Source organism: Lutra lutra, chromosome 4 (assembly GCF_902655055.1).
Source record: "Lutra lutra chromosome 4, mLutLut1.2, whole genome shotgun sequence".
NCBI lineage: Eukaryota > Metazoa > Chordata > Mammalia > Carnivora > Mustelidae > Lutra > Lutra lutra.
Genome location: NC_062281.1, coordinates 170,929,845 through 171,051,740, shown reverse-complemented (window position 1 = coordinate 171,051,740; position 121,896 = coordinate 170,929,845). Strand labels below are relative to the sequence as shown.

General features: G+C 39.9%; 3 protein-coding genes across 20 annotated transcripts; 1 reads left to right on the top strand and 2 right to left on the bottom strand.

The window, feature by feature from the left end:
- Positions 1 to 3,134: 3,134 nt before the first annotated feature.
- On the bottom strand, positions 3,135 to 20,187 carry TMEM35B (transmembrane protein 35B). 3 transcript variants are annotated; one of them, XR_007127043.1, is made up of 5 exons: positions 20,041 to 20,187; positions 18,437 to 18,617; positions 17,314 to 17,484; positions 8,627 to 8,634; positions 3,135 to 3,144 (listed from the first exon to the last, which is right to left on the bottom strand). XR_007127043.1 is itself a non-coding variant. In XM_047728557.1 (3 exons), the coding sequence occupies exons 1-3, from the start codon at positions 20,146 to 20,148 to the stop codon at positions 17,381 to 17,383; spliced, it is 351 nt and encodes a 116-aa protein (XP_047584513.1). In that variant the 5' UTR covers positions 20,149 to 20,187; the 3' UTR covers positions 16,692 to 17,380. The 3 variants fall into 3 exon arrangements, 2 of the variants coding, with proteins under 2 accessions (XP_047584513.1, XP_047584512.1); XM_047728557.1 differs by lacking the exons at positions 3,135 to 3,144; positions 8,627 to 8,634 and having other exon boundaries at positions 16,692 to 17,484; positions 18,437 to 18,575; XM_047728556.1 differs by lacking the exons at positions 3,135 to 3,144; positions 8,627 to 8,634 and having other exon boundaries at positions 16,698 to 17,484.
- Positions 20,188 to 21,535: 1,348 nt separating this feature from the next.
- Positions 21,536 to 66,109, bottom strand: ZMYM6 (zinc finger MYM-type containing 6). 8 transcript variants are annotated; one of them, XM_047727425.1, is made up of 18 exons: positions 65,749 to 65,803; positions 65,522 to 65,605; positions 64,467 to 64,633; positions 63,800 to 63,871; positions 54,269 to 54,353; positions 53,160 to 53,409; positions 49,745 to 49,919; positions 49,455 to 49,646; positions 45,011 to 45,161; positions 44,246 to 44,361; positions 43,155 to 43,448; positions 42,831 to 42,981; positions 41,546 to 41,718; positions 40,082 to 40,229; positions 38,730 to 38,870; positions 38,251 to 38,288; positions 25,811 to 25,955; positions 21,536 to 23,493 (listed from the first exon to the last, which is right to left on the bottom strand). In XM_047727425.1, exons 3-18 carry the CDS (start codon positions 64,557 to 64,559, stop codon positions 21,662 to 21,664), a joined length of 4,056 nt encoding a protein of 1,351 aa, XP_047583381.1. In that variant the 5' UTR covers positions 64,560 to 64,633; positions 65,522 to 65,605; positions 65,749 to 65,803; the 3' UTR covers positions 21,536 to 21,661. The 8 variants fall into 8 exon arrangements, with proteins under 8 accessions (XP_047583381.1, XP_047583382.1, XP_047583383.1 ...); XM_047727426.1 differs by lacking the exons at positions 65,522 to 65,605; positions 65,749 to 65,803 and adding an exon at positions 65,944 to 66,109; XM_047727427.1 differs by lacking the exon at positions 65,522 to 65,605 and having other exon boundaries at positions 65,749 to 65,857.
- A 22,225-nt stretch (positions 66,110 to 88,334) lies between these two features.
- ZMYM1 (zinc finger MYM-type containing 1) lies at positions 88,335 to 114,846 on the top strand. 9 transcript variants are annotated; one of them, XM_047726077.1, is made up of 10 exons: positions 88,368 to 88,437; positions 89,517 to 89,575; positions 96,260 to 96,429; positions 97,583 to 97,655; positions 97,858 to 98,107; positions 105,329 to 105,503; positions 109,125 to 109,278; positions 111,222 to 111,359; positions 111,543 to 111,583; positions 112,124 to 114,846. In XM_047726077.1, the coding sequence occupies exons 3-10, from the start codon at positions 96,334 to 96,336 to the stop codon at positions 114,422 to 114,424; spliced, it is 3,228 nt and encodes a 1,075-aa protein (XP_047582033.1). In that variant the 5' UTR covers positions 88,368 to 88,437; positions 89,517 to 89,575; positions 96,260 to 96,333; the 3' UTR covers positions 114,425 to 114,846. The 9 variants fall into 9 exon arrangements, with proteins under 9 accessions (XP_047582037.1, XP_047582036.1, XP_047582031.1 ...); XM_047726081.1 differs by lacking the exon at positions 89,517 to 89,575 and having other exon boundaries at positions 88,335 to 88,437; positions 97,583 to 97,652; XM_047726080.1 differs by lacking the exon at positions 89,517 to 89,575 and having other exon boundaries at positions 88,335 to 88,437; positions 111,546 to 111,583.
- Positions 114,847 to 121,896: the final 7,050 nt, after the last annotated feature.

The window sequence follows — 121,896 nt, the reverse complement described above, 5'->3', positions numbered from 1 at the left end:
TTTAGATTTCTTTTTCATTTCCTTTTGTGTATATTCTAGAGCTATTTTCTTTGTGGTTACCATGGGGATTACATTTAACATCCTGAAGTTATAACACTCTAATTTGTATTTATACCAGCTTATATTCAATAACACACAAAAACTGCTCCTTTATAGCTCTGTCCCCCACCCCTTTTGGTTGCTGAGGTCACAAAATTGCTTTTTTATACACTATGTGCCCCAAAACATAAATGAATGAGTGCATTAGTACCCTAAATTATGTAAAAAACAAGAATTGGAGTTACAAACCAAAGTTATAGTAATACAAGATTTACATTAATAATTTTTTTCTTTAAATGTATTAGTGTTTGGGGCACCCAGGGGGCTCAGCCAGTTGAGCATCCAACTCTTGGTTTTGGCTCAGGTCACAATCTCAGTGTCATGGGGTCAAGTCCCACATGGGTTCCATGCTAAACACGGAGTTGCTTAAGGTTCTTTCTCTCCCTCTGCCCCTCCCCCTTCTCTCTCTTCCTCTCTCTAAAAAATTAAGTCTTTTTTAAAAAAATAAATAAGTGTATTAGTGTGTTTTAAACCATGTAGAAAATTAATAAAAAATACAATTACAAACCATTGCATCAATAATACTAGTGCTTATAATTGCCTATGTATTTACATTTCCTGGCATCTTTATTTCTTCATACAACTTTAAATAAGTTACTGTCTACTGTGTCTTTTCATTTCACTTTGCAGGACTCCACCTGTCTTGTAGGACAGGCCTAGTGGCCACCAATACCCTCAGCTTTTATCTGAGAATCTCTTAATTTCTCCCTCATTTTTGAAGGACAGTTTTGTCAATATAGGGTTCTTGATTGACAGATTTTTTTTCTTTTATCCCTTTGAATATATTGGCCACTTTCCAGCCTGCAAATCTTCTGCAAAATCTGATAATCTTATTGACAATTCTTCGTATATGATATTTACAACTCTCTTGCCGCTTTCAAGAATGTCTGTCTTTTGGATGTTTGATTACAATATGCCTTAGTGTGGGTCTCTGTGGATTCATTTTACTTGGATTCATTGAGCTTCCAGGATATTTATATTCATGTCTTTCAGTAAATTTGGGGATTTTTCACCCATTATTTCCTCAAATACTCTCTCTGCTCATTTCTCTCTCTCTAGTCTTTCTAAGACTCCCAGGATACCTACGTTGGTCCACCTGTTTATATCCCACAGATCCCTGAAATTCTGTTCACTTTTCTTTTATCTCTTTTTTCTGTTTCTCATCCTCAGTAATCTCCATTGTCCAGTGTGCCTGGGTGGTTCAGTCAGTTAAGTGTCTGCCTTTGGCTCAGGGCATGATCCCAGGGTCCTGGGATAGAGCCCTGCATGGGCTCCCTGCTCAGCAGGAAGCCTGCTTCTCCCTCTCCCACTCCCTCTGCTTGTGTTCCCTCTCTTACTGTGTATCTATCTGTCAAAAAAAAATCTTTAAAAATAATAATGATTTCCAAATGTCCTATCTTCAAGCTTTCAATTCTTTTTTCTGCCTCCTTACATCTTCTTTTGAATCCCTCTAGAATTTTTCATTTCAGTTAGTGTACCTTTCATCTCCAGAATTTCTTCTGGGTTTCTTTTAGGTCTTCTACCTCTTTATTGTTATTTCATTTATTCATACATCTTTTTCTTTACTTTCTCTACATATTTCTTTAGTTCTTTGAGCATCTTTAAGACAGTTGTTTTAAAGTCTTTATCTAGTAGATCTGCCATTAGGTGTTTTTCAGGGACAGTTTGTGGTGGCTTATTTTTCTTTATTTGAATGGGCCACACTTTGCTGTTTCTTTGTGTGCTTTGGCAGTTTTTGTTTAACACAAGAAATTTGAATCTAATATTGTGGTAACAGGAAATCAAAGTCTCCCTCTTCCCCAGGGTTTGCTGGGTTTTATTATGCTTTTATTTACTGGGGGTTGTGTTTGTTTGTTTGTTCGTTTGTTTGTTTTAGGCTGTCTCAGTGCTGAGGATCAGACTGAGGTGTAAGCTTAATGTCTTCTTAGGTTTTTACTGATCCTTTCTCTGGGCAAGTGTGGTCACTTTCTAATTTTCTCTGTATATGTAGTTGCTTTTGAATGTTCTAATGTTTAATGTCTGGCTCCCCAAAAGGGAAAAGCAAAAAGTGAAAGAGGAAAAAGAGACTCAGGCCTTTAACTCACCTGCAAATCACTTCAGTAGAGGAGATGTGTTTCCAACAACAGTAGGGTTGGGGGGGAGGTGGTGAACAGGTCCAACAACAATAACTGCCCATCTCTTTGTCCGCACCTCTTTGACCAGAAGCAACAATTAGCGATCAAAGCACAGATCCCATATATTTGGGTGACAGAATCATTGTTACCTACCCTATCTCCCATGTACTGTGTGCAACTTGCTCCTAGAACATGTGCACAGCTGTCTGCCATGTAGCTGAGGGGGAGGGGATGGTGCTATTGTACTAAGTGCTGGAAGTGACAAAAATTAACCACAATTAACCATCATAAGTTCCCCCCCAGAAGTTACAAAGCTTCAATAGACTTCAGCGTTCCAAAACAGTTACATCAGACAGATTTTACCAGTGCAATTGTCTTCTCAAAGGGGAGACAGATTCCTGGTGATTCTTCCTCTGCCATCTTCTCAGAATCCTCAAGCTTGTATTACATGTTGGGAACTATGAGATGAGGGAAGTAAAAAATAATTATCACAAAATGAAAAGCTTCTGTGCAGCAAAGGAAACAATAAACAAAACAAAATACAACCTACTGAATGGGAGAAGATATCTGCAAGTGACATACCTGATAAGGCGTTAATATCCAAAATATTATCCAAAATATATAAAGAACTTAACGCAATTCAACACCAAAAAACCACAATAATCTGATTAAAAATAGGCAGATTTGCCTGTACTTTAAGTAAAAATAGAACCATACAGAGTGTAACTTTTTGTATCTGACTTTTTTTTTTAAGATTTTATTTATTTATTTGACAGACAGAGATCACAAATAGGCAGAGAGGCAGGCAGAGAGAGATGGAAGCAGGCTCCCTGCTGAGCAGAGCCCCATGCGGGGCTTGATCCCAGGACCCCAAGATCATGACCCAAGCTGAAGACAAAGGCTTTAACCCACTGAGCCACCCAGGAGGCCCCTGACTCTTTTTTTTTTTTAAGTATTTTTATTTATTTATTTGACAGAGAGAGAGATCATAAGGAGGCAGAGAGGCAGGCAGAGGGTGGGGGAAGCAGGCCCACCGCTGAGCAGAGAGCCCAATGCAGGGCTCAATCCCAGGACCCCAAGACCATGACCCAAGCTGAAGGCAGAGGCTTAACCCACTGAGCCACCCAAGCGGCCCTGTAACTGACTCTTTTGCTCAACTTTATAACTGTAAGATTCATCCATGTTATTGAATGAGGTTAAATCTTTTTCATAGCTATTTAATATCCCAGATATGACTACATCATAGTTTATTCTACTCTTAACTAACATTTAGTTTGCTTCCAATCTGGGCAAAGAAAATGCTGCTATGAATGTGCTACATGTATATCTTTTAGTGGACATATGCATGCATTTCTCTTGGGCATATACGGAGGAGCTGAGTTTATAATCACGCAACACATGTTTGTTTAGCTTTAGTATATGCTGCCAAACAGTTTTCTAAATGTTTATATAAAGTTATACTACCAATGAGCAATGTATAAGACGTCTAGTTTCTCTACATCTTCAACAACTTGAACTTGTCAGTTTTTTTTTTAATTTTAGCCATTCTAAAATTGTGTAAGTAGGAGATGGTATCTCATTGGAGCCTTAATTTGACTTCACCTGAAAGATAATGATGTCAAACACTTTTACAAAGGTTTATTAGCCACTTGGATATACTCTTTTGTGAACAGCCTGTTTGAGATTTTTGTCTTTTTAAAACTTGAGTTGTCAGTCTTTTTTTAAATTATTGATTTAAAGGGATTCATTATGTATTCGTTAAGAGTGCTTTTTCCAAATTATGTATTGCAAATATTCTCTAAAAGTCTGTGGTTTGTCTTCACACTTTCTTAATTTTGTCATTTGTTGAAGAGAAGTTTGTAATTATAATGAAGTCAAATTACCATCCTTTCACGCAGCCATGGAAAAGGATGAGATCATGCCATTTGCAACAACATGGGTGAACCTAGCGGGTATTATGCTAAGTGAAATAAGTCAGACTGAGAAAGACAAATACCATATGATTTCACACATATTTGGGATCTAAAACAACAACAACAACAACAAATGAATAAACAAACAAAAAGCATAGGCAAACTTATAAATACAGAGAACAAACTGATGGTTACCAGAGGTAAGGAGGCGGGGGATGAGCAAAAATGGGTGAAGAGGAAAGGAAGATATAGGCTTCCAGTTATGGAATGGATAAGTCATAGGGAAAAAAGGCACAACATAGGGAATATAGTCAATGATGCTGCAATAGGCTTGTATGGTGACAGATGGTAGCTACATTTGTGAGCAGAGAACAACATATAGACTTGTTGAATTACTGTTGTACTCCTGAAACTAATGTAATTTTGTATGTCAACTCAACTCAAATAAAAACTAAAAAAAAATATATTACTGAGGTGTCTGGGTGGTTCAATCAGTCAAGCACTGGACTCTTGGTCTTGATCTGGTCATGATCTCAGCATCCAGATTGAGTCCCACATCAGGCTCCATGCTCAGTGGGGAGCGTGCTTGTGATTCTCTCCCTCTCATTTTGCCCTCTCCCCACTCACATTCTCTCTTTCTCTGAAATATATAAATAAATCTTTAAAAAAAGAATCATCATTATTTCTTTTATAGTTATTCTTATGCCTTATTTTTTTTTTATTTGTCAGAGAGAGAGGGAGAGAGAGCGAGCACAGGCGGACAGAATGGCAGGCAGAGGCAGAGGGAGAAGCAGGCTCCCCACCAAGCAAGGAGCCCGATGTGGGACTCGATCCCAGGACGCTGGGATCATGACCTGAGCTGAAGGCAGCTGCTTAACCAACTGAGCCACCCAGGCGTCCCTCTTATGCCTTATTTAAGAAATCTTTGCCTACCTTAAGGCTGGGAAGATATTCTCACCCTACTTCTTTTAGAAGCTTCATAATTTTGCCTTTCACATGTAGGTCTGTGCTTCATCTCCAGTTAAATTTTAGGTATGGTGTGAGGTAGGAATCAAGATTAATTTTCTCCTATATCATCTATTTAAAAGCCCTCCCTTTACCTCCACTGAGGTATTTTAAGTATAAATCAGGAACTGTACTTGTCTGGACCTGTTTCTCCCACTCTATTCTATTCCACCAAGCTAGTTGTCTATTTTTGGCCCAGTTACACACTATCTTAAAGCAGTGTCTGTCTGAACTTTTTCTTCTGAAAATGACAGAGTAATAGGGATTATGCTCACCTTTCCACCAAAATAACTAAGAAACAACTGCTTTCATACATTAACAAATACATTAACAAATAGTACACTGTGAATCTGAGAAGAGGAAAACAAGCATAGTGAGCCCAGTAAATTCATCAGCTATCTGCCTGGGGATACACTCTGGACCATAATGCAGAATAGAAGATCCCAAGAAGAGTGTGGAAATCTTGTTTAGTTGAAGAGAACAGAAATTGGGATTCATGGAACCTGAGGTAGCTGCAAATAAGAGGAATTCTGATGGAAAAGAGCTCTAGAAATCTGCTTAGGGTCTCCTTCAGTTTATGCTGATATCCAAGCCTTTCACACAAAAGTGAACACCAGAAGACAGGGCAAAGAACACATAAGTAGTTGGCAAGCTGAAAAAATCATCAAAGTTCCACAAGATTGGGAGAATATTTGAGCTCTGACAAACCAGAGTGGAGAGTCGTCATTGAGCATTCATGGTATTCACTATGATCTCAGGAGGATTATGCACTGGTAGTATGGCTCAATTATCCCTAGAGTAAAGGCTACTTCAAACTAGCCCTGATAAAACTTATAAATATAAGACTCAAAAGGATCAATATAATCTGAAAGTTACTTAGCTATCTTATAAAACAAAATCCACAGTTTTTAGAGGAAGACACCAAAACCCAATAGCATAACTTTCACAATGCCCAAGTCCAACAAAAAAATAACAGAAATGACAATAATCAGGAAAATGTGACCTATAATCAAAGGAAAAAAATTAGGGGCACCTAGGTGGCTCAGTTGATTAAGCATCTGCCTTCAGCTCAGGTCATGATCCTGGAGTCCTGGGATCAAGCTCCACTTTGGGACCCTGCTTCTCCCTCTCCCTCTGCCTGCCACTACCCCTACTTGTGCTCTCTTTGTAAAATAAATTCTAAAAATCTTAGGAAAAAAAAGAAAAAATTAGTAAATAGAAACAAAGGTCATAAATAAGAAAGATGATAGAATTTGCAAAAAAGGACTTTAAATAACTGTCATACTATGTTAAATATACTTAGTAACTTAGAGGAAAGTATGAACATAATGAGAAATGAAAGTCAAGATTTTAAAATAACCAAATGGAATTTCTAGACATAAAACTACAATGTGAAAAAGGATGGGATTAATAGCAAGTTAGACGCTGGAGAAAAAAGATCAGTGAAGTTGAAGACACACAATAAAAATTATTCAAAATGAAGAACAGAGAGGGGAAAAAAGAGACTGGGAAAAATAAACAGACTCAATAGAACAATTTAAAGTCATTAAATACACCTGCAGTTGGAATCCCAGAAAAATGGGAAAAGGACACAAAATGATTTTAAGAAACAATGACCAAACCTTGTCCCAATATGATGAGCTCTACAAAGCCATTGATCCAAAAAGCTGAAAGAACTCCAAGCAAGAAATTAAATTAAAAATTTTATATTTTCTATGACAATAATGTCTTATACAAGACTCAAACACAGTGTTTAAATATAATATGTCAAATTTAATTCATTCACTTTTTATAATTTGTTGGCTTTCAGTCCTTAAAAATTACAACTTAAAACATATTTTCCTATCCTGTCATTATGAAGTTATATTTGTTAAAATAGGAGAATGGAACACATTTTATTTAACAATGCATTAGCTTTGGTTGGCTCAGTCAGAAGAGAACGCGACTCTTGATTTCAGGGTTGTCTAAGTTCAAGCCTCACATTGGGTGTAGAGATTACCTAATTCACAACTTTTAAATATTTAGATGTAATAGTATGTGAGTCCCTATTTGTACCTTTGCCCAGCACTCCACAAATGCCAAGGGCCAATGTGAACCCAACACCCCAACCACAAGTACATTTCAGAACTAGACTAGTGCTCACTAAGAATTAGGAGTGAGGAAGCAGATTTTATGTCAATATGTCTCTATATGCATAGGTGGTGGGCATATGCCACGCCAACAGCAGGAAAGGCAGAACTGGGAAAGCCCTGCAGGTGCTTGTTGTGGGAAGAGGGTTGTAGTTCCTAAAGCTGGAATGAAGTCCAAGGAGGCGGTTTCAGGATCAGTAAAGGATAGTTGCAGCCACTGCACTACTGGGTATTTTCCCCAAAGATACAGGTGTAGTTAAAAGAAGGGCCCTATGTACCCCAATGTTCATAGCAGCAATGGCCACAATCATCAAACTGGAAAGAGCCGAGATGCCCTTCAACAGACCAATGGATAAAGAAGATGTGGTCCATATATACAATGGAATATAACTCAGCCATCAAAAAGGATGAATGCCCAACTTTTGCATCAACCTGGGTGGGAGTGGAGGAGATTATGCTGAGTGAAATAAGTCAAGCAAAGAAAGTCAATTACCATATGGTTTCACTTACTTGTGGAGCATAAGGAATAACATGAAGGACATTGGAAGAAGGAAAGGAAAAGTGAATTGGGGCAAATCAGAGGCGGAGATGAACCATGAGAGACTGTGGACTCCAAGAAACAAACTGAGGGTTTTGGAGGGGAGGGAGGTGGGGGGATGGGTGACTCTGGTGGTGGGTATTAGGGAGGGCATGTATTGCGTGGAGCACTAGTGCTGTATCTAAACAATGAATCTTGAAACGCTGCAAATAAATTAATTAATTAATTTTTTTTTAAAGGATAGCTGCAGCCACAGGGGGGAAAACACTATCCTTCTAGAGTTAGAGGAAAGGGAAATAGATGTCAGGGGAAAGCATCAGTTCCAGAGAGAGCACTTTGAGGCCTGAAGACAGAGAGAGAAATTAAGGTAAAACCTAATGAGCTTCCCCACAGAGGCCAAAAGAGCTGGGTTGGAGGTAAAGACTCAAGTGGGAACAGGTAAGGTCACAGAGACTGCAGAGCTGGTCAAGGGGCCCAGCCAGGTGTATGCAGAGCCAAGAACCTGGACCAGCCCTGGCCAAGGACAGGAATGCGGTTAGGCTGGGTTCAGAGATCTAGACTGTGATTAAGCTGAGGGAGAGTGGGGTCCAGCAGAGAAGGGGAGATTGATTCTTTCTGTGTCAGCAGCAACTTCTTGGTACCATGTTTGGACTGCCACACCAAAGGGCCTAGGTGGGTAGGGCCAGGGATTGGGCATTCCTGGCCTGCAAGAGGTAGAGGGAGTCTAGGGCATATTAATTAATAGCTATTGAAAACACCTGGCAGATGAGTTTTCCCCAGATCCTGGAGAAAGGGGATGTCCAGCATCTAATCAAAGACGAACCAAACTGGGCTCCCTTCTTCTCCATTCTGGGTTGAGGGAGGGACTTAGGTCAAATCCTTGAAGATCTGGAATAAGTAAGGGGATTAATAATCCAAAAGGAGGGGCACCTGGGTGGCTCAGTGGGTTAAAGCCTCTGCCTTCGGCTCAGGTCATGATCCCAGGGTCCTGGGATCGAGCCCCGTATCGGGCTCTCTTCTTGGCAGGGAGCCTGCTTCCTCCTCTCTCTCTGCTTGCCTCTCTGCCTACTTGTGATTTCTCTCTGCCAAATAAATAAATAAAATCTTTAAAAAATAATAATAATAATCCAAAAGGACTGCAGACTGTACTTCATCCCTCCAGCTCTTTGCCTCTGGGTCCTCACCCGACGTCCCACTCTCCTGAGTCGACAGAAGGAGGAAAAGGAGGAAAGAAGATGATCCCCACACACTGTAACTCTAGACAGTGTCTTTCCATCAGGTCTGACCTTCCAGAGGCAATCAAGTCTCAAATTATTTTTCCCCAGGTAAGACACAGAAGACTAAGTTAGACATTTCCCAAAGGAAACTGACTACTTTACTACAGGAAAAGTCACATTAAAAGCAAGGTAGTACAAGACCACAGGGATGGATAAGGCCATAAAGTTTCATTTTTTACTTGGACAGAATCAAATTCAGCCTTAGGAGACTCAGCCGGCCCTAATGTGGGACACCAGATCGTTTCTCATGGACCCCCAGGCTGAGCAATTCATCCCACCAGAGCAAGTGAATTCATGACGTGGGCTAACGCTGCCTCCTGACCTTGGCCCGGATACTGGTCCCCATTGCATGGAATGAACCAACGTAATCCCCAAAGGAGATCTCTCTAATAATTACAGACCTACCAGTGTGCTTTTGGGGTCTCATTTGTTCTTCTGTTTAATTCTTCCAAAAAGCAAGATAGGCTAAGATTTGGCTGGTATGATGTCTTAGGTGACACCCTTTCCTTCGCACTCCCACCCCCACCAGGTTTCAAATAAATATGGAGGAGACTGAGCATCCTTCTAGGAAAAAGAGAAAAAAGTACCCATGATCATAGTTGTTATGCAAACAGGTGTCCAGATTTCAGAGAGTGCCAGTAACAATACCCAGTTCCGGTAAGGGTGTGGTAAAACAGGGACTATAATGAACTGTTGATGGGTGTGTAATTGGTGCGGCATTTCTGGTGGTAATTAGATGATGTAAATAAACAGCTTAAGTGCACACATACTCCTTGACACAGCAATTTCATTGCCAGGAATTTATTCTACAGATTTACAAGTATGCAAAGATTTGTGGACATTTGCATCATTTACAGAAGGAAAAAATGAAAAGAAGTGTCCAGCAACAGTGAACCAATTGAGTAAAATGAATACTCTGCATCTATCAAAAAGAATGAGGTAGATGTACAAAATATAATTATTGTAAAAAGATATAAAGAGATGTACAAAATTATTAAATGAGGAAAAATTATTAAATGAGGAAGAGTCTTATAATACTATCACATTTGTGGGTTTGTGAAGACTATTAATATATAATCTAGAAAGATCCACACAAGAAAAAAATGAACAATGGCTACCACTAGGGGAACTTTACTTTCTATTTCACATTTTTCTATGCTTTGAATTTATTTTCAAACATGTATTACTTTTAAAATGTAAAAGAAAAAAATGTAAAGAAGGAGTAAGGGACCGACGAAAGGTAACTTATCAAAAGAAAAAAAGGAATTTATCAAATGTTATTACTAGAAGGCAAATTCAGAAGTAAGACCCGGTAGCTCATTGGGGGGCCCTTCCTGACCCAGCCACTTGGCAACATGAACATGTGGCTCTCGCTCATGAGTTCTAAACTCCTTGAGAGCCAAGCAGTCCTGCTGTGGGGCCTCTAGTAACATGGCTGAGAAGTGGGAGTGGCTCCCTTCCCCAACTGAAGCCAACTGCTGAGTCGGCAAGGCATGTGAAGGGAAAACACTGGTGGCTGGTGACATTGGCAGGGATTTGCACGCATTAACAGAGTCCCAGTTCAGCTGAAGCAGAAGGTAGCAATTCTGGCCGATCCTTGTCCCAGCTAATAGCAGGATAGATCTCCAGCTTGGTTACCACCAGTCTTGGCACAGGAGTCTTGGCATAGTGGAGGTGAGAGCAGAATTGCAGGTATCTAACAACAGAAAAAGAGAAGCAATCATCAAGACTGAGTTAAGAATGAATCCAGGTAATACAAGCTTGGAGAATCCAAAAAAAAAAAAACTTGAGGAAAATCTAGCAATCTGGAATTTCTGAGTGAGTCCTTGAGCATTTTAAGCTAATAATTTCCAGGTTTCATTCATTCACCTTATATACTGAGGTCTTACTGTGTGCAAGACACAGTAGCAAGCAGAGGGGATACAGTAGTGAATAGGGTATACACGGAATTTATTAAGTTGGGCTGGAAGAACAACGGCCAATATTCAACCTTTCTGGCTCTACAAAAATGGCACCTTCTTCTGGATCAACATAAATAAATTCTGGCAAGTTAAAAGGGGAAAAAATGAATTACCCACTTAATTGCTTGATTACAGGGGTGCCTGGGTGGCTCAGTGGGTTGAAGCCTCTGCCTTCGGCTCAGGTCATGATCCCAGGGTCCTGGCATCGAGCCCCGCATCGGGCTCTCTGCTCAGCGGGGAGCCTGTTTCCCTTCCTCTCTCTCTCTGCGTGCCTCTGCCTACTTGTGATCTCTATCAAATAAATTTTAAAAAGTCTTAAAAAATTTAATTGCTTGACTACAATTGTGAAAATAGCTATGAAGGAACAATCAGATCTAACCCAAAAATCTTGTGTGTGCTCGCATGTGTGTTGCTAGTCAAGAAGGGTTTCCCTATAAAGCGTTACTTTTGTGGACGTGAGGATGAAGAGGAATTAACTTGGTGAAGGAGAAAGAGGGGCGTCATTCCTGGGAAAGTCAGGTGCAAAGGCCTTGAAGGAGGGGAACTGGTCTGTTCCAGGGACTGAGAAGGTGACTAAACCCACGGAGAGGGGCAGAGGTGGCAGAGGACAAAGAGAGGGAGATGAGAGAATGCTGAGCAGGACGAAGGAGCCAGATCACCGCATATTATCTCTATCCAAAAGATGCCAACGTCTAGGGAATATTCGCGTGGCAAAGACTGTTCTATCTCCTTGTCATCAGGGAGCCCGGAGCCTTTGGCGAGGCAGCTAGCCCATGGTTGAGTCAGGATCGGAATCTGGGTCCTTTCGAGGGCTTCCTCCACCCGGTATCCGACGCACAGGGTGGCAGGGGTGCCGCAGGCGTGGGAGGCCAGGGCCTCACCAGGAGGCGGCCAGCGAGGCTGCGTGCGCGCCGCGCGCTCCCAGCTCCGGACGACAGCCCAGCACCCAGCAGTCCTGGCGGACGCGGCGCACTGAAAAGCAGTAGATGAGCGGGTCCAGGCAGCTGTTGAGGCTCAACAGCGCCAGGCGGAGGGCGTGCAGGACGTCGAGGGTGGACGCGGCGCGGCACCCAAAGCCGTCGCTGCCCGCCGCGCCCTCCCGCCCGGCCACCCAGGGCGCCAGCAGCAGGTGGTAGGGCGCCAGGCAGAGGGCGAACACCAGCAAGAGCCCCAGCACCATGGTCCTGGCCGCGCGCCGGTGCGGGCCGGCGGGGACCCGGCCGGGACCCGAGGGCGCGGCTAGCGCCCGCGCCAGACTCACGTAGGCCGCGAGCACCAGCAGGAAGGCGGCAGCGAAGAAGGCCACGGTGGCGTGGGCCAGGCCGGCGCGAGCCCAGCCGTGCTCCAGGCACCGAGCGGCGCCCCCTGGCCCGGGGTGCAGCGCGTGCGGCGCGGCCAGCGAAGGCGCAGCACAGGCCAGGCCCGCCAGCCAGGCTGCGGCGCAGGCGGCGCGCGCCGGTAGCAGGCGGCCCTGGGCCGGGGCCCGCGGACCGAGCCGCAGCAGCACAAGCTGATGAGCGTGGCGAAGGCCACGGCCGCGTAGATGGCCACGTAGTAGGCGGCCCTAGCCGCGCAGCAGGCGGCCTCGGGGAAGGGCCAGTGGGCCGGGCCCAGGTAGTAGGTGAGCCAGAGCGGCAGCGTGAGCGTGAAGAGCACGTCAGCCAGGGCCAAGTTGAGCAGGTAGAGCCGCAGGGCCTGACCCAGGCGCCGGCCGCTGCGGACGAACACCGCCAGGGCGGCCACATTGGCCGGCAGCCCCAGGCAGAGCCAAGGTGTAGGCCGCGGGCACCACGATGAAGCGAGCAGGGTCATCCCAGGGGCTACACCCGCGGACACCCGGGTCCCCAACACTGCCGTTCATCTCAGACCTTGGGCGGAAGAGAGGTCAGGGCGGAGGCTAGCCACAGAAGCAGCCCTCCATACTAACCTTCCCTCGGCCTCCTCGCTCGACCTCAGTCCTTGCAGGGAGGAGATACTGGAAGCTAGGAAGTCCACGTGAAAGAGGCTGAGGGCTGAGCTGAGCCGGCAGCCCCAGGAATGGAGAATAGGGGATGAACTCCAGAGTCATCTCGAGTAGAATGGGCTTGCTGACAAGCTGCGGGGAAATGAGGAAGAGGCTTAGTCCCAGAGAGCTTGGAAATTGCCAGCCTTGGTGACTGAGAGGGTGGAAGCGCCCCTCACAGATGGAGTATGGTTCGGATAATATGGAGGCATGGGCATCTGCAGTAAGCCCAAGCAAGGCTGAGCCAACAGCGTTCTGGAGAAACCAGACTGGACTATAGAATCCTTCCCAGAAAAAGCCCAATCCTCCTGCCTCCACAAAGCGTGGATGGAGGAACAGGCTTATGATGCAGTGACCCTGAGGACAGGCCCCTGCACAGTGACCTTGGACTTGGGTAGCTGAAGGTCCTCTCCTGGCGCTTGCCCGGATCCCCTGGCACAGGACTGAAAACTTACCACAACTCTCGGGCTTTACAGCCTGTTCCCTTCCTCTGGACCCAGAATTGACCACAAAGAGGTCCTGGGTCTGATTCAAAACTTTGGACAGCAGAGCAAAAAAGAGCACAGGCCCAGGAATCAGGCAGATTCTAGATACACACATTTATTTGTCATATGACCTTGGGCAAATTACTCCGCTTCACTGAGCCAGGCTTCTCTGCTCTTAAAGTGGAGATTAAAATACCTCCCCCACAGTGTTGTTGGGAGGATTATGAGGAAACATAAGTAAAACTCTGAGCGCTGTGGCTGACACTGGGGAGACACTTCATAACCATTAGATCCCTTCCCCTCCAGGCAGCAGGCAGTTGAATGTGTACACCACCCACACAGGCACCCGGAGCAAACAAAACAACACAGAGACATCTGGGCGTATTCCTCTTCTTTCCCCAAGGGGGGTAAGTGCGCAAGCCAAGGTCCTAACCCTATTTTTGGCATCGCCACCCTCCTAGGGTGTCCCAAAACTCAGTTCCTCCGATACCAAAATTTATACTTTGAACCTCTGAGGCTGCAGTCCTTTCTGGAACCCTGAGGGTATTCTCTTCTCCCCCTCCCTCTTGGCTCTGTCCACTACAATTCTTGCCCTCAGCTGGCCCACTGTGAACCTTCCCTGCCATCCCAGCACATCAGTCCTCTCTTACCTCCTGCTGTTCTGGCAGCTGCAGCAATCTCTGGGGCTCTGGGGGCTCTGGCTTTAAGGAGCTGAGACAGCAGAATCCACTCCCACCCACACATCTCAGACCCTCCCATCAGCCAACTAATCCCAGCACACCACGTGAAGAATGGGCCCAACAGCTGGAGGGGCTGGGGCCCACCTGCGGCAGCTATGAGCTGGTTTGTGGGGTCCAGGCAGGGTCCCAAGAGAAGGGAGCGTCTTTGAGGACCCGGGGCACAGGGTGGAGGAGAGAAAGGTATAAGAAAGGCCTTGCAGCTGAATGTCATGGTGCTGACCTAACCAAGTTCCAGGGTTAGTTAGCAGTTTGGGGGGCACATTTCCGGAGGCCTGGCTTCTCCTTGGGTTGAGGAAGCAAGAGACTCCTGCTGCTGTCAATCCCAACTGCTCCACACCAGCTGGCCCAGCCGCTCCGCCAGCCCGCTGCCTCGGCCACAGATGCGGGGCAGGCACTACAGCCGCGCCTGGGGGCCCTGTAGCTGCTCATCAGCTTACAGGCCAAACTGTGCTAGACAGGAGACCTCGATCTAATGCCAGCTGTGAGAGGTTTTACTTACAGCCCTGTGAGACAGGCTGATGTCGCATTCTGGGAGGAGCAGAGATGGTAAGAGGCCAGGATCCTAGGGGTTCCAGGTTCTACTTTCTTGGGCTTCCGAATTTTCATGCAGAGGGGCAATTCTGGAAAGCAAGGCTGATAGAATCACATCGGACAGATCATCCCATTTACCCTGTCAAAGAGAACAGGGGGTGTCATCCCTGCCCACTTTTGACTTGGGAAGCTGGTCCGGTGGAAAGTGTTGGGTTCTGGAGTCAATCAAGCCTTAATTCTAGTCTCAGATCTGACAGGCAGGCACTTAAGCCTTCTGAATGCGTTTTCTCATCTGTAGAACAAACGGCTATTTAATAACAAATGCTATTTAATAATAGCATTTACTGAGCACTTATTATGTGCCAGGCAGGACTGTAAGCACTTCAGCTCACTAAGTCCTCCCAGCAACTCTATGAAGTGTTTACTGTCATTACCCATATTTTGCAAATAAGCTAGTAAGTGGCAGGAACCTTCATCTACCCCCTCCGTTCATTGCCGACCAGGGTGCACAAACCTTTACTAGTCTAAATCCATCATGGGTATTCCATGCAACACCAAGGGCAGGAGCCAATACATTAAAAGCAGCAGAGCAGAAAGTTGAGAGATCATGAGTTTTTGACATCATTGTGAAGTAGCCAAATTACACAACCTAGAAACTGAAGGTATGTCATCGCTGGACCTCTGTGGAAGAAGAGGCTTCCTGATTATTTTGACACTCTATGTAGTGAATGTACACAAGCACATTTTTTATATGTACTTTACGTATACGACTATCTTTACGTACTACTACAGATGTACCAGGGTATGTATATACACACATACACACACTCAGTCTAGATCGAACCACTCTACCCTTAGGCACAAGAAGAAAAGACCTAAGGGTGACAACTTGTCTGAGGTTCCTATTTCTTCATGTCAGAACGGAAATTACCATTCTGTAGTGCAGATGAAATGGACTAATGTACAGACTTCACTCCTGTGGGCTCCCAAAAGCCATTGTCCCTACCTCCAAAGTGATCTGTGTGCTGATGGCTAGAAGAGTTGCATAAATAAACTCTTTTCCTATCTTCCATTATGGGAGGCATTTATCACTTTCCAAAAGGCCCCTAGTGAGGTGAAGATAGTTGACGATATGATAGTAGGGACTCGAACATGGTCACTTTCCCTCAATAATTCACACACACACACACACACACACACACACACACACACACACACACACCTGGTTCTGATCCCCTAGGATCTCTGGGATTCATCCCAGGCTCCAAGCACTTTACCATGCGGCATCCCTTGGAGTTGGGAGTCCTCTGCCTCCATGTCGATATCCAGGAAGCACCACACCGGGTGCCAAAGGCTGGCAGTTTTAGAGCCTGTAAAACGATGACTCTGTGCTCACCTTTGTTAGCTCTGCACGCCTAAGGTGCACAAGGTAAAAGACTAGGAAGGAGAATTTCATGTGGCTTAAGAACCCACGCAGAAGAGTCTGCCATGCTAAATGTGTAAATTGTAATGATTTCATAAAAATTTTTAAAATGTGAGTGCCTTTTGAAGCAGCACTCTCTCTTCTAGGGAAAGACAGTAAGTATGCAAGGGTGATTTACTATGACATTTACAATAGCAAAAAAAGGGGGGTAATCTAGGGATGCCTGGGTGCCTGAATCCATTGAGCGTCCAACTCCTTTTGTCTTTTTTTTTTTTTTAAGATTTTATTTATTTATTTGTCAGAGACAGAGCACAAGCAGGGGGAACAGCAGGCAGAGGCAGAAGCAGGCTCCCTGATGACCAGGGAGCCCAGTGCAGGACTCCATCCCAGGACCCTGGGTTCATGACCTGAGCCAAAGGCAGATGCTTAACCAACTGAGCCACCCAGGCATCCCACGGCCACTCTTGATTTCAGCTCAGGTAGTGATCTCAGGGTCACAAGATCAAGCCCCCTGCTGGGCTCCTTGCAGGGGATGGAGCCTGCTTAAGGTTCTATCTCTCCCTCTGCCCCTCCCCATCCTCTCTCTTCACTTCTAAGGAAAGACAGTAAGTATGCAAAGGTTTACTGTTAAGTGTGCAACACCAAAACACGGGGACAATCTAAATGTTCCTCAGTGGAGCCTTGAGTAAATACATTACAGTACATCCGTACAGTGGAATACTATACACCCATTAACAGCAAGGAGGTAAAACAGACTTGGAATCATGTTACAGTATGAGTTTTGAAAAGCAGGTAATAATTTATTTTGTCTCATTTTCATTAAAAAATATCTGTATAAAGAAATGTCTGTATAAAGGGGTACAGTTACTAAAAGGAATTAATAGTAGTTATTTTAGTGCATCATTAAAATCTGGGGTGATTTAAATTGCTTTTCTCTTTATTTTCAATTTTTATTGAAAGTATGTTTAACACGTATCCTTTTAAAAAGAGCAGTAAATGTCCAAGACAGAAAGCAGGGTCAGGTAGATAAGATGTCTACTTCAACACCGGCCAACCCCGATGTACTGGTAACAAGGAAGTAGACTGTGTTTTTCACCATGTCCCTTGGATGCACTTGGAAGAGTCTTCTTCCTGGTGGGTCTGATCACCTTCTTAGCTTGGACTCAGAGCTGGCAAATATCCAGCAGCAGCAGGAGCCCCAGACAGATGATAGCTGGGATGTAGGTGTTCGGTGACTCTTTCAGAGATGCCAAAGTGAAGATAGCCCCTGGAATGAAAAGTGAGGTCCCTGAGGCTCCCTGACCCTCTCTAGCTCAAACCCTCCCATTCAACACCCCCACCCCCCAACACACACACATACACATACACACACCCTAAACTAGTTGCACTCATCTCTCTGGCCTCCAGAAGAGAACAGAACCAAGAATCAGAGGCCCCTTGAACTAATGTAGCCACTCTCAGAGGGCGAGAAAGAGGAACAAGCCTGCCAAGTAGGACGGGGAGGTAGCTAGATGGGCCTTTTAGAATGACTTCTGATCCTTCTCCCTTCTTAATCCTACTGGAGAGGAGGCGGCCCAGGGGTTAGTGGTGGAGATATGGGAAAGATCTGAAGTTGAGGAAAGCTCCAGAGATGGAAAAGAAGGCCTGGGAAAGGGGTGGCCATGGTGATAGCAATGGTGACACAAGACCAGGGGATACAGACAAGGCTGAAGACATCTGACCTCAAAGGACAGCAGCAGCTGTCATTGTACATCAGCAGTTCATGTGAGCCGAGCTGCTGGGAGGGGTTCCTCTAGAACTGCCTGTCACAGGGAAATACTCTGCCTTTCTGTTCAGGGGCCCCAGTTTCCTTGCTCTCTGTTCCCACCTGCCAGACACATAACTCCATGGCAGCTGCTACTTCATCCCCTCGCCTCAAGGGTAGGGGTGAGGAGAGAGGGGTAGGGGCTTTTAAGTCACAAGACATCCTCACCATGGGGATACCCTGCAGCCAAATGAATCAGTGAGGTAGGAAGTATGTTTGAGATAGAATCATGTTATAGTATATTAAGTTTAAAAAGCCCCTGTCCTAGTCTAAAGACCATGGAAACTATAGTAGAGCAGGGAGTATTCCTGGTTCCAGAAAAAAAAGAAAGGTGACAACAGTAAAGGGAACAGCCAGATCTTCTATTACCCTCTGCCAGAAGTCCCCATTCCCCAGCGCAGTTGCACCCCCTTACCCATCATGAGCACGGTCAAAAGCAAGTTACTGATCTCTTGCAGCATCGGTGGGCCCAGGACCAGCAGCAGCCCAGCCAGCAGTTCAAGCCAGCCCACAGCTTCTTGGTAGCTCATGGGATCCGGCTGGTAGCCGAACACCTTCAACGGGAATACCTCAGCGAACTGCACAAACAGGGCTTTCTAGGGGCGGCAGGGAATGCCTGTCAGCCATACTCAAGGGTCCACCGCCGGGGCACTCCACGGGGGCCTTCTGTGTCTGCATCCTCAATTCCCCCAACAAAGGAGCTACCGTGCTAGGTCAGGCCCAGGGCTGAGGTCAGTCTGGAGAGGAGAGGGCCTCCCTGAGGAACTGAGCTTTGGAATCAGGAAACAGGCTTTACACTCCAAGGAGAAGGGCCAGATGGTGGTGCAGAGGAGGACTGGTTTTCTCACCAGACTCTCACTGGACTAGACCTCAGCCCCAAATTCCAAGACCCAGGAAGTTAGGCATGCCACAACTTCTCCTTCTTGCTGCCTGGCCCGATTTTCTTGAGGATACTATGATGGGAATATTGGGAGGCTGGGAGAGGATGAAAGGTTAATTGTTGCTTATTCAACAGATTCCACTCTGAATATGATATGTTGGGCCTGGATCCCACTGCAGTAGACACTGAGCTTAAGTTAAGGAGCTCAAAGAGGTTCATTGTGCTGAGTCAGGCTCTGATCTGGGCCATATGACAACCACCCACAGGCCCGCTACCTTTTCGTGCACCCTTACTCCCTACCTCAGCTCTACCTTCCCTACTCTGCTACAACAAAGAAACTTTAAGCTGTCTGGCTCTGGGGATGTATCCACCATCTTAGACCAGGAACGAAGGGCAGAACCCAGGCCTGGAAGAGGGAAGGCTGCAGGGGTATCCAAGTCTGCTCTTTTGAGAGGCTGGAGAGACTGGTGGGCATAACCACAAGAAAGCTTTTCAGGAGTCTGGAACTAGCCAGGAGACAGAAGGAGGACTTGTAGAGGTTCCTCTCTGCCTCCATGCTAAGGGCTCTCCAGATTCTGATTCAGGAGAGCACCAAGATTGGCTCCTTCGTCTTGACTAGTTGTGTAACCTTTAGCAGATACACTTCACCTTCAGGGCGACTTTCCTACTCCACCAAGCGGGGAATAATAAATACTAAACCCGTTCCTCACGACCCTCCCAAGAACGCTGGCAAGCGAAGGAGGAGGAGGAGACGGAGAGGGTGCTGGCTCCTCCGCTGCATTTTATCTTCCACCCACAGAGTCCGGACGCATTCCTCTTCCCGCCCTAGGTTTGCGCGGGGGCCCCAGGGCTCTGCTGGAAGATCTGCCCCGCCCCTTCCGTCTAGGCAAGAGCCAGGACTCCGAGGAGCACCCTAGGAAGGCGCCCCCGTCTCAGTCGACGTGCTCTCCCCCCGCTCAGCGCCGTCTCGCCGGAAGGCAGGCGGGTCCGCGGGGCACCGGCTCGGGCAGGCGGGCAGACGGGCGGGAGACTGGCCGGGCGCCGGGGCCAGGGCCGGGGTAACTGTGGGAGACGCAGCACCCGCCGCCGCGCGGCCGCCCCCGCGTCCATCCGCCCGCCGCCCCCGCCCCGCCGCTCACCATCTGCTGGGACACGGGAGCCGAGATCTGCTCCGAAAGCTTGGCTGCCCCCGTTAGTGCGAAGAAGCCGCCCAGCAGGACGCGCAGAGCCGCGAGCCCAAGCGCCATGGCCGCCCAGGCCCTGCGGGAGCGAGTAGAGGGAAGAGGGCGCGGCCGGGAGGGGAGGGCAGGGCAGGGCTGGGCAAGGTAAGGCAGGGCCGGCCGAACCCGCCCCCTGCCGCCCGCTCGGTTCCTTCCTCCCCAGGGCTGGCAGAAGACCCGCGCCAGAGCTCCCGCTCCTCGCCTCCCGAGGCTGTTGCCACCCTCTTTTCTGGTGGGGCAGTCCCATCTCACAGATGGGGACACTGAGGCCCACTGGCTCAACTGACTAAACGGGCCCCTTTGAATTCAGACAGTCTCTTGTCTCCCAGCCAGTACAGAGTCAGTCCAACAGGAGGATCTGCACGTGCCTCGCAGAAGACCGGGATTTCCTTCCTGCCTGAGCCTCCCTAGCTTTGCCAGCTGACACCTAACATCCATGGGCCCCAGTGTCTGTATCTGTGAAGGCAGATGAGCCTCTTCGTTCTGAAGAACAGGCCTAGCACAAGGCCTGGCACATGGAAGAGCTCAATAGTTGTTACTAAGTAATGGAATCATTAGTAATAAACCAGTAACAAGTGGCTATAAATTGTTCTTTCCTATCTTTGTGTAAAATACATTTTCCCTTGAATTTCCCTCAGCTGAAATTAAAATGTGAAAAGTGTTTGAAAACTCAGACACTTGCAGCTGCAGGAAGAGAGACTTCCACTGAACAAAACCCTACAGGCCACACTCCTGGCCCATGTGCTATTACCTGGAGATCTGTCTAGACCGGGATGGACAAACGGTGGTGCGCCAGATTAAGTCAGCTGTCTGGTTTTTCACTCCCTCCCCGTCCCCAGCTAACAATGTTTACATTTTTTAATGATACAAAAAAAATTAAAGGCAGCTCTCATGACACATGAAAACTGTATTGTTTCAATGCTCATAAATAAAAAGTTGTACTGAAATAGCCACACTTGTTTGCGTACTGCATACAGCTGCTTTGGGGTTGCAACCGCAGAACAGAGTAGTTGACGCCGTATGGCCTACAAAACCTAAAATATTGACTATCTGGCCTTTTATAGAAAACATTTGCCCAGCCCTGGTGGAGAGGGCCACAGAGACCCCTACAGGGGGCCTCAAATTCTCCTGCTGCTTCCATTTCTGGTTAGCCAAGCAGCTTGGATCTGAGTTTTGTACCTCCCCACAACAGGGCTGCCTGGCTGAAGACTGCAATGGCCCATGTGTTGGCCAAGAGGTTTTAACATCCAGGTGTGCCAAGACATTATAAATGCCTTCTGTTACCCTCATTTTTGTCCCTAATCCAGATTATCCAATCAATCAATCAAATAGCTAAGTTTGCTACCTTGGACTAATAAAATTATATATAACTATTTATAAATGCACAATTGTTAAATTCTTCAACAAAAAGAAAAAATATTACAATGCTTATTTAATCACTGAAAGCACATATCCACATTAGGAAATTATATTTTAGGGTACTTATACAAAATTTAACACAAAATTTTATAGACTGTGGTAATAAGCAATAGCCATGTTACTATTCTTTCTCCTTTACTAATTTTTCTATCCTTGGAATTAAAGATGTGACTGCAAGTCTCAGAGCAGGACCAGAAACCAACAGATTTCTTTGTTTTGACTCCGTCAGAGCAGAAAACGTAGCATCACATAAATAAATAGTTGAAAAGGGCAACAAAAACTTCATTGCCTTTTCATGGAGTTCTGGGTAACATGTCTTTGCATTTACCCAAAACTGAGTTACAGGCATTGATTTAAATACTGATTGTAATTCCAAATCCGAAGATAACTGTACTAGTTTTTCTTCTTCGAAGTCCGTGAGATTACTATTTTGGTGATTCATAAAAGGATTAATTATCCACAAATTTCCTGAACGCAAATCTTCTTCTGGTGGATAACAGTCGTGAAACATTTGAGAAAGCCCTTCCAGGTGCTCAGAAATAATGCTTGCAATGCCTCTCATATTTAAGTCTGATGAGTTTAAGAATTCGGAAAATGAAGGGAACATGTCATAATCATTCTCTTGTGCACGCTTCAACCACATTTTTAACTTTTCCTTAAATATATCCATTTTATTATACAAATTGAAGAGGGTAGTCATAGTTCCTTGGAGACTTGAATTGAGTTCATTTATAAGTGAAAAAATATCTGATAAATAGGCCAGCTTTGCAACCCATTCCTCATCAAGAAAATACTTGGCCAAATCGGAATGCTTTTGATTTAAAAAAATTTCAATTTCATGTCGTAATTCAAATAATCTTGTTAAAATTCTCCCTCTCGATATCCAGCGTACTTCAGCATGAAGTGGTAAATTCACATGCTCAGACCCCATTTCTTCACACAAAATTGTTAACATTCGTGAATTCAAGGCATTGCTCTTTATAAAACTTAAAATTTGTGCTGACTGTAAAAGAATTTCATGTAAGCATGGAGACAACTTTGCTGCTGCTAAATGTTCACGGTGAATAAAACAGTGTGTAAATGCCACAGTATTTGTGGCAATTTCTTGAATTTTCGCTCTGAAACCGGAACACCTGCCAGCCATGCTTGCAGCCCCATCTGTACAGAGACCAACACAATGTTTCCAATTCAGAGATTTACTGTCAATGTATTTATTTATTAGTTCAAATATTTCAAATCCAGTTATTTGAGAAGGCATTTCAATGCAACACAGTAATTCTTCCTTTATATCACTGCAATCATAATCAATGAAACGAATATAGCACAAAAGGAGGGTGATATTTGAGATTTCTGATGATTCATCTACCTGAAGGGCAAACCACTTGGACTTTCTGACTTTTTGAATCAGCTGATCTTCAATGTCTGCAGAAAGTTCATCAATCCTGTGTCCAATCGTATTATTAGAAAGAGGAATGGTTTTCATTTTGTCTCCTGCACTTGAACCCAAAACTTCTGAACACATCTCTACTAAATATGGTTTAATTAATTCTTCAGCAATGGAGAACGGCTTCTTGCTGGTAGCAATTTGAAAAGCAATTAAATAAGAAGCTTTCACAAGTGACTTTTCAACTAGTAAACACTTTTTTAAAGAACTATTTTGACATTCCATTTCAAGAGATTTTTGTTCAAAAAAATCTACCGGTTTGTTTTCTAATTCTGAATGTTTTGTCTTCAAATGATGAGAAAGATTTGCCGGTTTCATGTTTTCAGTGGATAAAATTTCTCCACAAATGACACACTGTGGCCTTGGTGAACTTTCTTTTGATCCTGGACAGATAATAAAACCAACTTTTAAATATTCCGCATCATAAGTCTGGAAAAAACCTAGTCTTTTTTTCTTTGCAGGTGGAGACTCAAGTTCCGCATCATTTTTCTCATTAGGCATAGGGAAATCTGCATGAAATATGTGAACTGCTGTTATTTTCAAAAAGAAATAAGCCATATTCTTTATGCCTTTCCCCACACATTTAAAATTTATATTTTATTACTATTTATATTTGTCGAAGGAATACACTAAAGTTGAAACCCAAACCCCAATACTTCCATGGTGCCATTAAAAACTGAATTTCTCCTTGCCCAAAACTTGGCCACTAACTAAAGCAAAACTGTAGGCTGTAGTACATGAACTAGCAATGCTATGTATTCAATAGATTACTGGAATTAGGACTGAAGTCCACAGGATACATCAAATTAAGAACAAATTATTTTACTTTTAAAATTTTCAGAAAAAAAGGAAAACAAATGTTTCAAAAAGTTAAATCTGGTGAATCAAGATGAAGATATTGATATACTAATATTCATTGTGCCGTATTTTCTTTTTTTTTTTTTTTAATTTTATTTATTTGACAGAGAGAGAGATATCACAAGTAGGCGGAGAGGCAGGCAGAGAGAGAGGAAGAAGCAGGCTCCCCGCTGAGCAGAGAGCCCGATGCGGGGCTCGATCCCAGGACCCTGGGATCATGACCTGAGCTGAAGGCAGAGGCTTTAACCCACTGAGCCACCCAGGCGCCCCATTGTGCCGTATTTTCAATCTTTCTGAATTCTGAAATTTTTCCAAATTAAAGTTGAGGGGAAAAAAAAAGGTTAATTGTTAGAATACCCAGTGTCAATGAGGGTAAAGAGAAATGGGTATTTTCAAAAGCTGATGTAATTTTTCAATTTTCTTGAAAAAAGCCTTAAAAATCTGTGATAGCTTTTGAATCTGAAATTCTACTACCTAGGATCTATCCTAAGGACATAATTAGTCAAGTGAACAAAAAACCATTTACACAACTTAAAACTGTTTATAATATTAAATAACTAAAAGCAATCTCAATGTCCAATCTTAAGGGATAGATATGTTGCAATCGATGCATCCATTAATCTCAATGTATAGGGGCACCTGGGTGGCTCAGTGCTTAAGCCTCTGCCTTCAGCTCAGGTCATGATCTCAGGGTCCTGGGATCGAGTCCCATATGGGGCTCTCTGCTCTGCAGGGGGCCTGCTTCCTCCTCTCTCTCCCTCTCTCTTTCTGCCTGCCTCTCTGCCCACTTGTGATCTCTGTCAAATAAATAAATCTTGGGGCGCCTGGGTGGCTCAGTGGGTTGAGCCGCTGCCTTCGGCTCAGGTCATGATCTCAGGGTCCTGGGATCGAGTCCCGCATCGGGCTCTCTGCTCGGCAGGGAGCCTGCTTCCCTCCCTCTCTCTGCCTGCCTCTCTGTCTACTTGTGATCTCTCTCTGTCAAATAAATAAAATAAAATAAATAAATAAATAAATAAAATCTTAAAAAAAAAAGAATCTCAACGTATATTTAAATCTTTATGGTATGGAAGGTTTCTGATAAGCACTGTCAAATGAAAAAGTAGTTCACAACAGTTTATTTTAAACAATCCAATATTTAATCTAGAAATTCTTAAAAAATGTGTAACCACCCACATACACACATATTACTACCTTCCACATGCGAATGTGCATACAATATAAATTCATGTACACAAAGAGTGCAACATTTTAACAGGAATATAAAGCAATCAAATTTACTCTGGAAAGAAAACAGGATTCTCCCTGACTCCTACCAAAACAAAGGCACCCTACATCAAAACTCATGATTATGTGTTGACAGACTATGCTTTTAAATACAGTATATTATGGGTAGTAAAATTATTACTAAAAACAAAAATAAAAACGTGCTTCGGGCAGAGTAGGCTACAGAACTAACAGAAAATATAAAGGTAGTGGCAGTTAACATGGACTGAGGCAATAGTTTACAACCGTTCCAGGTATGAATTAAAATAATTTTCCTCACCAGTACCTCAGACACATAGTTATACTTTTAGTAAACGACAAATCAACTTACAGTGTTTTTAAAAAGAGAACTAAAGTTAAATCACAAATGCTTTTCTTTAAAATCACTACTGCTTTTATATAAATATGTATCTTAGTAGTTATAATAATTTGTACATTTGAAAAACAGAAGTACACACACAGAGGAGATGTTTGTCCACTCTACACAAAATGTTATTTGTGCAGATGGACTCAATTTGGTAGTTATTAGTGTTAATGAAAATAATTATAAAAGGAATAAATTAGATTTTCAAAGTCTGTGATCCAAGAATGAATGTTTTCACATTTAAGAAACTGTAAATGATTCCTTTTGCCTTTATTAAAACAAACAAACAAACAAACAAAACAGAATAACTTTCTACATATGAAAAGCATAAGGATACGTACCTGTCTGACATTCCTTGTGTTGTGTATGTGGTTTGCAAGAGGTGGCCTTGGTCTGTGTGACAGGCTTGCACAACACTGCTTTGTTTTTTAAAAGCCTGGAAGACTGGGAAGATAGAAGTTTCAAGGCATCTGTCTGTGTGATTCCCTAGTTAAAAAATTCAGAAGCCAAAAAGAGATGTTTTTTAGTACCTTATCACTGATTTTAACTGTATCAATTGAAAGGTGGCACAGAACAAAAGAAATATAATTCCTCTGAAAGAGCAGTTGCAATGAAGAAGTTACTTTAGAAAATATACACTCATTCCTAATTCTTCTAATCAGTATCTGTTCCATTTATTAATTTAAAAAAAACTCTGCCTATAGTAAGGACAATCAAAACAGTGAAAACAATCTTTGTTGATTAGGACAACTGGCAATTCAGAAAAATTAGATCCAATCTCAAGCCATATGCAAAAATATATTCCATATTGGTTAAAGACCTCAACATTAAAAAATAAATAAATAAAACTTTAAAATCACTGGAAAGGGGCACCTGGCTGCCTCAGTTGCAGAGCATGTGACTCTTGATCTTGGGGTTGAGTTTGAGTCCTACATTGGGAGAAGAGATGACTTTAAATATTTTTTAAACCTTAAAAATAAATCAAATCAAATCAAATCACTGGAGAACTTTCAAATAACCAGAACAAGGAGAAGGTATTCTCTTTTTAAAGATTTTTTTTTTTTTTAAGTAATCTCTTCACCCAACATGGGTCTCCAACCTACAACCCCAAGATCAAGAGTTGTATGCTCTACAGATCAGCCAGCCAGGCACCCCAAGGAGAAGGTATTCTTATACAAAACACAAAAGAGTTAAAAACAAAATAGAAAAAACTAATACATTTGACTACCTTGATTTTTTTTTCAAAGAAGGTCTTTATACAAGAAAGTTGAAGGATAAGCAACAGAGTTGGAGAATGTACTGAAAACATGTTTTCCATTCAGTAAATATTTACAGAATGTTTACTGTAAACTAGGCACTCTTGTAAACCCTAGGGATACAGCAAAAAAACAAGACAAAGAAAATCCTGCTTTTATGGGCTCTACATTCTGTAGGGAGACACAGAAGATAAACAAGTAAAGCAAATATAAAACGTATAATTCCAGGTAGTGATAAGTGTTATGAAAAAAGAAAGAAACCAGGATAAGGGAATGGAGAGTGATGGTGCTGAGGAGAGGCATTTTTGGAAGAAACATTGGAGCAGAGATCTTCGGAATACACAAAAGAGCAAACCATGCAAAGGCTGAAGTCAGAGGACTCCAGGCAGTGGGATTATAGATGCAAAAGCCCTCAACTGGGAAAGAGTTTAGTATGCTTTAAGGAGAGAGATGAGTATAAAGCTGAAATAAAGTAAGCAGGGGCTAGAATGAAATGTTTGAAGGAGGCAGAAGCCAAATTATATAGGATCTGGAAGGTCTTAGTTTTAAAAACAAGAAATCAGGACTGTATTTTATATGTGAAGGCAAGCCACTGCAGATTTTATTTACATTAACTTTTTTTTTTAAGATTTTATTTATTTATTTGAGAGCAAGAGCAAAAGCAGAGGCAGAGAGAGAAGCAGAGTCCCCACTGAGCAGGGGGCTGATGAGGAGCTCAATCCCAGGACCCTGGGATCATGACCTGAGCCGAAGGCAGATGCTTCACCTTTAAGAGAAGGTGCCCCTACCATTTACTTTTTAAATAGGCAACAGATGTAATAATTTTGAATTATGTAATAACAGAAAAGGTATAAAAACATATACATGAAGGGACACCTGGGTGGTGCAGTGGGTTGAGCCTCCAATTCTTGGTTTCAGCTCAGGTAGTGATCTTGGGGTGGTGACACTGGGCCCTGCCTCGGGCTCCATGCTCAGAGCAGAGTCTGCTTAAGACTTCTTCTCTCTGGCATGCCTGGGTGGTTCAGTCACTTAAGTGTCTGCCTTTAGCTCAGGTCATGGTCCCAGGGGCCTAAAATCGAGTCCCACAATGGGCTCCTTGCTCTCGCTCACTCTCTGATAAATAAAATCCTAAAAGAAAAGAAAAGACTCCCTCTCCCTCTACCACACCTCTCTGTGTGTGCTCTCTAAGATAAATATCTTTTTTTTTAAGTATATACATGAAAATTAAGTTTTCCATCTGTCTGTCTTCTCTATCCAGACTCAAACTTGAACACCACTGTTGTCCCCAGTTTCTTACACATCCTTCTAGAGATGCTCCCTGTAATTAAGTAAGTTGCTTCTGACTACAAATTGGCAGCATATTATCAGGGATAATATGCACTGTGCTTACAGCAAGCTATCATAGAGGTATATTTACATAACTTTGTATAAAGCTGCCCTAGGAACAGCTTTATACACTGAATGTACCAGGTAACCCGAAGAGTCTCTGCAGCTCAACGGTGAATGTTAAAAATATTTGCTATTACAAAGAATGCTATAATAAATATCCCTACATATAAGTTAATCCTACATGTACTAGTATATTTATAGAATAAGGTATTCTAAGTGCGGTTTGGTGGGTCAGAAGATTTTAATTATGATGGTACAGCCAAACCGCTTTCCACAGAGGCATATTGTATCAAATTATATGACCTTCAGCAATGTATGTGAGCCTGTTTCTCAACACTCTAGTTAACACAGTACTATGAAACTTTTTGCTATTTATCAAGAAATGAAAAATTACCTAACAGTAGTGTGGTTAGGTATTTTTCATGTTTAAGCATTACTAATTTTTCCTCTTCTGAGAACTATCTACTCCTGTCTTGTACCCTGTTTTCCTCTAACTTTTAAAAAATTTCTATGTGATGGGGCGCCTGAGCTCCCCACTGGCTCAGTGGGCTAAAGCCTCTGCCTTTAGCTCAGGTCATGATCCCAGGGTCCTGGGATGGAGCACCGCATCACATGGGGGGGGGGTCTCTGCTCAGCAGGGAGCCTGCTTCCCCTCCTCTCTCTCTGCCTGCCTCTGCCTACTTGTGATCTCTATCTATCAAATAAATAAATAAAATCTTAAAAAAAAATTCAAAGATTTAAACACGAAACAATGAAAAAACAGTAATTTCCCCTCTTAAAATTCTGCCTTGGTCATTCAGTTCTCTTCAGAGGCAACCAGTATTATCTATTTACTGCCTGCCTTCAAGAGCTTTCTATACATATGTACAGGCATGTGGTGTGTGTGTGTGTGTGTGTGTTTAAAATATAAATGGCAGTATGCTGTATCATTTTGTCTTTTTCATTTATTATATATGAGATTGCTCTATGTACAGATATAGCTACCACATTCTTTTTAAGCACATAGTATTCTACTGTATGGATATAGCACATATTTATTTTAACTACAGTCCCCAAAGAGTTGCTGCATATGCTTGTGAAGGGAACTCCACTTATCAGCCCACGTGACTTAAGTATGATCTAGGAGAGGGGTATATTTCAGGCCCTACCCATGTAGGCCTATTTTTTTTTTTTTCTAGTTCACACAGTAACTCAGGATGAACTCACAGTGGCTCTGACTACTGATGAAACAATTTGGTTGTTTTCAAGCCTTTGCTACTACAAACAATTGCTACTGCAATCATCCCTGTATATACTTCATTTCATAAATGTGTGAAATGTATCTGAAGGATAAATTCCTAAAAATGGAGTTCCTTGGTAATATGGTATTTACATTTTAAATTTTAACAAGTTTTACTAAATTGCTCTCTGTAGCAGTTTTACCAACTGCTATTGACAATATGTAAAAATGCCTTAACAGTGTTATCCATCATTTTTATCTTTGCCAATCTGATAAAACTGTAGTTATAACTGGCATTTCTCTAATTCTGAAGTTGAATATATTTGCATATGTTTAAGAACAATTTTTATTTCATAGTCTGTAAACTGAAGTATCATAGTTTTGCCCATTTTCCTAATGGGTGCTGGGTCTTTTTATTGATTCATAGAAGCTCTTTACATATGAAAAAAAGCCTTTTATGACATTAATTGCAATCTTATAATTTTTTCCATGTCTTTTGATTTTGAAATGTAGCTGAATTTCCCTAAAAAAATCTCTTATGGCTTCTGGGTTATGTGACATATTTAGAAAGACTCCCCACTTCTGCATTTAAATTCTTCCCTGAATTTTTCCCTACTTTATTATTATTTTTTTATATTTAAGTATTTTCTCCATCTGGACTTCCTTTTGGTGTAACTTGTAAGGTAGAAATCTAACTGCATTTTATTCTAAATGTATACTCAATTGTCACAACACTATTTACTGAATAATCTAAATCTCCTACTGATCCAAATGCCATCTCTTTTATTTCTAAACTTGCGTATATATTTAGGTCTATTTCTGGACTTCTTTTTTTAAAGATTTTATTTATTGGTTTATCTGACAGAGAGAGCACAAACAGGGGAAGCGGCAGGTAGAGGGAGAGAGAAGCAGACTCCCCTTGGAGCAGGGAGCCTGATGTGGGTCTCAGTCCCAGGATGCTCAACCAACTGAGTCACCCAGGATCCTCTGGACTTCTTTTCTATTGAGGTGTCTGTCTATTCATGGCTTCAGGATCAGTTGTTTTAACTACCTACCTTTATAAAATTTAGAGTTTTACTACTGTTTTGAAACTAGCTCCTCCCCCTTTTTTATCCTTATTTTTCAGCATTTCAGTGAAGGTTTTAAGGAGTGGAGTGACACAATCTGATCTGCTTTAAGGTCATCCTGCTAACAATATGGAGGGAAAAAATGCAAAGGGCAAGAATGGAAGCAGGAAGACAAGTAGACAGTCACTGAAATGTAGCAGAGAAAAGATGATGTTGCCTCAGACAAAGGAGGTAGCACTGTAGTAGTAAGAAGTAAGGAACACTAGAAGGGAAAATAAAAGTGTTCTGAGGGAAAATAAAAGTGTTCTGATTTAGACATATTATTTGAGATGGCTATTAATCAGTTAAGTGTATATGTCAAGTAGGCAATTGGAAATATGAATCTGGAGCTCAGAGGTCATGGCAAGAGAAATAAATCTAGGAGTAAGCCACCATCTACATGGTGTTTAAAACCACAGGACTGTATTGGATCCCTGGGAATGATGTTGATTAAGAAAAAGGTCAACGGAGCAATGGATAAGGAAGATGTGGTCCATATACATTATGGAGTATTATGCCTCCATCAGAAAGGATGAATACCCAACTTTTGTAGCAACATGGACGGGACTGGAAGAGATTATGCTGAGTGAAATAAGTCAAGCAGAGAGAGTCAATTATATGGTTTCACTTATTTGTGGAGCATAACAAATAACATGGAGGACATGGGGAGATGGAGAGAAGGGAGTTGAAGGAAATTGGAAGGGGAGGTGAACCATGAGAGACTATGGACTCTGAAAAACAACCTGAAGTTTTTGAAGGGTTGGGGGGTGGGAGGTTGGGGGAACCAGGTGGTGGGTTATTAGGGAGGGCACATATTGCATGGAGCACTGGGTGTGGTACAAAAACAATGAATACTGTTACGTGGAAAAGAAATTAAAAAAAAAAAGAAAGAAAAGAAAAAGGACAAGTATAGGGGTGCCTGGGTGACTCAGAGGGTTAAGCCTCTGCCTTCAGCTCAGGTCATGGGCTCAGGGTCCTGTGATTGAGCCTGGCATCAGGCTCTCTGTTCAGCAGGGAGTCCTGCTTCCTCTCTCTTCCCCTCTCTCCTCTGGTCCTCTCTCTCTGCCTGCCTCTCTGCCTACTTGTGATCTCTCTCTCTGTGTCAAATAAATAAATAAAATCTTTAAAAAAAAAAAAAAAAGAAGAAGAAGAAGAAGAAGAAGAAGAAAAAGGACATGTATGCTGACCTGGAAATTGAAGAATGTATTTTAAGAAGAAAGGGGAGATCAACTGTATCAAATGTTACTGAAAGGATAGGTAAAATTAGAACTGAAAATGACCAGTGTATTTGCAAAATAAAGGCTGATAGCAACCCTGACAAGAGCAGGTCCAGTGGAATGGTGCAGACAAAGTCTGACTTGCGAGAGCTAAGGAAAGATAACAGGTAAGGGAATTGATGCAGTAAGTAGAGGCCACCCTTAAAGTTTTCCTAAAATGGAGAGCAGAGAAATAGGACAATAGCCAGAGATCTATGCTGTTAAAGAATTTTTCTTACAGATATTAAGTATTACTGCATGTTTTTGTATCAGTGAAATTGAGTAGAAAGAGGTGGGGGGCAAATCCAGAGTATATAAAGAAATTCTATAAATCGATAAGGAAAAAAATCAACATAAAAATAATGAAAAATTAATAACAAGAAATTCAAAGAAAATTCAAATGTTCAAAAACTTAAATATAAGCAAACATGCTAGTAATTAGTGACCTGCAAAGTAAGACAGTAAGATATTACTAAATAGACTGACAAAAAAAAAAGTTTAAATCTGACATTAAATGATAGTGAGGCTGTGGGAAATGAGTACAATCATAAACTGCTGGTGGTAAAAAACTGAAATAGCCATTTTAGAAACTAAAAATGCAAATACTCTTTGACTCCAAAATTCCACTTTTCCATATCTACACTAGACAAACAACTGTACATGTGCACATGGAGACATATGCAAGGATGTTCATTATAGCAGAGATTTTTTAGGTTAAAAACTGGAAGCAACCTAATGTTCATCAATAGGGCAATGATTAAATAAAATGTGTTATTATATAGCAGTCAACAAACTAATAAGCAAATTCAGTAAAGTCACAGGATACAAAATTAACATACAGAAAATCAGTTACATTTCTACACACTAATAATGAAATATTAGAGAAAATTAAAAAACAATCCCACTTATATATGCATCAAAAAGAATAAAATACCTAAGAATAAATTTAACCAAAGAGATAAAAGATCTGTACCCTGAAAACTGTAAGACACTGATAAAAGAAACTGAAGAAGCTACAAATAAATGGAAAGCTATACCATGCTCATGGGTTGGAAGAATTAATATTGTTGAAACACCCATACTACCCAAAGCAATCTATGGATCCAATGCAATTCCCATCAAAATACCAACAACATTTCTCACAGAACTAGAACAAAGAATCTTAAAATTTGTATGAAACCACAAAGTTCTTGACTAGCCAAAGCAATCTTGAGAAAGAAGAACAAAGCTGAAAGTATCACACTCCCTGATTTCAAACTATACTACAAAGCTATAGTAACCAAATAATATGGTACTGGCATGAAAAGAGACACACAGCTCAAATGGAATAGAACAGAGAACCCAGAAATAAACCCGCCCATATATGGTCAATTACTCTACGTCAAAGGAGACAAGAATACACAGTGAATAAAAGATAATGTGTTCAATAAATGGTGTTGGGGAAAACCCAACAACTACATGTAAAAGAATGAAAACATAGGAAGTTAGCTATCTTGAAACATTTTAAATTTATTTATTTGCGAGAGAGCATGAGCTGGGGAAGGAACAGGTGAAGGGAGAGGGAGAGAGAGAATCTCTCAAGCAGACTCCTTGCTCTGCACAGAACCCAACAGAGGGCTCAATCTCACGACCCTGGGATCACAACCTGACCCAAAACCAAGAGTTGGACATTCAACCGACTGAGCCACCTGGGCACCCCAGGAAGTTAGCTATCTAACATCAATATTAGCAACATTTTTTTGGCAAGAGCAACAAAAGCTAAAATAAACAAACAGAATTACATCAAATTAAAAAGCTTCTACACAAAGAAGGAAATGATCAACAAAATGAAAAGGCATTCTACTGAAAGGGAAAAAATATTTGCAAATCATGCATCTGATAAGGGGTTAATATCCAAAACATATAAAGAACACACAACTTAATATCAAAAAAATAAACAGCCCAATTACAAAATGGGCAGAGGACTTCAATAAGCATTTTTCCAAAGAAGACATACAGACACATGAAAAGATGATCAACACCATTCATCAACAGGGAAAGACAAATCAAAACCACAATGATTTATGACCTCAAACCTGCCAGATTAGATATTACAAAAAAGAAAAAATTACAAGTGTTGGCAAGGATGTAGGGAAAAAACCTTCATGCACTGTTGGTAAAGATGTATACTGGTGTAGCCACTGTGAAAAACGGTATAGAGTTTCCTCAAAAAATGAAAAATAGAACTACCATATGATCCAGCAATTCCACTTCTGGGAATTTATCTGAAGAAAACCAAAATACCAAAGTAAAGAGATAGATGCACCCCAAAGTTCACTGCAGCATTATTTACAATAGCCAAGATATGAAAGCAACCTAAGTGTTCACTGATAGATGGATGGATAAAGATGATGTGATACACACACACACACACACACACACACACACACACACACACACGAATATAACTCAGCCATAACAGAGAATCTTGCCATTTGCAATAACACAGATGGACCTAAAGGGTATTGTGCAAAGTGAAATAAGTCAGAGAAAGACAAATAAGTGAAATGAGTCAAACAGAGAAAGACAAATACCACAGGATTTCTTTCACTTGTATACAGAATTTAAAAAACAAGACAAAACAAAACAGAAACAGACTCATACATAAAGAAAACTGTTGGTTATCAGAGAGGGTGAGGTGGGGGGGAGCAGGCAAAACAGGTGAAGGGGATTAAGAGGTACAAACTTCTAGGTATCAATAAGCCACGTGGATGCAATATACAGCATTTCTAGGAAACATAATAATACTGTAACGACTTTGCATGGTGACAGATGGTAGCTAAACTTACTGTGGGAATCATTTTGTAACATATAAAATACCAAATCACTATGATGTCCCGATAAACTCCTGAAACTAATAGGATACTGTACATCAATTATACTTCAATTAAAGGAAAAAACTTAGGGGCACCTGGATGGCTCAGTCGGTTGAGCTTCTGACTCTTGATTTCGGCTCAGGTCAAGATCTCAGGGTCATGGAATCACTCAGCAGTGAAACTGCTTGAGAGTCTCTCTCTCCTTCTCTGCTTCCCCCACTCTGTGCTCTTGCTTTCTCTCTCTAAAATAAATCTTTTAAAAAGAAACTTGTTTTTTTAAAAAAGATTTTATTTATTTTTTTGACAGAGAGATAACGAGAGAAGGAACACAAGCAAGGAGAGTATGAAAGGGAGAAGCAGGCTTCCCACTGAGCAGGGAGCCCAATGCAGGGCTGGATCCCAGGACCCTGGGATCATGACCTGAGCCGAAGGCAGATGCTTAATGGCTGAGCCACCCAGGTACCCCAAGAAACTTGTATTTTAAAAGAAAAAAAAAAGATAAGAGAAAAAAAAAAACTAAGCAAATAAGCCCAATCTAACAATGGTTAATTCTCAATGGTGGGACTACAGTAGAGCAGGAATTGGCGAAGTATGGAGTGGACCAAGTCCTGCCTACCACCTGTTTCTGTAAATACGATTTTATTGGAATACAGCACTCACTACTCATTTATGGACTGCCTGTGGCTACTTCTGCACTACAATAGCAGAGATGAGGAGTTGCAACAGAGTCTGTATGTCCTGCAAAGTCTAAAACATTTACTACCTAGATCTTTATAGAAAGTTTACTGACTTCTGCAGATCTTCTTTGTACTATACTGTATCTCACCTTTCCCTGAAATTTAAGACTATTTAAATAACTTGAAGGAGATTCACACTAAAGTCCCATAGAAACAAAGAAAAGATTCTAAACTATCAGGCTTTTAAACATTGTAAGAGTACTACATTACTTTTTACTATACTTGCTATAGAGTAAACTGAAAATATTAATCAGAGCTATTCTATAACACAGATTAAATGATTGGTGAATTATAGAGGTACTCCATATAGGGGAAAGAATATATAGGGCAGTCATATTTAATACAAGAGATGAATTCCTAAAAACCCTGAATAATTCAAAACTAACTGTCCCATACATATAGAGGAGGGATGTAGTCTCAGAACACATAAATCTACAGCCAATATAGAATGCTTTTATTTTTTTAAAGATTTCATTTATTTATTTGAGAGAGAGAGATGGAATACATGAGCAGTGAGGAAGGACAGAGGGAGAGGGACAAACATACTCCCCAAGTGGGGCCAAGCAGGGAGCCCCACAAGGGTCTCAATCCCAGGACCCTGAGATCATGACCTGAGCTGAAGGCAGACATTTTTTTTTTTTTAACTTTGAAGAGTTTTATTTATTTGTCAGAGAAGATAGAGTACGCACAGATGGGGAGTGGCAGACAGAAGGAGAGGCAGGCTCCCCACCAAGCAATGAGCTAGATGCGGAATTTGACCCCAGGACCCCGGGATCATGACCTGAGCAAAAGGCAGTGGCTTAAATGACTGAGCCACCCAGGCACGCCTATAGAATACTTTTATAATACATACTAGTAACATATTAAGCAAAGTATATTAGTATAGTAAAAATGTAGTATATTAATACCTTAACTAATTATATGGTTATAATGGTTAATAACAATTATTAATTCTGTAACACAGCAACTTATTGGTTATGTAATTTTAAAATATAATGTATAACACATAATATACTAAATACAAAGTTAACTGTATTTCATTAACTAATGTAGTATTCTGCCTGAAAATAAATTAAGTATTAGTTACCATTAACAACTTCCAACAACACAAGTAAGGACAGAGTTAAAAAGTATCAAATTAGGAGAAGCTCTCTCCCTATCAGGGGGAAGGCTAGTCTGAGTCCTTGAAAGACTTCTGCTAATGAAAGGATCTAACGTAGCTGGTTCTTTTCTCTCATTTTTTTTTTCACATAGATTTTTTTTATCACTGAAGATTTCCTGGTATGCAGACAGACTGTCCGTTTTTCACCTTGCCACCATGAAAGAGCAATCCACATTTGGATCATTTCCTTTAATATTAGCAACTGTCGCTGGAATATGGTCAAAAGCATATGGCAGTTACTTCACTGTTGGCTGTTGTGCTGAAGGCCCGGGCTAACTGCTGGGGCCCTATTTTCCTAATTCTATCAAGTTTTCCCTTATTAATCCCTGGAGAACAACCCAAGCAAAATGTCAACATCCCTTTCACCAACCTTGCACAAATGCACCTTTTCTACCACTTTCACAGGTCCTCTATTAGATGTGAGGCTGTCTTCCAAGTTAAAGCCTCTTTAGGTTATGATAAAGCTGAAATGTTTCTGAGAGCTTCTGTTAGCAGATATAGCTTGCCTGCTCATTTTTATTTTCTTAAAACCTCAGTAGGCTTTAAAATTGCAAAGCCAGCCATGACTTGTAGTAAACCTTTTTGTCTCACTTTCAATTCCTTTCAAATCATCAAAAACACTTCATACCTTAACACAGGCGATGGCTTGGCCTTAGGGACACATTACGGCAGCACTGATCTTGCGGCCGTGTTGCTGGCATTTCTTCCCATTTATTCCATTATTTTTGCACGGCTATATTTTTATGCAAACTAAATGATGTGCCTTCTTTACTGATGCATTTGTTTTTTGAGCATTATCTCTACTATTCTGCAGGTTTCACTCTCCTAAATGAACAGCATGGGGATTCACAGCCGAGGCCTGGCCTTCATCACAGAGTTTTAGAACATCTAATTTCCGTTCCAAAGATACTGAATTTGGGGCACACTTTTAAGCACTAGCACCACTACTTAATGTACTTGAATGACATTATTATATGATATATAAAAATATTCTTAATTGTACCAAAAACAAACATTAAGAGAACAGCCAAAAACAGTTACCAAAAACATTAACCCAAAATCTGATACATTAAGTTCATAAGATACTGATAAAGGATCATGGGAATTTTGTTTCCTGCTAAAACAAGACACAGACAACAATGACATAGTTTGCAATCCTTTCAGCCTGCCAGATTTGAAATTATGCATTTCTTCAAAATATTTTTTTTAATTTTGGAAAGTTTCACAATATTTCAAATTTGAGACATAAAGTGGGAATTTAAATGTATTTTTACTATGCACTATTTTCAGCCTCACATAATTTGAAGATGCATAAAACAACACTACACTGAACTTTTTCAAGAGACTTTCTTTCTCTTTCTTTCTTTCTTTCTTTAAGTAGGCCCCATACCCAGCATGGAGCCCAACACAGACCTTGAACCCTGAAAGCAAGACCTGAGCTGAAATCAAAAGTCAGACACTTTGACTGAGCCACCCAGGCGCCCAAGAGACTTTCAAGTTTTAAAGAAAAATACTTGAATGTAGTAAAAGAGAAAAACAAGAAAAATAAGCAACCAGGTGGAAATAACAAATATTTAAAGAAATTAAGGAGCGAAAACACAATGAAATGAATCAGAAACTCATTCTTATTAATGATGTAACTTTAAGATCCCAAAACAAAATTAGTACATAATGGGTCACTCTTTTTTTAAAGACTAAGCTGCAAATAGAAATATATTCAGGTACGTATTGGAATGCTACACCCAAAATGAAAATAAACACAAGTGGCATTATGAGAAAAAAGATTAACAATAAAACTTACATCTTTGATGATCTTTGCTGCCTCTTTAGTAATTGCACCTGTTGCAAATTAAAACATATGTTATCTCCCAGAATATACAGATGTAAACACTGAGACCAACATATTACTTTCCTCTTACTAAGGTGGGCCAGAGTCTAGTCCAGAATTTCACCAAAAAATGGTCCAAGGAAACTGGGCATCAATATTACCTGGGATGCTTGGTAAAGGAAAGATTCTTGGACCTCAATCTCATCCAGATATATTAAAATCTCCAGTGATAAAGGCAACTACATTAAAGCCACTTAGGTTCTTAAAAAAATAAACTATACATTCCATTTCCTTCCCTACTCTGGCCAACCTCCTTGGTACCCACTTCCCTCTGAGAAAAAGGGGCATGTTTCCTTATAGAAATATAAATGTAAATATTAGCAACAAGAGCTACTTAGACTAGACAGCACTCACCTCTACAGTCTAACCAAATGCCTTTATATAGGTCATACCTTTTAAAACACTGTTAGTGTTCCCTGTAGGCTGGGTAGGAGGTATTTTTGCCAATGACACCACACTGGTTATAACTGGTGTTGTATTTTTCCTTGCAGAAGAGAGCTCCACTGAAGCACTTGGCGCCTTATAAATATTTACTGATTAAAATAAAAAGGTAAGACCTAGTATAAACAAAAGAGTTACACACACACACACACAAAAAAAAAACCCTGTTTAACAACTAAGTTTTCAAGGAGCAGTGCAAACATCTCTGTATAGAGAGTGATTCTGGTCAGATTAACATTCATTAGGACTTAAAGACAGGCTGATTCTCTAAAATTATAAACTTCAAATGCTACTTAACAGCTAAAAATATAGCTACTAGCTTCAGAATCAACTGGCCTTTTCTATTAGTGAATATAAAACTCCTCCACCTAAGCTTGCTTCCAATAAAACTTTAACATAATAATTTTTATAAATAAGTTGGTGAGGTACCTATCCATCCACTGGTTTTTTGCTAACCCATATTATAAAATGAAAATTCTACCACTAACCCGACTGGTCTTAGGGAATGGATGATGACATAAAAGATTGGCATGTGGCATACGTGATTAAGGCGATAATAAGACTGCAAGGATAGACAAAGGCCAGACGAAGCCCACGGATTCTATGAATTCAACAGTACTCCGGGCTTTGATTAGAGAGCATAATACCAAATGTTTTGAACCTAACTCAGAGAAGTACTACTTCAAGAAGCTACTTTAAGAACATGCCACAAATGTATCTATTCATGTGGAAATTTTGACCATATTAGCTGTCCTACTTGCAAAATTATTTTACTCTTAGCTAAAAAAACTTTGCTACCTATGAAGAACTGGTCTACTTTATTTTTCCTGATATAATTAATGTGTTGGTTCCTTTTTCCTTGGCTACAAGCAAGCTCTGGATCAAATCTTATGCCAGTCACAGAAACTATACTAATATATAGTATATATATTTATATATATACTTATATCCTCTCCCTTTGTTTGCCCCGATTTTCTTTTTTTTCCTAGTTTGTTAACTGAATAACATTTATCTCCTATGTATAGATAAATTCAACCAAAAGCAATCAAATCTAACTTTCCATAAAATCAGTGATTATAACATTTATTGATTCTTTGGTGTGTTTGATTATGATAGCAAAAAGCATCAGGATTAACCTTCCCTGAAGGGCAATCTTTAAGAATTCTTAGAGGAAAAATTTAAGGAAATCCAGGCTATTTGAATCCAGTAAAATTTTGTTTTTATTACATTATTTACAACTGTCTCTGCTAATAGTATATCCTGGCACTGACATAATGATCCTGTTAGCCAAGTTTAATTTTACCTTTATTTTGTGAGAGAGGGTCATTCATAATTTGCCGATGACAAAACTCCAAGACACAAAACAAGTTACAGAAATGCTTGATGTTTCCTCGCCATTTTATGGACTCACTTAGCTTACCCTGTCGTTTACAGCCATCGCACTTGGCCATCTAAGAAAGAAATATTAGAAAAGATAGGCTTAAAACCAAAAAATAATGAAAAGATAACATTAATCATAAAACCAGAAGGCACTATGAAAACAGGATGTATAAGTCAGGTGAGATCACAAAATATAAGGTTTAAAATAATGTGGTTAAAAGTAGATATACTTATTCGTTTCCACATAGATGCCCTCAATATATAGAATATAAAAATTATCTCTCAGGGCGCTTGGGTGGCTCAGTGTGTTAAAGCCTCTGCCTTTGGCTCAGGTCATGATCTCAGCGTCCCTGGAACGAGTCCCGCATTGGGCTCTCTGCTCAGGAGGGAACCTGCTTCCCTTCCTCTCTCTCTGTCTGCCTCTCTGCTTACTTGTGATCCCTGTCTGTCAAATGAATAAATAAAATCTTTAAAAAAAAAAATTATCTCTCATTTTCAAAATTACTGATGAAGGAATCTAGAGCTAGGTTCTACTTTCAAGAGGTTAAGAAGCAGCATAATATAGTAGAAAGAATACGTATTTTGGAGTTGTAAAGACACTGATTCATTAAAAAAATATTTTATTAGGTGTCCTTTGTCTTGAGCACTGATAGTTTCCTGGTCATATTGTTATGGTAAAGACACACTTCTCCACCAAGATTATATTTTAGGAGGTAGGTAGACAAAAAGAACAAATGGTTTCAGTTGAGTGTTACAGATGCTGTCCAACTATCACCTACCAGCTTCCTGAAGGGTACATTACTTATCCTCCTTGGATCTTGCTCTTTTTCCATATTCATAAACTGGTAGTAATATACCTACCTCTAGGATCATAGTGAGATTAAATTACACTTATGAAGCATTGGGTGTGTATCAGTGGTTCAATTAATTGTAGCTTTCAGAGTTAGCCTTTCAAAAAAGTAATTTTTTTAAAAGGTAGTGGGTAAGGAAGTCAGTCATAGTCATTTGACCTAGTAAGTGAGAACAAGGTCTGACTTCATATTCATCATAGTAACCTTCTGAATGAAAGAGCCACTTAACACAACATAACTACACAAGGTTCTGACTTAAAAGAACTCAGTTATAAACAAGGTCAATATGCCTCAAGAAGAAAACAAAATATAAAAATAAAAGGGACATATGTGCAAACAACAACAAAGTCTCCAGAAACCCTATGCTCTTTACTCCCAAAATTTCATATTTATATTCGGTTGAATTTTGCTTTAGGAGCCCATAATTTACTTTAACCCAGTTCTAAACACTAAATTTTACTTCACATGATCCAAACATATTTTAAGAAAATAATTCATACTAACTTCAGAAAGCCAAAAAGGTATGTTACATTTACCTGATAAAACAAAACTGTAAATTTCGACATGCAATCTTCACAACAAAACTCTTCTAATTTGCCCTCCAGTCGATTTTCTACCAAATTAGGGGATGTCTGTGAGCAATAACTGCACATCTTACAGTAATTTCCCCATCGTTCTCCAAAGTCACGGGCAGAGAGGAATTTGCAAACTGAGAACCAGAAGGGATGAAAGAAACATCAAACTTATATTAACCTGAAGGAGATAAAGTGAGTTTCCACAGTCTCAAGTACCAGCTAAGCTAACTTCTACATACTTGTGACACAATTATTTGCTTCTAGAATAAGAGCAAGGATAGTCTCTATATTCACAAAACAAACTCGTATCACCTTTTAAACATACTCTAAATATTAGGCCACCTATATTCAGAAACATCAGAGATATAAAAGTTTCTTAAGCCAAGAAGCAGTAACTGCTTAAGTACCCACTTTACAAGTAGGTGCAAGAACAGAAAGATCTCTCAAGTCATTGCTAAACTTATGAAGAGATTTTTTAGACTCTATATTAATACCATTGACCTAATTATCTTCCAAAAGTCTTTTCTGAGTTTTAAAGCAATTTATTTAAGATTGCTGTAATTTAAAACATCACCAAAAGCCAATCATGATCACAAATGTATTACAATATTTAACATTTTTTTTTCAGGGTGCCTGGGTGGCACAGTCAGCTGAGCATCTAACTCTCAGGTCGTGCTCTCAGGGTCACAGGATCTAGCCCCACAAGGGGCTCTGTGCCCAGCATGCAGTCTGCTTAAGACTCTCTTTTCCTCTGCCCCTTCCTGCCATGTGCTCTCTTTCTCTAAAATAAACAAATCTTTAAAAAATTTTTCTTACTTGAAATTATTGTTAACATTTAAAAGTGTAGACTTTAAAGTGACTTAGGTATAAAAAAATAAACAAAAAGTGAATTAAGCATCAACTCAAGAAAAAAAGCCTCAAATTACACCTCATAAAACAAAATCACTTGAAAATTAATTATAGATTAATGGTCCAACTCAGCATGAATTACTTTATAACAACAATATGCTCTGTGGATAAAACTGAACTGCCTGGGGCACCTGGGTGGCTCAGTCATTGTCTGTCTTCGGCTCAGGTCATGATGCCAGGATCCTGGGACTGAGCCCCACATTGGGTTCCCTGCTCAGCGGGGAGCCTGCTTGTCCCTCTCCCATTCCCCCTGCTTGTGTTCCCTCTCTTGCTGTCTTTCTCTGTGTCAAATAAATAAAATCTTAAAAAAAAAAAATGAACTGCTTGCTTCCTTTACCTTCACTACAGAATGGCTTATCAACCCCTGAGAATCGAACAGTCTCCTTTATAATTTTCTGCAGTTTACAGTAGTCACACATTGCCATAACTTTATTTTTCTTTTTGTATTCATCAGAGCAAGTCTTGCCACAAAACAGAAACATTTTACCCTGCAGAGAAAAAAAAAAAAAAAGTCATTGAGACCTAATTAAACAGTTGCTTCATCTTTAAGAAATCATTCTCCTTAACATCTCAAAGCAAATTAAGTGACTATCAAAGATGAAAAGACAAATGCTTCTGATGGATACGTTTATATTCCATCCCTTTCATGATTTCTCTTTACCTTGTAGAAAAGGAGTTCTGGTTTTGTGGCAAACAGATGGCTACAGTGTTGACACTTGAGTTTAACAAGTGTCCGAGCTACAGCAACTTGCTGGGATGTGGCAGCAAGAGGCCGGAAACCGGCTGTGCCAGAGGCAGAGCTGCTGATGGAGCCAGTGGGACTGGAACCGGAACTGGCAGAGGCATTACCTCCTGCAGCTGACACTGCTGACCCAGAGGGTGGGCTTACAACCACTTGGCCCTGAGACGGGGGCGCCGCTGAAGAGTTTGTTCCTTTGGGCTTGTTAAATACATTCTGAAAGAACACAAATAAGGCAAAAGTTTAGTGACTGAGCAGTAATGTGAGTTGGGTAATTTTCATTTTCTTGTTTTAATAAATTAATGCCCCCACAAATATTTCCTTGACACTTTATAAAGCAGTTCACAGAAAGAGTTTAAATGGCATACTTCCAGAATAGAAGGACTGAAAAATGTAATATTGTAAGGTTAAGGACTGGAATTTGGGCTTCTCGGACACCTCTAATATAGGGCTCTAACAAATTAAAGCAGACCTCTTCCTTCCCCCAAAATACCCTTCCCACTGGCAACCAGCCTCTGATGGCCATGAAAAGCATAGTGGCCACCAGTGATCTCTTTTGCCCTGGTACCAGGGACACTGTATCAGGGCCACCCAAGAGGGTAACTAAACTCTACTCTCTCCATCTTTTCAGGGAGTGAGGAACAAATGGGACAAGTAAATGGAGGCTTACCCTTCATGCCAGTAGTCATTATGTATTTGGCCCAGGATGAGAGGAAGAGACACCACAGCACCTACCTGAACCATATCTTAGTATCCATCCTTTTGAAAGGGAGAGAACCAAGGGCAACAGTGGGAGGGAAGAGTAGTTTAAGTAAGGACCCTGGATAAGGAAGACGGCACTGAGGCTCAGTAACTGGCTGAGACATTTTGCAGAAATGACTTCGGGGACCAGAGTTGAACAGAATTTTTTTCTAACTTAACCTTTTATAAATACAGACCTTCAGCAGTTAACATACTGCCATAGAGCAATGCCTAAGAGAAGCTCAGGGGTAAAATACTACTTTAGATCATACCTGGAAAGCCACCACACAACTAGAGCTGCAGAAGCTGTATATAGTTCCATTGGACATGGCTAGATGATATTGAGGGATTGCTGAGGTTTTACAGCTATGACATGAAACCTGGACACCTTGGTAACAAAAAATAAAAACCAATGACTAAGCTACATGATGAACAAATGATCCAAAAGTATACTAGAAGGATTAAAAAATACTCAGTAATATATAAAACCAAAATAAAGGAACTTTACAATAATCTATGCTAACTGCAACTAATCACAGTGAAGTCCTACTTACACAAAAATTTGGAACTTACAAGTTTTTGTTTTGTTTTTTATTTTTTCCTGGTCTTTCTTTTCATACAGAAACTACAAAATAAATAACCTCAATAAAAAAATCAGTTAAAAACTATTTTCAATTAAAAATGAGTTCTCTGGGGACGCCTGGGTGGCTCAGTTGGTTAAGCGGCTGCCTTCGGCTCAGGTCATGATCCCAGCGTCCTGGGATCGAGTCCCACATCGGGCTCCTTGCTCAGCGGGGAGCCTGCTTCTCCCTCTGCCTCTGCCCACCACTCTGTGTGCCTGTGCTCATGCTCTCTCTCTAACAAATAAAAATAAATAAAATCTTTAAAAAAAAAAAAAATGAGTTCTCTGAAACTAAATCTTGAGTCTTAATTTAACCACATAGATAAATTCCGTTTGTAAAAAAATGAAAGAAAAGCAGCTACAATGTTCTTCAATAGTTACTAAATCTATAAATTTATTGAATTTTAAACATTACCTGAAGAAATAACTGTCTTAACTCTGTAAGCAGATAAGCAATTAATAGAGCAGAAAAGCTCAGTTTTTCCTGAGTCATTGGTAGTCTCAATCATTTCAGCTGAGGGCCTCAACGATTTCCCCAAGGCATACGGAGGAGTTTGGGCTGAATTCTATCAAGAAAATAAAATAACATTTAGATACCTAGCACAAACATACAAGTTGTGTAAGAAAAAAGAAACACTACCTACAAAGGCTGCCATTGGCTGAAATATTTGAACGTGACTACGAGGCCACTCTATAGATTTTTCTGAAAGTTGGGATGTGGGAAAAATAAGTTCTTTCAGACAATGATAAAATGTAAACTGAAGAAAATTAGTAACTACTCATGTATATTAACAATAAAACACATTAAAAGTAATGAATTTGGTATTTGTAATGTACTTTTCTCATTACAAATAATCAAGGATGACCATGTAATCCATGAACCAAAGAGTCATCCTCAGCAGATCATGGACATCAATCTGGAAGATAACCTACGACCATTAAGGTTACTTAACCAGGGGCGCCTGGGTGGCTCAGTGGGTTAAGCCGCTGCCTTAGGCTCAGGTCATGATCCCAGGTCCTGGGTTCAAGCCCCGCATCGGGCTTTCTGCTCAGCGGGGAGCCTGCTTCCTCCTCTCTCTCTGCCTGCCTCTCTGCCTACTTGTGATTTCTCTCTGTCAAATAAATAAATAAAATCTTTAAAAAAAAAAAAAAAAGGTTACTTAACCAATAAGGCTCTTTAGCAGGAGGAAAGAGATGATGTTCAATGTATATTAGAAGATCTTACAGAATTATCTGTTTTTCAAGCTGAGTTCATAATAAAATCTGCCTGTAACTTTACTTGTTTTAAGAAACAATAATATTGATGGCTAACATTTATATAAATTACCAATATTATTATTTATTCAGTGCTTACCATGAGCTAGGCCCTATACTAAATAACTTATATACTGTATCATAGAATCCTTTCAACAACAAAGTGAGATACTTTAAGAAATTATATTAACAAAAAGGTTAATTTTATTTCAATTAACAAACAGAAAAGTGGGAGATGAAACATTTCATCTCTATCCAAAGTTCCAGACTAACCATTACACTATACTGTCACTGACACAACATAAAGTCTCTCAATAAGAAGTTATATGGAGGGGCGCCTGGGTGGCTCGGCTCGTGATCCCAGGGTCCTGGGATCGAGCCCCACGTCGGGCTCTCTGCTCAGCAGGGAGCCTGCTTCCCTTCCTCTCTGTCTCTGTCTGCCTCTCTGCCTACTTGTGATCTCTGTCAAATAAATAAATAAAATCTTTAAAAAAAAAAAAAGAAGTTATATGGAGTAGGCATTTATCCCAAAGACACAAAAGTAATGATCCAAAGAAGCACCTGCACACCAGTGTTTATAGCAGCAATGTCCACAATAGCCAACCTATGGAAAGAGCCCAGACAGATGTCCATCAACATATGAATGGATAAAGGGGTGTGTGTGTGTGTGTGTGTGTGTACAACAGAATACTATTCAGCCATCAAAAAAATGAAATCTTGCCATCTGCAATGACATGGATGGAACTAGAGGGTATTATGCTAAGTGAAATAAGTCAATCAGACAAAGACAATTAAATGATCTCCTTTGTACGTGGAATTTAAGAAACAAAATGGTGGATGACAGGGGAAGGGAGGGAAAATAAGACAAATCAGAGAGGGAAACAAACCATAACAGACTCATAATCATAAGAAACAAACTGAGGGTTGGGGCGCCTGTGTGGCTCAGTCATTAAGTATCTGCCTTTGGCTCAGGTCCTGATCCCAAGGTCCTAGAATTAAGCCCCACATCTGGCTCCCTGCTCAGCGGGAAGCCTACTTCTCCCTCTCCCACTCTCCCGTTTGTGCTCCCTCTCTTGCTGTGTCTCTGTCAAATAAATTTAAAAAAAAAAAAAAAAGAAACTGAGGGTTGCTGGAGGGGTGGGGGGCAGGAGGATGGGGTAATTGGATGATGGACTTTAAGGAGGGCACATGATGTAATGAGCACTGGGTATTATATAAGTCAAATAAATTACTGAATTCTACCTCTGAAACTAATAATACACTATATGTTAATTAATTGAATTTAAATTTAAAAAAATAAGTTATATAGGGAATTAAAAAGTAGGAAAATATAATTTCTGAAGTTTCACTACATAATCTTTCTGGTAAAAGAAGAAAGTCATTTATGCAGTTGACAGAGTATAATACCAGCAACAAAATAAGGAACAGAATGGATTTTTGCAGGTACCTGGGTGGCTTAGTCAGCTGACCAGCTGCCTTAGGCTCCTGCCATGATCCTGGAGTCCCGGGATCGGGTGCTACATCAGGCTCCCTGCTCAGCCAGGAGTCTGTTTCTCCCTCTGACCCTCCCTTCTCTCCTGCTCTCTCTCACTCCTCCTCTCTCAAATAAATACAATCTTTTTTTTTTTTTAAGATTTATTTATTTATTTATTTCACAGACAGCGATCACAAGTAGGCAGAGACGCAGGCAGAGAGAGAGGGAAGCAGGCTCCCTGCTGAGCAGAGAGCCTGATGCGGGGCTCGATCCCAGGACCTTGGGATCATGACCTGAGGCGAAGGCAGAGGCTTAACCTACTTAGCCACCCAGGTGCCCCAATAAATACAATCTTAAAAAAAAAAAAAAAGAACGGATTTTTGGGTCCCATATATAAAAATAACACAAATTTTATTCTTGAGGAAAAAGTAACCTAACTGCCAAAACTGGTCATTCCTAGAAAAGGGAAACTTCCAAAGATGAATGTCCACTTCCAACTGCTCAGAGAAGTTAAAAATAAATCAAATTTGCTAACTGAAAAAAAATGTTTAATTATCATTTATACCCTTTTTTAGAAAAATAACCTTTTTTTTTTTAAAGATTTTATTTATTTAGGGGCGCCTGGGTGGCTCAGTGGGTTACAGCCTCTGCCTTCGGCTCAGGTCATGATCCCAGGGTCCTGGGATCGAGCCCCGCATCGGGCTCTCTGCTCCGCAGGGAGCCTGCTTCCTCCTCTCTCTCTCTCTCTGCCTGCCTCTCTGCCTGCTTGTGATCTCTGTCTGTCAAATAAATAAATAAAATCTTTAAAAAAAAAAAAAGATTTTATTTATTTATTTGACAGGTAGAGATCACAAGCAGGCAGAGAGGCAGGCAGAGAGAGAGAGAGGAGGAAGCAGGCTCCCTGCGGAGCAGAGAGCCCGATGCGGGGCTCGATCCCAGGACCCTGGGATCATGACCTGAGCCGAAGGCAGAGGCTGTAACCCACTGAGCCACCCAGGCGCCCCTAGAAAAATAACTTTTTAAAGATTTTCTTAAGCACAGCAATTTTTTAAAAGATTTTATCTATTTATTTGAGAGTGAGAGAGCACAAGCAGGGGGAGCGGCAGAGGAAGCAGGCTCCCCACTGAGCAGGGAGCCAATGTAGCGCTCAATCCCAGGACCCTGAGATCATGACTTGAGCCAAAGGCAGCTGTTCAACTGACTGAACCACCCAGGCACCCCTAGAGATTTCAAATCATTCTGCAATAATTAACACAAATTGATCTACTTAGTAACCAAATGAATCCATTATGCATTACAACAAATAAAAATTAGCTAAAGTAGGGACGCCTGGGTGGCTCAGTCGGTTAAGCCACTGCCTTCAGCTCAGGTCATGATCGGGGTCCTGGGATCGAGTCCTGCATCAGGCTCCTTGTCCAGCAGGGAGGGAGCCTGCTTCTCTCTCTGCCTCTGCCTGCCACTCTGCCTGCTTGTGCTCTCTCTCTGACAAATAAATAAATAAAAATCTTAAAAAAAAAAATTAGCTAAAGTAGTCTGATAAGGGATGTGCCAAAATAATTATAATTCATTCCAAAACAGATTTTAAAATATATTCTTTTTTTTTTTTAAGATTTTATTTATTTCAGAGAAAGAGATTACATAAGTTGGGAAGACAGGCCAAGGGAGAGGGAGAAGCTGATTCCCTGCTGAGCAGGGAGCCTGATGTAGGGCTTGATCCTAGGACCCTAAGATCATGTCCTGAGCTGAAGGCAGATGCTTAACCGAGACACCCAGGAACCCCAAAAATTGTATTTTCTAAAAGGAAAAGATATGCTTAAATCCAATGATTTTATCATCTATAGTCAGTTTATTTACAATAATATGGGGCTTTCTTCACTTATCAATATATCACAAAATATTTCAGATTCTTAGCAAAACATGAAATTCTGTTTGTGAATTCCTGACCATAATCTGGTTCGCCTGTATCATCTCACTACCATAATCAACACTTACACAACCGAATCGATCCCACTTTTCTGCAGGGGAACTCATACACCAAGATCAACTGATCTTGTTTATTTTGCATTTGATCCCTGCAGGGCCACCCTGGAAGGAGCAAGCCTACCTATGTGTGACAGACGGATCTTCATACCTGCTTATATGCTGTGACACTTGTGGAACTAAAAACCTTCTGGGACTGGCACGGGCCAGAGCTACTATAGCAGTAGCTTCCACAGTTCTCGCAACAGTTCATGGTGAGGTTGTTGGCGGAGTGAAATTTTGAAAAACAGGCATCACTACAAAGACCATGCACCACATTTTGATATTTAACTTCAAATCGAATCTAGGAAATAAAAACACATACACATCCAAAATCAGCAAAGCCAATTAAAAATCTCAGGTCTTTGAGTAGAGTCCCAATAAAGGCACAATGTGACTTACATCAGCATTCTTCTGACATATACTGCACTTGGTTGAAATGCTATTGGTATAAATGGTGACAACAGGTTTTTTCTTTAGCTCATAAGAAGAAAGACATGATTGGCTGCAGAAATCTTTGCTAGGAGAGGAATTTTCAAATCGGGTTGTGATCACGTCCTTTGGATTTAAAATGTCTCTAAAAATAAATAACAAAGGCAAAATGAAATGTGTTCTTCATAACTGTAATTTCTTCCTCCCTGTGAGCTCAAATAACTGTATTTATGAAGGGCAGCTACTGCATAGGAAAAAACAGCTGGCCTAGGATAAGGCTTCTAGAAACCTGAGTTTGATGACTAGTTCTGTTACTTAGCTGAGTGACAATGAGTGAAGTAATTATTCTCTCAATTTTTCATGCATAACATGGGTTTATGATACCTAATTTATGGATGTGTTAAGGGAAAATTATGTTTAAAATATATCCAGCCAGATGTTCATGACAAAAACAGTGAGGCTTCCAGCTCCAACCAAGTTTCATCCACTGGAGCCAATGGAACAAGTGGCCATCCCACAACTCCACACCACAAAACACTTGTCCTCTTACTAGTCAGCAGCTGCCAAGAGTGGAAACATGAGTGAGACAAGGAATGACATGTTTTGGGATTTTTTAATTCAAATGAAAGATCTGGGAAACAGATGAATTACCAAAGATTAATATAAAAAGTTAGCATGATATATAAAACTTAACTATAAATGAAGAGAGCAAGAAAACAGATAAAAGAGCTATTAAGAGTTTGGTAGCAGAGGACAGATGGAATTAAGAATAAGACAGAAGGAGCACAAATAATTGAGTCGTTCTGTAAAACTCAAGTTATTTTGTAAGAGTTCATTGCGGTAATAACCACTGACAGTAAAAACAAAGGCTAAGTATTGCCATTTTTCTGACCAGTGTAAAAAACTAAAGTAAATGGTCATTCATTAGAAGTACTAGGAGAGGCCATAAAGAATACAATGGCAATAATATTTTATACTGTAATGTGTATTGAGTTATAGTATGTACCAGACATTGTTCTCTTTATTCAAATTATCCAACTTAATTATCAGAAAAATTCTGTGAGTTAAGTATTATTACAATTGCCCCTTTACACATGAGGAGACCAAATCAGAAAGGTTAAATAGTTTGTCAAGGTCACATAGCTGGTAAGCAGTGAAGCCAGAATACAAACTCTAGGCAGTCTGATTCCACAGTCCGTGGAGTTAACCATTCCACTATTCTGCCTCCCATCCTGTGCCTTTATTATACAGAACTGTTCCATGGTAAACTATCAAAGAATAGTAATAACAACAAGGTACTTTAATTTTCTAAAACTCACCTAACCTTAAAAATAGGACAGTGAATCTTGGAAACCAACTGGATATGCTTACACATGGGTGAAGTTATTAATTTTTAAAAGTGATTTTTCTACTAAAAACAAAGCAATAAAGAATGTTATTTAATAATGCAAATCTCCCAGTGGTATAATATACATATATGTAAACCAATGAGAATGACTTTTTTAATGGAAATCTGTGCACATAAATACAAATGCATTCTAAATCTTATGCATCCAAATGAAACTTACACCTTAACATTTATCTTAAAAAAAAATACATCTTCCAAAAACATGGCTCCAACATTTTTCTAATTTCTCTTTTATTTATAAGAACCCTAAGAACAACTTTTCAATGTTATAGTCAAATATCATGTTTAAGAGTATGACTCAGCTGAATTCGTCTACGATAGTCAACTGATAAAGGCATCAAACAACTTTTGGCAATTTGCAAAAATCATGGTATAAAGATAGATTTGTCACCTAACTTTGTCTAAAAGAATGTTTCATAGGCTCTGAATGCAATGCCTAATCAAGAAATCAAAAAAATTTTTTAATAAGAGCAGCACTGTGGTAAAATGTGTCTGACAAGAGTGACTATTTTTAAGAGAATAATATGCATTTGGATGTATAAGTTGTGCTATGTCCTTTAAAATTTAATTCATTTTATTTTGATATTTATATGTTGAAACATAGTATCTAGAAACCGAAAACTAAATTTGCCCTTTCAGATCAGTTTGAGAATGTATAGAAGAGTTTAAGGTATTAAAAGGACATTTTAGAACAGAACTAAATTTGAATATTTATGTAAAATATCTTTAAATTCCTCTTTTAGTTGGAGATTTCCATTTTAACAAGATCTACTTTTAGATATATAAGCCCAACACCTAAGAAGACAAAGAAACTGTCATCTATCTCCAAAGAAAAAAATAGGATCCTATAAATTCTGTTAATATACATAATAATAATTTTATTATTAAAAATAATAGGATCCCACTTATTAAGCATTTGCTATGTGCTAAGCCTTGGGATAACACTGTTTCATTAAAATCTGAGGAAGTAGGGGCGCCTGGGTGGCTCAGTGGGTTAAGCCTCTGCCTTCAGCTCAGGTCATGATCTCAGGGTCCTGGGATCGAGTCCCGCATCGGGCTCTCTGCTCTGCTTCCTCAGAGAGCCTGCTTCCTCCTCTCTCTCTCTCTCTCTCTCTCTCTGCCTACTTGTGATCTCTCTGTCAAATAAATAAATAAAATCTTAAAAAAATAAAATAAAATAAAATAAAATAAAATAAAATCTGAGGAAGTAGATACTGTTTACTGACAAAGAAACTGAGGCTTAGGAAAGTTAAAAATCCAGACCCAACATCATATAGCTAGTAAGGCATTAGAGCCATAATCAAACCAAGATCTTAACTTTTTTCACTCTACATTAATGATTACTGACAATACAATGTATTCCAAGAACTACACTAACACAGAAGTAGGCAGAACATGCCAAATTTTTCAAACATACTAACATAGAGAAAGAAATTTACGTGGCTTGGTTGCTATTTTTTTCTTTCTCTGCACCTGTGTGACTATAAAGCAAAAATAACCTCCAACAAAAACTTACAAAGATATTTTAGATATAAACATATTACTTTTGTAACCATTTAGACTTTACCTTCTAAAGAATTAAATAACTTATATAATAAGACTGTTATTTTATTCTATACTTCAATAACTTTCAAGATAATAAATAGTTGTGAATCGTTGTTGTCCACAATTACAGGATACATGAGTACTCCTACAATTTCCACAATTGGTTTATTTTTCACAGTAAAATTTAAGCTTAAAGAGATAGAAAACTGGTTTAGATGACACTTTTGACACCAAGTTTCTTATCTAACATCACAAAACTTGAGAATTTGCAAATTTCTCAATCAGCTAAATATTTCCATAGAAACATGCTAAAGAGATTTAAAGTAGCAATAGCATTTTTGGTTCTTTTGTTAACAATAGCATATTTGAGCTAAACTATATACACACTAAAAAGATATAGAGTAAAAAGGGATGTAATTAAAAATTTTATACTTTGAACAGTTTGTGCAGGTTTTCTTGGGAGGAGGTGGTATGCAGACAGATGAAGAATATCCAGTGATGCATCGCGTGGAGCAAAAGAGCTGAGTAGATCCTGTCTTATGATATGCAGTTTGCCCTTTATGAAGCATTTTTTTACAACCAGAACAAAAAACCTGAATAGCTACGGCTGGAACCAAAGGAAGCAATATGTTTGGGCCAGATGATGCAAGAGAAAACTGAAAGCCTGGGGTCAACTGCTGGGCTACAAATACAAAAAAAAAGGGGGGGGGGAACAGTTTTAGTATCGACACAAAAAAATACGCATTCTCCATTTTTTTGGATAAATTCTCAGTCTTGAAACCCAATATTAATGAGGCAATAAACACTCTAAAACAGGGGTTTTCAAACTTTTTTAACCATAACCCATAGTAAGAACTGTATTTCACATTATAACTCAGGAGACACATACATCTGTGTGTATGTCTATGTGTGTAAAATTTAATAACTGAAACAGCAGTTCCATGAAATTATGTTTCCTTACTATATGCATCATACTTTAATATCTTATTCTAATCCCACTTTTTATCTCTTCATACATACATACATATACATATATATATATGTAGTTTGTTTAAAATTTTAACTAATCTCCACACCAAACGTGGGGCTCAAACTCACGACCCTGAGATCAAGGGTCACACACTCCACTGACTGAGCAGCCAGGTGCCCCTCTATTCCACTTTTTAAAATGTTAAGACCAGCTACCCAGTTCAAAAAGTACTGCTTTAGGGGCGCCTGGGTGGCTCAGTGGGTTAAAGCCTCTGCTTTCAGCTCAGGTCATGATCCCAGGGTCCTGGGATCGAGCCCCACATCGGGCTCTCTGCTCAGCAGGGAGCCTGTTCCTCCTCTCTCTTTCTCTGTCTGCTAGTGAGCTCTGTCAAATAAATAAATAAAATCTTTAAAAAAAAAAAAAAGTACTGATTTATCTTAAGGAAAAAATGACTTACAAAAGGAGGCATTTTCCTTCAATTCTACTAGTAAGAACATAACAATATATATTATGTAACATTATTAATCATAATATTAATCATAATTTTAACTTATACAATTTTATTTCTTACCAAGAGGACTATCACCAACAGAAAACACAGCACTGATTTTCAGTTCACTTTCTTGAGTTTTTGGCTTTGGGGCATATCCATACTCCTTAAAGAAAAAAAAAAAGAGAAATGAATACAGTATCTAAATAAACTAGAAATTCAAGCAAAGAATTATACTGTCATAACTCTTCTATATTCTAATCATAATCACCTTCACAAATACCTCAAAAGTCAAAATTTATAAGTTATTAGATTAGATTTAATCCTCACAAAAAGGACCTTTCAGAACTGGAAAATCTTTCATGACAGTTGTAACCATTTTTCAAATATAATCTCATATACAGGAGGCATACACAGCTATTTCAATGTTGAACACTACCTTTTTTTTAGACTGTGTTTATAAGGGAGCAATAAATAAAATTAAATCTGAATGATTCAGAGATTGGATCCAATTAGTAATTTTAGCCAACAGACTTACAAACGGTCATATCTGTTAATGGCAGAAAAGACAAAAGAATTTCAATGCAATCTGTTCATTATATATAAAATCATCACAGGCTAAATCAGATTTATCCTAATCATACATTCTTTAAAATGCTTTAAGATAAAATATAATCAGGGGCGCCTGGGTGGCTCAGTGGGTTAAGCCGCTGCCTTCGGCTCCGGTCATGATCTCGGAGTCCTGGGATCGAGTCCCGCATCGGGCTCTCTGCTCAGCAGGGAGCCTGCTTCCTCCTGTCTCTCTGCCTGCCTCTCTGCCTGCCTCTCTGCCTGCTTGTGATTTCTCTCTGCCAAATAAATAAATAAAATCTTAAAAAAAAAAAAGAAAATATAATCATAAAACAAAATTTTAAAAATACATATATCTATTTTGAAAAATACTGTTCTTTATTTTGAGATCACAACCATCCTACATTTTTTTTTTTTTGGTGTTAAATACATATTTCAAAATAAAAAGTTAAAGAAATAGTCTTATTTTCTGAAACAATGGTGATATAAACAGTAGTTGTATTTTTTCTTAAAGATTTATTAGTTTATTTGACAAGACAGAGATCACAAGTAAGCAGAGAGGCAGGCAGAGAGAGGGGGAGAAGCAGGCTCCTGCTGAGCGGAGAGCCTGATGCGGGGCTCGATCCCAGGACCCTGGGATCATGACTTGAGCCAAAGGCAGATGCTTTAACCCACTGAGCCACCCAGGTGCCCTAGTAGTTGTATTTTTAATATCTCTTTATTTCGCAAAATAAATGACTGATGGGTCAGCTCCCAAAGTTACTTTAGAAATTGCACTGGACTAATACATGCCAAAGACTAAGTACGACTGCATTAATTTACCACTTCCCATAGTATACATTATGATCCCAAATGAGCTGCTGCCAATCAGGCAGAACTATGATATGGTATCTTTTTTATAGATGAGGAAAGTGAAGCTTAGAGGTAGATGGTTCAGCAATTTGTCCAAGGTCACAGACACATTAAGTGCACAGAAGGGAATCAAATCTAGGTCTCTCTGTTCCAAAACCCATGCTATCTCCCTCATAGATGTATAAATACAATATTAAAAAAATTACTATAGGGGCGCCTGCGTGGCGCTGTTGGTTAAGCATCCAACTCTTGATTTCAGCTCAGGTCCTGATCTCAGGGTCATAAGATCAAGTCCTGCATTGGGCTTGCACTAAACAGATAGTTTGCTCAGGACTCACTCTCCCTTTCCACCTGCCCCTCTTCTCACTCCCTACCTCTCAAATGTACTCCCTCCCTCTCTTTCTCTCTCTCATAAATAAATATATATATTTTTTAATTACTATAATGGGAATGCCTGGGTGGCTCAGTTAGTTAAGCATCTGCCTTTGGCTCAGGTCATGATCCCAGGATCCTGGGATGGAGTCCCACATGGGCTCCTTGCTCAGGAGGGAGCCTGCTTCTCCTTCTGCCTGCCACTCCCCCTGCTTGTGCTCTTTCTCTGACAAATAAAATCTTTTGAAAAATTAAATTAAATTAAACTAAATTAAATTTTTAAAAATTACTACAATGAATTCAAACCCCAGACCCCACTGAAAAAGAAATCCTCCTGCTATAGTCTCCCATTTCCTTTCACTCATTGCACCTATCACAATACATCATCTCCTATTTATTTGAGTGATAATTTACTATGTCTAATACCCTTCCTCTTTCCTCCACAGACACAAAAGGACCATGCCCATTAAGGACAGGGACCATATCTGTTTTCCCACCTTGGCACAATCAACATAACCTGACAAGAAGGCTATGGGTTCTGACAGCAGGTAGAAACAGATGTGATCTTGGCTCAAACAAGTTACTTAATCTCTTCCAGTTTCAATTTCCTTATCTATAAAATATATTATCTAATCCATATTGCCATTAGGGGGGATAAATGATTTATTACAAATGCAGTTTATAGCATTATACCTTACAGATAAACCAAAAGGTAAGCATAACTTACACACAAAAATTCTAGCTTTTATTATTTTCATAATTATGGCATTAAATAAATATTCATTGGGGCGCCTGGGTGGCTCAGTGGGTTAAGCCTCTGCCTTCGGCTCAGGTCATGATCTCAGGATCCTGGGATCGAGGCCCACATCAGGCTCTCTGCTCAGCAGTGAGCCTGCTTCCTCCTCTCTCTGCCTGCCACTCTGCCTACTTGTAATCTCTCTCACTCTCTCTGTCAAATGAATAAATAAAATCTTTAAAAAAATAATAATAAATAAATAAATAAATAAATATTCATTGAATAAATGAATCCAAGTGGATATTCTTAAACATTATACTTAAATAACAATATTTTTTTTTAAAGATTTTATTTATTATTTATTTGACAGGCAGAGATCACAAGTAGGCAGAGAGGCAGGCAGAGAGAGAGAGGAGGAAGCAGGCTCCCCGCTGAGCGGAGAGCCAGCTACGGGGCTTGATCCCAGAACCCTGGGATCATGACCTGAGCTGAAGGCAGAGGCTTTAACCCACTGAGCCACCCAGGCGCCCCTTAAATAACAATATTTATTGGCACTTGCAAAAAGAAGTTAAAAGTAATCTAGATACACCCTCCTTTAATTTACCAGAAAGAATCAATATAAAACTACTCTGCCTTATCATCAACTCAATCTCTAATATTTTTCTAATAAGCCTGTTAAATGTCCCTTTTGATTTACAAAGTAACTGTTCCAAACCTTCACCACTAATAAATCAACCCTATAAATTTCCTGCTCCCTGATATTTCAACTGTACCAAGAAAAAAAAAGAAACAACTAAGAACTCCCTTAACACCCTGATTCTCTCCTCCACCATGCCTATAAATTGATCAACAAACTCTCCTCCTATGTTACAGGAAAAAGCAATCTTCTTAACCATAACTAAAAACAGTACTTGCATTTGGGATCCCTCTGCCTCTCCCCTCTTTCAGCACTGCATATCACCGACATTTGTCTTCAGCCCCTCACCACCTCCATGTTGGTTTTTTTCTCTCAGTTTATGAGAAATCTATTTCCTAAGGAACTACTGCCCTCTTCTCTGCCCTTCCAACCAGCCAGAGAAAAAGAAAAGAAAAATTTAAAAAATTATTTCCCTACTTCCTTACTTTGATTACCTCCTGAACCCAATGCTGTCAGGCTGCTGTTTCAACGGAAACTGGTGTTTTGTTTTATATTTATATATTTAAGTAATCTCCACTCCCAACATGGGGCTCAAACTCATGACCCTAAGACCAAGAGTGGCATGCTCTTCCAACTGACCCAGCCAGGCAGCCCCAACTGAAACTGTTTTAAGATTAAGCAATCACCTTGCTGTTGCTTAACCCAATAAACATTATTTTTAGGTTTTATCTTACATGGCTTCTCAGATATATCTGACACTGCCAATGATTCCATTTCATTGTCTTCTGGTTCTGTTACTTTAATTCATTACTATGTCTTATCACCCTTCATTGATCTTATATTCAGCCCTAAAGTCAATGGTTCCCAAATTCAGTGGCATCAAAAGCCCCTAAAGGTCTTGTTAAGACATAGATTCTTGGGGGACGCCTGGGTGGCTCAGTTGGTTAAGCGGCTGCCTTCGGCTCAGGTCATGATCCCAGCGTCCTGGGATCGAGTCCCATATCAGGCTCCTTGCTCAGCAGGGAACCTGCTTCTCCCTCTGTCTCTGTCTGCCTCTCTGCCTACTTGTGATCTCTCTCTCTCTCTCTGACAAATAAATAAATAAAATCTTTAAAAAAAAAAAAAAAGACATAGATTCTTGGGCGCCTGGGTGGCCCAGTCAGTTAAGCATCTGCCTTCAGCTCAGGTCATGATCCTGGAGTCCTGGGCCCACATGGCTCCTTGCTCACCAGGGAGTCTGCTTCTCCCTCTACCCCTCCCTCCTGCTTGTGATCTCGTTCTCTCTCAAGTGCTCTCTCTCTCTCTCTCTCTCAGATAAAATCTTTAAAAAAAAAAAAAAAGTAACAGAATGTTGGGCTTCCACTCCAGAGTTTCTAGCTCAGGAGGTCTGCAGCAGGGTCCAAAAATACAAATTTTTCACAAGTGTCCAGAAAATGCTGAGGCTGCTGATTGGGGGGACTACTATGAAGCCCCTCTGAAGCCCTAAATTAGTCCATTTTCTAATTTTCTATCTGGAGCTCTTCTCTCCTCAACTTTTGCTCCCTGAAAGATCTCATCCACATTCATAACTTCAACTATCACCTATATAGGACTACCAGATTTAGCAAATAAAAATATAAAAGCCTAGTCAAATTTGAATTTCAGATAAACAACAAATACTTTTTTAGTAAAGTATGTCCCAAGTATTGCATATAACATACTTATATTAAAAAATAATCACTATTGGGGTGCCTGGGTGATGCAGTTGGGTTAGGCCTTCCTGAGTCTTGGTTTCTGCTCAGGCTGTGATCTTACGGTTGTGAGATCAAGCCCCATGTTGGACTCTGAGCTCAGTGCAGAATCTGCTTGGGACTCTCTCTCCCTCTCCCTCTCCCTCTGCCCCTCCCCCAAGCTCACATTTTTTTCTCTTTCTCTCTCAAATAAATAAATAAATCTTTAAAAAAAAATCACAGTAACCTGATAGTCAAATTTACCTAGGCATTCTGTATTTTATCTGACAACACTACACCTACAGGTAAATACCTTTCAAATCTCTAAATGCCATATCCATATATGCAGATGCCTCCCAGTGCAAGTTACCAGTTGAATGTCCCACTAGCCTCTTAAACAGATCCCAAACTGCACTTATTATTTCCCCCCAAATCCCGTTCCTTGCCCCTCAGTAAGCAGTATCATCAAAAATTTAACTTACTGAGGACAGAAACTTCTAAGTATTCTAGGGACTCCTCCTTGACCCACATACCTCATATGCTATCTTTAAGTTTGATCAACTCTACCTAAATATTTTAAATCTATTCTCTTTTCTTTTCTTCGTTGTTGTTGAAATACTCAACCACTAAATATACCACATTCTCTCACCTCTCCGTGACTTGGCATATACTATCTTCTCTGCCTGAAAACATCAACTGTCACGATTCAAGTGTTGCCTTGAAGCCTTCCGTTCCTCAGATTCAACAGACTCAAGGGCTCCTTCCCATAAGATTCCCAATATACCTTACACAATTTGCTGTTACAATATTTACATAATACTGTGACTTTGTATCTGTACAGAGGCGGCACAAAACAACAGAAAGAATACAAGTTTGAAGCCAGTTCCTATGCCAACTCTGTTGCTGCCTTTGAATTTGGTAAATTACCAACCTTTCTTTTCCTCAGTTCCCTCATTTTTTTCAGTTCCCTCATTTGTAAAACGGGATAAAGATACATCCCTCCTATGGTTGTAGAATTTAAATGAGAATGCACAAGACATGATTAGCATAGCTTTTGGTGAGGTGCACTCAATAAATAATTACCTCTTATTCCCACATCTCCCCCTTAACAGTATCAATTCCCTTGACAGTAAAAGTACTGTCCTTTCATCTTTGTAGCTCTTCTGTAGACAAAATAACTAACCCAACTTAGCCTGCAGTATCCTGGGGAACGTTTTGGGATCTTGAACCAGACTGCTTGGGTTCAACCATGTACTAGTTGTGTGACCTTTAACAAGTTACTCTCTGTGTCTCAGCATCTTCATGGGTAAAGCAGGAAGAGTAATAGTATCTAACTCCTAGGGCCGTGCGCATCAAATGGATTAATATAGGTAAACTACTTACAACAATGTTGAACAAGTACTATGAAATTTACAGTAAGCAGGAATTAAAAACTCAAGGAACGAATGACAGCTAAACTGTAACTTGAGTATCCAGAACAGACTCTTAGTAGAGGTATTCCCCACTTGTCAGAAGTTCATGTAGTGCCACTTCACTTTCGCAAAAGACACTAGTACCTGCTTTTGCTAACCAAGAGAAATCTGAAGATTTCTGCTTTTATGAGAAAGGGCAAAAAGCAAAAACAGCCTTCAGCTTTGTTTTGCAGCAAGCAATTACAGAGGCAGCGTGCATCCCAAGAAGCAAGAAGTGAGAGCAGCTCCACCAAGCTCCTTTCCCAGGAAGCACACTCAGCCCCTCAGCGTCTACCATTTCAGCTGCTACAGCTCTGAACTATGTGAGCATCAGTGCTTTATCTTGGCTTATTTTGTGCCTCTGTTAGTATCACAAAGGTATCACAAAGTTATCACAAAGGCTTAATCTAGTAATGCTCGAAAAATTTTCCATATAAATTAGTGGTAATCACTTCATTTTACATCATTTCATTAAACATTTTTTATTTCTTGCTTCCCATTTTCCAATATTCAAATGCAACATGGAAAACATCATACACTATTTGTTTAATTGGCTTTTCTATCATAGCCTGCCCTCTCAATTATGAAAAAAATTATAGCCTATTCACCTTGAGTAGCATTAATACAAACCAAAGAGAACAGAGTTGGCCCAATCTATTTAAATTTAAAATGTGAGCCATTGGGATGCCTAGGAGGCTCATTGGTTAAGTGTCTGCCTTCAGCTCTGGTCATGATCCCAGGGTCCTGGGATCAAGTCCTGTACTGGGCTCCTTGCTTAGTGGGAAGCCTGCTTCTCCCTCTGCCTGCTGTTCCCCCACTTGTGTGTGCTCTCTCTGACAAATAAATAGATAAAATCTAAAAAAAATAATAACAATAATAAAATAGATAAAATGTAAGCTGTTGGGGCACTTGGGTGGCTCAGTTGGTTAAGCGTCCAACTCTTGATTTCAGCTCAGGTCATGATCTCAGGGTCTTGGGCTCTGCACTCAGCAAGGGGTCCGCTTGTCGCTCTCCCTCAGCTCTTTCCCCCAACCCAGCTCACTCCCTCACTCTCTCTCAAATAAATAAATTAATTAAATCTTAAAAGAAATAAAATGTAAGCTGTAGAGGGATTTTCATTATTATAATTTTAATATTCAGAAAGAACATTCAACTCATAACACAATATTTGTTAAATTTATATATTAGAGATAAGGCATCATGAAAAAAAAACTTGGATCTAGAATTTTTAAAAACTGGTTTTGTATTCCAACTTTGCCATGGGACTCTGGGGAAGTTCCTTGTCCCTTTAGGCCCACTTTCCTCATCTGTGAAACACAGGTTCTTTTATTTCCATTATTGAGCTTGTACCTTCAGCCAGTCATTGCACTAAAAATTGAGGATTCCAGACTCTGCATGAAAACAAAATTCAGTCTACGGCCATACCACCCTGAACGCGCCCGATCTCGTCTGATCTTGGAAGCTAAGCAGAGTCGGGCCTGGTTAGTACTTGGATGGGAAAACAAAATTCATTGACCTGTAGATGCCACAGCAAAAGTGAAAGCAATATACAACAGAATAAAAGAGAATGATTAATTCTACCCAAGTGACCAACTGTTATAGTGTATCCCAAAGAGGAGAAAAATTTTTGCCAAGTTACCTAGTTTAGAACACCACAGGCAGAAGAAATGGCATGTGCAAAGGCAAGAAAACAAAACTCAACAGAATATGACTTCAAGTAAATTGCAGATAGTTTGCAGGTAAATAGATTTGAAAAGGTGGAAAGGATGACCAATGATACTGAAGACAAAAACACCAAAACATGGATAGTTTGGATGTTACATGTGATAAACTCATGTTTATCACACATGAGGAGACCAGGGCTTTAAAGGGAGAGATGTCATCAGATCTGCAGAAATACAGTAGCATCAGTACACTGTGTTTTGCTGGGGAATGTGACTGAAGGAAAAAGGATGAGTAGGAAATTGTTATAAAAATTCAAATGAGAAAAAATGAAATAGGGATGAAAAGACAGACAGTAAATACTTCAGAGGTAGAATCCACAAAACTTGGCAAACAAATGGTTACTTCTGGAAGAAGAAGAAGTATTTACCATCTGGGGGCAAATTAAATGTCATGGATGCCATCAGCCCCCACCCCACATCCTGTAGACACTACCTCAGATGCTTCTTAGCACAGCACTCTAGGAGACATAGAGTTGATGAACGAGACAAAACCTATTTGGCATCCCTGTCCTGGAATAATACTGCCTTTGAGATGGTATGAGAAATAAAATATTACCATTATTATTTATTATTTTGTTATTATATTATTTATATTTTTAGTATTATTAGTTTGCTTATGCAGTAACTCAAGAGTATCAAGCAAAAGAATTGTGCAAGAACGACCTGGATGGAACTAGAGGGTATTATGCTAAGTGAAATAAGTCAATCAGAGAAAGACAACTATCACATGATCTCTCTGATACGAGGATTTTGAGATGCAGGGCAGGGGGTCATGGGGGTTAGGGAGGGAAAAAATGAAACAAGATGGGACCTGGGAGGGAGATAAACCACAGGAAACAAACAGGGTTGCTGGAGTGTGAAAGGGGAGGGATAGAGGGTGGCTGGGTTATGACATTGGGAAGGGTATGTGCTATGGTGAGTGCTGTGAATTGTGAAGACTGATGATTCACAGACCTGTACCCCTGGAGCAAATAATACATTATATGTTAATTAAAAAAAAAAAAAAAAAAGAACTGTGCAAGAAAAAAAAATCATTCTTTGCCAAAACAACTAACCATGTCTCTATTGTGATCGCCACAGATTTCTTATCTGGGTCCCTAAGGGTACCTAGATGATCTTTCTGAACACGTTTATCTTACCCTCCCACTTAAAATCCTGCCATCTCTTCCCACTGCTCTCTTCCCACTGAGTCCTCCCAGAAAGACCAAAATTCATAACATGGTCCCAAAGTCCTGCATAATCTGGCCTCAAACTATCTACAGAGCCTCATCCTAGAAACAGGGTAACGGCCTGGATTTGAATCTAGTCTGCCATTTATGAGCTATGATCCCTGGTAAACTGCTTGACTTCTTTGTACTTTGGTTTCCTCATCTGTAAAATGGGGATAATAATATGGTTGTGAGAATGGTACCTGGAATAATCTAAGCACATATAAATATCAATAAGTTAATATTTATAGTATCACAAATTATTATGATATAATATATACATGTTTATATATAAACACTATCTATTAGTGTTGTTCTTATGATTGACATTACCATCATCGCTATTTTCATACCTTTTCTGTTCCAGGCTCACTGGTCTTGCAGTTCTTCAAAAGAACCACCCACCTTTCCAACTCAGGACTTTCCTATACACAGATACCTCTGTCTGGAACGCTCTCCATATCTTTGCCCAGTCAATTCATTCTTCATAATTCAGCTTAAAGATCCTTCCCTCGGGGAAGCCTTCCCTACTCAGCCTCTGCCCCCAACCAAAACTAGATCAGATTCCCCATTTTAGGCTTTTCTTGCATAGCACTTGTCATAGTTTGCAATTATACATATTATTTGATCAATTACTTGTGTAATATCTATCTTCCCTACTAACCTACAAGCTCAGTGAGGGGAGGGATAAACTGACTCCTCAATCCCCTGGCATAGAATAGAACACAAATACTTACAGAATGAAAGGAAACTACTGTCAGATCCAAGAGAATTTAAAAAAAAAAAAAAAAGTTACCAAGTATAGAAAAACGATAATACATTTTACTTTCTTTTTACAAGAAAAAATATACGGTTACCAAGATCTTTTCTCATTTAAAGAGGAGAAAAACTAATTTACTCATCTAATGGGGAAAAAATTGGGGTTGTTTTAACATACAAGCCAGAAACTGCCTAACTAAAAATCTGTTCACCAGTTAGAAAAGAATAAAAAAAAATTTTTAAATGAAATGAAATGCTTACTTGAGCATTGTCAGGTTCTTCTTTAATTTTGTCCAGAAGCCCCTGCTGTGGTGCCATTGCTTTGCCACATTCACCATCCAAAGGTTCTTTCATTCTAATTTTTTATGTAAAGGAATTCCCCAGTCTAAAACTAACAGATTTCTTCTTGATAAAGGATAGCTGGACTCCTAAAATACAACATAAAGGATTGGTACTCAGGTTTATTCCTTTTCTTTTCTCCTTCATGTTTATCTATATTAAAAGCTTTGTATTGAGCACAGGCTTCAGAGCCTTTGAAAATCAACTCTTCTGAGACCATAACTATTACCCCTCTTACTGCCTTCTGCTCTTCTAATAGTTATCTTCGCGTAAGAAAAGTCTTCTGGGGCCACCCAGGAGGATCAGTTAAGCACCCAACCCTTGACTTCGCTCAGGTCATGATCTCAGGGTCCTGGGATAGAACCCCACTCTGACTCCAAGGGCTCAGAGCTGCATGTGGAGCCTGCCCAAGAGTCTCTCCCTCTTTTCCTCTGTCCCTCCCCCTCCCTCTCTAAAAATAAATAAATAAGAAAAGTCTTCTGGAAAAAGATCCCCCCTCTCTAATAACTTTAAAGACAAACACTTTGGCTTCTCAAATGTGGAAACTTACAAAGGGAATCAGACCAGCTGGCCAAGATGTGGGAAGAAGTTACCAAGCACTAAGGGGAAAGAACTCGGAAGTACAATTCCTGACTCCGGGAGAATCAGTACTTGGAAGCCCACCTCAGCTTTAATTTCTCAAAGTGAGGCACACCAAGCTCCACACCCCTACCTCTAACCCAGCCTTTACTGGAAGCCTCCATAAGGGCCCCATTTCTCGGCCTAACGATAGATGAGAGTTCCAGATGCCACCATCAGTGAACAAAAGCTACGCCCTTGTTTAAAGTGGACCACCTGCACCTTCCAGGGTCTCCCTGGGGGGCCATGCCCACGAATAAGCCCCTCTGAGCTCTGCTTCTCAAAAGCTTCCCTGTAAACAAGAAACTCTATTAGCTATCCAGCAAATTTCCCCTCCCCTAAGAGTAAACGTACTAAACCTGAGGCAAAAAGGAAGCTCCCCCAAAGTTGTCCTTATCCAAATAGTCAAGCCAGGCATGGAAATGGGCAACTGGTGGAAAAGCCTGTGGGGAAGAAGAGATGAGAACTTCTGACCACTTGCCACAGTTATAACAATCTACGGGTGCTCATCCCTCCTTCGTGTATGGTATCGCTGCGAACGTCTCGTCCCCACCAATAACCCCCGCGCCCGTCACCGAGTACGAACGGGGCAACGTTGTATCCGATGGAGAGAACGCGACCCGCAAATCCCCATCACCACGTTCCTGCGGCGAAATCCGCACGGCGTAGCCGCGCAGCCCTCCCGGCACCGCCCCCGCCCCGTGCCCGCCTCGTCACGTGGCGCGCCCGCAGCCCCGCCCCGCCCCGCGCAGCCCCTGCAGCCGCCACCGGCGACTCTCACCTGCCAGTTGCCTCCCTGCTTCCGGGGAGCGCCGGGTGGGTAAAGAGGACTAGGACCCAAGGCTCCCCGCGACGGGACGAGGTTTATTTTCTCTTATTGGAATTCTTCCGCCTGAACCATCGCAACGCAACACTCGGCCAACCGCGCGTGCGCAGCCCTGGTCTCCGCCCCTTCTTTTCCCGTCATGCTCTGGACCTGAGCTGAGTGGATCTTCCCAGGATTCCGTTTTCCTCAAGTTATGGTTGACTTCTTAAAGAGACCAAAACCCAAGGGTGAAAAGATAAAAAAAAAAAAAAAGAAAGAAAAGAAAAAGAAAGAAAGAAAGAAAATTTAAAAAGGATTTGGGGCAGAAAGTTGGGGGCATTAGCACTATAAATAGTCTGCATTATTCTTTAATTCCCATTTCCAGAAAGATAGCCTACTAAGGAACGTAGGAATAAGTAATGGCTGACATTTATTAAGCCAGGGGCTTGCTAAAACACTCGGCATGCATCATTCCACTAAATCCTCAGCACAACCCCAAGAGGTACAGTTTTCATCTCAGAGATGTAAATGAATAGATTAACTTGCTCAAAGCCAAGATTCAGTATTTTTCATTCAGAATTGTTTTTTGATTTGTGACTGCTGTGTAATATTCCTTTTTATGAATATGCTACAATTTATCTATTATTGATGTACATTTGCGATATTTCAGGTTTGGGCTATTAGGCATAATGCTGCTGTGAACTTTCCCATCTTTTGTTGCACATATGCTAGGTTTATACGCAGCAATGAATGTGCTTCCTATCTATATCTAAAACTTAAGTGGATAACGTCAAGAAATTTTAGAAAGTGGTTTTTCAGTGGCACTCCCACCAGCCATCTATGAGAGATCCAATTGCCCCATATCCTTGCCAATAACTACCACTGTACATCTTTTTAATTTTAACCATTCTGGTGGGCGTATAGTGGTATCTCATTATGGGGTTTTTTGTTTGTTTTTGGCTTTTTAAGATTTTATTTTATTTTTTTAAGATTTTATTTATTTATTTGAGAGAAAGAGAGAGCATGAGAGGGGAGAAGATCAGAGGGAGAAGTAAACTCCCAGTGGAGCTGGCAGCAGGATGTGGGACTCAATCCCGGGACTCCTGGATCATGACCCAAGCTGAAGGCAGTTGCCCAACCAACTGAGCCACCCAGGTGCCCCTAAGATTTTATTTTAAAGTAATATATACAACCAAAATGGGGCCCAAACTCACCACCCAGAGATCAAGAGTCTCTCTTTACACCAACTAAGCCAGCCAGGTACCCCCTCATTTTGGTTTTAATTTGCATTTCCCAAATTTCTGATGAGATTGAGCCCGTTTTTATGTTTGGATACCTGGATATGCTTTTATGAAGTACCTGTTCAAGTATCTTACCCATTTTTGTATGGGTTGTCTGCCATTTTATTATGGACATATATTCTAGGTATGAGTCCTTCGTTGAATATATGTATTGTAAATATCTTCTCCCACTCAGTGGCCAGCATTTCCACTTTATTATGGATGTCTTTAACAAACATAAAAGACCTTTATGCTTAGTGTGTCTTGTGTCCTGTTAAGAAATGTTTTCCTACCAAAGATCCTAATTAATTTCTGGGATTGTAATTACTTTGTCTTTCTCATTTAGCTCTGCAATCTACTCGAAGTGGGGATTTGTGTATGGTGTGAGGTAAGTCAGGTTTCATTTTTTACATATGAATGTTAAATTGATTAAGTATTATTTTTGAAAGTTTGTCCTTTCTCCTATTGTTCCATATTGTCACCTATGCATAAATAAGTTGCCTATAAATGTGTGGATTTACTTCAGGACTATATAATCTATTTATTTTATCTCTCTTTGTGGAAATATCACACTGTCTTAATTTCTGTAAGCATTATAGTAAATCTTGGTATCTGGTAGAAATAAGTCTTCATTCCCATTATGTTCTTCAAGATTGTCTTGGCTCTTCTTGGTCCTTTGCATATTCATATAAATTTTATTTTTTTTAAGATTTTATTTATTTAGGGGCACCTGGGTGGCTCAGTGGGTTAAAGCTTCTGCCTTCAGCTCAGGTCATGATCCCAGGGTCTTGGGATCGAGCCCCACATCAGGCTTCCTGCTCGGCAGGAAGCCTGCTTCCTCCTCTCTGCCTGCCTGCCTCTCTGGCTACTTGTGATCTCTGTCTGTCAAATAAACAAATAAAATCTTTTTAAAAAAAAGATTTTATTTATTTATTTGACAGACAGAGATCACAAGTAGGCAAAGAGCCAGGCAGAGAGAGAGAGGGGAAGCAGGCTCCCCGCTGAGCAGAGAGCCCGATGCGGGGCTCGATCCCAGGACTGGAGATCATGACCTGAGCCAAAGGCAGAGGCTTAACCCACTGAGCCACCCAGGTGCCCCATATAAATTTTATTTTTTTAAGGTTTTCTTTTTAAATAATCTCTACACCCAAAGTGGGGTTCAAGCTCAGAACCCTGAGATCAAGAGTCATCTGCTTCACTGACTGAGCTAGCCAGGTACCCCCATATAAATTTTAGGTTCTGCTCGCCAAATGTGACCAAATTTTCCTCACATATTTTAGACTGAGCCAGAATTTTGTTTAGTATTGCACTGGAGCTATAGACCTGTCTTGGAGAATTTGTATTTGAGATATGGTGACCTCAGGAAACATAATTAGTTAAGATGAAGTCATATTGGAGTAAGGTTGACCCTTACTAACTCATGTCCTTATAAAGAAAGGAGACATAGAGTCAGACACTTGTGGAAAGGACACCAGGTGACAATTGAGGCAGAAATTGAAGTACTGCAGCTGCAAGCCAAGGAATGCCAAGGATTAATGGTAAAAGCAGAAGCTAGAAGAGCCAAGGAAGAACTCTCCCATTCAGATTTCAGAGAGAAGGCAGCTCCACTGATACCTTGATTTTAGACTTCAAGCCTCCAGAACTGTAAGACAATAGATTTCTGTTTGTAGCACTTTCTTACAGCAGGCCTAGGAAACTAATATGGTTGAATCTTCCAATCCATGAAAATAGTATATCTCTCCATTTATTTCTGTAGTTTTTCTTGATAATGTTTTACAGTTTTTAAGTATAGAGATTGCACATCTTTTTTAGATTTATTCTAGATCTTTGATAATTTATGTTTTTTTTTAAGATTTACCCATTTATATGAAGAGAGAGTGGGGGGAGGGGCAGAAGGAGAGAATCTCCAGGCAGACTCCCTGCTGAGTGTGGAGCCCAATGCAGGGCTTGATCCCACACCCATGAGACCTGAGCTGAAACCAAGAGTCAGACGTCCAACTGACTGAGTCATCCAGTTACCCCTTTTATGGTATTTTAAAGGATAAAATTTCATTTTCTAATTGTTTATTTCCAGCATAAATTTAGAAATGTAATAGACTTTTCTATGTTAGTTTTGAAGCCAGCACCTTGCTAAATTCATTTATTAATTCTAATAGTTTATCCATATTTGTAAAAATTTTCTAAGTTTTCAACTATATAGAGAATAATGACAAATTTATCTCTTCCTTTCTAAGCATATAATTTTTATCCCGTTTTCTTGCCTTAATGGAAATGGTGATATTGGGCATCTGTATCTTCTTCCTGCTATGTTGTTTTCAATACAAAATCATAACTATTAAATTTGCTTTAGAATTTTTGGATTAAATATGGAAAATTCTTTGCAACTTCTTTCATCAAGAGAGGGAGTTTGTTTCCTTATCCCTTGTTTCTTGATTGGCTTTGTGACTTATTTTGACTGATAGAATGTGGCAGAAGGGATCTCCTGTAAATTCCCAAACATAGACTCAATAGGCTTTGCAGCTTCTGCTCTGACTTTCTTGGAACACTCTCACCACCATGTCAAGATTAGATGCGTTAAACTACTGAATGATGAAAAAGATCATGTGCAGAGAGTGCCCCTATAGTCAGCACCAAAGCCCCATACATATGAGTGGAACCATTTTAGATCCTCCAGGTTGATAGAAGACTGCAGCCTTGTGAGTGAGCCCAGGCAAGATAAGCAGAATTACCCAGCTAAGCCCAAATTATAGAGTCATGAATGAATAAACAGTTCTTATCATAAGCTAGTAAGTTTGGGGTGCTTTGTTATTTAGCAGTAGATAACTGTTACAGGACCAATATCTACAAATGGAGTACTGCCATAACTGAAATCTAAACGTGACTTTGACTTTGGGACCAGGCAGCCAGCAGAGTCTAAAAGGACAAGGAGTCTGTTAGTGGAGGCCAGAACAGCAGTGAGGAAATTGTTACTGGAGACTGGAGGAAGTCTAACCAGTGCAAGGCAGCAGCAAAATCTTTTGTAGCACTGCCACCTGTAATAACATGGAAGATAGAAAATGTAAATTGTGAACTTGTAGATCTGGCTTAGGAGATTTCTGGGCAGAATATATAGAAGTGTTGATTTAGGGGCACCTGGGTGGCTCAGTGGGTTGGGCCTATGCCTTCAGCTCGGGTCATGATCTCGGGGTTCTGGGATCGAGCCCTGAGTCGGGCTCTCTGCTCGGCGGGGAGCCTGCTTCCCCTCTCTCTCTCTGCCTAGCTCTCTGCCTACTTGTGATCTCTCTCTGTCGAATAAATAAATTAAAAATCCTAAAAAAAAGTGTTGATTTATTTTAGTCATCTATGATAAAGCTTTGCAAAAGATAAACAAGTTAAAGAAGGAACTTTTGTTTTCAAGCAGAAATTAGACGAAATATAAAGGGTCCAAGACAGTCTCTCCAGCTAGCAAAATATCATCGAAATAAACAAATCTCAGAAAAAATATCACATATAGGACATTACAGGTAAAATGTGGCCTTAAGGTCAAGATCAACTCAAGAGTGCAGCTGTAAGACCTTGAAAGGAGTTAAACAGTACCTCATAGAGCTTTTCGTCTAGACAGAAGGACTTCTAAGAAACACAAGGGCATTGTCCCATAGCAATCTGACACACTCAGAGTAGAGAGAGTTCTGTCTCAGAAAGAAGAATGGAGGTGGTTTGGGGGGCACAGAGTGAATCCCCATAAGATCCACAAAGTTTTTAAGGAAAGCATTTGGGCAAAACCAAAACCTTAAACTTCAAGGATTATGGACAGTTTGAAATGAAAAAGATAGCTATAGAAGCTGAGAAAGCTGCAAATATGGACCATTTCTTATGGAAAATAAAGGTTTCTCAGAGAAGAAAGCCATGAGCCCAGAGGGAAGAACCAAAATCCTCTGGAGAAAATTGATTATGAGGCCATTCCCAGGGAACAAAACAATCAAAGAATGTCCTTGTCCTTGGAGTAGGAGAATCTGACAACAGGTGCCCAGGTAGTGAATTACTTTGGATCAATGACTGTTATATGCTTTCTGTTCTTGAACAGAAGCATTCATTGGAGTCACAATGTCTCTCTATCATCAGGTGTTTTTGGTGTGTGGGGAGCAGAGAGCAAGGGGAACAGATAACTTGTGGGGGTTTTTTTGGTTTTTTTTTTTAGTTAACAGGCCTTTGGATTGAAAAAGTTGCACCTGAGCAAAGGCAGTCAATGAACTATACTAGAGGAATAGTTTCTTCTTCATAGGCCTGATTTAGATGGTGAGATCCTGGACTTTGATCCAATGCCATAATGATTTGAGACTTTCGGTTGAGAAAGTGAGTTTATTTTGATTGGGAAAGGACATCAGTTGTTATGTCCAGAAGGCAAACTGTAAGAGATGGTTTCCAAAGATGGCCACCAACAATTCCTCCTATCTCTGTATGTGTATGAGGTTTCTACTAGCAAGAAGTGGAGTCAGTTTCCCAGCCACTTGAATCTGGGCTGCCCTGTCAACTTACTTTGACCAACAAATTGCAGGGGAGTGACAGTGTGACAGTCATGGCATAGGCTCTAAGAGAACTGGCAACTTCTGCCTTTGCTCTCTTGGAACCACCATCATATAAATAGTTGTGTCCATCATATTAGAAAGACCATGTAGAGAGAAGGAGAGACGTCCCTGGGCTTCCCTGCCAAGGTCCCAGGGATGTGGGTGAAGTTATCTTAAGTATGCCAGCCAAATTCCTAGCTGAAAAAGTCAACATACTGTGGGGCAGAAGAACTCCCCAGCTGGGCTCAACCAATCACAGAATCATGAGAAATAACAAATTGTTGCTTTAAGCCACAATGCTTTTGCTACAATACAATAGAAAACTGACACACTAAAATAGTTTACATCTTTTGGTTTGATGTTATTAGGAATTCCCTCTGGGTTCTCCTATGTTTTGTTTCAAGAATCCTTATTGTAGGGACGCCTGGGTGGCTCAGTTGGTTGGACGACTGCCTTCGGCTCAGGTCATGATCCTGGGAGTCCCGGGATCGAGTCCCGCATCGGGCTCCCAGCTCCACGGGGAGTCTGCTTCTCTCTCTGACCTTCTCCTCGCTCATGCTCTCTCTCACTGTCTCTCTCTCAAATAAATAAATTAAAAAAAAATCCTTATTGTATCCTTCTATTTCAAATTCCCAGTTGCAATATTATGACATGTTTACAGTACAGATTTATGATCATTCTTTCTTTTCCTCTCCCTTTCTTCTACCTTGAAAACTAATTAGAGTATTTTAATTATTTTCCTCAGATAACGTTATAGCGGATATGTATTTTTAAACCCCTGTGTGTTGAAGACTATTTTTATAACAAAGAAACCCCAAAACTCTACCTCAAATAAACTAAAGTTTAGGGGCACCTGGGTGGCTCAGTCAGTAAAGCATCTGCCATTGGCTCAGGTCATGAGCCCAGGGTCCTATGATTGAGCCCCACATCAGGTTCCCTCCTCAGCAGGGAGCCTGTTCTCCCTCTGCCCTTACCCCCCTCACTTATGCACTCTCATTCAAATAAATAAATAAAATCTTTAAAAAATAAAATAAAAAACAAGCTCAAGTTCATCTTCCATATCACCATTCAAGGCACGTGCTCTAGGTCATTAGCGGTTGTGCTTCTACATCACCATTATGAACAGGGGATTCTCCCATCTTGTTCCTCCATCACTAAAACCCAGTCGCAGGTCCATCTTCCTGGGAGTATGGAGGAAGCACACATAAGTCTTACATTGCCATGCTCAAAAATGCCACATAAAACTCTGAGTCCATACTAATAGAGGCTCTTGTCCACACAACCATGTGTAACAGCACTGAGGCAAGGGGAGGGTGTGGTGAGGAGAGAATAGTGTTGTGTTCCATCTAATTATAATCCCACAGTAAAAGTGACGTATTTGGTCATGAGGTGCTGCCAAGTCAAAGCCAGAGTTGCTGGGAAGTGATAGGCAACTCTCCAGCTCAAGAGCACAGTGCAGGTAGATGAGTAGTAAATGCAGAAAATCCTAACTGAAACATGAAAATGAACATTTACTTACAAAGAAAAGAGAATCAGACTAGCTTTGGCCTTCTCATCCGCAGTACTATGACAGAAACTAAAAACCAAGAATGTTACACATGGCCAAGACTGTTAGGGCCAACTAATGACATTCCTGGAAAGACTGCAAGGTATAATGTAGATTGCTAACTTTCTAGTGAATTTCAGTCTTTTTTTTTAATTTAGAGATTTTATTGATTTGAGAGAGACAGTGAGAGAGAGCACAAGGGAGAAGAGGGGAAGCAGGGAGCCCAACTCGGGACTCAATCCCAGAGCCCCGAGATCAGGACCTGAGCCAAAAGTGGACACTTAACCAACTGAACCATCCAGGCGCCTCAGTCTTTTCTACTTTTGTGATTAATTCTATCCATCATAGGCAGGCCAAGCTTTCTGTGCCTCTCCCCTTCTCAGAACTGCCTGGCCAATCCCAAGAAGAGGAAGCCCATAGCTTCCCTGGGCCTGCGGGCAGTGGAGGAAGTGTGTATAAATTTGGGCCAGTGAGTGTTTATTTAGTGATGAGGTTAGGTTTTAACATGCTTATCTGTGAAAAATATATGAAGATAAACATTTATAGCAATGTGCATATACAGGCAGGAGTTTATGTAAGTTTTATGTGATTTAAATTACTGTAAATATGGGTGTGCATGTACAAGAAAGCAATAGGAGTTGGGGGTTGATTAGGCAGTGCCATTATTCCGAGTGGCCCCCAGATGACCTTGACCAAGTCTAGATAGACAGGCAGGTTTCTGAGCTCTGTAGCTCTCTGGTACCAGCCCTGCATCCTCCCACAATCTCATATTTCAGAGGTGGAAAGCCCTTTAGTGGTAATATAGCCTGAGGCTTGCACTGTTCTTGAATCCCGGTTACAGCACTGCAGGGGAAATCTTCAGTCTCTGCACACCTTTAAAGACAGAGTTAACCCCTCCCTAGCAGCTCCTTTGACAGTGGACAACTGCTTCCATAAAGGTTGTGATCATAAATCCTGGCTGAGCCCTAGGAAGGAAGTCCCTTCTCCTTCTTCTGTCCTAACCCCCACTTATATAATTCAGCTGTGGGGTACCACCCTTCCTTTTCTCAATCACGGTGCCTAAAGTTACCAGGTATTATTGAGCCAGAGCTGGTACTAAGCACTAGAGACATAGAGATGAATGAGTTAAACCTTAGCTTTTAAAGTTCATGTGCTAGAGGGGCAGCAGACATGGAAAGACTATCAACAAGAATTAGAAGGCATGAGTAACTAGGTGGGGGAGGAAGAGAGGTGGCTTTCAGGAGAGACTCCCTGCAGGAGAGAAGACACCTGAGCTGAGTTGGAAGCAGAGTCAGACCTAGGAAACCCGCAGTCAGTACTGTCTCTTCTACCTTCACACTCCAGCTGCATCCCTAGCTCCCCACTCTCATCTCCTGCTAACCGCAGAAACCCAGAGAGGAGAAAACTGGCATAGAAATCCCTAAGTCCCGAGTCAGCCTCACACAGTTCCTGGAGGTGCTAAGGGTGGGAGGGGCCACCATGTGAACGCAGCAGTCCTCTAACTGCCCCGTGGGGCCCAGCCCTGTGTCTGATTCCCCTCCGAGAGAGGTTCAGAAGGAGGGGACAGGCCCCTAGCTCAGAAAGAGAGCTTTACAGGATGGCGTGCTAACCCAAGAGGCAGCCCTATGCCCTGGTCCTGGTGAAGGTCTAGACCCCTAGATCAGAGAATAAGAAAGACCATGAGCCTGGCCTGGCTGACCAGCTCTTGCTCCAAGGGCCCCTGCTATGGGCTTAGGACTCCTGACTATAGCTTTTGGCAGTTCTGGCAGGTGTAAGTGTGTTAGCACCCTGGAGACTATGGACTCTATGGTTACTCCTTGGACTCTCTGGTTGCATAGCCCAGCTCAACACTTGTCATAGATTCTCAGAATAGAGAAGGCTCTGGTGCACTAAGGAAGAAGAAAGGAAGGAAGCAAATGTCTTCCTTCTGTACTAGGCATGACACAGGATGCTTCACACAGATTAATACTTTGATACCACAAAATCTCAGTTTTAGCATGATCATAAGAGAGGATACACATCAAACAGTTAACATTTATCTGCAATGGGTAGAATATTAGAGGACTTTGTTTCAATGTTTTATACAATAATGTATTATCAAAAATAAAATTTTTCTAGCAGCCAGAATATCTGATTATTAAGATATATATCCTATGTCCCATTTTTTTTTTATGTAAGGCGTCAGTCATTAGCATTAAAATACTGACTTCTGCTCACCCTCTCATTCTTCCCCTGCTGAGGCAGTGACTTCTCTAAATGAAGAGTTTGGAAGGAGAAATTTTGTGCAGTCCAGTCTCTTCTGCTATTCTTTCTACATGGAAGCTGGTTGTCAACAGGGAACTAGTTTCCTTGGCTCTTTCCTTCCTTAAGTCGCACAGGGGCAGGTCTGCCATGTGAGGAGTCTCTATCTTCCAAGCTAGCCTTTTCCATTAATGAAGGTGCTATACACTTTTATCTGCCATTTCCTGAATCTCATTTCTCAATTGGTTTAAAAGTTAGTTGGGATGAGGGATTCTAATTATTGGACCCCTTCAAACTCCCATTAGTACAATGGAAAGAAAACTGAATCAGGAGATACAAAGTCAAGTTAGTAATCCTAGGTCTGCCACTTAGGAGTTGTGCCCTAGGGCAAGTCACTTACCACTTAAGACCTCAGTTTTTTACCTAATGAAGGAGTCTACATTCTTGATTATAAGCAACAGAAACTGGATCTGATTGTTTGTTTGTTTGTTTATTTTAATTCCAGTATAGTTAATATACGGTGCTATGTTATTTTCAGGTGTACAATATAGTGATTCAACAGTTCCATATATTACTCAGTATTCATCAAGGTAAGTGTACTCCTCTTCTACCTCTTCTTCTCCTCCCCCTCTCCCCTCCCTCCCTCTCTGCTCCTTCCCCTCCTCCTCCTCCCTCTCCCCCCTCCCTTCCCTTCCTCCTCCTCCTCTTCCTCCTTTTCCTTCTTTCTTCCTCCTCTTCTTTTGAGGTGGCTCCACACCCAACATGGGGCTTGATTTATGACCCCAAGATCAAGAGTCACATGCTCTAATGACTAAGCCAATCAGACACCCAAGCTCTGGTTGTTTTAAGCTAAAAAGGGAAGATATGGTGCCTTACAAATGGTGAGAAGCTCTAAGAAAAGGTATAGACAATAGACAAAATGAAGGACCTCCCAAGATCTGTCAGCAAGAATAGCTTGATCCATGTCACAGATATTGCTAAAGTAAACTTCATGCCAAACATTCTGTCTTCAAGTCTGGGTAAGCTAAATACTAAGATAACCTCCCAAATTATAGAGGTTCTACACTGTGAAAGTTTATTTCTGTTTCACACAGTAGTCCAACATGGGTGCTCTAAGTCTAGAGGCTTTTCTGGGCAGCTCTCCTCCAGGTATTGTCTCAGGGACCCATAATTCTTCCATTTTGTGTTCCTGTTCTCTTCTATCTCTGTGGAGTCTTCTCCATTCAGCCAATGGTTGGGGAAAGAGAGGGCAAAGATCACATTTGGGATGTTTATATAGGTCAGGCCTACATGTTGAACATTGTTTCTATCTATGTTCCATTGTCCAGAGCTCGAGTCACATAGCTGCACCTAACTTCAAGGAAAATATAGTATATCTGTATGCCCAGGAGGATAAGAAAATGGGGTTTGACGAACATTTGACAATCTCTGTCACAACATCACTTGAACAGGATTCAAAGTTCTAAGAATGATCTCTGATTGGCCAAGTTTTGGTTACATGCTTTGCTACTGGCCATATCAGGAAGAAAATATGGGAAGAATCTATCCCTCTCTATTTCTACTGTGAGGGGAAACAAACAAAGAAATTGTCCTCACAGTGGAGAATTACCCTAAAAGGGAGATCAGGATGCTTTTAAACAAGGGGAGAGTTGGGTGCTAGACAGCCAAAACTGACAAATTTCTGGCATATCTGTAATCAGCATGGATTACACAATAAGGTCTCTAAAGGCTTTTCCAGCTTTAATAGTTTATAATTCAGATGCAAGAACTAAAAAAATATATAGATGTTCAAAGATTTCTATTGAGAGCAAAATAATTCGTAGAACAAGAAAATAAATGTCAATGCATGGGACAATATTAGTGCTCAATGGAACCATATAGTCTAAAAAAAAAGTATGATTCAGTAACATAACATGTTCAAATGGAAAATAGCACTGCAAGGTCATGATCTTGAATTTCTTTTCCAAGTTTGTCACTACTAAAAGAGGTCTAATAGCAGTTCTAATATTTTGGCTCCACATTTACTCTCATGTATATCCCTAACATCTAAATTTTATTTTTAGTGGTTTTATCCACCAAAATTATCTGGAATTCATTGCAGAATAGCTGATTGTATGGGACAGGAGAAAAAAATTAGTATGACTTTAGCACATTCTGTTATGACAAGAAAGAAGGGATGTTTCGAGGATGTCAGGGGCAGAGCTAAAAGGACAAAGCCTAGAGATGTACCCACTAGTGAAGTTGTAATAATTTAATTTTAAGATGTCATAGAGTGAATTGGAATAAGTCAAATCTACAAGCCTATGCATTCATACTAAGACTCACATGACAGAAGTAAACAAAAAAATATAGCTTTAAATAAACAAAAAATATTTAATACAATAGAAGGATGAATACAGTTTATGTTTAATAATGAGTTTTATGTGTGTCTTTAAGTGTACAGGTATGGATGCACATTTTTTTTTTCTTCTGTAAAGGGTGTAGGGTGTGTTGATTTAAATATAGCCACATATAGGGACGCCTGGGTGTTTCAGTTGGTTAAGCATCTGCCTTTGGCTCAGGTCATGATCCAGGGTCCTGGGATCAAGTCCCACATCGGGCTCCTTGCTCACTGGGGAGCCTGCTTCTCCCTCTGCCTGCCAACTCCCCCTGCTTGTGCGCTCTCTCTCTCTCTCTCTCTCTTTCTCTGTCTCTCTGGCAAATAAATAAAACCTTTCAAAAATAAATAAATATATCCACATATAGTTTGCTTGTATTTATGTTTCATATATGAGCAAGTGGATAAAAAGGAACCAAAAGGTAGGAGGAAGGAGCCATCAACACTAGTAATTTTGGAGAATTATCACAGCTAGATAGAAGGGGAGTCTGTCAATTATTCAGCATCAGATTTACAATAAGCAGGTAAAAATAGAGTTGAACAGATATTCTGAGAATGAGAAGGGTAAATCAATCTTCCATCTCTCAGGAGATAAAACAACTAAATGACCCTACTAATTATAACAAAATACTGGTAAGAAATACATAAGTTTTTAAGCAGATTGACGTTATATAATGGCAAGATGATTGATTAGGGACTATTCATCATGCAAAACTTAGAGCTTACATCATTTCCAAGATAGACACTAAGTTTCAAAAATTAAAAGCCATAAAGAAGACAGAGAATTACAAATCCTGTAGTACTTAAAAACTTTTATTATTACAAGGGCACCTGGGTGGCTTAGTGGGTTAAGCCTCTGCCTTCAGTTCAGGTCATGATCTCAGGGTCCTGGGATTGAGCCCCGCATTGGATTCTCTGCTCGGCAGGGAGCCTGCTTCCCCTCTCTCTCTGCCTGCCTCTCTGCCTGCTTGTGATATCTCTGTGTAACAAATGAATAAATGAAATCTTTAAAAAAAAAAAAAACTTTTACTATTACAAAAGGGTTAACAAATGGTTTAAATTCCCTTGGACAACAAAACTAGGTTTTTTTTTTTTTAAGATTTTATTTATTTATCTGACAGAGAACACAAGTAGGCAGAGAGTCAGGTAGAGAGAGGAGGAAGCAGGCTCCCCGCTGCACAGAGTGCCAGATGCGGGGCTCGATCCCAGGACCCTGAGACCAGGACCTGAGGTGAAGGCAGAGACTTTAATCCACTGAGCCACCCAGGCACCCCAACAAAACTAGGTTTTGTATCCTAACCAAGAGAGAATTAGTTGATATCACAGATTCTGGAACTTCGACTGATCTAAAGTTGTATTTTTTTTTTCCTACTGGATTTGATAAGATTTCTGAAATCCTAGAAAATAATCAAAATGCTACTACTAAACCTTAAGAAGATACCAAAGTAAATATAGATATAATCTTAAGAGGTATAAAAGCAGTAAAAGATAATGCAGTAATATTCAACCCATGGCATTGAATAGGTTTAGATACAAATGTAGTTGATCTTGTAAATTTTTAATTTGTGCATACTTTGCTGATGTTTAAGGCATATGAGATATTCAAAAGTATCAGCCATATTAAATTTGTAATGCCAGCTTAAATTGTTTAAGGGAATTAAGTTAATCAAAGTGTATTACATGTTAAATAATCAAGAAAAATTATTTCAACACTTCATTTATTAAAAATATGATTTTGGGGTGCCTGGTGGCTCAGTCGGTTAAAGCATCTGACTTTTGTTTTGGCTCAGGTCATGATATCAGGGTCCTGGGATGGAGCTCCATGTTGGGCTCTGCACTCAGCGGGGAGTCTGCTTGATATCAAATTCTCCCTCTCCCTCTGCCCTTTCCTCCCCCTCTCTCTCAAATAAATATCTTTTAAAAAAAGAATTATGATTTTGTAAATTGGACATTAAACAACAAATAGCTATGAGTATCCTCCAGGCAAAAAAGCCCCTTAGACGTGAAAAATACGGAGTCATAAGGCACAAAGTAGAGAATGTGTTTTAACTACTACTTTTTAGGAAGAAGGGAAAGTAATAAATGGGAGACTAGAGCAAGGGGTTGGTTGAAAGAATTTTGGAAATTGTGTCACATACACTTTCTGAGAAGAACACACAACCAAACAGATAATTAGTCTACAGCATGGTGAATATTACAGAAGGGATGCTCTGGAAGCAAAAAAAAACAAAGAAAAGTTAACCGAACCTGTGCATCTGTTCCTTACAGGCATGGTAGAATACTATGTAATTGCCTAGATGTTTCTAACTGAGTATCATGGAAACCTCACACCAGTTCTAATTCCAAAGCTTTTTCACAAGGTGGGGAAACCAAATTAAGCCTAAAATGTCCCCGTGGCTAGGATCTAGACATATTCTCCAGGCCTACCTAATTGATAGGGCAGCCAAGAAGTCTGTTTGCCAAGGGACTTCTGGAAGAGAACTGAGGTGAAGGGAAAGAATAAGCCATCAGGACAAGCCTGGTGCAGTAATGAAGCATCAGGAACAGAGGAGAGGCAGCTGAACAGAGTACAGCATCTGCCACTTGGATTTGATTCAGCCTCGGCTCCAGTGCTGTCATGTGTAAAGAAAGGGAGAGACGGGGGAAGAATGAGGTCTTGAGAACACGCAAGAAAGCAAAAATCAAAACTTGAAATAGCAGTTTTTACTAGAATTTCTGACAGATATTAATCCTACTTGGGGACCCTTCCAATAGAGTGTAACACAAATGTGAGGAGAGATGGTCTCTTCACTTTATTGTAGGTATCAAGAGATCATATTGCCAGGGAAATGCTGATTACAAACAAATTAGAGAGCTCCAAGATTAGTTACGCAGATTCCCCGGCTTCTGCCCAAGTTGTAAGTGATAGCGGTAGCATTTGGACCCAAATATTGTGTGGATTCAATTTTTTTTTTTTTTTTCATTTCAATGTGCTCCACTGTGGTCTCCTGGCTGTGTCTATTTCTTTCTTTTTTTTTTTAAGATTTTATTTATTTACTTGACAGAGATCACAAGTAGGCAGAGAAGCAGGCAGAGAGAGAGAGAGAGAGAGAGAGAGAGGAGGAAGCAGGCTCCCTGCTGAGCTGAGAGCCAGATGCGGAGCTCAATCCCAGGACCCTGAGATCATGACCTGAGCCAAAGGCAGAAGCTTTAACCCACTGAACCACCCAGGTGCCCCTGGCTCTGTCTATTTCTAATGATAACTACTTCACTTGCCACTCTCAAGTGAAGGATGCTCAGTCTCCTATACTATCTGCCTTAGGATTTAAAGTTGGGTCTGTATCCACTATGCTCCCCTTTGCTGCACTTAATTAAAAATTCATGTTCCTTTAAAGCTTATTTCACCAGGATTTGAGTACCCTTCATTATTACTGACACCTACTCATCTCCTAGTCACTCTTTAACATTGATTGAAAAATTTAGCTGCTGGCTCACTGTTTTCCTCTTCTGCCATGAATTCACCTTTCCCATGGACACTTCTAACACCTTGGTCTCTCAGTTTATTTAGCTTCTCAATTTCAATGAACTTTTCCCCTTTCTACTTGAACTTCCCCATTCCAGTGACACATCTTGAACCCTTTGCTTGCCTAAAATTGCTCCACCTCAGAGATAATATATCCAGATATCCCACTTTCTGACTACAGTCTTCTATCTTTTCTGTTTTCTCACTCAATTTCTCCCTTTCAAGCTCCACTTCTATTTTATAGAGACCTCTGGTTCTTTGATCAGTGTACTTTCATTCTATTTATTCGTCTCTGCTATCTTCTCTTCCTTTTATATTTTCTACTAGTCACTTACCAATATCCTCAGCTCTCTCCTATGAACCCTATGTTGTTCCTACTTCTCCATGCCCACACCTGGACTCCTTATTATTGTTAATAAAAGTCACAGAGCCGGCCACGTGAGTGGCTCAGTTGGTTAAGCAACTGCCTTCGGCTCAGGTCATGATCCTGGGGTCCCGGGATCGAGTCCCACATTGGGCTCCCTGCTCAGTGGGGAGTCTGCCTCTCCCTCTGACCCTGCCCCCTCTCATGCTCTCTCTCATTCTCTCTCAAATAAATATATAAAATCTTTTTTTAGAAAAAAGTCATAGAGCCTACCAAGCTGGCACAAATATAAATTCAAGTTCCTCAGCCTGGACTAATGATGTTGTCTAGAAACCCTCCCATGCCTCTTTTGTCAGTTCTCTCTTCCATTCTTCACGATGGCTATTCAGAGTTTCTCCTTTCTCTTCAAATCTTTGACCCTGTCACTTCACTCACAGCAGATGACCTGACCTCTTATTTTCATAGAGAAAATACAATCAGTTAAATAAGAACTTCTTCGGTTCCTGGCATCAAACACAGTGTTTTCTGCAATTAAACCTACCATTCTTTCTTTCCTCTAATTACAAAGGAGAGTCTCTTTGTCACAGCCACATGCCTCTTAGAAGAGCTGACCACACTCCCTGTTTTCATTTCTTCCTATCACACCCACTCCTCAATCCACTGCTGTCTGGCTTCGGCCTTCTATAGGAATCACTCTTGGTGAATTCACTAATGACTTTGTTGCTAAATCCTATGGCTATTTATCAGTCCTTATTTCATCAATCAATGACATTGCTACTATTGACCTCATTGCCTCTTTTTTTAAAAGATTTTTATTTATTTATTTATTTATTTGAGAAAAAGACTAAGAGGGTACACACAAGCATAAGCAGCGGGGAGGGGCAAAGACAGAGTATTTCAAGGAGACTGCATCCTAAGCACGGGGCCTGACAAGGGGCTCAATCTCACAACCATGAGATCATGACCCTGAGATCACGACCTGAGCAGAAACCAAAGACCCTTAACTGACTCAGCCACACAGGTTCCCTGACCTCATCCTCTCTTAAACCCCAACACTTGGCTGTGTGATACCATATTCTCCAAGTTTTCCTTCTATAGCCTTAGCCATTTATTTTTAGTCCCTTTCTTATGTTCCCATATCTATGCTAATTGATTATCAATGTTCCTCAAGGTTTCCCTCTTTGGCCTTCTTTTCACCTCATTCTACCCACAATGAGTGTACTCTCACCACCCGATTCTATGGCTATAATCATCAACTCTGTGTGAAAAACCACAACTCCTGGGGCGCCTGGGTGGCTCAGTGGGTTAAAGCCTCTGCCTTCGCCTCAGGTCATGATCCCGGGTCCTGGGATCAAGCCCCACATCGGGTTCTCTGCTCAGCAGGGAGCCTGCTTCCCTTCCTCTCTCTCTACCTTCCTCTCTCCCTACTTGTGATCTGTCAAATTAATTAATTAATTAATTAATTAATTAAAAAAACACAACTCCTTCCCAGATATTTCTTCTGAACTGTTTGCCAGTTGCCTATTAAATATTTCCCTTGGGTATTCCACAGCATCTCTGACTCAACATATCTAAAATTGAACCCAGGTGTGCCTGGGTGACTCAGTTGGTTAAGCATCTGCCTTCAGCTCGGGTCATGATCCCAGGTTCTTGGGATTGATCTCCATATTGGGCTCCCTATTCAGTGGGGAGGTGGAGAGTCTGCTTCTTCCTCTGCCTCTGCTCCCTGCCTCGTGCTTGCGCTCTCTCTGTCACACACTTTTCTCTCAAATAAATAAAATCTTTAAAAAAAATGAAATTGAACCCATTATTTGTCCCAGTGCCACACTCCTTCAATTGCTCAGCCTCCCTGTGTTCCTGTGTTCCCTGTCTCTTAGAATAAAACCACCATCCACCAGGATGTGAAAATGAGAAATAGAAACAAAGATATTCTGAAGCAGAAAGGATACATGCACATATCCATTCATTAAACAGACATTTATCAAGTGACTCCCTGCCCAGTATTGTGTTAAGTACGAGGAGATGAGTTGTGAGAGACAAAGACCTACAGTTCCAGAAATAGAAAGTATGTCAGACAGAGATGCAGAGAAAGACCTACACAGAAAGTTTCATTTTAATTTGTGTTTGATAACCAGAAAAAAGTGTATATTTTTTTTCAAATAATTGTCCTGAGACAGGATGTTACACATAAGTTGGGTGCTTTTCAAAATTTTTCTTTAGCTTAGGGATGTCTGGGTGGCTTAGTTAAGCATCTGCCTTCGGCTCAAGTCATGATCCCAGGGTTCTAGGATCGGGACTCCCATTGGGCTCCTTGCTCAGTGGGGAGCCTGCTTCTCCCTCTCCCTCTGCCTGACACTCCCCCTGCCTTGTGTATGCTCTCTCTCTCTTCCTCTCTCCCTCTCTCTGACAAATAAATAAATAAATCTTTCTTTAAAAATAAGAACAAAATTTTTCTTTAGCTTAAAGAACCTTGAGGAGGGAAAAGGACTAATCAAGGAGACAGACTTATGACTCACTCTTATTCTCTCTACTGCAGATTGTTATTGGCAATTAGCTATGTACTGACTATCTGGTGAAATCTCATACTATTATTTTGGATCATTCTTTGACTCTTGATTTTTTTCAATAAATTTATGGGACTTTTTATCCACCATAAAAGAGATACAGGTTATGATTGGTGGGGAATATATAAGAAGCCTTTTGCGGGACATACAGAATACAAAGTTGTGGGATTAATTCTCATTCTTTCTGAACTCCTACCCTTGCACCCAAAGCAGGATATTCTTAATATTTAGGTGTTTTCCTAAGGGTATGAATGCCATTGACTATGGATGAGCTTCTGGGGAATTTTAGGACTATGGCTTGACTGCTGTTGGGCCTCTCTCTTCAGATACTTACTTAAAAGTGATAAGTCAAGGAACTAAGTTGGGGTCTGATGCTTCATCCAGAAGTAACAGGGATGAATTTTAGGGCATATGCAGATATGGAGAAAATAACATTTACTTTCTCATAATGAACTTAAGTCCAAATCTGAAGTCTCACACTGTTACACTGGCAGAAAACTTAATGTCATTATTGGCATTCCCAAGAAGAATTCCACCAGAGGTATGTATATGTCCCAAGGTGGGTCTTATCCACCATTAAAGCATCAGGGAGGAGCGCCTGGGTGGCTCAGTGGGTTAAAGCCTCTGCCTTCGGCTCAGGTCATGATCCCAGGGTCCTAGGATCAAGCCCCATGTCCGGCTCTCTGCTTGGCAGGGAGCCTGCTTCCCTTCCTCTCTCTCTGCCTGCCTCTCTGCCTGCTTGTGATCTCTGTATGTCAAATGAATAAATAAAATCTTTAAAAAAAAAAAAAAGCATCAGGCAGGCACTGCAGCAATTGGCTCAATAGTCCAGATTGGTTACCACAGAGATGGCCATTGCCTCAGTCTTCATGTTCTCAACAGGACCCGTGGCTTAGGGCATCGAGGATAAAACTCCTTATGCTCATGGTCCAGCACTCTCCCCACAGTGCTGTCAAAGAACATGGTGCAGGTTCCCTCAAATCACACAGCTATAGACATTTGCCCCCTTCCTAACCTCCTGAAATCTTTTTTTTTTTCATTTTTAAAAGATTTTATTTATTTGACAGAAAGAAAGCACAAGCAGGGGGAGCAGTAGGCAGAGAAGCAGGCTCTCTACAAAGCAGGGAGCTGGATGTGGGACTCAGTCCCAGGACCCTGCGATCCTGACTTGAGCCAAAGGCAGATGCTTAACTGTCTGAGCCACCCAGGCACCTCCTTCTGAAATCTTTTCTTCCTTGGTTTTCTCTAAGGCCCTTCCCTGTCTCCTTAACCCCCGACCCATACACACACACATACCCACACCCACCCACACACACACACTCTCACTCACTCCCTGAATATTTTCATAATCTTTTCAATCAGGTTGAATTTTTACAAAACATAAGACAGCTCTTTACTTCTAATAGCTTCTGCTTTAGGTCCTACCAAAATCCCTCTGAAAAAGATGCAAGGGAGGAGAAGTATACAACAATACAAATTAATGTCTCAAAAATTGGGTAACTGCCCCATGAATAAGCAGTTTGCACAGTCATTGCTGGTCCTCACCTGGGACGAAAATTCAATCTTTTTAATCATTTTTTTTTCTTGGTCCTATTATCAGAAGCAGGGATGTGCACTTAGTGTTCCAGTTCTCCTGAAGTTGTTACACAAAGGCTGGGGTTTATCTCTCAATGATATCTTTTATTTGTACAAGTCATTCATTTATTAGAAACAAGTGTCTACACATCTTAAAGACTCAACTGCTTTATCTTGCTTAGACAAACTCATGTTAACTTAGAAAATAAGACACATTTGTTGTCAGCAGTTGCTCATGGATACATTTACTGGACAAGACTTTGGCTGCAAGTGACAGAAAACCAAATCAAAGTAGGTTAAGTACAAAGACAATCTATTGGTTGGGGTACCTGGGTGTCTCAGTCATTTAAGTGGCTGATTTGATTTCGGCTCAAGTCATGAGTTCAGGGTCCTGGGATCCACACTCGGAGGGGAGTCTGCTTGAGGATTCTCTCTCTCTCACTTTCCCTCTTCCTGTCTATTCCCCAACTCACGTTCACTGCCTCCTCTCTAAAGTAAATAAATAAAACTAAAAAAGAGAGAGAGAATCTACTGGCTTATATAATTTGGAAGTTCCAAGAGTTGGACATCATAAATGGATCGATCAGGGAGGGAAGGCATCAAAATTGTTATTATATGACCTAGACTGGAACCAGAGTACTCCATCTTCCAGGTATTGTGATTAGGTCAGTGATGGTCATTTGATACTCAGCACCTCACTGGGATTTTTTTCTCCTACCCTATCAAGAAATACACTTCTACATCCACTGAAAATATTCTTCAGGAGTGGAGGTAAAATAAAGACATTATTAGAGAAGGAAAACCAAAAGAATTTCTTGGCAACAGTCTTGCTCTAAAAGAATTGCTAAAGGAAGTTCTTCAGATAGAAGAGGAATGATACATGAAGGAAAAAGGGAACATCAAGAATGAAAGAAGAACAGAAGTGGTAAATATCTGAGTAAATATAATACACTATTCTCTTGAGTTCTTTTAAAAACATTTACTATTGACAGTAAAAGTTATTAACACTGCCTGATGGGGTTTATGATTCTACTACATAAAACAACTATAACAAAAGGGTGGAGAGAGCATAAAGGGACTTATTTGGGGATAATATTTCTACATTCCACTTGAACTAGTAAAATACTGATTCTAAGTGGACTATGAAAAGTAAATTAGTTTATTGCAATCACTAGAGCAACTACTAAAAAAATTATACAAATATATATGTTCATAAACACAATAGTTAAAATGGAATACTAGAAAATGTTCAAATTAGCCAAAAGAAGGCAGGGAAAGGGAACAACGGGAACAGAGAATAAATAAAATGATATAAATAATAATAAATAAAGTGAACTTAATTAGTATATATTATATACCATATATATAATATATGTATATTAGGAAGGTAAGAATAACCATTGAAGAAATTAAGTTCAGTTACCAGTGTAGTATTCAGAATCACCAAAGGGTCTGAATTTGAGGTTAACTGCAGAGGACATTTGGGGACCATAGAAGCAGGGGTCAGGAGGGCCTTTTGGTCTGGGCACAGACTTGATAATATCTCAAAAAGTATGGTTAAAGACAAGATTGTGATAAATTCATCATTCAACTCTACATATCTTCTATAATCCTATTATGATTTTAGGAATAGCACAATTATTTGATCCTATACTTTTTTAGGTGTTGAAAGTGTTAAGTGGCATTTAAAATAAACCATGATTTTTGCACACTCTTTTGGGATTTTTTTTTTTAATATAAAAGAGGGCCCCAAAATAGAAAAGGCCTGAACTCCCTCAATATCACTGCAGATAATTCCTTTTACTGGGAATTTACTGCGTACCTGGAACTTTACCAGCATTGCCTTTCCAATCTTCACATGCCTATGGCAAAGGCACTCTAATAAATCCTGTTTCAAGGATGAGGAAATTGGGGCGCCTGGGTGGCCCAGTCCTTAAGCGTCTGCCTTCAACTCAGGTCATGATCCCAGGGTGCTGGGATGGAGCCCTGCTTTGGGCTCTGCTCAACAGGAAAGCTGCTTCTCCTTCTCCCACTCCCCCTGCTTGTGTTCCCTCTTGCTGTCCTGTTCTCACTCTGCCAAATAAATAAAATCTTTTTTAAAAAAAGAAAGGGGGGGGATGAAGAAATTGGGATTTACATAAATTGCCAATTAACCCATCGAATCCAGTAAATCCAACGGCCCCGCCTCAACTCTGAGTTCATCCCGACGTTGCCCTAGCCTTCAAGGGTCCAAATTTGGAGCCAACCAAGATGACTTCAAAGATCAGACCCCGGGCAGCACCACGAGCTCTCCCCCGCCCTCTGTAGCTAAGGGAACGCGGGTCTCTCCTCCCGCCCACCCCCGATCAGCGGCGCTGCGCTGCAATGCGCATGCTCGGCCGCAGAGCACGGCGGGAAAGGGGCGGGGCCTGCGTGACCGTTTGGCGTCGAAGTTCCTTTGAGAATCCTCGTGTGGCCAGCGTCTCTGAGAGAAATTAGTAAGCCCCCTTAAGCGGCCGTAGTGTCGGTATTCATTCCTGTGCCTTACCGGAAAGGGGCAGAAAGTTTCGCCTCTCGGAGGGAGGATGAAGCGTCTGGTCGGGCCGGGGTCCTAAAGATGGGTCCCTGAGGGCGGATTCTGCCATGTGAGGGTCGGGAGCTCGGGGTCAGGCCCCAGGATTGCGTGGTTGCCGTCTCCTTTAACCGTGTGCTCAGAGTCGGGGGATCCGTGCCCCGCGTCTCCAGCGTTTCATGCCGCCTGCTGCCCCTGAGCCGTTACTGGGAGTTCAAGCCTTTGGTCTTTATCCGCGGCCTCTTCTTAAAACATTCACCTGGTCATACGTGTAGTTCTCCTTCATTAAGCAGTACTGTTTTTACAAACAACTTTAAAGAAAATCATGGAGGTCCTTTTCCAGTTAGATGTGTACACGGAATCTCAGCTAAAAGATTAGATAGTACAAAAGTTTGACTCGATAAATTCGGACTTGAAGTTGGGATTGACTTGAATTGGGATTAATTTATCGCTTTATTTCAGTATATTGCTTTAGTGCCCAGGATTGATAGTATCTTGGTTTGCATGGACTAGTGTTTGCAAACGGTACCTTCCAGCTTTCTCAGGTGCGGTTTCAGTAAGAGCTGAACCACTGATAACACCTGACGGTAACTAGTATTCTTCATGGCAAATACACAACACGAGAAGCCTTTAAAATTTATAACAAGAACTGTATTACATTTAGCCCTGGCAGTATCAGGACTCAGTAGTTTGCCATGTAACTCTCGGGCTGAGGCAACAGCGTTAAGGGAGTAGATGCCCTTGCCAAAATAGAGAATTTGCCTCCGCGTGAGTGAACATATACAGGTCAGAATCCAAAAAGGACAGGTGAAAAGCTGTAACCTTCCTCATCAGTGACGCGGGTATAGAGAATTGAACTGCATTCACCTGGGTGGCAGGAAAAGCTGTTTTCTGAAAGTCAGTGTTAATACAGCACAAATTAATGCTTTGGACGTCTCTAAAATAATTAACATTTGGTCTATGACACAGTTAACTGTTTATCTCATGATTTCATTGTTTTTAAAGTAAATTAAAAAACACGAATGAAACGTTTGCTGAACCGCAAAAGCTACTGATTTACAAGGGTAAGCATGCTCTCTCTCCAACCTGGAATATCCTTTCATCATTGCTTTGTAGGCCCTTTAAAACCTAGCTCAGATTTTATCTTCTAGAAGACTGTGACCATTTTCTCTTCCCTCATTTCTGCTTTTTACCTTGCATATGTTTATATTGTTACAATTATCCTGTGCTAACAGAGTATTACAGAGTGTTGGGACATCCTGATTATCCCTCTGATTGTAGTATGTAGGCGCTTCATATATAGTGGCTCCCCACTGCCTGTAGAATTAAGCGTGGAGGTTTTAATTTGGTTTGAAAAGCACTTAATCTTGTGCCTCCAGTCTTTCTGTCAAACCAGTAAAAGCTTGCAGAACACAAGTGGTATAAAACGTATTTTTGCAAAGTGTAATGAGGAAGTGGCTGTAATGCAAAGAAGTAAAAAGAGTGTATCAGCTTGTGGACACATTGGTCCCTTTATTTTTCTTGTAACCATTACCACACTATACTAATTACTGTAGCTTTATAGAAAAGTCCTCCAACTTTCTTTTTTGAGGTTGTTTTAGCTATTCTAGGTTTTGTATACGTTCCATATACATTAGAATCACTTTGCAAATTCCGCAAAAACTGAGATTTTGATCTGTAGTTCAATTTTGGGGAAAACTCATTTAACAATATTAAGTCAAAGAGCATGCTATGTTATTTATATCTTCCTTGATTTCTCTCAGCACTGTTTTGTTTTTAGTGTAGAGATCTGGACATATTTCATGAGATGTCTTCATATATTTGATATTTTGTGATGCTTTAGAAATCATTGTTATAAAGTTTTTACTTTGGGGGACACCTGTGTAGTTCAGTCGGATAAGTGCCTCTGCCTAAGGCCAGGCTCAGGTCATGATCCCGGGGTCCTGGGATCAAGTCCCACATCCCGCTCCCTGCTCGGTGGGGAGCTTGCTTCACTGTCTGCTGCTCTCCCTGCTTGTGCACTCATTTGCTCAATCAATCTCTCTCTCTGAGAAATGAAGAAATAAAATCTTCCTTTTTAAAAAAATTTTTTTTAGATTTTATTTATTTGACACATAGAGAGATCACAGGTAGGCAGAGGGAGAGGGGGAAGCAGGCTGCCTGCTGAACAGAGAGCCCCATGTGGGGCTTGAGACCACGACCAGAGCTAAAAGCAGGGGCTTAACCCACTGAGCCACCCAGACACCCCAGAAATAAAATCTTCTTAAAAAATAAAATCTTCTTAAAAAATAAAAATAGAGGTGCCTGGGTGGCTCCAGTGGGTTAAAGCCTCTGCCTTCGGCTCAGGTCATGATCCCAGGGTCGTGGGATCGAGCCCTGTATCGGGTACTCTGCTTGGCGGGGAGCCTGCTTCCCCCCCTCTCTCTGCCTGCCTCTCTGCCTACTTGTGATCTCTCTCTGTCAAATAAATAAATAAAATCTTTAAAAAAATAAATAAAAATAAAAATAAATGGACCTTGAGAGCTTGTTTGGAGGTTCTAGCAGGGGAGCTCAGCTTTATTTAATTGTCCTAGTAAAAAAATGATTTTTTAATATTGACCTTCCTAAATTCACTTAATAATTGCAGTAATTACTTGGAGATCCTTTTGGATTTTAAATGTTTACAACATGTCATCTATAAATAATGACAGTTTTATTTCTTCCTTTTCAAGGTTTCTTTTCTTTTTTTGCATTATTAACCTGACTAGAACCTCTAGAACAACGGTGAAGTGGTGAGATGAAGTTTTTAAATGTTGATGTTGTATTATCCTGTGATCCTTCTAAGTTCACTTATTCGATTATTTTACTGGGTGGGGAGAAGATATTCCTTAGGGTTTTCTGTGTACACCATCATGCTCTCTACAAATAAAAGCAGTTTGTTTACTTCTCCCTTTCCAGTTTTTATACCAGATTTCCATTGAGTATTTCACTTTAACTTAAAGAATATTCTTTAGCATTTCTACAGTATAGGTTTGTTTGTGATAAATTCTCATTTTCATTTACCTGAAAATCTCCTGATTTCACCTTTTTTTTTTTTTTTAGATTGTATTTATTTATTTGACAGAAAGAGCACAAGTAGGCAGAGTGGCAGGCAGAGGGAGAAGGAGAAGCAGACTCTCCGTGGAGCAGGGAGCCAGATGTGGGGCTCATCGCAGGACCCTGGATCATGACCTGAGCCAGAGGCAGACCCTTAACTGGCTGAGACACCCAGACACCCCTTCACCTTTATATTTGAAGGATATTTTTACTGACTAGAGAATTTTAAGTAGGTTTCCACACCCCTCCCTCCAGCTCCTTAAAGATACTCCATTGACTTCTGGCCTTCATTGTTTCTGAGAAGAGAACAGTCTTTTTTCTAATTTTTGTTCTCCTGTATGTTAAGTCTTTTTTCTTCAGCTGCTTTTAAGATTTTTTTTTTTAACTTTAGTTTTCACGAGTGTGACTATGATGTGGGTAGTTGTGTTTCCCTTTTATATTTACCTTATTTGTTATGCATAGAACTTCTTGAATTTGTGTGGTTTGATATTTTTCTTCATTTTGGGGAAATTGTCTAGCCAACAGTTCTTCAAATATTGCTTCTGTTGGAGTGTCTGTTTTCTCCTATTCTGAGACTCTATTTACATCTCTTATTCTGAGACTCTATTTACATCTGTGTTAGACCTTTCAGCCTTGTTCCGCATATTTATATTTATAAATATTTATATATATATATAAATATATAAATATTTTTATCCTTTTATGTATCAATCTGAACTACTTTATACTATTGATATAAAATGTATTTATTCATAATTTCCGAATTTTATTTTACAATTTTCAAATTTCCATGACTTTTTTTTTTTTTTTTTTTTTTAATTATTCCAGGACTCTCCTAAACTTCTCCATCTTTTTCTCTATTTTCTCAAATGTCCTAGCATGGTAATACCAATATGAGTTACCTATATGTCTGTTCTTTTATCTTTTTTCTTTTCTTTTCATTGGTTTTCAGTCAGTCTTATTTGGGGTTTTTTGTTGAGATGTACCCATAAATTTTTATTGTATTACGCATGAAAAAATTTAAAGACTCTAGGTGCACTTCCTCCAGAGAGGGCTGTTTTCCTGTAGGCAGTCAGGTCTAACCGACTATATATATATATATATATTCCCCCCCTCAACAGATTATATTGATCCTTTTGAGGGTTAGTGTTACCCCTTTTTAGGGCTGATTTATTTTGGTTTGCCCTTTCTTCTAGGGAGTGGTCCCCTAGAGTCTCAACTGCAAGTCCAGATCTTTACCAAATCCCCTCTACCTTTGCTGGACTTAAATTTCAACTTTGTTACTAGCTCTGCAAAGCTCCTAAAATCTCTTCAGTTCTTTAGACTCAACTTGCTGTTTTCTGATAGATTTTTTAGTGTCACACTCTATAGATGTACATTTGGAAGTCAGCTAGTAAGTGGAGGAGGAGGATATTTGTATGCAAATTAGGAGACTTGTTTCTCCTTGGTTCTGCTTTGTGGAACCTTTGTTCCTGTCTTTCATGCTTTGGCCACCAGAACTCCCATCTCCTTAGCTAAGTGTGCTGCTGTTTTCTGCTTGGCCTTTTTCCTCTACTCTGTCCTGTCAGGTGTGTTCAGGGGTAAAGCCTGTTAATTTATCTGTTGTGCCTGGATTTATCATCTCTCTCTCTCTCTTTTTTTTTTTTTTTTTTAAGTTATCTGTACACCCAATATAGGGCTTGAACTTATGACCCCTGAGATCAGGTGTTTTGTGCTCTGGCGACTGGACTGAGCCAACCAGGCACCCCTAGACTTAACTAGTCTTTTTTTTTTTTTTTTTAAGACTTTATTTGTCAGAGAGAGAGAGACATTGAGAGCTTAAGCAGTAGCCACAGCAGGCAGAGGAAAAGCAGGCTCCCTGCTGAACAATGTGGGACTCAATCCGAGGACCCTGAGATCATGACCTGAGCCCTAGACAGACACTTAACCGACTGAGCAGGGAGCCTGCTTCTCCCTCTCCCTGCCTCTCCCCCTGCTTGTGCGCGCGCTCTCTCTCTCTCTCTCTCTGTCAAATAAATAAATAAATAAAATCTTTTTTAAAAATGTGAATTTGGTTTTCTGCTTCATGATATAATCCTCTTCAGTTTAAATTAAAATGTTTTAATTGGTTATTACCAAGTGGTATTAACTAGCAGGAACATGTGCCACATTTATCCTAGGACTATTACTACTCTGCGACATACATGGTTTATCCCCAGGTAAGACTAGTGATAGATTATATTAAAGAAGGTTTCAGAGCACCTACCTGGCTCAGTTGGAGGAGCATGCGACTCTTGATCTTAGGGTCATGAGTTCAAACCCCACTCATGCTTCTCCAACTGAGCCAACCAGGTACACCCAAAATAAAATCTTAAAAAAAAAAAAAAAAATGGGGGATCTGGGTGGCTCAGTGGGTTAAGCTTCTGCCTTCAGCTCAGGTCATGGTCTCAGAGTCCTGGGATTGAGTCCCACATCGGCTCTCTGCTCAGTGGGGAGCCTGCTTCCTCCTCTCTCTCTCTCTCTCTCTCTCTCTCTCTCTCTGCCTGCCTCTCTGCCTACTTGTGATCTCTGTCAAATAAATAAAATCTTTAAAAATAAAAAAATAAAAAAGGTTTCTAGGGCTTATTTTACTCTAATGTGCATCTTGTTGGAAAAAGAAGTACTGAATTTGTATTTCATACATGTTTTTTGCTCTTTTTGTTTTTTCTGATAGCTAAAGAAATGTTATTTACTGTTTTCCCTTCTTCAGAAACATATTTTAGATTAATTAATTACACTTTCAAGGTGTTTTCCATTATTTGCCTATTGGTGTGATAACTGACATATTTGAAGGGACTCCAAGATGCAAAAGCTCATAGATGCTTTGTTTTATTGATTTTTAGACTTGCATATTTTCTTTCAGGTGAATGACAGTCTAGTAGTTAATTTCCTGTGAGTTTTGCTTTGCTGGTTGTGTGTAATGCTCACATGGGCTGGGCAGAGGCCATAGAGCTTTTATTGCGCTTACTCATTCAGTTTTCTGCTCTAGAATAGGTACTTTCAGTAAAAGCTACCAGAAGAGTGGGGAAAGGACCAAAGATGAGAGAAAAGAAGACGGAGGGAACCAGTCTGCCCTGGAAATAGGGGCATTGGGGCTGAGCAATCAAAAGGCCGTTGAAGGAGGCACCTGGGTGGCTCAGATGGTTAAGCGTCTGCCTTTGACTTAGGTCATGATCTCAGGGTCCTAGATCAAGCCCAGCTCAGCTCAGCTCAGCTCCCTGCTCAGCAGGAGAGCTACTTCTCCCTCTACCTCTGTTCCTCCCACCTGCTTGTGCACACACAGGCTCTCTCTCAAATAAATAAAAATCTTAAAAAAAAAAAAAAAAGTCACTTGTAGTTCCTCAAAAGCTATAAAATGGAATTATTTTTTAAGCCTGAATGTGCAGCAATCTTCTTTATTTTGATTTTTGGATTTTAACTATCTTATATAGTTACCAAAAAGGAATCCATTAATGGGGGAGGAGGGGCAGGCATGAGGTATAAATGGAAAATAGATTCAAAACATATTTAGAACGTTTATATTGACCCACTTTGGTGATGAGATGTAGGAACTTTAAGGGAAGAGGAACTTAGGATTACCCCTAGTTTTTTGGTTTGGGAGATTGGGTATATAGGATAGTTGATTTTACCAAGAAAGGAAACGTGTAAAGCAGGCTTTGGGATTTTATAAGAATATAGTTTTAAGTCTCTTGAATTTGAGGGACCTGTGGAGCATCCGAGTGGAGATACTTAGTAGGCAATTAGGTATATGGGCTGGAGCTTAGAAATATAGGGGGAAATCAGCCTATAAATGATGGTTGAATCCAAGGTTATGCCCAAGGAACAAGTGAGAAAGAGTCCTGTGGAATTGTGCTTTGGAGGAACACAAATATTTTTATTTTTTTTAAGATTTATTTATTTGAGAGAGAGCGCAAGCTGGGGGTGGTGGAGAAGTAGAACAGAGAGCTCGAGTCAGAGCTCTATCCCAGGACCCCAGGATCATGACCTGAGCCGAAGGAAAATACTTAACTAAGACTAACTAAGCCACCCAGGCACCCCAGAACACAAGTATTTTAGAAGCAGGTGAAATAAATATTTGAGAAGAAGACTGGCAAAGAGATAGGAGGAGAAATAGGCCTTGGAATCATAGGATTCAAGGAGACAGAGGTTCAAGGGTGAGGGAAGGGAGTGGCCAGAGAGAAGGCAGTAGCTTTAAAAGTTGGATCCTTGAATGTATTTGAGTATTTATATGTGAAGTACCAATAAGGAGGGAAAGAGGAGTTGAAGAGCATATAAATAATAATCGGCTCTGTAAGAGGGCAGTGGCAGAGGAGAGGTAGTGAGCACAGGTATTTGGATTAACCTTGGATAGAAGACTATGTTTTCTAAGACTATTTAAGTTAAAAGTAAACTTGTGTGTTTGGTGAGCTTATGCTCTAGGCAGGCCTGGGAGAATAGAAGTGGAGAAAACTAGTCCCAGAAGAAAGCGTGTAGATCGGTCTACCAAAGAATTATATAACAAAGCTATGTTGGGGAGTAATGGATGAAGGGAACAAAGCCAGTGTTGCACTGTGAAGGAACCTTGAGTCCAAGCAGACCCTTTCTGCTTTCAGAAGTTAACCATATTTAAAAGGACTAATTTTAAAATCAGACTCTCCCATCAATTCATATTTTAGGAACCTAGATACTATTCCCCAAGAAGAAATTCATTAGTTTGGAACAGGAGGATTCTTTTGCATCAAACACCAAGATGAAAGAATCACCAATAGATGGTAAATGTGACAAAGTGGGGACACCACAACTGGGACAGCTAGATGAAATTAAGACGGAACCTGAAAATGCTCAGGTAAATATCCTACTTTATTTTCTTTTTTGTAGAGCAGCATTTAAGTATGCATTTCAGTTATGCAGATGCTGGTTTACTGGCTGAAAACCCACAATCTTTATCTTCCCCTAAGCAGCTGGTCAAATAATGCAGGGTATATGGCGTGAAGTGCCATCACAACTATATGGAAGAATATGATCTGAGCAAAAAATGGATGTTTGGAATTGGGTTTTGGATTAATAAAAGGATTGCTTAGGATATTATGGGCCTAGCCAAGGTTAACATATTTTTGTTTTCATTTTTCTTAACTTGAAACAATATGAATAACTAATTAAATGTTGTTATGCTCCTGGCTCTACTTAGTACATTATGAATTCTTAGAATTTTTTTCTTTGTAATTATTTTGCCCAAATCAGTTCCATGTTTATTCATAAACTTCTTTAGATGTACTATATGCTAAAGAACCTGTAAATGATAGACTGACTCAAGCTGTTAATGTTCTGTATGTAATGCCACATTTCCTTAAAATGTTTATATATGAACTAGCTGAAATTTCTAAGGAAACAAAAAGTAAATTCAACTTTAATTTATTTCTGGTATTCTGTTTAGAAATAGCCTAAAGTAAATCAGTATTAAGTAAGGATAGGACTCCCATTGAGTTGGTGACACTGGAGAATGTTGTCCATCTAGGAAGTATTGGTTGCTTCTTCAAATCTATGAACATTGAAACACATAGATCATGTTTAGAGTGACTGCTGCTCTGAAAAGTCCTCTCTAAGACTTATTCAGTCCTCTCCAACAACTTTTGTGTTTAAGGTCTTTATGAAGACCGTTAGCTGTCATTGATTAGAACTAAGGAGGTAAAATAGGTGTCACTATTGAGAGTGTCTCCTCTATTTGTGGTAGCTTACGGAAAGACTACATGAACAAAAATTACTGAAATCACATCTAGATATGATAGAATATAATATATATAATGTATAGAATATAATGTGTCAGCCAAAGGGCACCAAAAGGGGAGTGCTCACCTGTGGTTCAGTTCAGTTATACAATTCACTGCACAAACTTTAAACATAATTTATTATTATTTTCTATAGAATAACTAGTTGTTTTATGCACATTGAAGTCATTATTTTCTTTCTTCCTTTCTTTCTTTCTTTTTTTTTTTTTTTAGGAGTATTGTCAAGCCCAGCAGCCTAAAACTCAGGAGAATGAACTGAAAATAAACACTACATTTTCAGACAGTGGTAATAGAATTACTTAAATTAATCATATTTATTCTAACCAATGTAATAGCCAGTTTATTCTGCCTTTTTAGAATGTCTTTGAATAGTGCATTGTGTCTTTGGAGTTTGAAGTCCAGAAGTAACCTCTAAAAGAAAAATAAAAGAATGCATACTTAATTTTACATAAATACTAATTTTTTTCCTTCCTGTTTTGTGTTTATAGCTCCACAGTTGACGACAGGCATTCAGCTTTCCCTGACATCATCTGGCATGAATAAAATGCTTCCTTCAGTTTCAACCACAGCTATTCAGGTTTCCTGTTGTGGTTGTAAAAAAATTCTTCAGAAGGGGCAAACTGCTTATCAGAGGAAAGGGTCTACTCAGCTTTTCTGCTCCACGCTGTGCATCACTGAATACATTTCATCTGCCAATTCACCAGCTCTTCCCAGGAGAACTTGTTCAAACTGCTCAAAGTATATAATTCTAAATTATGTCCCTTTTACTTCCCTACATAGATTTTGATCAGAGTCTTGGTTGTAACTGTCTACATTTTCATTTTTTCTTTTCTTAACTTTTTTTTTCTTTTAAGATTTTAGTTATTTGACAGAGAGAGTGAGAGAGCACAAGCAGGGGGAACAGCAGAGGGAGAACGAGAAGCAGGCTCCCCGCCGAACAGGGAGCCCGATGTGGGGCTTGATCCCAGGATCCTAGGATCATGACCTGAACCAAAGGCAGATGCTTAATCATCTGAGCTACCCAGACGCCCCTATTTTCATTTTTCTGAAGAAGTATCACCTTGGCTTAGTGAAAGGAAGCTGCTTCTGCTTTCAGTTCCTCTGTTAGATTCTTCAGACATACTTTTTTTGTTGAGAGATTTGCGGAAATTAAAACATAAGGAGTTCTGTTTCTCTGCAGCTTTAAATATAAAAAACTGACTTTCCTACTCTTTTCATTTGAAATTCTCTATAAATGGGATTATTATATACTCTTTTTATTTTATCATTTAACAGTATAGGGTGCAAACCACTATCACATTAATCATAGAATAATTTGGATCTTCCAAGGTATAAAGTAGCCAGGGTATAATATTATAAAATAATGTTTCTCATAATGGTAAATGAAGTTATTTGATTCTTTTGCAAAATTGAGTAGTCATAGGTAAACAGGGAAGGATTAATTTTTTTCAAGATTTCAGTGAGCTACTGTTGGGGTTTGTATTGCTAACTATATATGTGTGTGTGTGTGTGTGTTTATATATATATATAGTTATTTATTTGACAGAGATATATATATTATATAGGAAGTAGTAGTAACTTTATAATGAATTAGTGGAAAATCTCCAAGACTTTGAGGGGTGCCTGGGTGGCTCAGTTGTTAAGCGTCTGCTTTCGACTCAGGTAATGATCTTGGGATCCTGGGATCGAGCCCTGCATCAGGCTGCCTGCTCCACAGGGAGCCTGCTTGTCCTTCTCCCTCTGCTTCCACCACCCCATTCCTGCTCTCTGGCTCTCAAATGAATAAAATCTTTAAAAAAACACACACAAAAAAACTTCGAACTCTACCCTGAGATGTATAAAGGATCAGTGTGCTTTGAGACTTCTATTATAGTATAATTCTGGTTTGTTAAGTACTCATTAAATGCTAATGCTAAATTTTAAATATTTTTATTTCAGAACAAAAAACACATAAGCCACTGGTTTTGTTTGTAATATAATAAATTCCTTTCATATATCTTATTTTGGAATCAGATTCCCATAATTTAAATCTTGCTTCCTCCATTTACGTTTATATTATGCAACTAATAGGAGCTGTATCAATATCACTTGGGAGCTTATTAAATAAAAATACAGAATCTCAGGCCTTACCCAGGCCTACCGAATCAGATTGCATTTGTTCCCAGATGATACATCTATATGCTAAAGTCAAACATTGAGAACTTCTTAGTATTCCCATTTGTTTTATTAAATGCACATAAGAATTATGAGCATTAAATAATAGATTCAAGTGATCAGAACAATACTGGCATATAATAAGACCTCAATAAATGTTAATTATCACTGTTATTCTCTTAACAAACTCACAAACCCTTTTTATTGGTTGCTTCAGCTCTTTGTTTGGCTGCTGCGTTGGGTATTATCCTTTGCTTTGAGTCTTACTACCTGAAACTCAACCTTTCTCTTGTGTTTTTTCAACCTTTCAATACTATGTCTTTTTTCCTTTTTGCTAAGGGCTATAAAGCACTCTCTTCGGTCTGCTTTCTTTCTCTGCAGAATCATAAAACTGGAAGGGACCTTAGAGATCATCCAGTCCAAACATTTTCTTTTGGTTTTGAGGAAACTGAGGTCCTGAGAAGTTAAGGTATCATGTTACTGTGTTTGGAGTTTACCCATTATCCATCTTCACCAGATCTCCCAGACAGATTGAAAAGGCTGAAACAGGAAAGATATAGTGTGTAAGTCATTTTCTAAGATGGAGAAATCCAATATGAGCAAAAATAATGAAAAAGGTTTTACTTCCTTTGGAATACAAATTTTTTGGATACAAAATACCATTGTATAGGTTGGTAGAAAGTTGGTACTAATGCTTAGGCTGGGAGAGGCCATCCATTGTTCAAAGTAACCTGTGCTGCTTTTTTTTTTTTTTTTTTTTTTTTTTTTTAAGATTTTATTTGTCAGAGAGAGAGGGAGAGAGAGCAAGCACAGGCAGACAGAATGGCAGGCAGAGGCATAGGGAGAAGCAGGCTCCCTGCTGAGCAAGGAGCCCGATGCGGGACTCGATCCCAGGACGCTGGGATCATGACCTGAGCCGAAGGCAGCTGCTTAACCAACTGAGCCACCCAGGCGTCCCCCTGTGCTGCTTTTTTAGAAAATTTTTTTCTTCCATATTTATTAGCATCTTGTATTAATACATAGTTTTCAAGATTTTTTTTTTTAAGATTTTTATTTATTTATTTGACAGATAGAGATCACAAGTAGGCAGAGAGAGAGTGGGGAAGCAGGCTCTTCGCTGAGCGGAGAGCCCGATGCGGAGCCTGATCCCAGAACCCTGGGATCATGACCTGAGCCGAAGGCAGAGGCTTAACCCACTGAGCCACCCAGACGCCCCAAGAATTTTTTTTTTTTTTTTAAGATTTTATTTACTTATTTGACAGAGACACAACAAGAGAGGGAACACAAGCAGGGGGAGTAGGAGAGAGAGAAGCAGGCCTCCCACCGAGGAGGGAGCCCAATTCGGGGTTCGATCCCAGGATCCTGGGATCATGACCCGAGCTGAAAGCAGACACCCAACAACTGAGCCACCTAGGTGCTGCCATAGTTCTCAGGATTTTAGCTAATTATCAGTTAGCATTGAGGTTTCTTTCATAGCAATGATTTAAAATCTGTTTTCAGTTAATGCGGTATTTATTCTGTTTCATGAACCAAATAAAAGTTATCTTTGAAATGGCATTTTTAAATCATGTTGGAAAGATAAGACCTCTTTTGAGAGCAATGTATTTAAGAAGTGTCATTTCTGCACTTTAGTATCCTAGTTGAATAGGTTCTGAATCCAGAGATTCTGATCGCTATCAACAGAGTTCAGAATATCCTGGTGCACTAAGACTATATAACACTTACATGTAGGAAAGTTGTTCAGTCCTGTGCTTAGAGTTTGTTTAAGCTAATTTTAGGCACTATTAAGAAAATTCATTTTTTAGTTTTTTATTTGTAATGACTCCATAGATTAGAAACCAGGAATCTAGTATACTGGTAGCAGTAAATATCAGTAAGTATTTTCAGACTTCCATGCTTCTGCCGATGCAATTTCTTCTATCTCCCTTTCCATCTGCTAATTTTTTTCTGTTTTAAAGGTCTTCCTGAAATATCTTTACCTCTTGTCTGTTGCCGCACCATTTTTCCTCTCCTCTCACTAACTCCCCCACCCACTCAGAGTCATTGTTCCATGATTTGTGTTTTAGTAGTGTTCATATTTCCCACAGCATTAATCATAAAATTAATGTTTTTAAGGAAAGAATTGATATTGTCCCAGTTAGACTATGAACCTTTTTTTTTCTTTTAAGATTTTCTTTGTTTATTTGAGAGGGAGAAGGAGCAGGGGGAAGGGCGGAGGGAGAGGGAGAAGCAGGCTCTCTGCCAAGCAGGGAGCTGGATGCAGGGCTTAATCCCAGGACCCGAGGATCATGACCTGAGCCAAAGGCAGACACCTAACTGACTGAGCCACCCAGGCGCCCCTAGACTATGAACCTCTTGAGATTCGGAACCAGATCATACTCATCTTTATATTCCCCATGCCTAAACACTAGCTGGTACACAGTGAATCCTAGAAAAATTTTTGTCAAATGAAGTACAAGGGTAGCACAATTCAGATACTGCTTTTAAATTTTTTTTTTTTTTAATTTGAGAGAGAGAGAGCGAGCGCATGAGAGGAGAGAGGTCAGCAGGAGAAGCAGACTCCCTGCCAAGCAGGGAGTCCTATGTGGGACTCGATCCCAGGACTCTGGGATCATGACCTGAGCAGAAGGCAGTTGCCCAACCAACTGAGCCATCCAGGTGCCCTCAGATACTGCTTTTAGAGCTATATTTTAAACCAGTAAACAATTGATTCATGATAATGAAATGAACCTGTTATCTTTGGTACCGTCTATTTAAGAAGGAGGAAAATCATAATACACCGAAAATTTGTAAGTGTTGAAATGTTAAAATAGTGTTGATTTTAGGAATATTTCATCTGGAAAACTATTATCCTGCAAGATTGATATTCTGAGTAGCCAGATATGGCAGTTCTCAAACATTTCTGGTCTCTGGACCCCTTTACACTCTCAGAAATTTTTGAAGAGCCAGCGAGCTTTAGTTGATGTAGTAGTAGGTTCTAACTACCAATATATACTATGTTAGAAATTAAAACTGAGAAATTTTTAAGCTAATTATTAACTCACTTAATAACTCAGGGATACCTGGGTGGCTCAGTGGGTTAAAGCCTCTGCCTTCAGCTCAGGTCATGATCCCGGGGTCCTGGGATTGAGCCCCACATCAGGCTCTCTGCTCGGCGAGAAGCCTGCTTCCTCCTCTCTCTCTGCCCGCCTCTCTGCCTACTTATGATCTCTGTCAAATAAATAAAATCTTAAAAAAAAAAAAATAACTCAGTGCTTATTAACATAAATATTTTTAATGAAAAATAGCCTATACATTAAGCATTATTTTACCAGTTTTGCAAACCACTTCAGTGTCTGACTAGGTTTTCACATCTGCCTCTGTGTTCAGTTTATTGGAAAATGTTGTTTTGGCTGAAGTGTGAAAAAAATCTGGTACTACAAATATGTATTTGGAAAAGGGAAGAGTGTTTTTCAGTAGCCATTTAGATTTTGTGGGTTCTCTGATACTCTACCAGAAAACAGGTGGTACTTAAAGGTTAGTTACAACGTGAAAATTGAAACCATGAATTTTTTTGTACTGTTAGGTTAAAATACATCAGTCTTTTCTATTTTGAATGTTTTTTTTTAACCCATGAATGAATGATTTTTGTTACATGCTATCATAATTTGGAAAATACTGGTTCACTGAGTTATGTAGATCTTCCAAATGTTGGCATATTTCTTTTTTCTTTTTTTTTTTTTTTTAAGATTTTATTAGAGAAGAGAGAGAGAGACCGAGAGAGAGGGAGCGCATGAACATAAGCAGAGGAGGAAGCAGGCTCCTCGCTGAGCAGAGAGCCTGATACAGGGCTTGATCCCAGGACCCTGGGATCATGACCTGAGCTGAAGGCAGACACTCAACCAACTGAGCCACCCAGGCGCCCATGTTGGCATATTTCTTTATACAATATTTTAAAAATCACATTTGTTAAAATAAACACACACCAGAAAATCACCACTAATCTTATCAGGAAAGCTTAACTATTGGGAAGCAATCAACTTGGAAATGGCAAATATTCCTAAATTCTGGTGTTCAACAAAAGCTCAACTTTTATCATTGGCAATGAATACTGCCAGTTGTTTATCTTGAAGTAACAATGTTACTTCAATTTTTGAGAAAATATTTGCCAGCTACCCACTCTGGATAATAGTTTGTTCTTTCAAGTAAAAATGTATTCCGTGAAAAAAAGTAGCTAGCTCAAGTTGTAATTCTTAACATTCCCACGTGAGATTTACGTTGAGACAACCATCACACTTTAGTGTGCAAGAGAATTACTTAATGCTTGTGTCCCATATCACACAAAATACTAAAAAGAGGTTGTCAAGAATGAAGTTTAATAAAGTAAATGATTTTTACAGCAAATGTGTGGCATTGAGTAACACATAATAGGACATTTTGGTTCAACTGCCTTAATTTGTGCTAAGGCTCTGGCATTTGACCCAGCATCATTTTTTTTTCTTCCAATGTATTGAGGTGAAATTCACATAACAAAAAGCCACATCAGTAGTAGTACACTCACAGTGTCTAGTTAAGAACATTTCTGTTACTCCAGTGTATCCAGTAGGCAATTTCTCCCCAGAGGTCTCCTCTCTCTCTAGCCCCTGGTAACCACCAATCTGCATTCTATTTATGGATTTATCTATTCTGGATATTTCATATTAATGGAATCCTACAGCATACAACCTTTTGTGTCCATCTTTTAGCATAATGTTTTCAAGGTTTATCTGAGGTTTATATGTATTATGTAGAGCAGCACTTCATTCCCTTTTTTGTAGCTAAGTAGTATTCCATTGTATGGATATAGCACAGTTTGTTTATCCATTCATTCATTGGTGAACATTTGGGTTGTTTCCATCTTTTAGTTGTTTTTTTTTTTGTTTTTTGTTTTTTTTAAAGATTTTATTTATTTATTTGACAGAGATCACAGGCAGGCAGAGAGGCAGGCAGAGAGAGGAAGGGAAGCAGGCTCCCTGCTGAGCAGAGAGCCCGATGTGGGGCTTGATCCCAGGACCCTGAGATCATGACCTGAGCTGAAGGCAGAGGCCTCAACCCGCTAAGCCACCCAGGCGCCCCCCTTTTTTTTTTTTAAAGTAAGCTCCAGAATCAGTGTGGGGCTTGAACTCAAAAACCTGAGATCAAGAGTTATGTGCTTTACCAACTGACCCAGCCCAGGGTCCCTATATGTTAGCTGTTTGAAATAGTGTATTTATACTTTTTTGAGTACTTATCTTCAGTTCTTTGGGGTACATATCCAGGAGTGGAATTGCAGCAGCCTGGGGTTGATTTTGCACCATCAGTTGAAATGTTAACATAGGGAAAAAGGCATTTTTTTTTTTTTGGACAAATAATATTTTAACAAAATAATTTTGTTCTGGTGGACCCCTCTAAAAGTATCTGGAGGATCCCTGGAGTTTTTCAGACCATATTATGATATCCTCTGTCTTGCAGATTACAGAGTTGGTCAGGTATGAATATGTGATTTCTCATCATCATTCTATTACCACTAGCACTAATATAAACTAGGTAATCCTCAAAACGGCTATCAGTTGTGTTTTATAACCCTTACTTTATAGATGAGGGAATCAACATTTGGGCGTATACATGACTCACCCATCATTATGTAATGTAAGTCCTGGAACTAAATGCCAAATTCAGGTTTTCTTATTTCAAGGCTGATGTCAGTGCTGTTGCACAGTCTAAAGGTGGATGAAATGGGAGAGGGTTACTTGAAGGAGTGCTTTAACTTATAAAAGTGTTTAATGGTACCCTTGTTTTTCTTTTTAGAGACATCTTAAATTTAAAGGATGTGATCAGTGTTCAGCTAGAAGATAATACCTCTAGCAAGAATTTTTGCAGCCAATCTTGTCTTTCATCATATGAAGAAAAAAGAAAAGCATTTGTTACAATATGCACTAATAGCGTTTTAACCAAGTGCAGCATGTGTCAGAAGACTATTGTTGTAAGTTGCATTTTTTTTTTAACTTTTAGGGATTCTGATTATTTTGCTTAAATATTAGAGTTTTTACTGAATTTTTTTAAATCCTAGATTCAATATGAAGTGAAATACCAGTATGTGAAACACTGTCTGTAGTAATGCCTGTTTTCGGTTTCACTCCAACAACCTCATCACGGTCTGTCTTGAGAACTGTGGGGTTTCCTGTTAAACTGTCTCTAGCCCAGTTCATATGCTTCAGATGAAAGGACAGTCCCATTACTCTAATAGTTCAAAGAGTGGGGTGCCTGGGTGGTTCAGTCAGTTAAACATCTGACCCTTGATTTCAGCTCATGTCATGAGATCAAGCCGCACATGAATCCCACTCTGCTCAGTGCAGAGTTGCTTGTCCCTCTCCCTTGCCCACCCAACGCAGTCGCAGACTCACTCTCTCAAATAAGTAAGTAAAATAGTGAAAAAAAAAATAGCTCCGAGTATTCTAGCATATAAGCAGATAGGAATATATGTTGCATGAAGTAAGAACCACTCCATTTGGGGCACCTGAGTGGCTCAGTCGTTAGATGGCTGCCTTCAGCTCAGCTCATGATCCCAGGGTTCTGGGATCTAGCCTCCTGCTCAGCGGGAGGCCTGCTTTTCCCTCTCCCACTCCCCCTGCTTGTGTTTCCTCTCTAACTGTCTCTGTCAAATAAATAAGAATCTTTAAAAAAAGAAGAAGAAAAAAAAAGAACCACTCCATTTGAATTTGACTACATGGGACTCAAATGAAACATCCAAGACTGAGTCTCTTCCATTAGTTCACTTGTGGATGGTCCCACTTTAGGAAAATGTGGGGATTAGATTTTAGTACCATTGGGAATAGTTTCAGTTGATAGGATAGTGAAGAAGATTAAATAAAAGACTTCTGACAGTTTCTCTTACATAACAATTCATGGTAAATGCTGTATGGAGATTTTCCTCAAGAATCTCAGGATGATCTGGCCTTCAAGAAAAGCCAAGCACATAAAAGGTTGTTTATAAACTGCAAATAAAGATAGCAGGGGGGCGCCTGGGTGGCTCAGTCCTTAAGCATCTGCCTTCAGCTCAAGTCATGATCCCAGAGTCTTGGGATCGAGCCCCACATCAGGCTTCCTGCTCTGCGGGAGGCCTGCTTCTCCCTCTCCCGCTCACCCTGCTTGTGCTCCCTCTCTCACTGAGTGTGTGTTTGTGTGTGTGTGTGTGTGTGTGTGTCTGTCAAATAAATAAATAAATAAATCTAAAAATGTATATATGTAGTAGAAATAATGGCCTACTGATCAGTAAGACTCAACCACAAAGTGTTTTTAATTCTATGTTTTCTTATACCTAAGCAAGGTTAAAATGAACCCAGAATGTCATGCTTTTCTAAATTTTTTTTTTTTAAGATTTTTTTTTTTTTATTTTTATTTATTTGTCAGAGAGAGAGGGAGAGAGAGCGAGCACAGGCAGACAGAATGGCAGGCAGAGGCAGAGGGAGAAGCAGGCTCCCTGACGAGCAAGGAGCCCGATGCGGGACTCGATTCCAGGACGCTGGGATCATGACCTGAGCCGAAGGCAGCTGCTTAACCAACTGAGCCACCCAGGCGTCCCTGTCACATGCTTTTCTAAATGAGAAATAATCCCCTATTTCTGATAGGAGAGCCTGGGGTGGGAGGTTCTGAGAGCAGAGAAGCTGGGTCCTGCTTTGGTGGACTAAATGAAATTAATGCAGGGACGCCTGGGTGGCTCAGTCAGTTGAGCATCTGCCTTCAGCTCAGGTCATGATCCCAGAATCCTGGGATCGAGGCCCACATCAAACTCCCTGCTCAGAAGGGAGTCTGCTTCTCCCTTTCCACATGCCACTCCCCCTACTTTGTGCTCTCTCTGAAAAATAAATAAAATATTTAAAATAAAATAAATGAGATTAATGCAGTTAATGGTCTGAGCCCCTTTCATGAGGTAGGGTTGAAGTTGTCTTACTTGTTCAGATGATGCTTTGAGACCCTTTTTTTACTCCATAAATTCTTCCTTAAAACATGCAGTTGGAGATAGGATTCTCATCAAGTCTGAACAACTCAAATAGGTCATTTGTAAGCCACATCTTTTTTTTTTTTTTTTTTTTTTAAGATTTTATTTATTAGAGAAAGTGAGAGACAGCATGAGTGGAGGGGAAAGGGCAGAGGGAGAGGGAGAAGCAGACTGTCTGCTGAGCAGGGAGCCTCATGTGAGACTCGATCCCAGAACTCTGGGATCATGACCTGAGCCGAAGGCAGATGCTTAACCAGCTGAGCCACCCAGACCCCCTAGGACTTCTCAAAATATAAAAAGTCATACTAGTAAAGTATAAAAGAATTTTCAGTTATGCTCTGTTTTTTGTTTCATTGTTCCTTTGCCGATACCCTGTTTTTCACAGAAGAAAATCTGTTTTTTTTTTTTTTTTTTTGAGCATTTATTTATTTGAGAAAGAGAATGGGGGCACGACAGAGGGAGAAGCCGACTCCCTGCTGAGCAGGGACCCTGATGTGGGACTCAATCCTAGGACATTGGGATCATGACCTGAGCTGAAGGCAGACACTTAACAGACTGAGCCACCTAGTAGCCCCTGCATAAGATATTTTCATTTGTCCTTGTACTTATGCCCCCAAAAGCAGTTCTTGTTCACCATTGCCTTAATTCCAGGAATGATGGTTCCTGTTTTCAGTAGAAACAATAGATGTACGTCTCACAGTTTATATCATTTATCATTTACCTTTGAACACTTACTGTTTCCTGAATGCACTATATTCTTTTTTTTTTAAGCTGAAAGAATTTTTTTTTAAGATTTTATTTATTTATTTGACAGAGATCACAAGTAGGCAGAGAGACAGGCAGAGAGAGGAGGAAGCAGGCTCCCCGCTGAGCAGAGAGTCCGATGTGGGGCTCGATCCCAGCACTCCAGGATCATGACCTGAGCCTAAGGCAGAAGCTTTAACCCACTGAGCCACCCAGGCGCCCCCTGAATGCAGTATATTCTATGTATTTTACTGCTTATATGCTACTTTCTTACAATATGCTTGTAATTTTTACCATGAGGTTCGCCTAGAAAAACAGTGATTCCCACAGCTGTTTTCTGGCTCCTCCTCAGTACCAATGGAAGGCTTTCCTGAATTAATATTCAAAGTGGAATTGAGGAAAGAGATATGATTGTAAGACTTTCGTTTATTTATCCAGTTGGCTTTGATTGCCTGGAGTGATGAACATATTCTGTGACCTCTTTCTTCATTGCTTGCTTATATATTACTGCAGCTACTAATATATATCTGGTAAATAACACAAATAGTGATTTATTGACTCTGTTTCTTTCATTTTTGTCACTGTGATCTGTAGTGCCTTTTTTTTCTCTTCTTTTTAACTCAAGTTAGTTAACATATTAGGGTATTATTAGTTTAAGGGTGGAGTTTAGTGATTGATCAGTTGCATATAATACCCAGTGCTCATTATTTTTTTCTGGTTTTTAAGAAAGTATAAAAATGTGGCTTTATTATCATCACTTTTCATGTTATAACTAAGAGCAGTAATGATGAGTATATTTTTGTTTGTTAATAATATATGTCATATACCAGGAAAATGAATATTACTTTAATCTCTAAACAGAAACCAACCAAAACACTTACATCTGTTCCTTGCAAATCATTGAAGCCCTCAGATGAAATGATTGAGACCACCAGTGACTTGGGGAAGACAGACCTTTTTTGTTCTATTAATTGTTTCTCTGCTTACAATAAAACTAAGATGGAATCATCTACAGGTAATACTTGTTTAGCAGTTATCAGAGGTTTAGAAAATGTTGAAGAATATTACTGCTTTCCTTTATAACCTTGATTCATCTTGAAATTAAACTGACTTAAGAGTCAAAACAATGTAAAATTCATTGCAAAAAAATGTTTTCCAGGCGTGCCTGGCTGGCATGAGCATGTAACTCTTAATCTCAGGATCATGAGTTCAAGCCCCACATTGGGCAAGGAGCCTACATTTTAAAAAGTTTTCCAGTAGTTTTTTGTTTTGTTTTTTGTTTTGTTTTGTTTTTAAGATTTCATTTATTTATTTGACAGAGAGACACAGCAAGAGAAGGGAACACTGCAGGGAGAGTGGGAGAGGGAGAAGCAGGCTTCCCACCAAGCAGAGAACCTGATCCCAGGACCCTGGGATCATGACCTGAGCCAAAGGCAGATGCTTAACGACTGAGCCACCCAGGCGCCCCTCCAGTAGTTTATATAAAAGGAAGCCTACTTCACAACCAGAGATTTAATATTTATTTAATAAAGATTTTTGTGTTAAAATACAGAATTTTGTGCTTAGCCCTGGTTTGTAAAAACAAGGTTACTAGCCACATTTTTACAGGAAATAGAACTAGTTGGAAATACTTGGAAGTTCACTAATAGAAAAGCACAAGTGGGACGCCTGGGTGGCTCAGTTGGTTGGACGACTGCTTTCGGCTCAGGTCATGATCCCGGAGTCCCGGGATCGAGTCCCACATCGGGCTCCCAGCTCCACGGGGAGTCTGCTTCTCCCTCTGACCTTCTCCTCACTCATGCTCTCTCACACTGCCTCTCCCTCAAATAAATAAATAAAATATTAAAAAAAAAAAAAAAAAAAGAAAAGCACAAGTAACCCAAGGCCAACTTTGTATTCCATCAAAGAGCCTCATATAGGACCATTGGTCCTATTTACTTAAAGTAAATGATGCCATGGGCTTGTACATTGTAAACTGGCTCATTATAGAAATCTTTGCAGTACTAGCTTAGACACTAGTCTAGCTCCATTCTTGTTGAGGGTTATGCATCTTGAAGGAGTTAGAAATGATACCCATTAGGGTGCCTGGCTGGCTCAGTCGTAGTGAGCAACTCTCAATCTTGGGGTTATGAGTTTGAGACCCGTGTTGGGTATAGAGATTGCTTTAAAAACAAAAAATAAAATCTTCTTTTAAATGATGAAAAATGATACCCATTGGGAAATTCTTTTTTTTTTTTCTTTTTTTTTTTTTTTCCATTGGGAAATTCTAAAGGAATCTCTTTCTTTGTGGGTAATTTCTGAGAACTTGTATGCAAAGGTAAAATAGGTTAAAAAATGGAAAATATAAGTTACCAGTCTAAGGTTATTAATGTGTTATCGTAAAGAACCTGGCCATCCTTAAGCCGTACTCCAATATCCAGCAATACCTAAAGCTATTAGATTTTAAGATTTTGTTTATTTACTTATTTGACCAAGAAAGAGGGTGTGTACAAATAGGGGGAGCAGCAGAGGGAGAGGGAGAAGCAGGCTCCCCACCAAGTAGGGAGCCAGATGTGGGGTCAGTCCCAGAACCCCAGGATCGTGACTCAAGCTGAAGGCAGACACTTAACCCACTGAGCCACCCAGGTGCCCCAGGCTATTAGATTTTTGCACTATTTGTTGAAACATTTGGTTTTTTTTGTTGTTTTGGTTTTTTTTTAAGATTTTATTTATTTATTTGACAGACAGATCACAAGTAGGCAGAGAGGCAGGCAGAGTGAAAGGAAAGGAAGCAGGCTCCCCGCTGAGCAGAGAGCCCGATGTGGGGCTCGATCCCAGGACCCTGGGATCATGACCTGAGCCGAAGGCAGCGGCTTTAACCCACTGAGCCACCCAGGTGCCCCAAGACATTTGTTTTAAACAATGCTTTGTGATTGATTGATTCTGCTTGGTTTTGCGAAATCTTTTTATTTTTTTCAGTAAATGTTTCCATGGTACATGATGCCTCAATGGATACCTTTTCTCCAAAGAAAGATACAACTCCAGTTATAAGCAATATAGTGTCATTGGCAGATGCTCGTGTTTCCCTACCCATCATGAACTCTGATGTCTTACAAGGTAAAATTGATAGGAAAGATACTTGACATACACACTGTTTCCCATCCTTGATGAATCTATCTATATTCTAAGGTTGTTTTTGTTGTCTGATATGAAATAAGCAATTGTAGTTTATGATGCTATTTTATAGCGTATATTTTACAGCACATAAGATCTTGAATTGATGATACTCTTTTATTTTAGCAGATACAGTATCTTCAGTAACAGCAAATGTCATTGTAGATGTAAGTTTTGTCCTTAATATTTTTGACACTGTCTTTTCTTTTTTAAGCATATTTTGTGCATATATATATGTGTGTGTGTGTGTGTGTATCCATATATATATATATGAGCATATTCATTCCTGTTTTTATCCAAGAGCTCAAAAAAGTTGAGCAAGAAACATCTTTTGGTATTCACATTCAATTTCCCAAATGTCAGGTTTGACTTCAAATTATTAATGAGAATATTTAAACAGAAGTATTATTAGTCACAGTTTTTCCTCTGGGTTCTTTATTACCTTTTTCAATATTCTAGGTCACATGAGCAATAAAAATTATTTTTATTACAATTACATACCAAAAGATTCTTAGAACATTTAATGCTAAATCTAGATTGCAACTTTATATTATAAATAATTGTTAATGTTTCCCCCTAGTGGAGCTCATATTGTAACTCACCCATTCATTTTATTGTGTTGTTAGAATAGATATGTATGATATTTTTAATCATTTGAAAACTGTTCAAACAAATGCTTTTCTCTTTTTCTCCCTAAAATTTTTAAGAGTTTACCCAGTGAATCAAGTAGTGGTGTTGCTACTAGTAGTGTTGAACAGCCAAGCCTTTCACCATCTTCATCAATACCCAGTCAGCCTACGGTTGACTCCAGTGTAGAAGTACAAAAAGATCAAGTGTCAGACCAAGATGCTTCATACAATATGAAACCTATGAAAATAAGTGAAGGACTATGTCACCCAAAATTTACATCCAGAGTACAAAAAATTAAAGATAAGTCACGAAACATTAAAAAATCTTGGTGTTCAAATTTCCAACATTTGAAAAACAATATTAAAAAGGATGTGACATTCTGTTACTCATGCCAGTTGTTCTGCCAAAAAAATTTTAATTGTGGAGGAGAATCATTTACAGCCCAAGGAATTTCTAATTGGAAAAAGACTCTAGAAAAATTCAGAAAGCATGAAAAAAGTGAGATGCATTTGAAGTCATTGCAGTATTGGAGGGAATACCAATTTTTTGATGAAGCTGTCAATGATAATTTATCTATTCATTCAAAACAGATTGAAGGAAATAAAAAGTACCTAAGGCTTATAATTGAAAATATTTTATTTCTTGGGAAGCAGTGTTTACCATTAAGAGGAAATGACCAATCGATTTCATCTGTGAATAAAGGCAATTTTTTAGAACTGTTAGAAATCAGAGCAAAAGATAAAGGAGAAGAAATATTTCGACTTACGAATTTACAAGTTGACTTCTATAATAGTACACAAATTCAAAATGATATTATTGAAATAATAAAGACTGAAATGCTTCAAGATATTGTGAATGAAATCAATGCCTCCTCAGCTTTTTCAATAATATGTGATGAGACAACTGATAGTGCCACTAAAAAACAGCTTTCGATTTGTGTAAGATACCCACAAAAAATGTCAAAGGCTGTCTTAATTAAAGAAAGATTCTTGGGTTTCATAGATATTGAAGAGATGACTGGGACTGACTTACATGGGACTATCAAAACTTACCTGCAGCAAATTGGAGTTGATTTGAATAAGATATGTGGCCAGGCCTATGATAGTACCACTAATTTGAGAGGACAGTTTAATAAAATTGCAGCAGAATTCAAGAAAGAAGAGCCAAGAGCTTTGTACGTACATTGTTATGCGCATTTTTTGGATTTAACAGTAATTACGTTTTGTAAAGAAGTGAAAGAACTCCGAAGTGCTCTAAATACTCTCAACTCTTTGTTCAACACTATTCATATGTCTGGGGAAATGTCTGCAAAGTTTCAAAACATTTTTAAGCTAAGTCAAAACAAAACATGCAAGAAACATACATCACAATCATGTTGGACAGTCCATGACCATATATTACTGTCTGTGATTGAGGGCCTTCCAGAGATTATTGAAACATTGGAAGTTGTATCAAGCCATTCTTCAAACACAAGTTTAGCTGATGAATTGAGTGATATGTTAATACTGGTTTCCAAATTTGAATTTGTCTTTTGTTTGAAATTTCTTTATCGAGTGTTAAGTGTTACAGGAATTCTTTCCAAAGAGCTTCAAAGTGAAACCATAGATATTTTTTCATTGTCTTCAAAAATAGAAGCAATTTTGGAATGTTTATCATCTGAAAGAAATGATGCCTATTTCAAAACTATCTGGGATGGAGCAGAGGAAATATGTCAAAAAATAACCAGTAAAGGTTTTGAAGTTGAAAGACCTTCTTTTCAGAAAAGGAGAAAAATTCAGAAAACAGTAGATCTTGGCAATTCAGATAGTATGTTTTTTCCTACTTCAACAGAAGAACAATATAAAATTAATATTTATTACCAAGGATTGGATACTATATTAAATAATTTAAAGCTATGTTTTTCAGAGTTTGATTATTGCAAAATGAAGCAAATTTCAGAACTGTTATTTAAATGGAATGAACCATTAAATGAAACAACAGCCAAACATGTCCAAGAATTTTATAAACTTGATGCAGACATCATCCCAGAACTTAGATTTTATCGGCAATATGCAAAACTTAATTTTGTCATAGATTATGATCGTATCAACTTCATCAATCTTGGCTGTTTGTTTATCCAGCATGGTCTTCACAATAATATTCCTTGCATATCAAAGTTATTATATACTGCTTTGTCTTGGCCAGTTACTTCAAATGCTGAAAATTCATTTTCTACACTGCCCCGTCTTAAAACATATTTATGTCATACCATGGGACAAGAGAAGCTTAGCGGTCTAGCCCTAATAGCTATTGAGCAGGAATTGGTAAATAAACTCATGGAACCTGAAAGACTCAATGGCATTGTGGAAAAGTTTATCCATCAGATGAAAGAAACGTAACACTTGGCTAGTTTGAATTTACCTAAAAGAATTTTGTTATTTCTGCTGGAATATTTGTTTTATTTCAAAATTTTATCTCCTAAGAAAAAGATTTTTTTTCATCAGAACATGTAACATTCACTTGATTCAAAATTCAGGAAACAGACTGAAAAGAGGAAAGTCTCCTTCCCCTTTTCAGTACCCATTCCCCCTCCCTGTAGTGTTTATTCCTCAAATATCCTCCTGGAGATATTTTTCACAAATAGTACTCCGTAGTCCACACTGTTCTTCAACTTGTCCACTAAACATATTTTTGAGATTGTCCTATGCCCGTGCATAGAGTTTCTTGATTTTTTTTACAACTGCATAAAATTTCATTGTATGAACGTACCATAATATATTTGAGCAGTCCCTAACAATAAACACTTTAATTCTGTCCAGTATTTTGCTATTATAAATAATGCTGCATTTAATAACCTCCTTGTACAGGGGAGCCTGGGTGGCTCAGTCAGTTAACCGTCTGCCTTTGGCTCAGGTCATGAACCCAGGATCCTGGGATCGAGCCCCACATTGGGCTTCCTGCTCAGTGGTGGGGGGTGGGGGTAGCCTACTTCTCTTTTTCTCTCTGCCTGCCGCTCTCCCTGCTTGTGCCCTCTTTGTCAAATAAATAAAATCTTTCTTAAATAATAATAATAACCTTGTACATGATTCCACATGAGTGAGTTACTGTAAGATAAAATTTTTAATTAGTATTACTAGGTCAGAAGATTTATGCATTTTTATTCTTGATAGATGCTGGCAAATTGCTTTCTGTAAGAAGTATGCCCATTTATAATTCTACCACCCATGTGTGGGAATGCCTATTTCCTTGAATCTTTATAAACAGTGTTCTGAAACATTTTGATCTTTGCTAGTCTGGTAAAAATCCCAGTGGAATTTTGTATTTTCACTTGAGAATAAGGTTGGAGGGGCGCCTGGGTGGCTCAGTGAGTTAAGCCTCTGCCTTGGGTTCAGGTCATGGTCTCAGGGTCCAGGGATTGAGCCCCGCATCCGGCTCTGCTCAGCAGGGAGCCTGCTTCCCCCTCTCTCTCTCTACTTGTGATCTCTCTCTCTCTCTGTCAAATAAAATCTTCAAAAAAAAAAAATAATAAGGTTGGGTTGGGGTGCCTGGGTGGCTCAGTCTGCCTTCACCTCAGGTCATGATGCCAGTGTCCTGGGATTGAGTCCTGCATCAGCCTCCTTGCTCAGCAGGGAGCCTGTTTTTCCCTCTGCCTGCAGCTCCCCCTGCTTGTGCTCTCCCTCTCTGACAAATGAATAAATCTTTTTAAAAAGGGATAAGGTTGGGTATCTACTTGAACTATTTATATTTCCTTTTCCTGTGAACTGTCATGTTTAAACACGACTGGTTTTGGTTGACACAAATAGATGATGCAATATGAATTTTTTTTTTTTTAATTTTTATTTATTTGACAGGGATCACAAGTAGGCAGAGAGGCAGGCAGAGAGAGAGATGGGGAAGCAGGCTCCCTGATGAGCAGAGAGCCTGACGGGCTCGATCCCAGGAGCCCAGGATCACAACCTGAGCCAAAGGCAGAGGCTATAACCCACTGAGCCACCCAGGCACCCTGCAATATGAATTCTTAATCTACTTTGTGAATATATGACTAAATAACGCCTCCCCCCCCAAAAGACTCTTTTTCTATCATTATACTTTAGAAAGGTTCAGGTGATAAAGGGAAATCTGTCCCTCAGACTTGTAAGAATTTAATGGTAGATTTATTTGGGCCATGAATCTTGTTTGTTTTAGGACTATTTCTCTGCCACTTCTCCCTTTCTGTTTTCTTTCTCCTCAATTCTTACTTGTAATTTTTCTAGAAAGAGCATCCATTTTATTTGGGCTTTTTAAAAATGTATTTACTTAAAGGTATAGAAAGTATTCTTTTGATATTTTCTGTATACTAAGTGTCCTCATTGATTTCTATATACATGCTTGCTTTCTTGATTAGCCAACCAGTAGTTTACTTGTTTTTCATACACATTCTTAGATTTATTTATCCTACCTTTTTAAAATATTATGGTTGATTTTAACAGAAATACAAAGAGCATATCAAGTAACATTTAATCCTATTAAATCCTAACATTTTACTAATGCTCCAGTTTTTATTTCAGAAATAAAATATTACAGGGCAAGATGAAACTCTCTTGCAAATCTTTTACTGATAGCATTCCTCTTCTGTTTTCCCCAGAAGCAATGATTTTTGTTGTTTTTCTTTCCATGCTTAATTTTTTTTATTTTTTCATTTAGTTTTTTTTTTAATTAACATATAATGTATTATTAGCCCCAGGTCTGTGAATGGTCAGGCTTACACACTTCACAGCACTCACCATAGCACATACCCTCCCCAGTGTCCACAACCCAACCACCACCACCACCACCCCCTCGCCCACAACCCTGTTTGTTTTGTGAGATTAAGAGTCTCTTATGGTTTGTCTCCCTCCCAATCCCATCTTGTTTCATTTTTTCCTTTCCTATCCCCCAAACCCCCCACGTTGCCTCTCAAATTCCTCATATCAGGGAGACCATATGATAATTGTCTTTCTTTGATTGACTTATTTCACTCAGCATAATACCCTCTAGTTCCATCCATGTCATTGCAAATGGCAAGATTTCATTTCTTTTGATGGCTCATGCATGTTTAATTTTGTACTTAAAAGATAGCCTTGTTTTGTATTTATAAGCTTTATATAAAACTCTAGGTTGCATTGTACATACCTTTCAGAAATTTGCTTTTTTCATTCAATGTTGTCTTTGAAATTTATACTTGGATTTCATTTATTTTAGCTGCTGAATAATACCCCATTATATGAATATAGATGTTCATCCTTTCTCTATTTAAATGGACATATACTCTTTGATTTTGTACTTTTATAATACTCCAATGAACATTTTTATATGTGGTATGCATTTGCACATTCAACAAATATTTTTGAGCAAGTACTGTATACCAGACACTTCTAGCTGCTGGAGACCCAGCAAAGAATAAAATATGGCCCTGGCTCCAGTGAAACTCAGCTTTCTAATGTGGTGATCCAAGAAAGATTGCCTACCTAGAAGAGGTTGCCTACCAGTTCTTTATGTAGATAGATGATAATACAGAAAAGAATATAGGCTCCACTAGGATAAAATATGAGACTTTGGAAGCTGTGGCCAGTAAAGGCCTTACCCAACCACCTATCCCTGACATACCGGTTGGGAAAGTCTGCTCTACAGTACTTACCTAGAAGTAGACTTGATGCTTAAAGGCTATGTTCATCTTCCACTTTAATTAAACCTCTGTTGTAAATTTTTTTCCTTCTCACCATTATCTGAGTGTCTCTGTTCCACACATCCTTACCAACATTTGGTACTATCATTTTACTCTTTTTTTAATTCATTGGTTTCTACTTTACCTTTTTAAAAAAAAGAAAATAGAAGGCAGTTAACCACTAGTATTGAATGCTTCTTGCGTGTATTTTCATTCTTTTCTATTTTATAATGAAAGTGCTTGGTACTATGAACTCCTCTGAAGTCACCTTTTGTCTACCATGTGTTTTTCTCATTTTCATTATTTTCTAGCTGTTTGCAGTTGTGGTTTCTATATTGTCATGGAAGCAGGAATTAATGTCAAGAGGTTGGGGTTTTTTTTCTTTTAAATATTCAAATTTTGCTTTTTACTTTTTTTTCCCCTATAAAGTCAGAAACATAAGTCCTGGGCCTGAAAAAGAAAACTATAGTAATTAAAACAGCTATCTTGGTTGAATACCTACTGTGTAATATAGTATTTTGTTCAGTGCTTTACATACAATGTTTAATTTAGATCTCTCAACAACCTGTTCTTTTACACAGGAAACAAAGACACAAAGGTTATGGATCACACAGTAAATGGTGAATGCAGGATTTGTATCCAGGTGGTATGACTCCAAACCCCATTCTCTCAGTCACCATGCTCTACTAACTTATACAAACTATTATCAGAAATACTCCCAAATAGCACCTGGGTGGGTCAGTCATTAAGCATCCGCCTTCAGCCAGGTCATGATCCCACGGTTCTGGAATCTAGCACCACATTGGCCTCCCTGCTCAGCAGGAGGCCTGCTTCTCCCTCCCCCACTTCCTCTCCCCCTGCTTGTGTTCCCTCTCTTTCTCTCTCTGCCAAATAAATAAAATCTTAAAAAAGAAAGAAAGAAAGAAAAATCTTCCCAAATAAAAGATTAACCACCAGAAGTACATTAAAGAATAGAAGATCACATTGGGGCACCTGAGTGGCTCGGTGACTTAAGCCTCTGCTTTCGGCTCAGGTCCTGGCATCAAGCCCTACATTGGGCTCTCTGCTCGGCAGGGAGCCTGCTTCCCCCTCTTTCAGCCTGCCTCTCTGCCTACTTGTGATCTCTCTTTCAAATAAGTAAAATCTTTCAAAAAAGAAAGAAAATAGAAGATCACAGAGATAGCAGTGTAGTTTTTTTATTTCACCAAATCCATTGAGGCATAAATCATGCACAACATCTACAACAAATCTCGATGACAATGAATCCCCATGGTCCCAAAAGTTGTTTAGGTAATGACAAACTCTAAGACCTGAATGGTACTGGCTGTCTGTTTAGAAAGCCACAGAGAAAAAGCAGTGGGACAATGGATAACTTTGAGAATTAAGAGATCCCCTAAATCAACAGGTTTCCACTAGAAAGCATGACAGGCTAATTAGAGAACAACAGCCCAAAAAGAAGGTTCCTACAGATGTCAGTTAGCAGGTGAATTAGAGGGGACTGTGCTAAGTTCTGAAGATGTTGGAGTAGTCTAGGTCCTTATGAACTTTTTTTTTTTGTTCCTTATGAACTCGTGAAGCTAGCAAATAAAATCTTTATTCCCAAACAGCTCAATTAAGGAGAAACTGCTGGCTATAGACACAAAATTGATCAGGACAGGGATAGTAGGGACAAAAGAAAGATAATGTACAGACAAATGCAGGAGAGACTCAGAAGAAGCAAAATCTCAAAATGAGGTCATTTTGTGAAAATAATAGAATTTCATGAGCCTTGAGGCCAGCAAAGTTATTTTTATCCTTCCTACCTCCTAAAAGGATAGGAAAATGTATTTCACATAGACGTGAACAACAGAATTGTAGAATTTAAAACAAAAATAGAGAACAAAACACAAAAGTGCTTTAAACCAAGTTATAAGAATTTAAGAAAACTATGAAAGCTAGAAATGAATTAGGCTCAGATTAGTGGATGAAATATTTTAAAAGGTCAGTGACAATTCAGCGAAGTACTAGAAATTAAAGGGAGAAAATCACTTTAAAACTGAAAACTCGGGGCGCCTGGGTGGCTCAGTGGGTTAAGCCGCTGCCTTCGGCTCGGGTCATGATCTCAGGGTCCTGGGATCGAGCCCCGCATCGGGCTCTCTGCTCGGCAGGGAGCCTGCTTCCTCCTCTCTCTCTGCCTCTCTGCCTGCTTGTGGTCTCTCTCTGTCAAATAAATAAATAAAATCTTTAAAAAAATAAATAAATAAATAAATAAAAAATAAAACTGAAAACTCTGGGGGCACCTGGGTGGCTCAGTGGGTTAAGCCGCTGCCTTCGGCTCAGGTCATGATCTCAGGGTCCTGGGATCAAGTCCCACATCGGGCTCTCTGCTCAGCAAGAAGCCTGCTTCCCTCTCTCTCTCTCTCTCTCTGCCTGCCTCTCCGTCTACTTGTGATCTCTCTCTGTCAAATAAATAAATAAATAATCTTTAAAAAAAAAAAAAAAATGAAAACTCTGGGAGTGCCTGGGTGGCTCAGTGGGTTAAAGCCTCTGCCTTCGGCTCGGGTTGTGATCCCAGGGTCCTGGGATCGAGCCCCGCATTGGGCTCTCTGCTTAGTGGGGAGCCTGCTTCCTCCTCTCTCTCTGCCTGCTTCTCTGCCTACTTGTGATCTCTGTCAAATAAATAAATAAAATATTTTTTAAAAAAAGAAAACTAGAAGGGATTCAAAATAAGTAAGACACAACTAATAAATTCCTAAGAAGAGGAGTATAAAAAGGAAGAAAATGCTTTCCATCATAACAGACTTAAAAAGGATTCAAGAAAAAGTGTTACAAAATATAGAAGACTTGATACCCATATAAAAGGAATCTTCAGAGAAGAAATTGAGGCAATGGAAAAGAATATTTAGAAACTATACAGAAATCCAAAGCAATAGAAAAGAACAAATACTTAAAACCAAATGCCAGTCATTTAGATTATTTCTCAGCTCATAGGCATCCAAACCACAGTTTTGGCTGGGTCTTTGTTAGCCTGTACCAATAGGGGACAGTAGAGGACAGCTGCAAGCATGAGGGAGAAAGGATTTGTTCCTTCCTGTCTGCTTCCTGGGCTTTATGTCTGCTTGTGGTTGTGACCATCATTTCAGAAATGTTACTTCATTCTGGAAGCATCACCTCTTTCCCTAGCAGGAACTCATTCCAGGTGCAATTTTCACAACACTTACAGAGCCACTTTCATCATGTCCCCGCTGTGGGACACCAGCAGCCCCTCTTCAGTGATCTGGGTCTTAGGCCCAAGATCAAACCAGCACCAGCATCCTTCCTCAGAGGTCTGACTCAGTTCCATGAACTCCTATCTCCTTTATTTTGTTCTCTCATTCCTGAGAATTTAAGCTGCTACTTCTACGACATTTTGGTGTTTTTATTCTTTCAGTAACCTACTTAACTCTATACTTAGTTAATTTGTTTTCATATTCCCTCTGCTCAAATAACCAACATGGCTTCTCTGACTTTACTGGACCCTGACCAATACGCTGTAATTCAAGGGAGCTTCCCTGAAATTAGAAAGACTTTAGGTGTTGGAGCCCAGGGGTGGCTCAGTCGGTTGAGCGTCAGACTCTTGGTTTCAGTTCAGGATCATGGAATCAAGTCCCAAATTGGGCTTTGTGCTAAGTGGAGAGTCAGCTTGAGATTATCGAGCGCACACGCGCGCGTGGTCTCTCTCTCTCTCCCTCTCCCCCACCCCCATCCCTCCTCCCACTCACATGCTCACTAGCTCTCTCTCAAATCTTTAAAACAAAGAATGACTATATATTGAAAAGATAAAGTGTGTTGCTAGGCATGTGACCCAGAATAGTCATGGCCAGAAATACTTCTATTGTTTAAAGAAATTCCTTTGAGAATCCAGGCCAAAAAGCCAAGACACTTCTAAGGGAAGGTAAATCTGATGATTTTCATAGTTCTTCATAATGACATTCTATACCAGAATACAAAGAAGTAACTTAAACTTACTCAGGATTTTATATCCAAAGAAATTGACTTATTTTTTATTTTTTAGATTTTTAAGATTTTATTTACTTATTTGTGAGAGAGAGAATGAGAGAGAGCACGAGAGGAGGGAGAGTCAGAGGGAGAAGCAGACTCCCCACTGAGCAGGGAGCCAGATGCGGGACTTGATCTGGTACTCCAGGACCATGACCTGAGTCAAAGGCA

Bases quoted from the DNA above. Each gene is read 5' to 3' on its own strand.
- TMEM35B (XM_047728556.1), bottom strand. From the start codon at position 20,148: ATGGCGCTTGGGCTCGCGGCTCTGCGCGTCCTGCTGGGCGGCTTCTTC. The intron at 18,618-20,040 runs GTGAGCGGCGGG...TGCCGCCCCTAG, and splicing joins CTCCCGTGTCCCAGCAGATG to AAAGCCCTGTTTGTGCAGTT. The intron at 17,485-18,436 runs GTAAGGGGGTGC...TTTTCATTCCAG, and splicing joins TTTGACCGTGCTCATGATGG to GGGCTATCTTCACTTTGGCA.
- ZMYM6 (XM_047727426.1), bottom strand. From the start codon at position 64,559: ATGAAAGAACCTTTGGATGGTGAATGTGGCAAAGCAATGGCACCACAG. The intron at 54,354-63,799 runs GTATGAAAATAG...TTTTTCTTTAAG, and splicing joins GTGAGCCTGGAACAGAAAAG to GAGTATGGATATGCCCCAAA. The intron at 38,871-40,081 runs GTAAAATTAAAC...TATTTTAATCAG, and splicing joins CCCTCTCTCACAAAATAAAG to TAAATATTTATAAGGCGCCA.
- ZMYM1 (XM_047726075.1), top strand. From the start codon at position 96,334: ATGAAAGAATCACCAATAGATGGTAAATGTGACAAAGTGGGGACACCA. The intron at 97,656-97,857 runs GTAATAGAATTA...TTGTGTTTATAG, and splicing joins CACTACATTTTCAGACAGTG to CTCCACAGTTGACGACAGGC. The intron at 98,108-105,328 runs GTATATAATTCT...TTTTCTTTTTAG, and splicing joins ACTTGTTCAAACTGCTCAAA to AGACATCTTAAATTTAAAGG.